Source organism: Microtus oregoni, unplaced genomic scaffold (genome assembly GCF_018167655.1).
Source record: "Microtus oregoni isolate MIOR12 unplaced genomic scaffold, Mior012 000008F_ref0000371, whole genome shotgun sequence".
Lineage (NCBI taxonomy): Eukaryota > Metazoa > Chordata > Mammalia > Rodentia > Cricetidae > Microtus > Microtus oregoni.
Genome location: NW_024543067.1, coordinates 14,483,151 through 14,627,329, shown reverse-complemented (window position 1 = coordinate 14,627,329; position 144,179 = coordinate 14,483,151). Strand labels below are relative to the sequence as shown.

Below are 144,179 nucleotides of genomic sequence, written 5' to 3'. Positions count from 1 at the left end.
GACCCTGAACTGAAATCTCTGAAAATGACCTGAAATAAGCCTTGTCTCCTTATTATTTGATTGATTCAGGTATCAGAACTTTGACTAGCATGTTCTTCTGACGGATTTGTACTTTTTGACCCATCGCTGCCCCGGCCACCCCTCCTAACTGCCATTCTGCTCTCTGATTCTGCAAAGGTAACTTTGTCTGTTTCCAGGCTCACGGTAGGTCATGCAGCATTTGCTTGTCTGACTCATTTTATTTAGTGCATTGTTCTCCAGATTCCAAGAAGACAGTAAGTACCAACCTTGTCATTGAGGCTGTAACTCTTTCTCTCCCAGATACTGTCTCTAAAGGCTTCAAAAGTCCCAGGGAAGATTAATGGATAGGTTATATAGTAGGGTCCAAACTTCTATGGAGGAGTGGTCTGTCTGCCCTAAACTGGTGCCGGGTTCAAGGAATTTCTAATGGGCACAGGGATTTCTGGAAAGCACTGTGCAGCCCGATGCAGTTTTATTTTTGTATTTCTGCTGGACACTGTGGAATAATGGAGGACTGGAGAGAACCGAAAATTATTAAATGTTAAGCCAAATAAATTGGAAATATGTCAAGTCTATACCTGTGGTTTTCTAATTTTCTAATTTGTAATAAACTTGTCAAAATTTGAGACCTGTGCTGGCAGAATGTTTTAGCACAGACATTGCGGCGTGAAAATGGAACTTGGGAGTGTTTCAAACGAATGGCGTGCGTGTGGCCAGGTCCCACCTTCCCCAGTACAGTGAAGCTCTGTTCCCAGGCTCAGAAACTGCTGATGTGAAGTGACAGGAAATCTTGGGCCCTCTCAGTGTAAACCACCACAGCTATGGCACAGATGCAGGGAAAGGTTTCTCCAAAATAGGTCTTTTCACTGACATAAACCAGCTATTTTTCCGAGTTAAAATTTGGTTCATTTCACTGTAAGGCTGCTGCTTGTTCCTGAGGTGTCTACCACCTTTGTAGCTGTATTATACCTTTGGAACCACTTAGAAAGATCCAGACTTCTGACCCGCACTGCAAGGACAGGAAATCCACACTGGGGATTTTCCACGCCTGTGCAAAGTTTTTCCCTTCCCCATTTCCATTCTTTTCTCCTGCCTCCCCTTTCTTCTCTCTTCCATTTTCGGTTCCTTTTTCTCCTTTGAGACAAGATCTCCCCTTGTAGTTCAGACTGCTCTCAAATTTGTGGCCTCCCATCAAAGCCTCCCAACAGCTGGGATTCAAGCCATGCATCACATCTAACTCAAACACACACTGAATTCTAGGAGAGCCCCACAGACTTCCCTTTGCCAGTCCTGCTTAACCCTCATTGCGTTTCCTTTCTCCTCGTTTTTAAGAAGCCCTCTCCTACTTCCTGCTACTATGCTGGTGCCTGTGTGTGTGCTTGAGAATATGCATGAGCGTGCCATGATACCTGCTTAGAGACCACAGGGCAGCTTTCAGGGGCACAGCTTTGTAAATAGCTTTGCATGGTGGCCTCTGGTCAGCTAGCGCTCAGTGTCAGCTATGGTTTATATGTGGGTCACCATTACCGCACAGCTTTCTAATTTTCCCAGTTCCGTTGGGAATGCCGTCCTCTACAGCCTCTCATTATAACCATAACTAGGTCACCCTAAGTTAACTTTGCCTCTGAGGCACTTCAGGTCTCAACCTCACAGAACGATCCTATTAATTCATCTCTTTTTAATTTATCAAGGGACTTCCACTAGTTACTAATTTAGCGGAGCACAGACTCTCCCTGTGTGTCCTTGAACTTAGATGTTGGAGATTAACCGTGAAGAGGGGGAAAAATGATTGCTTAAGCTTTACAGCTGTTAATTGTCTTTCTTTTCAAAACGACTCTCAGCAGCGAGTAGGAGACAGGAAAAAGGTGGCCCCCAAATGAAGTTGATTTAGTTTGTTCTAGACACAAACCTTTCCCGTAACAGCAAGCCCACAGTCCATGAAACACAGCCTGAGATGTGTTTAGTAAATGATCGAAGAGAATCCGGCGTCAGGGGCAAGCCTGATCTTAGTTAAAAGCTGCTTCTGTGGCTGGCTTCTCGCTACAATGCCTGACTGTCCCTTGGGTTCTGGGAAGGCAGAGTGTGATTAATGCTGGGCCGCGGGAGCAGGAGAGGACAGCCGTTCCCTTTGCATGTGGCTTGGAGCAGACTACGGTGGCTGGGCTGAAGTCACAGCCTCTACGGGGTTAACAGAGGTCATTTGGGCTTGTTGGGGAGGGAGTAAGGTTCTCGGCTGTAAAGAGGGTGTACGCCTGGGACACCACGTGGCCCTAGGATATTGTAGTGTCCAGACAATATTTACTGAGTGGGCAATGAAAAATGACTTTGTTTTAATCTGCACCCATTCACTTCTGTTTCTGTTAAGACTCACCAGCAGGGAAGCTCAAAGAAAAACCTTATTTATATTGAGGCCAAGTCTTGCTATATAGTCCAGGCTGGTCTAGAACTTGTGTCCTCTCCCTCAGCTTCCCGAGTGCTGGGAATGCAGGTGTGTACAATGTGTTTCAAGATAAAATTTTAAAAGATGTTGATCACAGAAATAATACTTAAGGATAAATTTCTTTTCTGTATACCTTGTCTTTATTGAGAAGACACCACATGTCACGTGAAAGTTGAAATAGGAATCTTTAACTACGGAACGCATAATTCCAACAAGAAACTGCTGTTTCCAACTTCTACTTAGGTGTTTGCTGTATCAGCATTAAGTTGACAATGGGCTACAGCTAGCAAGGCTGTAGAGAAGGGCTCCTGCCACCATGTGCCCTCTATGCCACATGTAGAGTTCTGCCAAGGCTTGCCTTGACGAGTTTGTGCTTGCATGGGTCCAGTTGCCACTTGCCATCTTCCAATTTCCCATTTTCTGGGAAAAGAGTGTTTATCCTGCACTGTGTATTCCTGATGTTTCACAAGGACTCACAGCTAGGAGTTTGGCTGGACTTTGGACTTTCCAGCAGTACAAGAACAGGTAGGACTGGGGCATCCTTGCAGGTGGAAACAATGCATCTTGCATTATGAAATGAGTATAAAACTTTGGATCCAGAATGGGATGTGTAACGGCGTAAATGAATGCAGACAGAGTGTAAAAATATATATATAGCTTTAATGTAGAAATAGACTTACAGAACCACCGTTCCCGCGGAGACCAGGAAAGCAGAAGCGAGAAGCTCGGAGCTTGCTCGCCAAATTTATAGGCAGACATTAGCCCGAGGCGAACACGCCCCTTAAGGGGCGGGACTTATCCCTACATCTCCCCTTTTTGTCTAAATAAGACAGAACTAAACCAAATACAACTACATACAATAACAACAAATAATAAATACAACAAACAATATTGAGAACAAAAGCTTTGCTAAACATTCTATCTCAAGAAGTCCAAATAATGTAAAGAGTAACTACAATTATATAATCTTCAACTCAGTCAAAGATCTGAGAAGGGAATAAACACTACTCAACAAACGAGATATATCCAAAATGTGCAACAATTGACAGAGACAACTGACTACCTGGGCAATCACCCAAAGTCTCGTTTGCAACGTTGAGTCAACCAATTTTGGCTAAGGCCTAACATAACTGACATACCATTATTAAAGGCAAGGAACTTTTCAAAACTATCTTACCCTGTCTTGGCAGGATATGACAGTCCTGTTTTATCCATTGATGCACGCTCTGTATCTGTGTCAGTGGTTGAGGTATGGGCATTTCTTTGCCCAAAGGCCAGTTCTGCCAAATAGAAAGGCTCCAGGTGGAGTGTTTTTGGTGCTCAACATTCTCTCGGGAATAGAGCGGTGTTGCCAGGAGCAATTGTGTCTCACTATCACGAAACTCTGAGTTAGATTAAAGGCCATTTTCTACAGCTCTTTGAAGAGGTTGAAGATTATCTATCTATACTGAGTATAATCTCTATATATCTAAAGAACCTGATTAGTCTAATTATAAATGACAAACTTAGATGACAATTAGTCTATATAATTCTCAATATCTATCTAACTTAAAGACTAAGACAATAAACAACTGTGAAACAAATGAGGACAATGACCTCCAAATATAAACAATGTACAAATATACATTGCAGTAGGTAAATATATATCAATACACAAATATTATATAAGTATCTTAATCAGAGGTAGAAATGTACACTGCAATATGGTAAATATATACAATATATATATATATCAATACAATATATGTCAATACATAAAAATGTTTTAAACAGAGGTAGAAACATGCATGTGTACAATAGTCAATATAATTTAACTTTGTTTCATTATACAAGAATTGATACCAATATATTTGTCTAAAAGCAGTAACTCACAATTATAAATCTATTATCCCATCATTCCTTCTTTTTTTTTTTTTTTCAAAATGATCCTTGAGCTTATAAAATTCCTCTCCCAACCCTCAATCATATACTAATTATAATCAACCCCTAAATGATGTCCCTAAACCCAAGGGCAAACTTTACTGGGAGAGGGGACGTCGTTCTCTAGAATTACTTCCAGCTGTCATAGGGGCGACGTTCTTTCTGGGGGATCCTGTGAAAGTAAAATGATGGTTAAATTTCAAGATAATGTCTTTTAAAATTGCAAATAGTCTCTGAGTATTTTCGTGCAGGTCTGGCCAAAATGTTGTATAAGATGTGCACCATTTCAGCTAACCAAGTTGGAACTGTCTTGTGCAGCTGGTACCAAAAGCAGGTCTTGTAGTAGCGCTATCAGTATCATGACGTCATATCAACCAGGTGGAGTTGTTGTTATGGGGCCCCATCTTCTTCCTGGAAACTTCAAATGTCACTTCAGGAAAAACTCATTGTTCATTATGAAAAACTTAAACATTAATCATATAGACATATATATATATATTCAATGAAAGACATGATAGATATATTCAATGAAAAGTATGATAGATATGAAGAGAAGCAAAGATGTTTTCTAAACTCATATTTCTTTCTGTCCCATATCATGGCTCTTGACATGAGACAGAAACTCCAGAAACTCTGGGTTTTTCTCTTACTAACAGGCTTGGAATTGGAGAGGGACTGAGCCAGAGTCCAACTTCAAAACCAGCTTTATAAATTTAGAAATATGGTTTAATATTACTTACACAACCCATTCAGTTGTCTTGATATTTCCTATTGGGCAGGTATTTTTCCATCTGTCAGTATCCAAACATCCAGGGTCCCTTGAATTTCTCAAAGATGAGTGTTTTCCTGTGGAGATAAGAACAGAACCCTGCCCCCATTCTATATGTTTTTCTTACCACCTGTATGAATATCATCGTTGTGGATGAGTTGTCATTTCTCCTTTCCAAGAGGTTTCTCCTCTTCAAATCGAAACTTTATTAATTTTGATGGTATCCACAATTTTTCTTCTCCTGTGGAAACAAGAGCAAAACCCCTTCCCCAACGTAGCACATCTCCTGGCTTCCACTGAGAGGTCAGCACATCTTTGAAATAAATCGGTTGATTTAGTTCAGCAGACTTTTCCATTATCCAATGTCTTTCTGCTGCTGTCGTTCCTTTCTCATTAGCGTTAAGAAAATTCAAGGTTAATAAAGCATTATGTAATCTATTTCTGGGGGTATTTTCGATCCCTTTCTGTTTGTTCAGCATATCCTTTATAGTACGATTTGATCTTTCTATAACTGCCTGACCTGTAGGATTATTTGGTATACCTGTAATGTGTTTTATATTATAATATTCAAAAAAGCATTTCATTTTCTTAGATACATATGCTGGACCATTATCTGTCTTTATTTGCGCAGGTATACCCATGATGGCCATAACTTCCAATAAATGTGTGATTACTGAATCAGCCTTTTCTGAGCTCAGGGCAGTAGCCCATTGAAAACCTGAATACGTGTCTATGGTGTGGTGTACATATTTTAATTTGCCAAATTCTGCAAAGTGGAACACATCCATCTGCCAGATTTCATTCCTTTGGGTGCCCTTTGGATTAGCCCCTGCAGGCAGTGGCGTTTGGTTATAGAAAGAGCAAGTAGGGCATTTCTTTACAATCTCCTTAGCTTGTTGCCATGTAATTGAAAACTCTTTCTTCAAACCTTTGCTATTAACATGATGTTTTTTATGAAATTCAGAGGCTTGTAGCACACTACCAATCAATAATTGATCAATTTCTGCATTACCTTGTGCTAGAGGACCTGGCAGACCCGTATGGGATCGGATGTGTGTTATGTACATAGGGCAAAGCCTGTTCCTGATCAAATCTTGAACCTGGAGGAACAATGAGGTTAGTTCAGTATCATCAGGTATAAATTCAGCAGTTTCAATATGTAAAATAACTCTTTCTGCATATTGTGAATCTGTAACTATATTAATAGGTTCTTTAAAATCCCTTAGCACCATAAGAATGGCATATAATTCCGCCTTCTGGACAGAATTATACGGACTTTGTTCCACCTTATCCAAGTCTTCTGATTTGTAACCTGCCTTCCCTGATTTATTGGCATCAGTATAGAATGTACGGGCTCCAGTTATTGGAGCATCACGGACGATTCGAGGAAGAATCCAAGAGGTTCTCTTTATGAAGTTAAGCCTCTTGCTTTTTGGATAGTTGTTATTAATGTCTCCCAAAAAATTAGCACAAGCCCTTTGCCATGGTTCATTATCTTCCCATAATTTCTTTAGTTCATCAGCAGTGAAAGGCACTATAATTTCTGCTGGGTCTATGCCTGCTAGTTGACGAAGTCTCAGCTTGCCTTTTATAATTAACTCAGAGACTTTTTCCACATAAGTTTTCAGTTTCTTACTTGGTTTATGTGGTAAAAAGATCCATTCCAAAATAATATCATCTCTCTGCATTAAAATTCCTGTAGGAGAAATTTTTGATGGTAGTATGACGAGAATACAATCGAGCTCTGGATTCACCCTGTCCACATGTGCCTGTTGTAATTTTTCCTCAATCATTGTCAGTTCCTTTTCTGCTTCAGCTGTTAATTCTCTGGGACTGTTTAAATCTTTATCACCATCCAAGGTTTTGTTCAAATGAATTATTAAATCAGGTGTTATTCCAATAGCTGGTCGTAGACTGGAAATGTCTCCTAACAGTCTTTGAAAGTCATTAAGAGTCCGTAGGCGATCTCTCCTAATTTGTGCTTTTTGTGTCTTAATTTTTTGCAAACCTATTTTATAACCTAAATAATTAACAGAATCTCCCTTCTGAATCTTTTCAGGAGCTATTTGCAATCCCCATTTAGGTAAAAGTATCTTTATTTCTTCAAACAGTCTGTTCAAGGTATCCATGTTTGAATCGGATAACAAGATGTCGTCCATGTAATGGTATACTATAGATTTGGGAAATTTCTTGCGTATTATTTGCAATGGTTGGTTCACAAAATATTGGCACAGGGAGGGGCTATTTAACATACCCTGGGGGAGAACGGTCCAGTGGTACCTCCTCGAAGGTTGAGAATTGTTATAAGTAGGCACTGTGAAGGCAAATTTTTCTCTATCTTCTTTTTGCAAAGGTATAGTGAAAAAACAATCCTTTAAATCAATAACTATGAGAGGCCATCCTTTTGGTAATAAAGAGGGCAAAGGAATTCCAGATTGCAGAGGGCCCATAGGTTGAATAACCTTGTTGATGGCCCTGAGATCTGTCACCATTCTCCATTTACCTGATTTTTTCTTAACCACAAATACAGGAGAATTCCAAGGGCTGGTAGATTCTTCTATATGTCCAGCATCTAATTGTTCTTGTACCAGCTGTTCTAAAGCCTGTAACTTTTCCTCAGCTAAAGGCCATTGCTTTGTCCATATTGGTTTCTCAGTCAACCATTTTAGAGGCAAGGCTGTTGGTATCTCTGAAGGGACATCAATTGCTTGTTCTTGTACAGCCCGAATGGCCGGTTTTCTCCGTTTGTAATATCTTTTAATATTATTCTCAGAAATATAGGCTCTAGATTTAGCAGGAATGTTAATTTCAGTATTCCATTGTTGTAATAGGTCACGACCCCATAAATTCATTGCGATATTGGCTACATATGGCTTTAATTTTCCTATTTGTCCCTCTGGCCCTATACATTCAACCCATCTCGTGCTCTGCCTTACTCGAGATAGGGTTCCAATTCCCAGGAGCTGAACATTTACATTCTGAAGAGGCCAATACGGATGCCAAGATTCTGGGGTAATGATACTTACATCAGCACCTGTGTCCAGCAGGCCAGTAATAAAAATGCCATTTACACACACTCTCAGTTTAGGTCTTTGATCATTTATAGAAGTTTGCCAAAACACACGTAACTTATCTTTCTGATCATTATTGCTTGTAACAGTAGGCATGGGGCTTCCTAATTGTCCTGATGAGGCACGTTCTCTGCAGAAACTGGATATGACTGAACCATGTTTGCCATGGGGGCCTGTGAGGCCCCCCCTCTCACGTTTCCCGGCTGTATCAGGTTGCCTTGTCTATCTCTTGTAGACCTGCATTCATTCGTCCAATGTCTGCCCTTTCCACATCTTCTACATAAACCTGAAGGCTGAGTCCTCCTATTTCTGTTATTTCTAGAAGATGCATTATTATTATTATTTCTGAAAGATGCATTATTATTATTATTATTATTTCTGAAAATCCGTTGTTTACAATTCCTTTTAATATGACCCATTTTTCCACAATTAAAACATTTGGTATTCTGGTGTCTCCTTTTACCATTGGAAATTGCTTCTTCTACCCATGCTTCAGTGCCATAATCAAATGTATCAACATTGAGTGTATGCAAGACCCATTCTTCCAACGGTGCTGATCTGAGCTTTAAAGGACCCAAAATCCTTTTGCATTCCACATTTGCATTTTCATAAGCCAAAGACTCAATCATTATACGTCTTGCTTCTGGGTCAGATATTCCTATTTGTACAGCCTTAGTTAATCTTTGTAAAAAGTCACTAAAGGGTTCTCTCTGACCCTGTTTAACTCTGACAAATGATTCCATTCTCTGTCCTGGGTCTTGTACCCTGTCCCAAGCCCTTAAGGCTGCTGTAGTACACATGGAGAGTGTGTTTTCATCCAAATTAGCTTGTTCCTGAGGATCAGAAAAGAGCCCTTCACCTAGAATTTGATCTAGGGAAATGTCAATTCCCTTCGCTTTTTCCTGCTGTTCTAAGAGTCTAGCCTCTTGCCTGAATAAGCATTTCCATTTCAATTGCGGTCCACTCTCCAGTACCGCAGAGCTCAGCTGGAGCCAGTCTGAGGGGGTTGCTCTGCTTGTCGTGGCCCAAGATCTTAGCATCTCCTTAACAAAAGAGGCTTGCATCCCAAAAGTCATGACAGCCTGTTTTATTTCCTTGAGATCATTCATACGCACAGGTTCCCATGTATCCTCCTTGATGACCCTAGGGTTTTTGGAACCAATCACCTTCTCTGTTGTTATTACTGGAAAGGCAGGTAGAGCTGTAGGTAGAGCTTTGTGGAAATTGTCCCGGAGAGACTTACCCACAGATGTAGTTAAAATTTTCCTTTCTACCCTTTGCTCTTCCTCATCAGAATTTAGAAATTCCTCAATCTTTTCAATTCTATTCACCATTGCTTTCTGCAATGTCTGAATCTCCTGTCCAGAATTATGTTCCAAAGCCTTCATTGAGGATTCTAAAATATGAAGTTTGTCCGTTAGAGATAACATCTCATCTTTGGACATAATTTTTATGGCATAAACCGTGCCTTCTTGTATTGACAATCTTTCCGTCAATCTGTCATAAGCTTTAGACAAAATCCGATTGTCACATTCAGCAGTTTTGATTCTCTCAGTTAATGTTTCATTTCCAACAGAAAGGGACTGAATCTTATGGTCCAGATCAGCTGTTCCCTCTTCCATAGTAATGAATTTCTCCTTAACATCAGCCTGAAGAACTTCAACCTGATTCTTGAGAAGATTGTTATCAGCCTGGAGAACTTCAAACCGATTCTCGAAAAGATTGTTATCAGTCTGGAGAACTTCAACCTGATTCTTGAGAAGATTGTTATCAGCCTGGAGAACTTCAAACCGATTCTCGAAAAGATTGTTATCAGTCTGGAGAACTTCAACCTGATTCTTGAGAAGATTGTTATCAGCCTGGAGAACTTCAAACTGATTCTTGAGAAGATTGTTATCATTCTCAATTGTTTTTAAGCGTTCAATCTCTACCTTAAGAATCCTGGATTCGTCTCGTAAAGACTTTATCATATTTCTATTATCAAACCATTTGGTGCCAATGAAAACTACGAATCCCAGAAGGATCCATATATGTGGGGTGATAGACACCTCTTGTAAAATCTCCCACATGGTACAATTAAAAAAATCATTAAATTCTTGAATAGTAATGTGTTCAGACATTTTATTTATAAAAGAAAATTTTTTTACCTGCAAAGATCGGTTCCTGCCAGTGGTGGTCTCTGTGTTTTTGGAGCCTGTCCTAGAACTAGCTCTTGTAGACCAGGCTGGCCTTGAACTCACAGAGATCCGCCTGTCTCTGCCTCCCAAGTGCTGGGATTGAAGGCGTGCACTACCAAGGCCTGGCAGGCCTCAAACTCACAGAGATCTGCCTGCCTCTGCTTCCCAAGTGCTGGGATTAAAGGCGTGCTCTACCACTGCCTGGCCGGCCTCAAACTTGTGATCCTCCTGCCTCTGCCTCCTTCAGCAAATCCTACCTGCGTGGGCCACCACAACCGGCCAAGTCACTTTGTAACAGACCAAATCTGACGCTGTGGCAGCTTTTGTTGCAAAACCGCAAGTACTTGAGCTTCTGCTAATTCAGGCAGTGGGGTTCCGCTGCAAAACTTAGCCAAGGCAGGCAGAATGGGCCTGTGTCGCGAGTGTGTCTCGGACTCGGCACTGGGGCCGGAGTCACGAACTGAAAAACAGCACCGGGGAGGGTGCTGTGTTAGCTAGCGGGCTACCCGCTTGAGTTGGGGGCAAAATAGCCCGACGTTGGACGCCAAAATGTAACGGCGTAAATGAATGCAGACAGAGTGTAAAAATATATATATAGCTTTAATGTAGAAATAGACTTACAGAACCACCGTTCCCGCGGAGACCAGGAAAGCAGAAGCGAGAAGCTCGGAGCTTGCTCGCCAAATTTATAGGCAGACATTAGCCCGAGGCGAACACGCCCCTTAAGGGGCGGGACTTATCCCTACAGGGATGTGATAATTTGGATCTGAAGTGTCCCCAGAGTCTCACAATGAATGTCTCAGATGGCAGTTAGCATTGGTGCCAAGAGGTGGTAGGGATTAGGGGAAAGAAGTGCTTCACCTGTTTTTGAAAATGGTGCTGGAAGAAAAAATAAAGGAAGAAAAATAAAACCAGGGTGAGGGATGAGGGGGTGACTCATGCCTTTTATCCTAGCACTTAGGAGGCAGAGGCAGGCAGATCTTTGTGAGTTCGAGGCCAGCTTGGTTTACGGAGCAAGTTCTAAGACAGCCAGGACTACACAGAGAAACCCTGCCTCAAAATTATCAAAACAACAACAATAAAATAAAGAAAGGAGAGAGGGAGGGAGGGAGGGAAGAAAGGAAGGGAGAAAGGAAGGAAGCAGGGAGGAAGGAGGGAAGGAAGAAAAGAGAGTGGGTAAGGAGGGAAGGAAGAGAAATGAAAATGGCACTGGAAGCCCAGATCCTTCCTTTCTCTCTTTGGCTGCCTGACCTCTGAGCATTCTGCTCCACAACTTCCTGTCCTCTGTGAGGTGAGCAGCTTTGCTATACTACACCATTACCTTATGTCTTACCAGAGGCCCAAAGTAAAGGAGCAAGTGACCACAGGATGGTATTCTGTAACTATGAGCCAAGGTAAGCCTCTCCTTCTGGTGAGTTACCTCAGACGCTGTGTTACATGGTGGAAGACTGACCCACAGGAGCTGTGGTTACCTCAGACACTCTGTTACAGAGGCAGAGTGGGGAGCTGACATACAGGAGCTGGTAAGTTACCTCAGACACTGTGTTACACGGTGAAAGACTGACACACAGGAGCTGGAGATTTTAGTCAGGATTTTACATTAATATTTATCATTGGGTATATAATTGGGCATCTGTCTCTATTGAAAACCTTTTCAAGTTATGCTATCAAAACACACATTTTTCCTCTATTGACTGTAAAAATCATCTGTTACTATCTAAACTGTTATGAGAAGGGAAATGCAAAAAATTCCAGAAGGATGAAGTCACCTTTAAGTCTACTGGAAAGGGAGACAGGATTGGACACTTCGGTGGCCAGGAAAACAAAAGTTTCTTTTCAGGAGATGCACAGAAAGACAGATCTTTATTTTCATGTAACCAAGAAACAAAGACTCTTCCTCATGGGACATGAAGGAACACAAGCAGGGACAGCTGGAGAATAAGCGGGGACACTGACTCACAGTTATCACCAGGGCAGACGGTTTCCATCAGCTCCGAATGCAGATGGCTTGGATGTGTGCAAGTCAGGAACACATGGCTCTCGTCAGGCTTCTGTTCCGGCAGGGAAGGCCCTCCATGCTGGGGAACTTCCCAGTGAGGACGAGAAATGATGGTCCAAAGCAGAGAACGTAGGAAGTTTCAAACATGTGTTGATATTTTCTGATGATTTTTCCATACAAAAGTGGGATCTAGATACATTGTGGCCCATGGATGCCATTGAAGGATGAGACTATGTGGGACTGATAAAATTCTCAGTGGGTAAAAGCATTTGCTGGGCAAATCAAACAACCTGAGTTGGGTTCTGGAACTCACACAAAAGAGAACCACAGAATTCATGTAGGTCTGACTCAATCTCCCCACATATATACCCACTAATAATTAATAAAAGCTTGTGGCTTTGTACTTTAGAATATATAGAATAGCCGTATATAGTGGTGACTCATCCCTTTAATTCCAGCACTTCGGAGGCAGAGGCAGGCAGATCTCCGTGACTTCAAGGCCAGCCTGGTCTACATGGTGAGTTCCAGGACAACCAGGGCTTACATAGTGAGACCCTGTCGCAAACATACCAGAAGAAAGAAGGGAAGAAAGAAACATCTAAAGAATATAAAAAATATACATAATATTAAACATTATGTCTCAGTTATTTTGTTTGAAATCTCTCAAAAAGAATCTCAGCAGACATAGAATCTTCATCTTGAATCAGTCCCCAAGATGCTACTATTATTTTTCTAAAAGATTGGTGTGTCTTCATATGACCTTGTCAGTAAGTATGTTTGAAGATACTACCATGAACATGACTTTTACCAACACTTGGGGATTTAATGATGAACATTGAGTTCATATTCAGTTGCTAATGCATGGAGAATGATGCAATCACGTTAAGAACGACAACAAATGCTTATATGGGAATCAAGGAAGGCCCTATGTCAGTGTTCTCAACCTGTGGGCCGTGACCCCTTTCACAGAGACTACCTCAGACCGTTGCAAAGCACAGACATTTGTGCTACAGCTCACAACAGTAGCAAAATTACAGTTATGAAATAGCAACAAAAATAATCTTATGGTTAGGGGGTCACCAAAAGATGAAGAACTAGAGTTAAGGGGCACAGCAGTGGGAAGACAGAACCATGGTCTACAGGGAGAGGTGATACTGTACAGACAATACAAGGCTAAGGTAACAGTGCAGGGAACAGGAAGAGCAATGGCAGGGGTTCTGCCTCTGGGCTGATGAACACCGTGTGCCATGCTTGTCCCTGTGTACAACAGTGTCTGTCTGGGGACCAGAGAGTATTCAGTTTTGGAGTTATAGAGAGATGCGTTCAGGCCAATTGATACAAGAGCCAGTGTGGAGAACATGGGAGTTCTGAGACTGTTGCACTTTCAAGATGGGGAGAAAAGGATGGAGGGGGATCCCTTAGGCCATTTTAGCATCCAGAGTTATAATCGGCTAGCCTCCTGTTACTCTACTGTGTGTATCTATATGGATCTAAGATGTGTTGAAATTCAGAGTCTCTTTTGAGAAACAGATTTTTATTTTTAACTTGTTCACTGTTAACAGCAGGTATTTACTTAACTTTAATTTCCTTTCTTCCTTCTGACAGAATCCCCAAGTTGTTCCCGTCAGGCAAGTGTAGTGCCACTGTTGAAGCCCTAGCTAAGCCTATGGCTTGATCATTTCAGCATGTTTCTGGAGCCACAGTGGTTACTATCTGTTTACTGCATGCCACACTGTCTTTGAAGTTAGCAGATCTCGTGGATTTTCTAGCATTGTTACTTGTCCTCTCTCTCATGCTGAATACGCTACATCAGCTCTCACCCGTCTCCATTTCCTCATGCTTAAAATGAAGACTCTCCTCCGGAGAGCTGGGCTGAGGATGTGCAAATAACTACATCAGTATCTGGTGCCTGAGACTCATGCTTCCGGGTCCTGCTTAACCCTCCCCTGACTGGGCATCCCCTTTATAAGCTTCATACCACTTTCTAAAGCTTTTGCACTTTGGGACATTGCTGAAGAAACTGGGGACACTTTCTGGAAGGTTTAACTGAGGTTTGCTGTGTTCAGTGACCTTATATCTATTATATGTTACATCATACGGAAGAGCTTTTAAAAACTGTAATCTTTGCTCTCACCCTTCCCCATGGCCTAAAATTAATGCTAGTTCATTTAAAGGAATTATTCTAAAGACCAAAGTGATTTGGAGATTCTGTTTTTAGTTTTTTGCAAGACTGGACTATTTGACCATCTGACCTTGGTTCACCAGGATGCTCTTCCATAATCAGGGATTGGTGATTGTGATGGCTCATCTTGCTTGCCAATCTGATTACATCTGGAATTAATTAAAACCCCCAAATGGAGAGGCACATGTGAGGGATATTTTTTCTTAATTCGAAGTGAAAGGATCCATTTCTAATCCGGATCTGTGAGGTGGAAAGATACATCCTTAATCCAGATCTTTTTAGGCAGGAAAACCCACCTCTAACCTGGGCCATGCCTCCTGCCAGAAGCCTATATAAGGATGTGGAAGAAAGAAGCTTTTGCCCTTTGCCTGCCTGCTCTCGCCTCACCAGCAAGTCCATTCCTTCACTGGCACTACAGCCTACTTCTTTGGGATTCTGGCGTACTCTGAAGACCAGCTGAGTCATCCAGCCTTGTGGACTGAGCAACTACTGGGTTCTTAAACCCTCTGTTTGTTGGCAGCCATTATTTGATTACCTGGACCACAGCCTGTAAGTCATTCTAATAAATACCCTTTCTATATACAGGAGCAGATTGATTCTATGAGTTTTGTTACTCTAGATAATCCTGACTAATACAATAATTATTTAGTATAGTATTTATAACACCTTAAGACTTCTTTTCCAATAACTTTTTTTGTCTAAATTCCATCCATTTCTTTTTTGGGTCACACAATGAACTAGATTTTTTTTTCCCCAGGCAGAAATAACATACCAGATTTTTTCAAGTTGTGATGACTTTAAGAATTAATCTAGCTTATAATTTCTTCATTGAACAGCATGAATCTGTGTGTATAGGTTACTTAAATATGTAATAAAGCACTAAGCTTATAGAAAAACAGATAGTAAATTAGTGGTAATTGCTGGTCATTACTGGTAATGCTTGGTGCTGTCATTGGGTTATGGAGGCCTGGGGCAACTACAGCTATAGTGACCTGTTGCTGAGTTTCCTCTGGGAACACAAAGAAGGTGCCTTGGAAGTTAAAACCACCAGCATCGACGAGAAGAGAAAAACTTTAACTTTGTCAAAATCCTAGGGTGGGCATTTCTACCATAAAAATTGTGTAAACTGGGAAATAATTCCAGTTTACACTTAAGCCTTGTTCGGCCATTGGATGATCATCAACCAAAACTGCACGTCTGCACACCTCGTGCTTACTCTGAGCACTGCCTTTAAAGTGGAAGGAGCTGGGCCTTGGGGGATAGATGATTTCCATTCAAGCTCAAGGACCTGTGTTCAGATCTCCAGCATCCACACAAAACATCACCAGCGGCTGTCCATGTTTGCAACACCAGTGCTGGCAGGGGGATATGGGCAGTGTCTTAGCGTTTCTATTGTTGTGCAGAGACACCATGACCATGGCAACTCTTAGAAAGGAGAACATTTAATTGGGGTGATCTGGCTTACAGTTCAGAGGTTTGGTCCATTATCATCAGGGCAGGTGGCATACAGGCAGACACGGTGCTGGAGAAGGCACTGAGAGTTCTACATTTTGACCCATAGACAACAGGACCTGAACTGTGCACCACACCGAGCATAGCTTGAGTGAAGGAGACCTCCACGTCCACGCCCACAGCAACACACTTCCTCCCTCAAGGTTACACTTGCTCCAACAAAGCCACATCTTCCGATAGTGCCGCTCCCTTTGGGGGCATTTTCTTTCAAACCATCACAGGCAGAGACAGGAGAATACCAAAGTGGACTAGCTAATTATTGTGCTTTCCATTCAGTGAGAACGGTTGTCTCAAAAAGCAAGATAGGACCATCAAGATGGCTCAGTTGGTAAAGACGCTTGTGACAAACCCAATAACTAGAAAAAGAAAACAATGCTGGAAGTTGTCCTCTGCCCTTTTCATGCATGTTGTTTTGAGAGTGCATATATAAATATAAATTTAATTAGGAGAGATTGAGGATGACACTTTATTTCAATCTCTGGGTTCTACATATATGCTCATACACATGCACAGGCACCCCCCCCACATATGTGAACCCCACATATGTGAACATGCACACGTGCATACACTGCACACATGAAAAATGTATCCTCAGTATATCTTCTATCAAGAAAAGTAACTGGAAATGGGGGGAAAGACCCAGGAATTCTCTCAGTGCAAAGCTGAACACTGTCCGTGGGATCCTTCCAGTGGTTTTACTTTCTGGGAACTAGGAGACTTTAACTGTGTTTGCAAGCCCTATTTTGGATCTCAGCAGAAACTGTATTAGTTACTTTTCTTGTTGCTATAATAAAATCATTGATCAATGCATCTTAAAGACAGACGGAGGTGTTTTGGCTCAGAGTTTGAGGGCAGCAGGAGCTTCAGGCAGCTGGTTAGCAAACAGGGAGAGAATGTTGCTGTCCAGCTCCTTTTCTTCTTTCCATGTGGTCTGAGATTCTAGAGCACATTTAGAGCAGGTCTTTCAATCCCAGTTAATCCACTCTAGAAAACTCGCCATAGGCATGTCCACAGATTTGTACCTACAATGATTCTAAATATCATTAAGCAGTCCTTATGGGAGTCTCTTTATGAAACCCTAAAGCCTGCCAGCTCTGGGATGCCTTCTACTGGTCCTAGCACTGCCTCCAAGGCTGGTTTCTTGTGGTCCTCCCTTGAGACATTCTAAGTGCTGGCATGCTATTTTCATGGTTGTGACTCTTCAAGGACAAAGACAGATCCTACTCCTCATGGAATCCCAAATGTTTGGATGATATTGTCTATGAGGGTCTGTGCTGGCTAGCTTTTGCCAACTTGACACAAACTAAGGTCGCTGTAAAAGAGATGGCTGCAACTGAGAAATTGCTTCTATCAGACTAGCCTGCCTAGACGACATTTTCTTGATTATTGACTTATGTAGGAGTGCCCTAGTATTCCTGGAACTCACTTTGTAGATTAGGCTGGCCTCAAACTTCGAAATTTGCCTGCCTCTGCCCTCCCAGGGCTGGGATTAAAGGTGTGCACCCCCACCCCGACAATAAAACATGTTTATTTCCTGATCAGGTTCCGCCTGATCTTTGAAGTATGATTTATTTTGAAGAAGTCCTCTTTAAATAATTTTTAGCACTTTACAATTATTTCGTATGAAGTCTTTCCTGTATTAGTTTTGGTGTTTTTCAGTTTTCTTCTCTGCATTGGTCAGGGAGTTGTGGGCTATCATGTCACATGTTTCCTAGCCCTGGTTGAAAGTAGTGATGCTGGTCTTACGGGTGCTGCAGACCAGCTCAGCACGCTTGATTCTCTCTTCCATCATTGATAATTTTGCTAATAACACCCAGGAAAGCCTAATCAAGGACTTCCGATCAGTGTATAAACATGCTGAGCGCCATTAGCATTCCAAATGCGTATTATACTGTCTTTTGGATTTTGTTAGTGTCCCTGGTTCCTCCTCATTACACAACCTCTTTAGCGAACAGAAATATTTAACATAAAACATTTTGAATGCTTTCCGTTTTGGAGGAGAGGCATTTTCCGTTGCTAACGAGGCACTTCATTGCTATCTCTTTGAGAGCTGCTAGCAAATGTGAATGAATGGATAACAAATGGCGCTATGAATCATCTTTCTGTATGACGGTGGTTAACACCTTCTCACTCTGAGCTGAGAAGCAAGGAGAGGGTGTGGAATGAGTTCTGGCTCTGAGTTGGTCAGAACTGCATTGATGCCTCAGTTCTTCCCTGTGTTAGATGTGTGACCATGGCCAAAGCCGTAGTCCTCCAGGTTTCATTTCCTCAGCTATTAAAGAGTTACTTCTGTGTCACATTGCTATGAAGTAATGGTGCAATACTATTACACCCAGAATCCATAATGAGTAACAGATAAGTTACCTGCCAATGAAAAAGGAAGTTGAAATCTAGCAAAAGATGGAACTCTGGGTTGCTGGTCTGAGCAAGACAAGCCTGAAGAGGGAGACCAGATATCCAAATGGCCTTCTCCATGCTAACTACTGCACAACGCTCCAGGTTTTGATGTTTTCAAGATATCAGGTCTAGAGAATTAGCTAAAACAAGCAGGCCCAGAAAGACCCTGGAGAAGACAGACATGGAGCAAGCAGAGATCCATAGACATGCTTACAGAGCAGAGCTGGGTTGGGAGCTTATCTCTTTAGGAGAGGATTCCAGCCACGGATTCCCCTTTCTGTACATCAGTAGAATTTTCAAATAACATGTAGGGTGCTGGTTAATCTTCATCGCCAGCTTGATGGATTTTATAACCACCTTGCATAGAAACCTGGTACTGAGAAGAGGGGGCTTCTGCTGTGGTAACCCTGGCCTTGTGGTCTGTAGGCAACTGGGATTAAGACTGTGGAAATCTTTGGAACCGTGGGTTGGAGAAGACCTAAAAGTTTACAGGTGAGTTTAATGGGCCATTCTGGTGAGAGTGTAGAGAGTCAGAACGCTGACTGAGTGTGGGCTTAGTCCTGCCGTGGAAAGCCTTGCGTGGCGCATCTGGCAAGTTCCCTACGGTGTTCTGTCAGCGTCCTGACAGTGGGAGTGAGGCTGAACTCAAAATGGTCTACCAGCTTGTACGGGAGAGAAAGTTTCAAGCCCACGAGAGAAGCATAGCACTCAGGTACAAGATGGCTTTCTGCGTTTATCCAGGTTTATAGAAAAGCATGAGGTGTTCAGTTTGATGAGAAAAGAATGAGCAAACAAAGTTGTGGGGAGGAGAGTGCACAGAGAGATGCTGCCGCTGCTAAAGGGCTCAGCACAGTTAAGGGGGGACTGCACATTCTATACTGAACCGCAGGAGAGGTGCTTTGAACATAAGACCCCATGTATGAATGCTCCAACCTCTAAAGATGCCAGCTCACTTGGAAGAAGATGGGATGACTGAGAGAATGCCACTGAAGTCATTTCTGGCTCCAAAGCAACTGCCCAGGAAAATGTTTCCCCAGGTTCAGATGCCAGGCACACAGAATACGATACAGCTGTGGCAGAGGGGCCAGACCTCATCTCAGGTTGGCAACAGAACTGGTTTTGCAGCCAAGAGTGAGAAAGAGGGTTGTGGAAGCTTTGTGCCAAGTCAGTGTCGGGGTCTGACAAAGGCTAGGCGATGGGCAGTTGGCTTTGATTCCTTGCAAGGAGCCCTGAGAGTGCACTACCTCAAGTTCTGAAGGTGAAGCCCATGTACCCATGGGATGCTGAAGATGCCAGGGTACAGGGCATTGACTTAGGAACAGGGTCGCCATGGAAAGGAGCCAGCCTGAAAGAGAAGCTGTGTCCTGAACGTAGGAGAACTGAGGGTGAGGGCTATCTAAAACTAGGGATCCCAGCTGGCATCATTAAGAGATCCAGATGCTGGGTATGGAGCTGTGGGATGTGTATTTGTCGAGGTAAGTTTCAGTCTTGTTTTGGCCTGCTGTTCCTCGTTATGCTCCTCTTCCACCTCAGATCATTCATGGTCTATGTTTCTGCTGGTGACCAAGGCTGAACCATGATTTTCTAGTAAGAATACAGAACCATATTTTTGGACCTTTCAAGAGTAAAAGCAAACGATCCGACGAAGGTGCTTGGCATGGTGGGTGGTACGTGAGGGACTGCTATTGTTTTGGTTGTTGCTGTTCTTTTTGTTGGTGCTGTTGTTGTGTGTGTATTTAACAAGCGCACATCTCTATAAACTACTCAACAGACATGTTCCCATCAGGACACAGATATGCTGAAGAACAGTGAAACCAGGACAGATCTTATCTTAGGCAATACCTAGCTTCCAGCCTTCAGAGAGTGTGGGAACTTGGCTTGGAGAACTTTCTTTTCTTTTCTTTCTTTTTTTTGTTTTTGTAAATTTTTCTTTCTTGTTCCAATACGGGCTTTTTTCTTAAGTCTCAGTCTGACAAAACAATCGCATAAGACATTGTAAAGAATTTTTTTCTGTTGTATCTTTTATTTAGGTACCAAAGTAGAGGAGACTGTTTGAATTTGTGACAGATGATTTGTCCAATGCCGGCCTTCTCTCAGCACCAGCTCTCGCTTTCTCTGGACCAGTCTGAAGAAGCTGCAAAGCGTCTTTCCTGCCCTGAACAACTTCTGCTAGAGTATCCATGGCTGTCACTTTAATCTATGCTGGATAATAAACCGAAGCGAAGTGGCTTAAAACACGCATTGCCTTGAGTGAGCAGGCTGGGAATGCAGGTGGGCAGGAAGAGACGGACGATTTTCTGCTCACATCCTTAGCGCAGTATCTTCCAGCTGGAGGTTTATGTGCTACTCTCCAGCTGCGCCTCTGCCTTCTCTTTCCCTGTGCCTGGCTGGAGCTTCCTCAGACCTGAGCAGACGCGGGATCGTAGGAAAAGGCCAGCATGAGGCTGGAAGGTCACCCTAACAGACTCTTGGATTAAACAATTCTGAAAGTAGGTCAGATTGTCATGCGCCTACAGCAGGCAGGAGTTAGGGCACGTCTCAATCTAAGTTGTGAAGTTGGTTACAGTACTTAAATGATTATTTCCTTCTGATCTGACCTGTTGCTTTCTAATAACAGGCATGGCTTCACCTTGAGGGCAGAGCAGTGTCCAAATCGCTTGAGGAACTGAAGGTGTGGAGCCATGAGGAGACATTCTCACTTAATGATGGCATATTTTCTTTAGAGTCAAGAGGTCCCAGTGAATTTTGAGCCCTATAGTTGGTCAGCCAAGTCATAAACTTGTTTTAAGGAGTTTACAAACGTTAAAACATAGACAGACTGGCTAAATAGGTAATTCTTTCCCCTGTCTTTAGAACAATAGGAAAAAAATAAATAAACTTGATGAGAAAAGTGAATTTACCCTGGATTTTGTGCTTGTTTTTGTTGTGTATTTTTCTTTTGAATTGGAATTGGAATGTTCTTCTGAGTTCCTGTGAATCCTTTTGTGGGTAATAGAGTTCTTATTTATCTTCCAAGCGAGGTCACATGTCACTTCCTTGATTAAACCCCAGTTGGCACACCTGCCATCAGGTAAACCTGATCACTCCTTGGGCTTTTTTTTTTTTTTTTTTTTGAGCCTTCTGATCTCCGACAGCTTTCACCTTGGTAACGGGAAGTTTATTGCCCTAAGACAAAGGTCAATCAGGACATTCTGCGGCTGGCGACACTAGGAGACTAACTTCTAAGCACATGCCATGTGCTCTCTGAGGGCTACACAGAGGAGCAAAGTGTGGGAAGCTCACTGTACGTTGGAGGAGAAGATCAAGAAATAAATATTTAATACAGAATGTTTCAGGGTTAGAGATCTGTGCAGGTTTTGTGAGCCGTTTTTCTTGTTGCTATGACCGAATATCTGATAGAAGCACTTTAAAAAATTTAATGTGCCTGGAAGGAGAGGTAGAATGTGTCACATCACCAGGGAAGGGAAACACTGCGGAGGGCAGGTCGGGGACAGAGAAGCACATAGTCCCTAAGAACATTGCCCCAATGATGGCTCTCTTCAAAGAGCCCCCACCTTTCAAAAATCTCTCGAAGATGCTATCATATTATGATCTCATCCAAAGATGAATCCATTCTTTAGGTCAAAGCCCTCATGGCCCAACAGTCTCTGTCTCAGGCACTGCCGCCGTTGTGCTATATTGATCTCCTAGGCATTTATTAACCCACCCAAGTTGTCAAAAAATATTGGCCACCATGTGTATTTACAGGAACATTGGGGAAAGGCACCCTGCTCCTGTACTGAGGCGTTTGTTTGACAGGCTTCCCAGAGTCTCTGGATGCTGTAATGGTACACTTCATCAGAGCGATGGTCTTAAATATCCCAGCTGCAACAGGAATCCTCACGGTGCTAGAGTGGGCGAGGGAGCCCCAACATAGCTGCTGTGTCCTCAGAAATGGGGGCTGATTCCTGGCTTGTCTTCCTTTCATGGTCCTGGAATGAAGCAATGCCTTTCTTGGTTTGGTGACTTTGATGAGTAGTTGAATGTAGAACATAAATGATGGTAGAACTACGTAACAACTCCCCCAACTTTCTTCTGAAGAAAGTAGCACACGAAGCTGGAGAGATGACTCAGCAGTTAAGAACACTGGGTGCTCCTTCAGAGGAAGCAGGTTCGGTTCTCAGCCCTCACAACTGTCTATATCACTCCAGTTTCAGGGGAAATGATGCTCTCTTCTGGCTTCTGTAGACACCAGGCAAAACCACGCAGATAAAACACCCATAACCATAGAATAAAAAATTAAAGAGGCGTCATCTTTTCTAGCCATATTAACTTGTTATAAAGTGGCTAGCCCCACGTAGAAGAATGGAACTGTCTTCCCATCTCCCACGAGACACAAAATTCAATTCCGAATGTGTCAAAGACCTTAAGGTAAACCTGAAACTCTGAAAATGCTAGAGGAGAACCCAGGGAAATTATTTCAAGAAATAGGAATGGGCAGGAACTTTGTGAAGAAGACCGGCAAGACTTTCTGAAGAAGCGTAGGAAATGATCCCATGGATTAGCAAACAGGAGTGCAAGTGAGAAGTCTCGGGGCAGCAAAGGAACTTTCCACAGAGTGAAGGGACTCCCTACAGAATGGGAGAGAACATTGCCAACTATACATTTAACAGAGGATTGCTCTCTAGATAGCTAAATTCATAAGCAACTCTGAAAATCAAACACTGCAATAAATGTGTTAACGAAGTGCTCGAAAGCTCTCGAAGGAGAAATACAAGTGGCTGAATAAAAGTCTGAGAAAGTAGCCGGGCGATGGTGGCACATGCCTTTAATACCAGCACTCGGGAGGCAGAGGCAGGCCTCTGTGAGTTCGAGACCAGCCTGGTCTACAGAGCTAGTTCCAGGACAGGCTCCAAAACCACAGAGAAACCCTGTCTCGAAAAACCAAAAAAAAAAAAAAAAGTCTGAGAAAGCATTCAACCTCCTTAGCTACCAGGGAAATGCAAATTAAACTTTTGGAAAGTCTGTCTCACTGTTGGACTGACTGTCCTCAATACAGCACATAACAAATGTAGGTGGGATGGGGAAAGATGACCCCCACCTCTCTCTCTCTCTCTCTCTCTCTCTCCCTAGCGAATGCAGGAAGCCAGAGATAACTTGGGGTGTCATTCCTCTGGAGCTGTCCATGTTGTTTCTGAGACAGGGTCTCTCACTGGCCTACAGTTTGTCAAGTGGGCTAGGGTGACTCTGCAGCAAGTCCTGGGGATCTGCCTGCCTCTGCCTCCCAGTGCTGCGATACAATTACACATACCCTCATATCTATGTCTGTTGTAGGGAGGAAAACTTACACATAGTTGATGCTAATAGTATACCCACTAGGAAAGTCAGTGTGGATAATTCTCAAGAAAAATCTATAAATGTCGCTATCATATGATCCAGCTGTACCAGTCCGTGGTACACACCGGAAAGAATCTAAGTTGACAGTTGCACCAGCTTGGTTATTACTGCTGATAGCAATAAATAGCACAACATCTAGAAGTAGACCAGACTTGATGTCCACCAACAAATAAATGGATGGAGAAAATGTACCTACATATAATGGAATTTCAGCCAGTTACAAGGAAGAATGAAATTATGACACCTGCAGGAAAAATAAAACATGGACAAAATTAGAGCTCGTTATTTTACACCGCATACGCCAGACTCAGAAAGATAAACATTTTCTCTTATATGTGAAATGCAGATCTAAATTTATATATGCACGTGCGCACACACACAGACATACATAAATACACAGAACCTGAAAGTATAAAGGGGCATATTAGAGACAGGAAGAGGCTCAAGGGCAAGGAGTAGGAGGCAGCAGGAAGTGTGGTGGAATATATGTGGCATGGGTGCAGAAGGAGAAACTATTTGGGAGGTGGAAGAGGACCATCAAGAGACGAGGGTAGACAAGGATGAGAAGGATCGGTTAGGGGGATGCGAAAACACAGAAGCTCTGAGAAGCGATCCTTCTTTCTCTGCTCTCTGACCTCCAGTGGAGATTGTCTCTTTCAGAGATCTCTGTTTATATCAAAGACAATTAGTTATACAGATCTTAGTTTTAAGAAATTGTTCTGATGATATGGTTTGACCTCAGTGCAAACACGGTGTGATCAAATAATGGCAATCTAAACTCTAATACGATATTAGCTTAAGAGGGACCCCAAGTCCTTAGGAGACACTTCCGTTCATAATACGAAGCTTAGATATTTTTAGGTTCTGACATTGGGTTTGGTAGTCCTTGTTCTATTTTGTCTGTTCAAGAATTGTCCTGTATCTTTGATCTGCATTTAGATCTTCTGGTGGCAGAACTTTATAATATCTAGAACCAGGAATGCCATCTTTGGTGGTAACACAGCAGGGGACCCGTGGAGAGGTCTTAAAGTGTTGATAATTAGCAGTGTGTAAAGTACACAGTCTCAAAGCAATTAAGAATGGTAATTGAATATTTGGTTGCAGAGCAGAAGGGCTCATAGGTAGCGGGAGGTGCTGCTTGTTTGTGTGTAGGAGCTACATTATACAAAAGAGGTTGAAAATCCAGAGGAACAAATATGGGTCAAGCAAATGCTTGTCTCACAAGCAGCCACATTTTTGAGTAGCATTGCCTTGTTGCTGTATGTGACTCTAGTAGCTGCAAACTTTAATATTAACAATGCAAACTTTCCGCCTATCTCTTGTAAACATGGCACACTCTTGACTCATGAAAACTCAGCTGTCAAGGAGAGCCAGCTCTCATTTGACTTGGTAAACACTTCCGTGTTCATGTACTTTAAATGCAGTTCGTGGTCACACAACGGGCCACAATGTCACATCTACGCTCATTTGGGAGGCAAAGGGGACTATTCATGATGAGCTCAGGATGACCCAGGGATTTTATTTGAGAGTCCTTGTATAGACTTTGCATGAACTTCATAAGCTTTGACATTTGATGAATGTGAAAATATATACAAGAGACTCAAAACAAATCCAGTCTTGTGAGGAAGAGTTTGGGTAAATTGAGAAAGAAATGCAAATTTCCTTCTAGAGGAACATCGGTAGAAACTGGTGGATGCTTTAGCCAGTGCTTATGGGAGAGTGGGCTGCTGTGGGCTTCCTTAAAAAGCCTGCCTGAGGCTTCTTGAGGTAGAAGATACAATACCACTAAATATGTGGGGAGGCCGAGAGCACAGGGAGAATTGGGGGTCTGATTATTTCTGTCCTCTGGCTGGGGAAACCAGTTGTACAGCCTTTGTGCTAAGGAAAAGAAATGACAAGCTTGAAATCCACAGGTTTTGTCAGTGCTGAAGCTGGTCATCACTTTTCACTTCCCGGAAAGTGGTCGATTAAGGCCAACTCTTGATTGCTTCTCCTTAGACTCCATCTGCTTTCTGAAGAAGTATGTAACAGATGGCAATGTATTTTTTTTTTTTTAAAGTTAAGGTTCCAGCCGGCTGTGAAGGATAGGAACCCAGCACCTTAAAGTTCCCCAATGAATCACCTCCATCCTGTTTGAGGAACTGGCAAACATATAGATGTTACGATCTAGGAACCACAGTCCATTAATCTGCTGGCAGATATTGGAGTGTGCACAGGCTATATAAAAGGTAAATTGTACTCCACATCTGAAGCCGAGCTTATTATGCAAATATATCTCCTAAGATGTGGAGGAAAGGAGCTTAGGGGTTACTGAACAGGGCGGGAACTCAAGACTGGAGCATTAGCCTACGGTTGGGAAACAGGTTTCAGAGGTGACGGCTTGACCTCTTTGGATCGGGGAAAGTTCCTGTTTGTTTCGTAATGTGTGCACTTCATTATTTGCACGATTTCACGAAACGCTTGGGAGCTGTGTATGCAGTAAGGTGAGTCAGAAGCAGTACCCTAGACTTAGAAAGTGGACCAAACTCCCTATTTCAATGTCTTAGAAATACATTTAGTAAAAACCTTCCAAACTATACCTACTTCTTGATGCTAAATTTTCTATTTATTTATTTTCTGAAAATGTTTGTAGTAGTTTCTTGGGGGGGAAACAATTCTATACTCATTTTCACTGTGCTCTAAGGAGGAGTTAAAAAGTAAAACTAGCTCCCAGGACAGCTCCCCAGGCAGCGAAATCCCAGTGTTTGCAAACCAGAGGCCTGTGCAGTTCAAGGTCATCCTTTCTCCACCGGGAGGAGTTTGAGGCCAGACTGTTTTCCTTGAGACCCTGTCTCACAAAACCAAGTCCCAACAAAACTTACGGGGTAAATGATGGAGAATAAACAGTCTGCCCAATCTTGTTGAGTTCGCGGTCTTCAAACCCCCTCCCAAAGCAAGGCCACCCATCCGCTCTTTTTAGGGAACTGCCTGGAGCAAGGAAAGCGCCCCGGGCCAGGCTGGTCCTGGGGTCCCGCGGCTTCTGGAAGGGCTCCTAGGGCTTGGGTGCAGCAGGTTTCCTGGGGAGCAGCAGCCCCAGCTCCTCTTTCGCTGGCTGCTCTCTCCCCGTGTGTTCGTGTGTTGGGGGTGTAAGTCGGGGCGGGTCCTCGGGCCAGACACGCCCCCACCGGCCTTAAAACGCGCGGGCCCGCGTCCGACTCGCCGCCGCTCGTGCTCGCGGGGACTGCCGCCCGCGTCGGTTGCACCCGGGTCTCACAGCTGCCCATGGCTGACCTGAGCTTCATCGAGGATGCAGTCGCCTTCCCCGAGAAGGAGGAAGACGAAGAGGAGGAAGAGGAGGGCGTGGAGTGGGGTTACGAGGAAGGTAGGCTCGCGACGGGGCTGCTGTTGCGACGCGGTCCCGCACCTTCCCCTCCAAAAATGCCCGACTGCGGTTCGCACTTGCTGTGCCCCAGGAGCCCAGACCCCAGCAGACCTGAAACCCAGTTGCTTTCTAGTCTTGGGGAGGTACAACCAAATGCGTCCCGAATTGCAAGCTGGGTCAGGGCTCTTGGTGACTTTAAAAGCAGTTTCCTAAATCTCTCCCTGAATCCCCAGGGCTCCTAATTGCCATTAATGCCCATGTTTACTGTATGCATGGAAAAGAAAAGCGCAGAGGAGTCCACAAATATATGTATGGGACGCTGTGTTTTTTAAACAAGTGTTCATCCTTAGCATTACGGGGTTTCTGCTCGCTGTCTCTGTGCATGTTGAGCGTTGCTGATATTTTCTAAGTATTGCACATAATTGAACTGATAAGCAGAGTAAATATCTGTGGTAATGTTTCTAATCACTTAAAGATGACTTAAGTTCCCCAAATCCCCAAATCAAGTCATCTGTGTGCACAGATATAAACACCGTGAGGGATTTTGTGTGTAGTATTCTATTTAACAACAGATCACTCACGTTATGAATGTAAAAACTCATAGACATTTCTCTTATTTCATTTATATACAGATGGTAGCCATAGCTATGATGTCATGGATTATGAGCTTTTATGTTATATTTTACTGTTATTAACTAAAAAAAAAGCCTATTATCAATTTTTGTCATTTTCTCATCAGGTGTTGAGTGGGGCTTGGTGTTTCCCGATGCTAATGGGGAGTACCAGTCTCCTATCAACTTAAACTCCAGAGAAGCCAGGTACGATCCCTCGCTGCTGGATGTCCGCCTGTCTCCAAATTACGTGGTCTGCCGAGACTGTGAAGTCACCAACGACGGGCACACCATTCAAGTTATCCTGAAGTCAAAATCAGGTATTTGGGGAAGCATGTTTCTGTGCTCTTGTGAGCAAGTGAACAATCTCTGATTTAGCTTATAGGTTTCAAAGGGGGCACCAATGCCCTTTCTAGTTTCATAGTTCTTTACATTTCCTGGGAATTAGGAAATAACTGTGGAGGGCTACGAGGGAGAAGTGATGACTATCTCAGCTGGCCGTTCTCCCAGCGCTGTGCCTGGAGCTGCCTCTGTTGCCTGAGCAAACATGGACTGGACTGTGAGGAGAACATGTTTACAGGCGTGCTTATTGGAGTTTTTCTGCTGTGCATTTTGTTCTAAATTATCGATTAGCCAAAACCATTTAGTCACAGTTCCTTGTTTTACTAGTTGGTGAAACCAAAGATCAGAATTTACTTTTTAATGTCACCCTTATTTAATGTAAACTTTCCAAAGTGAGTTGCCCTTCTCTATTTATGACAGTTAGTAGAGAATTTTAAGGACATCATTTGAAGGACAGTTAAGAGCATCCTCTGAACTCAACCAGATATTTAAATGGAAACCAGGCTCTTTGTTCTATTTTTAACTCCCATCCCCTTCTTCTTGAACCTAGTCGAAATGAATCTGAAGTGTTTTGTTGAAAAATTAAGTTTTCAGGGAAATTGGTTTTTCAGTTTTAATGTAGGAGAGACGAAAGCAGATTAGAAAAATAAGCTTTAACATTGTGTTTTCCAAGGGAAGTAATGGCTGTTTTCCTCCTCGAAAGAATCAGAGTGTGGTGAATGTTGAAGTGCTTCACAGACAGGCTGTGCTCGCATTAATTTCAAATTGATAGACTAGGTATTTTAAACCATAGAACCTTCAGGTCTGTCATTAGACAAGGAAGGTGCAGATTCCTTCCTCTAGCTCCTGTTTGAGAACTTTATTCGGAACCCGTGAGAGAGAGCATGTATCTTCGAAGCTCTTGTGAGTTTAATCAAGGCGGGAACAGCTCCTGAAGGACAGTTTGTCTATTGTATGGAGTTACTATGATTTTTACTAAGTTCACACACTGAACTTTGAGCCGAAATCAGAATGTTTCAGAGTTGTTTACCCTCTGGTCATTGTATATTTTACATTACTGTGTACTTTGTACGCTCCTCTGCCTGTTTCCTCCTCTGACCTCCACTCCAGAGTGATGGGCAGGAAGAGCTGTCTGTACTTCTGTCATGATCCTGGCTTTGTCCTCCACTTTTCTTCCTCACGTGTCCTGCCCTCTTTCTGTCACTGCGGTAATCTCTCCCTTACAATATTTGAACAAACCTACAAGTTAATCGGTGCTGTGTGTGGTGGTGCACACCTTTAATCCCAGTACTCCAGAGACTGAGGAAGATTCATCTCTGTGAGTCCAGGCTAGCCTAATCTATACAGTGAGCACTTACCAAAAAGAGACAAGTAACTGAAAAAAAAAAGGTCTTGATTAGTTTATTACTGTTTCCTGGGGTATTCCAGCTTCTTTAAACGCTGAGCACTATAATCCATTTAATGGAGTTTTTCTTCATCAAAATTGACTGCAGACATAATTTGAATAGTTGACTATTTCTGCACATTCTCTACTTCTAGCTACAGCCTATCTCATCCCACCTACAATTTCTGTTTTTCTCTAGTAACAACCACTTTGAACCTTTAAGAATTACTATTTTGTTTTTTGAAATTATAATATAATTACATCATTTTCCCTTCCTTTCCCTAAACCCTCACATATTCCTCTTCTGGCTTTCATTCAAACTCATAACCATTTTAAAATTAATTGTTGTCATATACATGTATGTAAATGTACATACATATATATTCCTAAATATATAAATACAACCTGCTGGTTTTGTGTTACTTAGATGTTTCTTTTCAGGGCTGAACCTTTTAAAATGGTTTCTCTTTTATTCTTAATACCACCTTTATGTTATTTGTTCTGCTATTTAAGCATTCTGCAGGCTCCCTGCTATGGAAGGGGAGGTGGGTCTTATAAGCCTCTTCTGTCCTGGTTTCGCCCCATGTGCCTAAATTATAGCTATTAAAATTAAACTCAGAACATTATTGATATGATGTTACACCTGCCGTTTCTATTTCCTTTATGGAATCTCCCCCCACCACCTTGAAGCTACTGTATTTTTGTTTACTTATTTTTAAAGTTACCTTACAGGAATCCACCTTTAATGCTGACAGATGACAGTGCTGTCTCAGGACATCAAAGCCACCAAGTCATCCTCTCTTCCTTCTTGTCCTTTCTGCTGCTCTGGGAGCGGTCCCTCCCTGTACGTCCGCGCTGACACTGAAAAGCCAACATACACACTTTCCATTTCTGCCCTCACACTTTCAGTTTCCAAAAAACTGCTACTGATTTTCGAATTCATTTCCTTTGAATTTCTCCATTCAGTGTTTCATGAAAACGAGATCTTCCTTCGTTCTTTGCTGGAGCCTTCTTCCTGGATTCCTGTTTATTCTGGGCTCCTGCTATCAATTCAGCTCCATCCTTTCCTCTTGGAGGTTCCTGTCAAAAACCTAGTGACCCCGCTCTCTGCTGCTCCTTAGGAATGGCCCTAAAATACAGTCTAGAAGCTCAGTTCACGGTGGGAGAGGCTGTGGTCTGGTCACATGGTCAGTAATGGAAGCAGACATTGACCTGGAGGTTGGCTCGGCGTCCTCAGAACGTACCTGCTTGTTGTGCCTGCTCTTTTGAGGCACAGTGGGTGGGGAGAGCTGGCCCCAGTGTGGACGTCTGCATTCTAACTCTTGTCAACAGCCAAGAGAGCACCACACTATGCTGTGTTCCTCTTCGCTGTCCATCTGCCAAGGACCATAAAGGCAGCTGTCTGATTATGGAGAGTGGGGTGCAGAGTGAACCACTCTTTTCAGAGACCTTCATTTCCTGTTTGCGCTCTCCTTCCCTGTGCCTCCGCCCACATCCAGGCACACCCAATGCCCACCCATTCCGAGTCTGCCCTGGTCTCTTTTTCCTTTTGGCTGCTATGCTAAAATGTGATTTATGATAATAGGAGTTTCTTAGTTAGCATTTCTGTTTCTGTGAAGAGACACCACGATCATAGCACCTCTTATAAAGGAAAACATTTAATTTGGGGTAGCTTACAGTTCAGAGGTTCAGGCCATTACCATCATGGTGGTCACATGGCAGCATGCGGCAGACATGTTGCTGGAGAGGTAGCTGAGAGTTCTTCATCTTGCACAGGCAAACAGGAAGCAGTTTATCTCACTGGGTGTAGATTGAACAGAGAAGACCTCAAAGCTCACCCCTACAGTGACACACTTCCTCCAGCAAGGCCACACCTCTCACTAATGTCACTCCATTTGGGGGCCACTTTCTTTCAAACCACTAAAGGGAGTTTCAGTCTTCCAGTTCTAGAATCTGGCAAGTCTCAGCTTGGGGTGTGCGCAGATGCGGCACCCAAGAAGAATGGGCTTCACTGCATAGACTGCACCTCGTTGTGGTGTCCTCAGACTGCAGAGGGTAAAGGGAGGACTCTTTCCATTCTCTGGGGCAGAATGCACTTGGACCTGGCTTCAGTAGGCCATGTCCTGCTGTGGGTGTGCCTCCAGGGGGCGTCTCTGCTGTCGCCTCTGTTTTACTAGATCAGAATGTCGGGCCAGCCAGCAGCTCCCTTGGTTGCTTTGGCTTCTCTCTGTGCTTTTACATTCTCCCCTCAGCCATCCTGCCCTGGCACAGTCCCCTTTTGTGTCACGAGGCTTGAGGAGGGAAGGAAGCCCCTGGGGAGGGACGTATTCCCTGATAACAGTGCCATGTCCTTTACATTTCATCCATTTCTTTATTCATTTTTCTGGTTTTGTTTTGCTTTTGGGATAGGATCTCAGTAAGTTATCCAAGGCTGGCCTGAAAATCACTATGTGTTGGAGTGGGTTTTGAAGTCCCAGGAATCCTCCTGCCTCTGTCTCCTACATGCTAGTATTGTAGTCATGAGTGTCATATCCCACTCACATGCTTTTAAAAAACTTGTTGTTTGAATGATTATTTTTGTTATTAGTGTGTGTGTGTGTGTGTGTGTGTGTGTATGGTGTGTGCATGTGTGTTTTGAGGGTTCAAGCATAGGGAGGTCAGAGGGCAATTTTATGGCCGTACATCTCCTTCCGCGTTTACAGGGGTTCTTGGGATCGAATTTAGGTTATCAGGCTTTGCAGAATGTGCTTTTACCTGATGAATCATTTTGCTGTCCCACAAGTTATCATTTTAAGGTAAAAAGCAATGTTCATAGGATAAGTGCTGTGGTCTTGTTTTAGGGACTAAGGCTGAGGTTTTATTACCGGCTGTTGCGATCTTAGTTCCTCTGAGGATACCTGTGGCCATGAGCACTTTTTTCTTTTCTTTTAACTTTTTTCATGTTTTTATTGTAAAAAAAAATAAATAAATAAAACTCAACTCACAAAGAATTGCCCCAAATGATGACACCACTTTTGTAGTATAATTTCATTGTTTAACATGGTTGTCTTGCTGACACAGTTCCTGTATATGGTCACTGCCTCACAGTGAACTTGAGGCATTTCTTGAACTCAGCTCCTAGCCTCCCTACCGTGCGGCTTTGCTGAGACTTTCTCAGGCTGAGGCCTCTGCTGACCTTCCCACATGCTCTCCCCAGTGGGAACTGTAAAAGCCTGTCAGATTCCAGCTCTACTGGGCTTGAAGTGTGGTGTGTGGAAATGCTCTGGCTGGTCTCCGACAGTTATCTGAGGGTTGTTTTAGTTTTGACTGCCTTCTCCCTGCCAGTTCTTTATTTGTTCCTTAGTGTACTGGGCTGTTTAGCTTCCTCCTCGAGGTTCCTGTCGCATAGACAGTATAGTGGAGAGACTGTGTGCTGCTTTGTTCCGGGCTGTTTCCATCAACAGACTGGCCCTATGTTGCGTATCCCATGGCGGGTTGGGACAGCCTCCTCTTGAACGATCCAGGGAGGGAAGTCAGTCCTCCTGAGGAAGACATGCTTTACGTGAGCCATTCCACAAGTCAGAAAGCTCTACAGCTTCCCCATTATGTTCAGCTCAGAGTTCGGGACCTACAGAGAACAAATGTACCAGGCTTTCACAGGTGTCCTTTGGAATGCCACTGTCATTCTGTGAGGCAGGTGGTATTTTTTCTTTCTGACGCTGTCATTGTTTTTTTTTCTTCCCACTTTGGGGAGTGGCACCACCTAGCTCCCAAATAATTACACACATGGAGACTTTTCACTACTTATGAATGCCCAGCCGTAGGTGGGCTTGTTTCTAGCCAGCTTTTCTTAACCTAAATTATCCCATCTACCTTTTGTCTCTGGGCTTTTATCTTTCTCTAGTCTATATGCATTTCTTCACCCCTTTCTCCGTGGCTTGCTGTGCAGCTGGGTGGCTGGACCCTGATGTCCTCCTCTCCTTTTCTCTCTCTTCCATTTCTTCTTCCCAGATTTTTCTTCCTGTTTATTCTCTCTGCCTGCCAGCCCTGCCTGTCCTTTCTCCTGCCTAGCTAGTGGCTGTTGAGCTCTTTGTTAGATCAATCAGGGTATTTTAGACAGGCAAAGTATCACAGCTTCACAGAGTTAAACAAATGCAGCGTGAAAGAATACAACGCATCTTTGTGTCATTAAGCAAGTGTTCCACAGCATAAACAAATGTCACCCATCTTCAGCTAATCTTCCACAGCATGACACATGTGCTCCTTCATCTCCCGACAAGTCCTGTCTGTCACCTCAACGCTTGCTGGTTGTTTACCACAGCAGTATAAACTCGAGACACTCTCAGCTAGGAGGACAAAAGGCTGGAAATAGGTACTGGCTATCTGACCTACCTGTGGTGTGGGAAGGGGAGGGCCTGGATGGAGCATGGCTGGTCTGCTGGAAGTCTGATGTGTCAGGAGAAGCGGGAGGCGCGGCTGTGCAGCAAACTCACTTGCTCATTGGTTTCCTCTGGCTGACAGAATGCAGTTGGCAATGTTATGTTTCTATCTCCTGTGCTTTGGGTGTAGTAAATTTCAGTCAGAGGCAGAGCTGTTTAAGGGAGATCGTTCAATATTGAAGGGAAATTATTGGAGAAGGGTTTGGGGAGAAAGTAGGATTTGAAGTCATCAAGGGTAAATATGCTTATAGGTTGGTGCTATAGGGAGCAGAGAGCTGAAAAAAAAACCAAGGATATAGAGGAAATGTGGAGATGCTAGGACAAGGCATGGTGACTCGTGTAGCATGCCTGCAAGATGTATTTGTGCTGTCGAGGTTAATGGGAATCACAAGACTGAGGGTGTGTAAGAACACAGCCCTGAGGGACCATGAACAGAGTTGAAAGACTCCTCCCGAGAGGAGTCTCAAGCATCATGTTGACCTGGGAAAATTAGCACAGTAAGTAGCACAGGATGAGTTGGGATGAAGGACAGAGAAGGACTCAGTGCTAACCCGAGACTGAGGCTATTTCGGTACCCAGCGGAAAAGTAGGGCTGCCACAGGGCTGCAGAACTCGAATGGTTAGTGGGTGTGTGGAGTAGGGAGAGGAAGGAATGGATAGACACGGGCAGGAGTGGAGACCCCAAGATTGGACCATGGCTCAGGTCCTGTCACCATCTGTCTCTACATCAGATCTGGTGGAAAGCGGCAGATTTCCACTGAGCCTGGAGTGTGGCCCATCCTACTGGTGGTGATGACTTGACCAGGCCCCTTGCCTCATCATCTCCTTGAGTTGAAGAAGTTATCTAAAGCGGTCACATATATTACTTGCTTTCCCATCAGGACTGATGAATGGCACGAATCTTCACATCTGATGTGTACACACTAAAGGAAACGGAACATATTTAGAATGATATGAAAAATAGCATAAATATTAAAATATAGTGACATTAGTTCTCATTTATTGTCAGTAGCTAGGTTCTCAGACCCCATGGCGCGTGCTAAACTCTTTCTACATTGTTCTTCTTGTTATATTTACTCATGATAAAGTTTATCTTATAAATTAGACACAGTACAAAATTAGCACTATATAATAATTATATAAAAGTTGTTAATGCATATTAGAATAAAAATTATGGGGAGGAAATCTATTTGCTTGAATTTTTAAACTCAGTATTTTCAGTTTGTGATTGAATGAAGGTAACAGAAGCCATAGACAGTGACTAGAGATCAGGATGAGTTTCTTTTGAGGACAGTCTGGTACCCAGGTGTGTGGCATTGCCCGACCTCCGTCTGACTACAAAGGGTAAATACTGGTTTTATGAAATATATTCTTGCTATCAGCCCAGGCTGGACTCCAGTTCTCCATCTTCCTGCTTCTGCCTGTGAGTACTGGAATTACAGGTGCATGCCCCCCTGTGCTCAGTGAGGACATTTTTACTTGGTCATCAGTATAAGAGAAACTGCTAATCTCTCTTGCTCATCTGTGCTACCCACTGTAATGTCTTACAGCAATTTTAATTAGAAATGTTTACTTCTGGGTCTTTTATAGTTTTCAATCTAATTTTAGGTTAGATGGCCATTCCTAATCCTACCTGCCCCGTGTAGAGCCTCTGTCTACTGGTGACTTACAGTTTTCTTAGAACATATGTAAACTACTTGGTTATCTTGAGCCTTTCCCAGGCTCTTCTTCCTGCATTGGCTGCAGTTTTCTATTTGAATATGGAAGAATATTAGCATATTCTTCAAGGTTCAGCTTGGCTGTCATTCCAGAAAGTCTTCAATGATTCTGTGTATGCTATCTGGTTCTCTCTTGCCCTAGTTAGGTGTCTTTCTACTGTCCAAATGCTGTCTTCACTGTCTCTGATACTTCTTATTGGGAACACTGTTTAGGTACCTGGGAAGCCTGGCTTCACTGGAGATGTCTGTCTGCACTGGGTATGTCTGCCTGCACTGGGTGCCTTGTAGGTGGAAATTTCCTGTCCCTACTGCCTGGTCCTAAATATCCACTCTGAGACTTAATACTAATTACAAATTTTTGGCCAACAGCTCAGGCTTATTACTAACCAGCTCTTACATTGTAAGTTAACCCATATTCCTTATTTGTGCTGGAACATGTGCTTGGCATGTTCATCTCCTACTCCCTCTGCATCGGGCTGGCAACTCCTGACTCATCCCATCATTCTCAGTTTGGCTTCCCTGACTAACTTTATTCTGTTCAGCTACTGGCTAGTCAACTTGTTTATTAAACCAATCATAGCAACATATATTCTCACAGTGTAAAGGAATAGTCCACAGCAGTGCCTGGCTGCACTGGGGGTGTCTGACTTCACTGGGGGTGTCTTGCAGCACTGGGGATGTCTGGCTGCACTGGGGATGCCTTGCTGCACTGGGGATGTCTGGCTGCCTGCACTGGGAGTGCCTGGCTACTGCTGAGATCAGATCCTTTTGCTCTATCTACCCTGTGGTCACTCCACTCAAAATGTGTATTCAGTTCAAATATACTATAAAGAAATTCTTCTCCAGTCACTGCTTTTGAATTACATGGTAAATTTGTTTTCATCAAAGGATTATGAAGCTTAGAAAGCTTTAGGTAAATGTTTGTTCATCAAATTGTCACATGACTCTCTGATTTTGTAGAGTATTCCTTTGGGAGCTCTTTCTACATCTCTTAAGCATCATGGCAAGGTTTGTTAAAGTGCAGATAAGAAATGGGGACCTGTAGTAACAGCATCAACTAGTTTCGGCTTCTCTTCCCAACTCTGTCACTATGGGGAAATGTGACATGTCATCAGAACCATCATGTTGTTGCTTCATTGTAATTTCATTCAAATAAATGTCATCCCAACAAGGAATTTGCCAAGTAGTGCCAAAGAATCAGGGCCCAGAATGTAGTGTGATGTGGAAACAAACTGCTGAGTTAACTGTTTTCCTCATCAGCAGCATTTGTAGACAGGGAGTGTAGTATCTGCAGAGGATTTCACTGGGTGGAGTCAGAGTGATGGTTTACTTTGGTGTATGAACAGTCAATCTTAAGGGATAGATCGAAAGTACATTTATGTGGCACCTCAAACTAAATTCAAAATTTTGTTCCCTCCCTCCCTCTTTCCCTCTCTCTCTCTCTTTCTTTATTTTATTGAGCTCTACATTTTTCTAAAGGAGTTATTGCAGGTTGTGAGCTGCCTCATAAGGGGTGCTGGAAACCAAACTGGGATCCTCTGCAAAAGCAGCGACTATTCTTAGCCAGAGCCCTTGTTGGCTGTATTAATATTAACTCTTCTTGGATAATTTTATCAGCTTAGACCTTTTCTCTGATTTAAGTCTCCTAACACTAGAGGATGACCCTAAGATGTGGCTTAGTTCATTGATCGATCTACGGCAGAGGGCAGATTTCCCCTAACCATATTCTTGTCTCTTGATCAGTGGCCAGCTTAAAAGTCACAGTAAGGAACCGGGCAGATGACTCACTGGTTACCGCAGTCCTATTCCTGCAGAGGACCCGAACTTGGTTCCCAGCACCAAGTGGCTAGTTACTAGGTGGCTAGTAACTGATTGTAACTCTAGCTCTAGGGGATCTGACACACCGGTGCATAATTTAAAATAAATCTTTTTTTTTTAAAAGTCTCAAGAAGGATTTGTTTTCTTATCTATTCCTGGACTGAAATAAAAACGGAAAACATCCACATTATGACCAAGGTCCTATCTGAATGGCAAGCGTAAGTGAGTGAAACCTGGACAGCTGAAATTTGCCTCAGTATGGTTCTCATTTTGACTTTGCAAATTCAGTCTTTAGAGCCCAGGGGAGCTTCTTGGGACAACAACAGCAGCATAATCAAAATGCCTCTCGTGTGTAAATCTCGTGACATCATTCAGCCGTGTCGTTTTCTCTCTTCAGTTCTGTCGGGAGGACCGTTGCCTCAGGGACATGAGTTTGAACTGTATGAAGTCAGATTTCACTGGGGAAGAGAAAACCAGCGTGGTTCTGAGCACACAGTTAATTTCAAAGCTTTTCCCATGGAGGTAAGACTAATAATCCTGTAAAAATCTCATTACTTAGTAGAGAATTCGGCAATTGACTGAAAATGCTTATTTTTGAAAGTAGTTGTGTAACTCTGGAATTTCATATTTGTGCTGTGATCAAGGAGTGCCTAAGAAAAGTCAGCTGGGGGCAGCTGATTAGGCCCACTGTGTACGTTCATCATCACCCGTGCCGCCTCAGGTCATAGAGGATGCGCCCGCATGCACGCATACACGCACTTCCACAGGCACGCATGCGCGCACAGCTGAAGTACTCCCTCTACATGAATTCATATACATTCTTTAATAACCAGCTAAAGTATCATATTTCCTATTGTACCTTTTCGGGGTTCCTGGCCTGGGTGGAATTTATCATCCTGTTCTAATCTCCCAGACGACTTGATGGTTTCCTGTCATGTGCTCATCCCTTGGATTCGCTCATGTCTAGTCCACTGACTTCTTTCGCTATGGTATTTTGAGGACAAGGTCTCCTACTCATTCCAATGCTGCCTCTTCTCATGTACCTCCTGCCAGGTTCATCACAAAAGTTCGTGAGATTATGGGATGTCGCTGTTGGTGCATTTTTTTATTTCTTTTTTTTTGTATTTCTTTTCGTAAGGAATCTTAGTTCTCCCCATAAACAGATGTTCACATGGATCTAAAAACCAACCTCTCTTTCTTCCTCCCTTTCTCCCCCTCCCTCTTTTCCTCCCTTCCTTCCTCTCTCCCTCCCTGTTGTTTTAATTAGTTTCTAAGTCTTCACACCTTAACTACATCAGGCCTCATCTTCACCTCCATTTAGAATCATATAGACAACTGTCTAGTGGCTTTTCTGATTCGGATACTTGGCAGACATTACAGAGTACAGATCATCTAATATCTTCTTGAAAAAGAACTGCTTTGAGGTTTGCTGTAATACGAGGCTTCTTCCTCCGTCATCCAGCCTTTGGATGGTCATCATAGTAAGGATGACCATTCCTGGCCAGATGCCATGTGTGGATCTGCCTCCACAAATCGAAATCACTACTGTCTAATTTTATATACATCATATGTGGACTGGACAGGATTACACTGGGATGGTTTTCAGCATTTTCTTAATAATTACTTAAAAATCCCCTCAGAAGCTCAAGATACCCGTTTCATTCAAAAGAAGCCAAGCTTTAAAAGCGAAATGCTTTAAGGATGGAGGGAAACCCTGAATGGCAGAACATTGAAGAGGGTATGAAGAGTGCGCCAGGATTCTAGGAAGAGTAGAAGGCATCACGATTCTGCTGAGGAAGGTTCCATGCACCTCCTTGCTCTTGGCTTTTTTTGTATTTTTTTCCCTCCAAGGCATAGAGACATTCTCTCATTTCGACTGCTTTAAAAAAGCATTTTACATCACCTCAGGCTTCTGTCCTGTCCTAAGCAAACGTAAGAAAGAAGAGTGTGCCCATACAACACCAAAGAGGAAGGGAGATGTTGTGCCTAGCGGTGGGAGACAGGGAGCAGGTCAGAGGGCAGGACGGAGCAAGCTCTGCCCTCCTGTTGGGGTTTGAAAGTCCATGTCATCCTGTGGTTCTAACCGGTCCTCAAAGGCAGGGTACAGGGGGAGGTGGGTGTAATGGAGCAGCTCGAACTGCAGGCAGGATTCTGCTTGTCACACAGTTCACAGCCTTGGGGAGGTTTCGTCATACTTTGGGGTCAGCTGTCTGTGCCCTTTCTGGGCAGTCAGATAGAGTTTCCTGACCTAGTGGTGAGGTAGGTGTAGTCACTTGGTGGTGTTTTAACTGCTCCGTCCCATTAAGCACAGGAAACAGCTTATTTTTAGTGAAGATTAAATTTTGGCAGCGAGGCTTTGCTTCTGTAGAGATATTTATATTTGGGATAATGGAATTACTGACTTTATTTTTTCCAGCATCATTAAGGAGTGGTTTTTGTATTCTTTGTTATCCTAGATTATCCTGATGTAATCCCAAGGGAAAACACTTACATCAGTGACCTGTCAGTGGCTTGGACTGTATTCTATTGGTGTGTGAAAGCTGCAGTCTCACAGGATTTAGAGGAAGCCTGCTGCACTGCAGCCCTAAGAGGCAAAGGATAGAGAGCCTAGAGAGATGGCTCTGTGTTTAAAAGCACCCACTAATCTCACAGAGGGCCCAAGTTCGGTTCCCGAGCACCCATGTCAGATGAATTTCAGCTACTTTTAACTCCAGATCCTCCCTCTTCTGACCTCCATTGCCAGTGCATGTACACATACGCATGTGCACACATGCACACAATTAAGAATAAAAATTAACAACCTTAAAATAAAATAAAGGCTATGGACAAGGAGCTGGCTCTTAAGGAGACGGCTCTCCTGGTGTGGTGGCGGAGAGGGAGAGAGGATGCCAAGTGGGAGAACATTCCAGGGTCTGTAATGAGATGACAAATGAGTGTTTGCTTGGATAACTCTATACTCATCTCCGGAACTGAACAGCCACTAAGAACACCTCCAACGTGAAAATGTAGCCAGCAGGATGGAGAAACGTGAAGGACCAGGTATTCTTTAAACACAAGAATGGTTTTCAGTTTTTCTCCCCTGGGGATGCTGTGCATCTTTTCTTGTCTTCTTCTTCCTTCCCTCTCCTTCCTCTTTCTTCTTCTCTCCTTCCCTTTTCCCCTCTTCCTCTTTCCCCCTCTTTTTTTCTTTTCTTTTCTTTTCTTTCTTTTTTTTTTTTTTTTTTTTTTTTGTGGTCCTAGGCAAGGAATACAGCATCTGCCTCATAGGCTAGTTAGCGCTCTCCCACTGAACTACTTCCCAGCCGTTGTGTAGAGGTCAAGCCTAATGTCAGAACCACGTATCTGTGAGTCTTTTTTCCTCCAATTAGGAATTCATTTTAAATCATCTTTACAGTTAGTTCTCTGAGAACTCAGTCTAGTGGTAATAGCAGCAGCAACCTGACTGCATGTACCTTTTTTAGTGATTACTTGCTGAAGGACAAGGGTTCTATTAGGAAATCCTCACCTGTGCCTGTCCCTTAAAGTGTTTTTTCCCTGACTTTTTCCTCTAATAGTTTCAGACTTTAAGTCATACATAAAGTTTTTGATCTGTTTCGACTTGGTTTGTGTACATGCTGAGAGATAAGGATTCAGTTTCCCCCTTTGCTTGAGGAAATCTATCCCCAGCACTTTTTCTCAAAGAGGCTGCCATTTCTTCAATGTATATTATTCAATGTTTGTCAATCATGTAGCCATAATTGTGTTGGTTGATTTGTCAGTTCTTTATTCTAGTTCATCAATCTGCATATCAATTTTTGTGCCAATAGGGGTTTTGATGATACAAGTCTTCAGTATAACTCGAAATCAGATGTGGGGAGACACTTTCAGTGTTCTTTTCTTGCCCAGGACCACCTTGGCTATTAATATAATATCCAGGATCTTTTGTGCTTCCTACTGTGATGGATAGCTTAGCAATTTGATGAGCATTGCATTGAGTCTGGGGATCTGTAGGATGCTCTTGGTAGCATACTCATTTTTACAATATCAATTCTTCCAGTCCATGAGCATAAGAGCTCTTGCTGGCTTCTGGTGTATACCTCGGTATCCCTCTCCATTGTGCTAACACTTCCCTTGCTGAAGTCTTTCACTTCCTTGGTTAGATAGGTTTATTCCTTTTTTCCCCTCCATAATTGCATTTGCGATTGTTGCCTTGATTTTGTTTCTCAACCTGTTAGCTACTGGTGTTTAGAAAGGCATATATGTATATGTATATATATATACATACATATACATATATATTTATATATATATTTACATTTTATCCTGATACTTTGCAGAAAGCATTCAACTCTACAAATTTGCTGGTGGCTCTTTAGGGTCTCATATATAGGACCATATTTATTTCTTCTTTATTTTCTCCTACTTCCTTGATCTAGCTGAGACTTGAAACACACGGTCTTGGGCTAATGTGGTGTTTTCACCTTCTCTTGACTTAATGGGCATGTTTTGAGTTCTTTTTCACTAGTCCACTTTGGTTGTAGTTTGTCATAAATAGCTTTATTATATTGAATGATGGCTATATCTTCTGTGAGTAATGAATTTTGTCACAGCCCTTCCATGTTTCTATTAGTTTACTACATGAGTTCATTTTTTGGGGTTGTCCATTTAATTTGTTATATTTACTGATTTGCGTATGGTGAACCATCTCTGCATTTCTGGAATGAAGCCAACTTGATCATGGTCAGTGAATGATCTTCTTACTGTGCTCTTAAGTTTACTTTGCAAATATTTTGTTCAGAATTGCTTCAGGGAGATTGAGTTATAATTTTCTTCTTTGATTGCGTCTTTATTCAATTTTGGTGTCAGAGTAATGCTGGCTCATAAAGAGTTTGGCTTCATCCCTTAAGTGTCTCTTTTGTACAATAGTTGAGAAGCCCTGAATTCTGCTCTCCTTGGAATATGTTAGAATTCAACAGTGAGTCTATCTGGACATTTTATAGTTGTTGTCATTATTACTGATTCAATCTCATTATTTATTTCAGGTCTGTATACAAATTATTTGATGCACTTTGGTTTAATTTTTCTAGGTCATATGTGTTTAAAATTTATTCATTACCTTTATATTTTCCAACTTAATGAAATATACATTAAAATATATTATTGATATATATATATATATATATTGATATATGATTATTCTCTGAATTTCACTGGTGCCTGTCATATGACTCTCTTTTCATTTCTAATTTTGTAGATTTGATTAGAGAATTTGGCAGTATTGTTTTCCTTTTCAAAGCTCTTGGTCCTTTTTCACTGATTTTTTTTCATGTCCATATCATATCAGTAATTATACTTACTTCTGTCTACTGATTTTGCATTTCACGCATTTTTGTTTCTTTAAAGCCCTAGGCACATCATGTCATTATTTATTTGAGACTACCTTGAATTTCTAACGGAGTCACTTGTAACTGTTAACTTCATTCTTAGGATTATTTTAATTGTAACCTATAGGTTTTGGTGCATTGTGTTCTCATTTTTAAAAATTCTTGGAATTCTAAAATTTATTTCTTGATTTCTTCAATGACGCATTTAGCCTAAATATATTTTTTTATGCTGTTAGGAATCAGTCCTGCCACTGCTTCAAAAGTTAGAAAGATTCTTCCTCCTCCTTCTTCTCCTCCTCCTTCTGCCCATCATTTGAGATTGGATCCTTAATTGATGACTTCAGAGAATATCTGGTTTCGGAATAAATCACAGACCTGAACTTATTGACATGCTAAGCATCTTGTGCTCTGAATTCATCCAGGTTTATTGCTACTAGCAAACAGCCTCTGTCTTATTATCCACTGAGTTTAACCAGGGCCATTTGTATCCTTCTGGTTTAGAACTCTCCATTGGCTGGTGGGCTCATTTGCGGGTGTACAACTGAGGACAATGCCTCCCTCTTCCCAGAATGTCAGTAGCTCATAGTTTTGCAGTAATTGCTGAAGCCCCTAAGAGCCTCCCTTATCCATGACTGACTGTTGGCAGGGCTAGTCTGGGGCAGAACCTGTGTGGACAACCTCAGATGGTGTGGTGAGTTCATGCTACAGTTGACTGCATGGCATTTCACAACCTTTCTCCCTACCGTTACTCTGCTCCTGCATTCTTTCTGGCTCCTCTTTCTGTTCCTTGAGCATTAGAGGGGCTGCTTTAAATGTCTTATTGAGGGTTGAACCCCATGTGTCACTTATTTTCGGCATTTATGGCAGTCATGAGTTTCTGCCTTCACCACTATTCTCTTCAGAGAGAGGCTTCTCTGGTTAGGACCGAGAACAGCCTTTGCGTTTGAACATAGGTGTTTAGGATACAGTGTGCGCATCTGGCAAGGCACCAGTTGTAAGTTATTCTCTAGGTCTCTATCTCTTTAGGTATGGGGCTTTGACCAGGTTTGTGGTACTAGGCATGGATTTCTTCCTGTGGGGACAGGCGTCAAATCCAGCCAGCCGCGTTAGTGTTGTCTGTAACAGCCATGGCTTTGCCACACCGGATGGCACACCCTGTCTGGCATGTTAGTATTATAGTTTGTAGGGTTCACAGCTGTGCACAACCATTGATGCCTTTCTCCTCCCCAGGTGTCTGTGTAACACCTTCAGGATCTTTGAAAGCTACTAGCTCACTTCCAGCCTGATTTTGTCATATCCTACAACCATTTTGTTTTGGCTCCAAATCCTACCTATGACCACTTTTTTTTTTCTTTTGAGGCAACATAAATAGCCCAGTCTGACCTTAAATTTGGGTTCAAGGTCATCCTGCCTCAGGTGCCTGAGCTCTGACATTACGGGTGTGGATCACCATGGTGGATTCAGGTTAAGCATTTAACAAGCTCCCTTCACTCTGTTTCACTCCTTGCTCTCCAGACGTAGGGGTATTCCTGGGGGTGGGCACTGATTCTGCACAGACTAGCACTCTGGGCCGGAAAGGCTCTGGTTTAAGAATGCCTCTGGTGCCAGGCCAGTGTTGGGATACAGGCCCTGCTCTTTATTTAGGCTGTATTTAAGGAGCAGCTATTGCTTGGGTTCTCTGATAAGGTTGATGAATGAGCATTCTAGCTGTATATGGGCTGCTGAGCGAGGTAAGAAAGGAAATTCTCCTGCAGAGTAGGGATCTTTACTTCTCAAGAGTACGGCCCTCCTGCCCCTCCACTCCCAGACATGTGCCAGCCCTGCAGATGTCCTGCATCCCCCTTTCTTTCTAGGGAAGTGGGGTATCTACCACAAAATGCAGCCTTGGTACAACTGACTGAGGTTGCTTTGGGGGAAAGAAGAGCTGCCATTCAGAGGAATTAAGGCTGCTGCAGGAACATGGGGAGCAGGGAGGAGGGTAGAATAGGAGCAGGGAGGAAGGAAGGGCAGTGGGGAAAATGTATAGCTCAATTTAAAACTATAAAGTATAAAAAATGACACTAATGGAACTTCTGCAATCTGCACATCCAGCTTCTCTCTTCAGTTTTATCATGTCAAAAAAGTTTTATTGTTTTCAATGAGAAATAAGATCTTGTCTCTGAATACTCTTATTATTAGGTGACAGTCTGGTATCCCCATGGGACTTGTACGTTGAGCCCCCTGGCTAAACTGACCACTGTCTCGCTAGTGGTCACAGCTGGGAAACCCAGCAACAAATGAAAATGTTATGTTTCCTGAATTCTACCAAACCCTTGCCTGTTCATTCCATGGAAACCATGGCCTCTTCTGTGTACCTTCTCATTTATTGTGTGTGTGTGTGTGTGTGTGTGTGTGTGTGTGTGTGTGTGTGTGGAGACCCACCAGATTACTGAACAGACGATAAAGTTACGACGTTGAGCAAATAGAAATGTTCTTGGTTGCACTGCAATGTGAGGTTCCCGCCCTTCCTCCCAGTCTGACCGCCAGCTTGGACGTTTCCTTTGATTTTCCATCTGTACGCCGTTCCCTCTCCATCACTGCTGGAAGGTACGCAGAAGGTTGTTTTGTCAAGTGACATCTGGAAGAAGCATTTGTGTTCTGACTGACTTTATGATACGAAGCAAGTCAGTGTAGACCAATAATATTCCTGGGATGTCATTAATGCATGGTAGCTGTACAGTTGAGCTCTCACGGACTAGTGCTCTGTGGTGAGTTATGTCTCATCTCAGTGTGCGTTCAGATGATAAACATTGATTGCAATATTTAGTCTGGAACTGAGCAGCTGTCTCTAAGCTTACATCTCTTTGTGCATTCCATCCATCCATCCATCCATCCATCCATCATCTGTCCCTCCATCTAGCTGAAAATACATTTCAAAACCTACTGTTTAGGCACTGGACTCAATGATGGGGAGATGGTGATGAATGTACCATGAAGCTTGTAGCTTTTCACATAATGCATGCAATGTATGTGATTTGTGTCCTCCCCACTTTTGTCCTAAAAGGGAGAGTATTTAGATATAAACTAATAGAGTATTTGGATATGTACACACACACACACACACACACACGACTTAGAAAGGACCTCGCCCTCTTAGCCATCCCTACAATATGCAAATCCTGACCTTTAGAAGTTAACAAGAAGACCCTTTGAGGGCATGAGAATGCAAACATCATCTGAGTTATTGATGTTTGCTGACCATGCAGCACATCAGCTAGTGTATGAAAGACTTTGTGCCTGGCATAACCCAGGTACACTGCTGTGGGCTGAATTAATTTCAGTAAACTAGTAAAGTCAGAACCGGTGAGATTTAGAAGAAAAAGCCCTAAAGGGAAGAGCTAAGAAAGAAGGTTCATCTAGGAACCGTGGGCAGTCTGACAGGCACGAGAGACCCTTGGTTCCATCTCAGTTCTTCAGTCTTAGATAAGCTGGTAAGCTGAGCTGATTCCAGGTTCCACATTCTCATGTCATGGGCAAGAATTTAGCTCAGAGGTTGAAAGAGTCAACCCTTCTCTAAGTGCTATCTATGACTGGAAAGAGATGGGAGAATATCAGGGGCGATGGACTTCAGTGGTTCTGAAGATAAAATCTTTGTAGTTACCACAAATAAGTCATCCAGAGTGGATGCGTGGAGAAAAAAGTAGAAAGTCTTTAATTGATCTTTGTACTTTCTCCTTTCTCTTCACTTGCATACACTGGCATTTATAATCCAACGACTAGGCTCTAATCAGTATCCATTTCTAAGGCCCTTTTTCCTGATGTCTTTTTGATTATGATTATTATGCATACATAAGAAATAGAATTTCCAATGTTAGCCATCACTAATCTAAAGGCGGTGGGGCCTGGGAAAGTGGAGCCAATAAATGAGTGGACTAAAATCTCATGTAATAGCCAACTATATTCAGAGCCTCAGACAGTTTATACTCTGAGAGTTAAGAAAGGTCAGATGAGTGAATTTCTCTTGTGTTCAAGCTGTATTCATAACAATCACAGGGACAAGTCACACATGGCAAAAACATGTTTTCCCACAGAAGCATATAGGATATTGTAAACATTTAATTGAATGCCAAGAGCAAAAAAAACGATGAGAAATCTGAAGTAAACTCACTCCTATCTACTACACCTGGGAGGAGCCTGAAAACACGTTCCAAGAACAATCCCATGTTTTGAGGAAACTGAGGTCTCAAGACTCTTGTTTTCTTGGGATTTTCTCACAAGCACTCTGAATTCTCCTTACACGACTCCATTCCTGAACGATGTCCCAACAGTGAGCTGTTTTATAGTAGAATAAACCTTGCTCTGAGGAAGATAATGACCTGGCAGTATTAAAAACTGCAGGGGAGTGAGAGGACGTTAGACACTTTCTAGCCTTGCAACATTCTTTGTCTGACCAACGTGCTAGTGCTGGTTTGGGTTTTGGTGCTTTAGTGTAGGTCCTAGGTGTGTGGCACAGTGGCAGAGAGCCTGGCATCACACAGATTCTGTGTTTAGAACTATGAAAAAGGAAAACAGAAGAAGCTGCAGTGATGGTTCTAGGACAATTGAATTTTCCCCTAATTCTTGGATGTGATTAAACATTTTTTCTTTTAGTTTTACAAGGCTCTGCACAGCAATAGGTCTCTCCAGAAGCCTAGAACAGCATCCAATTTCACAATATTACCACACAGAAAGGCAGATTTTGGTGGTGATGGTGGGGGCGTGTCTTCCCAGGATGCAGCTGGGCCTGTTGAGTGGTGTAAGGGAGAAAAAGCTACATACTGACTCTAGTTTATTGTGGTGGTTGTTCTGTTTCCACATAGTTGTTTAACTTTAATTCCTTTACTGATACACATAAAATACAATTGTCCAGGGAAGTAAAAACCTACTAGTGTAGGGGCCACAGAGATGGCTCAGTGTGTAGAATACATGTCTTGTAAGGGAGAGGACCGAATTTGGATTCTCAACACACAGTGGTAGCCTGTGTCCCTAACCTCACTGCAGGACCACAGAGATAAGTGGATTCCTGGAGCTCACCAATCCAGTGCTAAGGCTTGTCTTAAAAAATGTGGTGGAGAGTGACTGATGAAGGTACCCAGTGTTGACCTCTGGCCTCCATAGGTACACGCACAAGGTCATACATCCATGACTATAAACAGGATCATGTAAATAATAATAGTGTAATCATTGCGAATACCATCTATTCCGTTTCTCCTACGACGGGAAAAGATATTGCTATTAAGAATAGTCTGGTATTTATTCTATGTTTTCTGAAAACAATCCATGAGCATAGTTAGGTGTATTTGCTGGAAATGCTGTCGAGTTACTCTTTTTTTTTTTTTAGAAGCTCCAAATGATCAAGAAAGTAGAAACTAGAGTTTTAAGTTAAATGTAAATTTTAATGACAAACAGAAGATATTTAAGACCATCTAATTGGGAGGTCTTTCCTATTCATCCTGTTTTGGAGACTCCACAGCAAGTAAATTCTCTGGACCCCACCTAACAAGTCATATGGTTCATTCAACAGAACAGTTTTTTTTTTTTTGTTTTTTTTTTTTTTTTTTTTTTTTGGTCAGGTGGCCAGCCAGGGCCAGTTAGTTCTGGGTAGGGATACAGGTCCTAGCATTTTTTTTTTTTATTTTTTAAATTTATTTATTTATTAAGGATTTCTGCCTCGTCCCCACAACCGCTTCCCATTTCCCTCCCCCTCCCCCGATCAAGTCCCCCCCCCCCCCCCATCTGCTCGAAGAGCAATCAGGGTTCCCTGACCAGTGGGAAGCCCAAGGACTGCCCACCTCTATCCAGGTCTCGTAAGGTGAGCATTCAGCATTCAAACTGCCTAGGCTCCCACAAAGCCAGTACGTGCAGTAGGATCAAAAACCCACTGCAATTGTTCTTGAATTCTCAGTATTCCTCATTGTCCGCTATGTTCAGCTAGTCCGGATTTATCCCATGCTTTTTCAGACCTAGGCCAGCTGGCCTTGGTGAGATCCCAATAGAACATCCCCATTGTCTTAGTGTGTGGGTGCACCCTTCGTGGTCCTGAGTTCCTTGCTCGTGCTCCGTCTCCTTCTGCTCCTGATTTGGACCTTGAGATTTCTGTCCGGTGCTCCCGTGTGGGTCTCTGTCTCTGTCTCCTTTCATCGCCTGATGAAGGTTAATATTCCTGAGGATGCCTATGTGTTTGTCTTTGGATTCACCTTATTTAACAGAACAGTTTTATAGGCTCCAGCGTTAGTGTCTTTCCCTGGAATATTCCTTGAGGCCTCTACATTGGTGAGTTCAGTCAGGAGACCCAAGGGAGAGATGCTGTATCCCCAGGCTGTCCTCTGAACTGTTAGGAAACAGGGTGCTATGAGAATTATCAGATGGACTGTAAACCGTCACCTTTGTTGTGCATGGAAACACACTGGAGTCGGCACAGTGTGAGGCAGGAAAGGGAGGGGAGAGGGCTAGGCAGTTGTGCCTGTGCAGGAGGGAGGGGGTAGCCCAGATATGGCTAATTTGGTAACTTCCTAAGAGTAGCTCAAATTTCACATAAGCTTAAAAAAAAACAAGGAAGGAACAATTTGTATTGGAGGAGGAAAGGCTGGCTTTGTTTAAGGAAAAGAAATCTCTCACTATAGAAACCAGGAACAGGGAAGCAATTCCTCAGATTTCTCCACTCATCCTATAAGGTCCCAAGTTCACCAGCTCACCCTTTTGAAAGAGGTGTGGCTGGGTGTTGTTGTTGCACACTTTTAATCCCAGCACTTGGGAGGCAGAGGCAGGCGGATCTCTGGATTCTAGGCTAGCCTGGTCTACAGAGCGACTGCCAAGATGGCAGAGACAAACTGGAGCAGCAAGGAAAGAACAGTGTTTCTGATGCTTGGATCTCTTAGGAAGGGAGATGGAGGAGCAGCGGATGTATTCAGTGAAGAAATGTTTGTGTCTGTGTTCAAAACAGCACGCCATGAGAAATACAAAACGTAAGAAGACAGTTTTTGTTTGCGGTGACTCAGAAAGAAATGTATTCCACACCTGACTGATGTTAGACGACGTTGTGGAGCAATCCAGGACAGGTTGAGGAAGTGATGGCTGTGTGTGCATGGCTGTGCTTGGGGTTCTCCTGGATGACAAATGTCCAGGAGGCAAAGAAGTGCTCGTTCTCCACAGGGTGGCAGACCTAGCCAAAATCACTACTCGTCTGGTGAAGGCTTTTGGGATGTGGGCAGTAAAGAGGAATACAGATGGTGGGAAAATGGGTTTCTGCGAGGCTCAGAGAAAACTAGAAGAGGATGGATTCTGCAACTGGGTCTTTATAATGGAGTTGGAATTTGCTGGATAATCAAGGCTGTGAAGGTTGTTTCTGGGTGAAGCAGCAGCTTTATTTTGGGCAGAAATTCTGGGCTTTTTCCAGGGTAGGAAAGGGCACTAAATATCCTGGAGTTGGGTTCAGAAGACCCTGACTCCAGCCTAGGAATTAGACTCTGGTCTCTTTCGGAGACCAGGAGGTATAGGCATATTTAAGGAAGGAGATTGTCATGGTGAGACTAGGGTGGTGGACTGGGAATGGGGCAAGGAGGAGGGAAGAAGAGGGAGCTGTGAATGATATGGAAGAAGACATAGATAGACAAGGCAGATTAGAGCTAGCCATTGGGAAGCTGCTGAGCTATGGGACATGAATAATGAAATATTATAGAAACGTGTAAAGGAATAATGGAATCCTTCAGACTGAATAAACCTAATCCCAAATCCTGGGCACCAGAAGTACTTCTGATCTATAGTTTTGGAATAAACGCTTGTAACAGTGAGATATGATGGAGTTGATTCAAGTCTGAATAGGAGATCCATATGCATTCCATATAAACCCTGCACACATGGCTTAACGGTGAATTGTTAGTGTGTTTATAATATACATGAAACGGAGTTTCACAGTGTGGCGTTTTCTACTTATGATGTCATATTACTTTTGAAAAAGGTTTGGATTTTGTAGCATTTTGGAGTTCAGGTTTTGGGGTTGGGGATGTTTGTTGCATGGTTGAAAGCATTGAGTTACTACAGTAGGGAGATGATGTAAGAAACTAGAGAGTGAGTTCGTGGGTTTTAACATTTTAATCTTGGAACTGTCTACAGTGCTTTTAATTCTGCCCGCTTTCAAATTGCACAGAGAATAATAACAGGAGGTCCTAGCCCCTTGGTGTGTTGATAAAGATGCCCTTGGCTATGTATAAGGTGAAGATATAAACATGTGTGAAGCTTTGCTAAGCTGCTTATAATTGGAGTCTTAAGTACAATAGCAAACTCTCCATGTAAGTATTAATCCAACACTATTAATTTTATTTATTATTAATTGCATTCCTTATCTATTGTTAATCACATTTAATTCGCACTGCCAAGGGGGAAGTTTGGCTTTAGAATGCTCTCTCCCTGTTTTGGTCCAAGTGTCTTAATTTATTGATCTCCACAGGAGAATGTGTATTTCTCCTTTGGTTTCCTAGGCAACACCTACCACACATCTTATCTGATGATGTTATTTTGAAGGTATTTATCTTGCTTTGTTCCCTGAAATTGCCACCACTTGCTGCTGTTGATTGCTGCTTCTGGAGTCTCTATTTCTTTATCTACTTCCATTACCTATGGAACTTTCCAACATTGATATCCATATTTTGTCATGCATTGGTAGAAGGAGGTCTCATCAGTTCCATATTTTCATATATAAAAAGGTGAAGACCATAAAGACTATGGACTGAGAGAAGTGCTCTAGGAAGCATTAGCTTTTCTAAGTCTCCTACAGTTGCCTATATCAAAATTTTAATAGACATAGTTTTGACTTTGAAGTGAAAACCAGTTTTGTGTCAAGCAATATAGAATTTTACTTAAAATGATTATAATTTACAGTATTTATGGTCCTGGTCTAGAGAGAGCTAAAAACTTTTGGGGAACTAGAGTTTTGCTTCTTGATTCCAGCCTGAGTTCTCCATACAGGGTGGGGACTGACTTGAGCGTGCAGGTTTTGCTCAGTGACTGAGTTCTGAATCCCCTGGGATGCTGAGATTTATGGCAAACGATACTGCCCTTCTCCACAGACCTTCTGTTTTGGAGAAATCAGAAAAAGATAGTATAAAAACTGACCAAATAGCCTGAGTCAGTTTTGGCTTGATGCCCAGTAAGCATGTATGTGATACTTCTCATGAGTTGAGTTTCGAGCATGAGGCCTTGGGGGAAATGATTTTATTAATGATGCAACTTCTTTGTCATCTTATAAACACAACCACATGTTCTTTCCTTTGCGCTTGTTATTAAAATTAATGTATATTTCATGAGAATGATCTGCACAGCTAAGATAATAAAGATGGCAAGTACAATTTATGTACCACACAAACAGCTGTGATGACACATGATGATCCTATCTAGATCCATACAAGCCCTGTGGACACTTTAAACACTTTTGTCATTGATGATAATTGTCATCTTTCTCTTTGTTTTGTTGAGACTGTGTCCGGCTGTGTAGCCCAGTCTGTCCTCCCCTCTTGTGCTGGGCCTATAGGATTTCACACCCATGTAGGTACTACCACACCCATAAAATTTGTTTATTTATTTATTTTTCTATTATTTTTGCTTTTTGGGGTGCTGAATGCCTTTTACATGCTAGGTAAGCACTCTGTGGCTCAGCTGCATCTCCACCCTGATGATAAATCTCAGATTGTGAATAAGGTATAGTATCTAGAAATGTTTCCCCAGATCGACATAGCTGCATAAAATGTATGTTTCGTGCCGGAAAGTGTAAGTGAAGCTTCTCATCTGAATTCTGGCTCTTACGCATTGATCGCTTTCCTGTGTTCAGGTGACCATTTTGTTTGATTTTGAACTCTGACTGTTTCTGTTCAAATTCCACTTTAGCCAAGCAACCTGATACTGTAGATTCTCACAACACTGGACAGGATCTGGTCTCTGTTTGGATCAGTCATTTCTTAAGCTCCAGTTTTATAAAATACCCTTTACAATTGTTTGATAACATCGAGTCGTCTCTAGCACCATGGGAGTCTTAGCAGATCTCAGGAGTGCCCTCCCCTTTGATTCAAACCAGAGAGCCAGCAATGTGGTTCACAGGGAGTTGGCTGAAGAATGGCTCTTTGTGCCACTCTCTTGAGCAACTCTCTCGAGTTGGATTAGCATGTTTTGATTTTAAAGTGAGTTACAAAACGTACATAAATAAGGAAGTACTTTGTGAGAAAAGCATACACGTGTGTTTCTCCGGAGCCTGGAGCCAGCTTAGGGCCTGGAAAGGGGGAAAGACAACTACGCAGGGGATGATTTGGGTAGAATTCTATTACATGTGTTGCTGTATATGCATGTGTTTGTTGAGCCTGTCAAAGTTCACTCCTCACAATAGTCTGAAGACAGGGGGTTATATCGTTGGACAGTCTTATGCCCATGCATTGTCTTGTGAGCATGAGGTTAATGCAATAATGCATTCCACTGCAATTCCCAGGGGATGGCGAGAGTCCTGTCAACGTTTCTGAAGACTGTCTGTGAGCCAGACACGTGCCAGATCTTATTTGGTCCATTGTATGCATGTTTTTCTGTCTGATTTTTCAACTGAATAGTCAGGTCAAGGAGCAGTAAATAAGTTGCCCAAAGCTACTAAGTAATGACTGAGATGAGACCCTCGTTCTCTCTCCCCTGCAGCGTATGCTTTTCTCACTTCTAATAAAATGATGCTCAGTTTTGGTTTGGATAATTCCAATTGAAAAAGCCCCGAGAATACTGTATTAACAGGTGAGTCCCTTGGAGATAAAGTGAGAATTAAAGTGAAGTGCTGTCTCTTTTCAGCATTACCAGATAAATTCATTTCATTGTAAATAGTTTGTCTATTATAATTGGGTCTAAAATATTGTTCTGAGTAATGAAATTATTAGGCAAAGTATGAGTATAGAAACTTGGAGTTGGGTTAAAAACTGACTGTGGTGTTTCAAGAGAAATGAAGTTATGTTAGATTTTGAAATCCAATTAAAATTGCTGTATATGCGTTCCTGGTACTACAAAGAACACACATCTTAACTGTCCTTATTAACATACTTGAAATGGTTAATATAAATCAAGCCGTGCTTCTCACAGTTGATGACTTTGAAAAGATGTTCTGTTGAGACACTGTAGGCTTTGGATTCCAGCTGTACCCTGTGGGTAGTGACGGCCTCTGAGGAGCCACTGCCGGATAAAGAGGGAGGCGAGACGCCAGCTTTGGAGGTACTGACTCCACTTAGGTTCGGGTCATAAGTGTGACTTAGATACCTACACGAAGGGATGGACGAGTCTGGCTCAGAGGGTGGATTTGGGAACGTGGTGGAGGGAGACCATGAGGTGTGAGTGGGGAGCCGATTTCTGGTTTGGGTTCCATCATTAGAGCTGTGGAACAGGCTATGGGACAGTGAGGACTGTGACATGCCAACGTCAGAAGACCTCCCAGGAGGGCTTTTACCAGGCAGTTTAACACAGAGACCTAGCCCCAAGAGGCTGTTCGGGTTAAAGATGTTGATTTTGGAATCATGGGCATCAAGGTGATACTTACGCCCCGGGAGTGGACAAGGTCACTCACCAACAATGCGGGAAGGGAAGGAAAGAAAAGAGGCTGCAAGATGGAGCAGAATCTGGGGAGGGATCAGAAGAAAGGGGTTAGAGGAGCTGGAGGTGGAGGGGTGTAGGAGGGGGCAGTGAGTATTTGTCGTGCAGCCCACAGGCAGGGGCCATGTGAAAGGGAGGATGGTGGCCTCAGAGGCTGCAAAACGAGCCAGGATACCAAGGCCAGACTGTGGGACACAGAAGAAGGACAGTCCTGGGGTGAGCCAGTGGACAGAGTGGGGGAATATGAAGTAGATTGTAGCATATCCTGGAGGAAATGGTCAGGGCGGGGCAAGGATGGTGAATAGGGACCCACGGAAGAGAAAATGAATCTGCTGGGAGGATAAAGCAGCATGAAAACTCTTGGGGTTCCGGAAGTTTGCTGTTCTAGTTTAGGTGATAAAAAGATACTGTGGTTCAAATAACGGGGAGAGGAAGTTCCTTACAGAGAAGGGCACGGCCCAGGGGGTGGGCAGGTGTTTGGGGGAAAAGATAGGCAAGTGTTTCTCTGTCAGGAAAAGGACAGAGTAATTTTTTTCTCTCCCGGAAATGAGTGACCTTGTTACTAGAGTATTGACAAATGCTTGACCCTAGTAGATGGGCTTTTGGGGTTGGGTTGAAGGCTGGTTCCAGCAAGCAGTGTTTTAAGTTTGGCCTTGAGGTGCACAGGGGCAGGTCTCTATTCTTCCTTTACGCAGTTCTCAGTTATCGTTTGGGAGGCATTTGAAGTTATGAAGGATCATGGTGGTCTGGCTTTCTATAGTGAATGTGTCATTAATAATCTTTGAGTTTTAAGGAAATAAATAAATGGGTTTGAATAGTGTCATGGGGGAAATTATCTGGAGTGGCCTCGTCATAGTTCAGACTTCCTTGACCCCCCTTCTTCGGAATCAGCTAGAATAAAGCCACATTGTTTGTGTCCAAGCTCAGGCTCTGCATCATTTATTGATGGACAGGCAGCCACACGTTGGGAAGGGGAGCTGTAGAGAAACAATAAGGAGTCTCAAATTCCAGAGGATGCATACTCAGACTCTGACCAGCACCTGAAAGAAAAAGATGAAATAAAAGTTACCCAGAAAGGATGTAAGCAGTGATCCGGCTGAACCTCATGGTGGCTCCCAGGGACCACACCAGGGGGTGGGAGTTTGAGGAAGTAAAACCTATTATCCCATTAAAGAATAGTTAATCTTTTAGCCTTTTACCACACAGCTTAGGTAGACCCGCCTCCCTCAGAGCTGGTTCTTTCGTCAGGTGATTGACCTGCCAGGGTATTAACTTTTATTTTATTAATTAAAAAAGTAAAATCACATATCATTTTCCCTTTCTTTCTTTTTCTCTTTCCTTTCTTTCTTTCTTTCTTTCTTTCTTTCTTTCTATTTATTTATTAAAGATTTCTGTCTCTTCCCCGCCACCGCCTCCCATTTCCCTCCCCCTCCCCTAATCAAGTCCCCCTCCCTCGAAAGCCCAAAGAGCAATCAGGATTCCCTGCCCTGTGGGAAGTCCAAGGACCTCCCACCTCCATCCAGGTCTAGTAAGGTGAGCATCCAAACTGCCTAGGCTCTCACAAAGCCAGTACATGCAGTAGGATCAAAACCCCATTGCCATTGTTCTTGAGTTCTCAGTAGTCCTCATTGTCCGCTATATTCAGTGAGTCTGGTTTTATCCCAGGCTTTTCCAGACCCAGGCCAGCTGGTCTTGGTGAGTTCCCAATAGAACATCCCCATTGTCTCAGTGTGTGGGTGTACCCCTTGTGGTCCTGAGTTCCTTGCTCATGCTCTCTCTCCTTCTGCTCCTGATTTGGACCTTGAGATTTCTGTCCGGTGCTCCAATGTGGGTCTCTGTCTCTGTCTCCTTTCATCGCCTGATGAAGGTTAATATTCAGGAGGATGCCTATATGTTTTTCTTTGGGTTCTCCTTCTTATTTAGCTTCTCTAGGATCAGTAATTATCGGCTCAATGTCCTTTATTTATGGCTAGAAAACAAATATGAGTGAGCATTACCACTCTTGGGAATATACCCAAGAGATGCCCTATCATACAACAAAAATATATGCTCAACTATGTTCATAGCAGCATTGTTTGTAATAGCCAGAACCTGGAAACAACCTAGATGCCAATCAATGGAAGAATGGATGAAGAAAGTATGGAATATATACATATTAGAGTACTACTCAGCAGTAAAAAACAAGGAATTCTTGAATTTTGTATGCAAATGGATGGAAATAGAAAACACTATCCTGAGTGAGGTAAGCCAGACCCCAAAAGAGGATCATTTTCCCTTTCTAATTCCTCCTTCCACTCCTCCTACATGGTCCCTCTTATTCTCTCAAAACCATGGCCCCTTTTTCTTCATTTCTGCTGTGTGTGCATAAATGCACACACAATCTCATTCTGCTCATTGTTACTGATGTGTATATGATTGTGATTTCAGGGCTGACCACATGGTATTGGATATAAACTTATGGGCTTATCTCTAAGGCAGACAATTTAGACTGTTTTAGCATTACTTACTTACCTGTAGTTCTTTTTTCTTATCATTTCCCAAGGTCATTTATCTCCGGCCCACAGGCAGACTGATGCTGAGCATGAGGATTGGTTTTTGGTTTTTCAAGACAGGGTCTCTGTGTAGCCCTGGCTGTCCTGGAGCTCGCTCTGTAGACCAGGCTGGTCTCGAACTCACAGAGATCCGCCCGCCTCTGCCTCCCGAGTGCTGGGATTAAAGGTACGTTATGTCATTGCTGTGACCAGATATACCCAAGAAATGCAGCTTATATAAGACAAGATTTATTGTGACTTGTGGCTTCCAGAGGCCTGGGTCCTGGTTCTGAAAAGTTCATTCCATGGCCGTCTGATAGTATATGCTTGGACTGGACACCCCGGCAGCAGGAGCTTCTGAGAGAAGGCTCTTTACTCTGCGGTGGCCAGGAAGTAGTGTGTGTGTGTGGGAAGGAGAGGGGGATGAGGTGTAACCCTCAATGCCATGTCCTGGTGACCCACTTCCATCAGCTAGGTTCCCCCCTCTAGCTAACCACCTCCCTAAATAGCACTCCTATTGGCCCTCAGCATGCGAGCTTTTGGGATATCTCCAGACCGTAACCGGTGTGTCTCCCTACCTGTAGTCTCCGTTCTCCGGCTGCTCTAGTTTCGTGTCAGAGGTCTAGAACAAGGCACCACGTTATAAAACTGAGCCCATCCTTCTTTTGATGGCATATTGATGTGTGTGGGGATCTTAGCTCTCCGCTCTTTCTTCCTTGTCTGTTGTATCTGTTAGTTTTGATTCTCATCTCGTCTGTTCCCCTATGCTCCTGGCTCACAGCTTACCTCCTTCTCCAGTCCGTTTTTCTATCACATCCAGGGAGGCCAGAGGGTAGAGAGAGGATTCCCAGGGTTGAGAAAGGCAAGGTAGGAGGAAGGGAACTAGAGCGGAGAAGTCCTGGGGAATATGGGTCACTTTCGCATTGAGCATTAGATCCTTAAGTGGTGAAGAAAGGGATTAAGGATATCTGTGCCAGATCGGAGTAGGAAATACAGGAAATGAGAGACTCTGAGCAGAGGGGATGTGAAGGCTGGGCTCCAGAGAGGTCAGTGGGCCTCTGTAATGCCAGTGGGCGGGGGCAGGAAAGGCGTCGGTGAGTGGAGATAAGGGCTGCCGTCTGAGACCCCAGAGATGCCGCATTGTGCCGGAGTCAGCCAGAGCGGACCTCTGAAAAGAACTGGTGTCAGAGCTAGAACTGTTCTGCTCGTGCAAACACGGAAACCTCTGAAAGGAAATGCCATTAAGCATTTGCTGACAGGAGACTTCAGCAAACTCACGGGAGTGCCCGGGGTACTGGTGGGTCATAGAGCCTTTCAGAGTTTATGACTTTTTCCATTGTAGTGATTCACTCTTCTGTGGTTTAACGCTGTCGTGTTATTTCTGTTAATAATAAACCTGTTTATCTTGAAGATAGCTTTCTGTTAAGCTTCCATGGAATCTTGAAACCTTTTTCTCCGTGCCAAACAAATGACTATATGACTATGGAGTGTCAGAGTTTCAAGACTTTGGACACATTTATCAGCTGCTGAGACTTAAGTATATGAAGATTCACGTTTCCCAGGGACTAATGGTAAAGCCACATAGTCAATTATAGGAAATTAGCGTCTGTGAACCTTGTAGTGAAAACTCCGTCAAGGCTTGGCTCCGGCACTCGAGGAAGGTGAGTTACACAGTCTGTAAGCCAGTCTGATGTCTTAGGACAGCAACCTGCTCACCCGGCTCTTCTGCTAGGGTGGATCATTTTAGCGTTTGACTCTCACTGAGGTCTCTTGGGTGGGAAAAGAGTTGTAAAGAGTGAGGAAGGCTGGGTTTCTTTGTCAGAGAAAACTGTTCTCTGCTGATCTAACAACCCATGCTACAAGCAAGCAAAACCATTGACCCACTTGAGGGTGTTTGGTGGCCACAGTAAGAGTTTGGGTTTTGTCTGCACAAGATAACCTTTGACTACCCACTGTACCGTGTATTTTCAAAGCAAAGACTGTCCGGGTTCCTCGTAGACTAACAACAGCTGGGTCCTGGCCTGGGGTGGGGGTCAGCTTTATTCCAGTGTCCTTTGAAGGAGTTAGGTGGCTCCACACAGTGGGCCATCTGAAGCCCTGCCGCAGATACAGTGACAGTGACATCTAGTTCTTAGGAGTAGTAAGCAGCGCTGTAAGCAGGGAAAGCTGCCCTCCACCCTCAGAACTCCCTGCTTCAATGCCCTCACTGGCTACACATAAGCAGTGCTAACGCCAGTAAAATAGGATGGGCATAGAGGGGGTGTAAGCACAGGGGGGCAGAGGAGGGAATAAACCAGGCTTATGAAGTACAGTGCTCCTTAGCTTGCAGAGGACCTGATGCTCAAAGGCGAAGGTGACTTTTGAAGCTCACAGGGCTGCTGCGGTCGCGGGGCTGAAAGGAGAGTCAGCCTGTGATTCCTGGCTGAGGTCTGCCAGAGCCCCTTGCTTCTGAGAGCTCAGAGTTGCGGGCTTGCAGGTTGCAGTCTTTCCCTGCTGCCCTTGGAGTCCTCCGACACGCCCCCAGCAAGCCTGCACTTGTCTCCATGTCCGCCTTTGAAGTTTATCTACCAAGGCCCTTCCACTCACGATAGCTGTCTGCTTGGACCTCTCAGGAGACAATGGGGGAAACGTGGCTGCACCTCCCTCCCTTTCGAGTTGCTTCATCACGACAGTCTTGCTGTGTAGATTTTAATTCAAATCCATTTGCGTCCAGAGTCCTTTGTTGAACTGCCTCCATTAGAACAATATGTGCCCGTTCTACAAAGATTGTATTTACGCATGAGCACATTAACGAAGTCTCCTCTCCTTATCTGGGGGTATTGGTTCCAAGACCTCTAGTAGATATCTGAAACAGGATCTTTCTAACCCCGTGTGTATGAAGTGTTTTTCAATACACAGAAATACCAATGATAGAGGGATTTATGAATTAGACACAGTACAGAGTACCAATAACTAGCAATCAAAGAGTTAATTATAGCAAAAACTGTGGTAAAAGCAATTTAAAACATGATTTCTGCTTAGTTTTTTTTTTTTTTTTTTTTTTTTTTTGGCTACGGGTAACTGTAATACCATGATGAGAAAGAGTACTGTATGCATTGTGTATTCTGTGGTGTGTAGCAGAAACGGACTGAAGAGGCGTGTGATAAAAACCAGTAGGAGCAGAGCTGAGGATGCTGCCTATCGTGGGAGCTTTGCTTGCCCCTCCCCCGTCCTTCTGTTCAGTCCTAGACTTTCTGTGATGCTCATTTAGCCACCAGGCCTTCTCCTCATCCTTCTGCTGCTACTCTTCTTCAGATGTAATCCCCACTGGTCTCTGCTCTTCTTTGGCTTGTACAACCTGCATTACTCTCTTTTCTTCAGGCAAATGGAAAGAGTAAGAAAGGGTGGGGTGAAGGAGAAGGGAGGAGGAAGAGAGAAGAAAGGAGGGAGACAGCAGGCATTTTAAATTATGGAGTTGGTCTCTGTGACTGAGGGGTGGTGAGACCCAAATCCCCAGGGCAGGTTGGAGGTAAGAAATTGCTTGCAGAAATTGGCATTGTAGTTGGAGGTTTAGTGAGAAGCTGTTGTAGAATTTTGTCTTGTCCTGGAGGCAGGATTCTTTTCTTTTTAGGGACTTAAGTATTTGGTCTCACGGCATTCAACTCAGTGATTAAGGCTCACCAATGCTATGGAGGGTAACTAGGTTTTCTCAATGTCCGTTAATTTAAGTAGTAATCAGAGCTACAAAACACCTTCCCAACAGCATCTGGACTGGTGTTTGGCCAAATTGAGCTCTATAGCTTAGCTCTATAACAACCTAACTCATAAAAGTAACTATACCGAAAGCTGGGCATGGTAGTGCATGCCTGCTGTAATCTCAGCCTCCGGAGGCTGAGGAGGGAGAGCTGCAGTGAATTTGAGGCTAGCCTGGGCCCTGCAGTTAGTACTATGCTAGCCTGGCTTACATAGCAAAGCCTTGACTCCTCACCCTACTTCTCGTCCCACCCAAAGCTACCAGCAGATAGCCCTACTGCAGTTTTTCAGCTGTAGCTCCCGTGGCCCCACCTTGCTTGTATTCCAGCCTCTGGTGCGTTCTCTCTACTGCTAGAAAGGCCCTCGAAGGAAAGAGGCTGTTGGGAAAATTCGATTGCTTCTCAGTAGCATCATGTTACCAATGTAATCATATGCTGGCCTGGTGTTTCCACATTAGAACCATGACAAAATCTAAAGCACCTCGCGGTCTGACCCCCTTTCGTTCCAGCCCCTCTTCTCATTGCCAAACTTAGGCTTCCACAAAGGTATTCTAGTTCTTCATATGCTTTGATGATTTCCCTCTATCTGTGGCTTTGGTGTAAGGAACTGAACCAACATTCTTCTAAGGAAGAACTGCGAAAATGGTAGGAATAAAGGAAGGGCTGGGGAGAGCAGACATTATCGGAATAAATCAAGTCTTTGAGATGCGAACAGAGTGTGCTGTGGTTGCAAGACAGGAAAGGGGAGTGTTCTGGGAAAATCCCACGAGAAAACCTGGCTGCCAGAGGCGGAAGAAGCCTGGAGGCTGAAGAACCAGGCAGCTAGAGTATTATAAAGCACCACGAGGACTCAGAGATGGAAGCGTGGCCAAAATGGGCGACAGACTGGTGGATCCCCGTGGCTTGTGATTAATGTGGTGATATTTTGTTTGTGATCTAACAAATAAAGCTTGCCTGAAGATCAGAGTGCAGAACTAAGCGACTACTTAGTTGTAGAGGCCAGGTGGTGGTGTCATACACCTTTGATCCCAGCACTCGGGAGACAGAGGCAGACGGATCTCTGAGAGTTCAAGGCCACACTGGGCTACGTGAGATTGATCCAGTCTAAAAGAGAAACAGCCAGACGCTGAAAGCTCACACCTTTAACCCCAGTACTTGGTAGTTACATGTCTTTAATCCCAGCTCTAAGGAGGTGGAGACAGGAAGCAATATGGCTGGGTAGGGAGAGGAATATAAGGCAGGAGGAGACAGGAGCTTGGTGCATTCAGTCTGAGGATTTGTAGAGACAGGATCTTGCCTATTTGGTCTGAGCATTTGGAGAAGAAATCTAATGGCTGACTGCTCCTCCTTCTCTGATCATTCAGCTTTCATCACCCAAATATTTGACTCCATTATTTTTATTTAATAAGACTAATTAAAATTGCATTACACTCAGGTAAGAGGGAGTGACAGTGGTCATGGATGCTGGCTTCTTCCATGTTGTGGTTACTTGGTTTACTTCAAGTGGCAGTAGAGCTATCGGGCACCTTCCTGGTGGTGGCAGTGCCAGGGTCTGGTCATAGAACCATATGCCAATAAGCTGGAGATAATGATGCAGGAAAATGGTGGCTACTCGGGGCAGGCATGGTGGTTGCAACTCAGAAATGGTTGCAGCTCTGTCAAGCTTGCTTACATCAGGTGAATTAGACAGACAAGGTTATGAACAGAATCATGTACCCTACCAATTCCCGTGCATATGATTATGAGTATATTTGGCAATGGGTGGAGACCCAGGCGGACCAAGAGACTAGGTTGGAGAGATTCTCTTGCTACTCTTGTTTTGTTTTATTTGCTAGCCCTGTGGGGACCACAGACAGCTGCTGCTGCCCATTTTATGTCGGGAGGGCAGAAATGCTAGTGTCTCCCTTATTTTCCTTCAAGGGAAAGAAGAATCACCATTGTTACAACAGTTTGAGATTTGCAGAGAAACTGTGAAGGTAATATAAAATTTTTCTATGTGATCCATCGCGATTTTCACCTATCAGCATTCATTTGTTAGAATTATTAGGCTAACACTGATCCTTTATTAAGTCTGCATTTCATTCTGTTTTCCTTAATTCTTGTGGCAGTTCCGTATGTCTCAGACTCCCATTTGCGATACCTTATTACTCTGCTCTGATGGTCTCTGCCTCCTCTCGCCCGTGCCACGCTCTTACATTCTTCCTGATGGTCTCGACCGTTCTGAGATACCCTGGCCAGATGTTTTGCCTGACTTTTTTTTATCAGGATTACGTTGTAGTTAAGGGTTACCGGGAGGGAGAACACAAAGGCACGTGCCATCTTCATTACGTCTCAAGACATCTACCGTCATCGTGGCAGAGGGTGGTTTTGTTAGGGTCCTTTACTAGAAGGTCCCGCTCTGCCCCCTCTGTGTACAGGACTCCTTTTGGCCGGGCGGTGGTGGCGCATGCCTTTAATCCCAGCACTTGGGAGGCAGAGGCAGGTGGATCTCTGTGAGTTCGAGACCAGCCTGGTTTACAAGAACTAGTTCCAGGACAGGCTCCAAAACCACAGAGAAACCCTGTCTCGAAAAAGAAAAAAAAAAAAAAAAAAGGACTCCTTTTGCAACAGTCACCGTGGCCCCTAAGGCTATTACTGTGCTTAGAAGAATGTGCCCGGGCCTCTGGAGGGCAGGTACAAGCAATGACCGACTGAGCAGGGAAGAACAGCAAGCCAAAGCAGACGTCACACCCCCAAACAGGCAGAAAACAAAAAGTCATGCTTTTAAAAAGGGGATGAATGTTTTGTTTCTGGAAAAAAGTTCCCCATAGTATTTTATGAGAAGAACACATCCTTTAAATTCTGTGATATGATGGATAAAGATTTCCTTCTGCTGGAGGGAGGGCTCGGAGCTTCGTCGATCGAACAGGAGCCACGGCCTCTTATCTGTACCACGGGGCTGCTTTTGACAGCCATTGTTGCAGCCACAAGAGAAAGCTTAGAATGATTCGGCATCTTGTTAATTGAGAAAATAGGCTGAGAAAGGCGATGCTTTGATGGTTCACACTGGACCTTTACAGTCCTGGTGAGTCTGTCTTCGCAGCCTGGCCTCCAGCCGCTGATTCCAAAGCTGAGTCTGCTGCCTCCCTCTAGTGGTCAGCTTTATTTTTTTCATTTATTGAAAACCGATTCTTTTTTTTATACAATCTATCATTATTATAGTTTCCCCTCCCTCTATTCCTCCCAGTTCCTCCACGCCTCCCCTACCTCACAGATAAAATTGTATCTGTCGTCGAAGAAATGGCCTTTTTCTAAAATTACATTCTCCTCCCCTCAACAGTTTGCTGTTTCTGGATATTCTCAGGTAATTGAAATAATCTGTCAGATTTTGAGAATGGCGTTTTAGGTTTCTTATATGCAGGTCACAATCCAATCTCCCCTCTCTGTTGGTGCTAGGGTTTACACTTAGGGTCTCTACCTCTCTGCCTACCTCTCTACCACTAGGCACACACACCCTGCCTCCATCCTTCCAACCAGCAACCGTTTGTCTAGACCTGTGGTTTTGCTCCCGAGCCATCCACAGCCTGGATTTGGAGAATGACAGCTCATCAGGTGTGGAACTTTGAGTCTCCCTGAGCTGGACAGAAGGAGGGAGACTCTTACAGAGAACTTTGCTGGGAGCAGTAGTCTGTTTCGGACTGACTGGACACCATGGAGATTCCGAGTGCCTGGTTTTCCAGAAGGATGCTAAGTGATGCTGTGTTCTCTCCTCAGCTCCATCTGATCCACTGGAATTCCACGCTGTTCGGCAGCATCGACGAGGCGGTTGGGAAGCCCCACGGCATCGCCATCATCGCCCTGTTTGTTCAGGTAAATGATCCTGCTGTGAGGGCACATGGCTTAGAGAGGCTTTCTTGAAGCCATTTGGTCAAATTATTTAAGTTCACAATTTTATTACTTGGAGGTCAAATGAAACACATATAAACACTGATAATATAACCCTTCATAAGATTTTCTTGTATAAAACACTTCACTTATTCATTAGATATTTTCTTCAGAATGGTATTTGGGGCCTTTGGAGAAACAAGTTAGAAAATGTCTTCTGAAGTCAGACTTCATTTTATTCAGGAAAAAAGAATTCAGAATTTTTTTTTCTCTCTCTCTTAGATCCAGGCTTTCTAAAAAAATAATAATATAATCACCTTGTCTTTTTGTTATTAATAATTTTTGCTCAAAGATGATTTGAAATGCTTTGTAGAAAGCAATGATAAAATAAGACTGGCAAAGGTCATGGCAGACTTAGCCAGTCTAAGCTGGGCACTGAGCTCTGTGATGACAGAGAATGTTTCATAGTTTAGCAGACGCATACAATGGAACCCCTGAGCTATAAAGTAGAAACTTGGTCCTTGGGAATTTTAACAATTTCTTGGGTCTCAGAAGAAGAACATTTGAGGCCCATGGGCTGAATTAAAACAAATCCTTGCAATTTAAATTGAATTCTCTTCCCTCTCTCTACTTCATGTTTACGTACACTCATTTAGCTACACTCGTTTAGCTTTGCAACTGTTATATAGGCAGAAAGGAATCACAAATTATTGGCAGAACGCTTTTAATTTTAGTGTATTGAAGAATTAACTTTAAAAAGGCCTCATTTTTTTTTTGTAACCTGGAAATGTGAGTGGAGTATCAAGCAGGTAAAGTTGAGGCAGTAGAAGGCTTTGTGCCGTCATTTAGGAGTAAGAATAAGGATAATAAACATAGGAACACAAACAAGTCATCGTGTGTGGGGAGATGGGAACAGGGGAGCTTCACTTTCAGACTTGTTATACAGTGGGCTTGTGAATTGATTTAGGTGTGATCATTTAATGTTCCCACTGTTGGATCCTCCATGTGTAGTGGCCTGAGGACTATGGGGGCCTGAGTTGCAAACCTAGCCTCCTGGGACTAGCCCCTGGAACAAGCTTGCGGCCATGGAAAGCTCCAGAACACACACAGATGTTCTCACCTCCATCCATTGGTGTGAGGAAAGATGCAGGAAGCTGTGCAAAAATTGATTTTTCTCAGGAAAGAGTTACCTAACCTGTGAGAGTGAACTCTCACCGAGTAAGGAGTGGCTGAGGAGCGTTGGATGAAGCAGGGAATAAAGGAATTCTCAGTACCTCAGGCTGGAGCGCTGGCCTCAGCCATGGACACCAGAGGAGGAAGCGGGGTGCTGCTTGCTGACTTGATTCTAAAAGCTTGGCTTGGACAGGGAAGGGCTAAAGGAGCAAAAGCCGGTGGCAAGTTTTGAGATCTGAGGTCTAGTACTTTCCTTCTGCGCATGATGAGCTAGTGCAGTCTGAAAATACAGAAAGGAGATGGGATGATTAATGCAGAAGTATCTACGAGAAGGGCCGGTGCGGTGCAGAGGACATCTCCCTCGGTGACTTTGATATAAAGCCTTGTATAGAGCAGCTACAATCTCAGGTGAAGATAGGCGGGAAGTTGGGGATACTCACGTTTGGTGCCCATCATCCTTTCGAGACTTGTAAAGCACATTGTAAAGTAGGAGGGACCCGAGTGCAGGGTTTGTCTTTGAAACAGCCAGGTGAGAGATAATAGTCTGTGAGGCAAACCCACCGAAGGCTGGATGGCCTGGATTAGGAGGGACAGCACATGTGGGATTCTTCTCTGTCTACACAGGAGCAAAGGACAGTCTAGCAGATTGTGGCGATGATCAATTGAAGAGCGGGCGATTTAGGGGGATAAAGGGAGGGAAGACCTGAGAGTGGAATGAAAGACGTCATTCAATTTAATGAGAAAGGATGAATGAGGGGCCGAGGGTGTTGGCTGCTAACAGCCAGTGAAAGGAGGGAGCAGAGGACCGAAGGCTGGGTGGGTACAAAAGCTTGGTCAGAAAGTGTAGCCTCTTGGAGTTGAAAATTTCAAAATGACAGGAAGGAGGAAAAGAGGTTAAGGAAACCAGCCGTTTCAGGAGCTGAACGTGGCAGCGTCAGGGCGAGGAGCTGAGCTGGTCAGGGCAGTGGGAGAGCTCAAGGCTGGACCACTGTGCTGTGCTGCCTTCCATTGTTCTGGTGTGGACTCCTAAGTGCTTAGGTCTGACAGGAGGTTCAGGAAGAGAAAACTGATCAGACCACTCAGTCATGCCTGCAAGAGCTACCTCCAGGGGAAACCATTGAGAGTGGGGAGGGTCCACTTCTCCTCAAGGCCAAGGAAGGTTTCTAATTGAGATGTCAGCTTTTGCGTTCATGTATAGAATCACAAAGGATACCCTTTAAACCTTAGAAATTTTATTTTCTGTTTTTAGAGCCTGCATCAGAAATTGTTTTTTTTTTCTTTTTATGACATCGAGCTGATTGGCCATTCTTAGGTTCTTTGTTTCTTTCTCCTGCACATTTCACTGTCAACATTGGGATAAACAAAGGTGTGTGTGCTGACAGCTACACTAGCTCCTTACAGGTCATTCTGCAGATGTGTGCACACGAAACGCCTCGTGTGCCAGTGCCTGTCTAGCTGAGATAATGTCTGCTCTTCCTCGCCATTGTTACAGTGCACTGGAAGCAGCTCAAAATCAGGTGGCACCAAACATTTAGACAAGATACTAAGTGTCAGAAAACATATTTCAAGTATCAGTTTTTAAATATATATAGTACACATATATTATATATAATCATATACAACACACATAAAATATATAATTATACCATATATTTTAATATTTAGCTATACAATAATCAATAATTATAACGTATAAAATGCAATTATCTATTATATGGTATATAACTGTATAAATATATATACATAAATATATATTTAAAGTAGAAATCTTTGAAAAAGTCTTATTTTACTAAGAACGAAGAAGTTATTGAATAGTGATCACCAGTAATCAAGAGATGTTTTAATTTTGATAACTTTGACATATGAAGCATCATATCCACTTCTTAGTTAATGAAAATTTTCAACTTTGATAAAGTATTTATGACCTAACTCTCTAAATGTCAAAGGCAAGAATACAAGGCAAAATATGTAAATAAATAGAAATAGAAATCTGGGCATGCTGGTTCCTGTCTTTAATCCTAGCACCCAGGAAGCAGAGGCAGAAGCAGGCTAATGTCTGAGGCTAGCCTGGCCTGCATACCAGATTTCAAGCCAGGGCTAGTTAGAGAGCCTGTCTTCAAACAAACAAACACCAGGCAAGAGTTTAGATACCTGTTGCATCACTTTAATTTGGAGTTACTTATGGCATTTTCCTATAGCAACATTTTATGCTTTTATATTTGCATATGACACCAGTAATAAATATCTGTAGCAAGGTGAGGTTGCACAGGCTTTTTAAACTTCAGTTATCTTTAGTTATTGACCTGACCATTAACAGAAAGGTCACTCCTTCCCAAGAAGGCCATTCAGGTAGACTGGAGCCTTATGTCTGGTAGTTATTTTGGATAAAAGCTAAGCATTCAAAATGCGTTGTTTGTGGTTTATGTTTTATGTATTTCAGATAGGGAAGGAACACGTTGGCTTGAAGGCTGTGACTGAGATACTCCAGGACATACAGTATAAGGTAAACCATTAGTTAGAAGTTATATGTGAGTTCCCAGCAGCCGTCTCTAGGCTTGATAAATCTCTAGAAGGGATGTATGGGACTCTGAGTAGATGTTAGAGTTCACGATTGTGGTTTATTACAGTGTGGTACTGGGAGAGGGATGTGGGCTGAAGTCTAGGGGGACCTGGAGCAATCTTACTGATGTTCCTTCTGGGCCCCCAGTAATCCCAGCATATTGTGAACTAGAGGAACTCTCAAGGCCCTTGATGTCAGGGACTGGTCATTTAAGCGTGAATTGCCTCATTAATTTCGCCTGGCATCGTCAACCTTGCTGTCATTTCTCTCACTGAGCCAAACAAGGCATCTCTCCATTTCTGGGCTACACACACTGGCTCACACTAGTGGAGAAGCCTCCAAGGGCCAGGTTGAAACCACAGTTCTCCTCAAATATGGCATGGCCCAAGGCATCAGGTATATGAAAGCATCTTACCAAGGGCGGGGATATTCCAAAGGTTCAGAGGCCATCTCCAGAAGGCAGCCAATGGCTTGTCCTGAAGTTAGGGTATAGAGGCTTTGAGAAGCCCGGCCCTGCTGAGACTCGGAGGTGAGGAACACCTTTCTCTGCCAATTTTTCCTATGGCGTGCGTTTTAATAAAAATGTTTCTGTGGGTCTGGTAGGCACCAGTTGTACTATTCTACACTAGGCGTTATAAGAGAAATTTAAATTCAGAAGCAAACAGCCATCAACTCAGAGCAGGTGTGTTTTATTGGATCCAACCCATCTCACTCCAGTGGGAAAAGTGGCTACACACTAATTTTGGGACATGATGAGATCATCACGAAAGACTTTAGTGTAGCTCTTTAGTTTTAATAATTTTTACTCAAAAATTTATACATTTTGCATTAACATGTCCTGCATTGCTTTTTCTTTTTCAGGGAAAATCCAAAACAATACCTTGCTTCAATCCCAACACTTTATTACCAGGTAAGCCTGTCTCTGGTGGTCTGAAATGTCCGTTAACTGTCACTGCACACTGTTTATCTTAGAGTGTCCGTGGCCACACATTATTAGTTAATAAACCGCACATTATTAGTTAGTGAGGCAGCTTTGTAGTTTCTGTTCTCTATAGCAGGTGTAGTTTCAGATCGCCGTTGATAAGGCAGGAAACCTTTTGAATGTTAGGAAACCCTCGCCACAGCTTCCTTATTCTGGAAAGAACATTCTTAGTGACATCATCTGTAAAGTGTGAAGTTGCTACGTCAGTGTAAAGGACCCATGGCCATCAAGTAACAGACACACTTCTAAGACTATCAGGCTACCAGGATGAAATCAGCTTTCTATCTAATTTTATAAGGTCCTCTCCTTACAGCATCATGATTAAATGCGCTAATCGCATTTATGCACAGGTAATAATTACACACAAAACACTTTGGATATAACTTGGAGTTTAAGGTGTTTTTATATACAAATTTGGTCTCCACATTTCTCTGTTTATATTGTGTGCTGTTCCATAGTGTTTCAAAGAAAACCAAATTGATTGGTACATTGTATTGTCTTCCTACACTTACCTGCTCTCTCACAAGCTATTTCCCTCCTAGATTAAGCACCTACTTTGGTATAGTTAATCCCGAATTCTTCTTAAGCAATGCCAAGGAGTTCAGATCCGTGACTTGTTTTTTCTTATCACATTAGGATTTTAGTACCATGCTGTGGAAGGAGCAGTGTAGAGATAGCTTGAACAGGATGTTTAAAAACACAGCCTTTGAAAGCAGACTGCCTGGGTTCAAATCCTCTGCCGGTTTTGTATTATCTTGGACAAATTACTAACATTCTGTAACTCAGTTTCCCTATATAAAATAGGGCTAATGTGTCTCATTTCTTTGCTGTGAAAACTTAATAAATTGCTTTATACTCCTCTAAATAGTCATTGACACATGGTTCAATAGATATCAGCTATGAATCAACTAATGTAAAAAAATGGGTAATAGTTTCCTTACTATAGTAAGCTTGATAGATATGTCTATTGGGCCGCTGGTAGAAATTTCTGTAAATATAAAGAGAATAATAATGTTTTTCATTGATTACTGTCTTTACAAATGGTAGTTTAAGAATCTGCATGTGAGGCTCTCTCTTGAAAATGGCATCCACCTGAGAAGTGGACTTCATTGCTGGCGTCTTAAGTCCATCAACTTGCCTTTTCTAACCTGTCCCTGTGTTTGCACAGACCCTCTTCTGCGGGATTACTGGGTCTACGAAGGCTCTCTTACCATCCCGCCTTGCAGCGAAGGTGTTACCTGGATATTATTCCGATACCCTTTAACTATATCCCAGATGCAGGTGAGTATGTGCCTTGGTGTCCTTCAGAGTCGAGTCCTGAGGTCAAATTTTCTTCCTGTAAAGGGAAATTGTCTGTTTTATGTTTTAGTTCCTGTTAGGTCAGTCAGAGCTTTCAGGGAAAAGTTGAATGTTGTGAGCCAGGGAAAGCAATGGAGCGGTCAAGGATGAACGAAACTCGTGCTCATTTATGGTCTGTATCAATACACGTTACTTTCTATAGAGTAAATATAAATCACCCTGAAATAGCCAGACTTTTTATTAGTCTGTCCATTCTGTTATGTGGATTCTTACAGGTGTGGAAAAGAGACAGTTCTGGAAACAGACTTCATTTCATAGGCATGAATTCATTCTTTCTTGACATTTAGGATACTGTGATGTATGTGGGTATGTAAAAGACCCAGAAAGAAAGCCCTAGGAAATTCTGGATCATTCCCTAACTTTATTCTTATGGTCCTTGGGTTCCACATGGATTCTCTAAGTGGTAACGAAAGCCATCTGTGGAGACCCACATCCACAGGGAAGCAAAGGTGGCAATGTCATTTGGGTCTAAGAGTTTAGATTCAGCTAGGTATTGTAGCAAGATGCGTTCTACATAAGGAGAAAAACATATAAATGCCAATCCCCAAGGAGCAGAGCCACCCCTGTAAGTTTTGGCTAGATGTTAGCTGGGGAATCCTGAGTCAGCACCTCTAGATGTTAGCTGGGGAAGCATGAGTCAGCACCTCTAGATGTTGGGGGGAGCATGAGTCAGCACCTCTAGATGTTAGCTGGGGAAGCATGAGTCAGCACCTCTAGATGTTAGGGGGAAGCATGAGTCAGCACCTCTAGATGTTAGCTGGGGAAGCATGAGTCAGCACCTCTAGATGTTAGCTGGGGAAGCATGAGTCAGCACCTCTAGATGTTAGCTGGGGAAGCATGAGTCAGCAGCTCTAGATGTTGGGGGGAGCATGAGTCAGCACTTCTAGATGTTAGCTGGGGAAACATGAGTCAGCACCTCTAGAGTATGTGCTTAATGATTTTGAAGGGACTGGGATTATAGCTCTGGAGAAGGTTTGCACAGTGTGTGTGGTCCCAGCTCTGACCTACAGGGCTACTTCTATACAAAAAAAGAATAAAATAAAACAAAACAGTATCATTCATTGCAAAGATGTTTGAATGGTTTCTGTCTTTTAGAGATCTAAGGGTCATATTCTCAAAAACTGACTGTATTTACTCTTCATCACTAATCCCCAAATGCTTAAGAAACAGACCACATCAAGTTTTATGATTTTTTTTATATATCAGCATTTCTTCAAGGGGCTCAAGTTTGCTAAGTTCTAGATTGATTCCTATGCTTGTATTATTTTTATTTTAAAAATACTTTTAATTTTTGAGATTATAATTACATAATTCCTCCCTCCTAATCCTTCATGTAATCAACCTTCTCCCCATCTCTTTAGGAATTTTTAGCACAGAGCACTGAGAATCTCCTGAGAGGGGATCAGTGTGTCTTAAGTTAGGGTTTCTATTGCTGTAAAGAGACACCATGACCACGGCCACTCTGATAAATGAAAACATTTCTTTGGGGTATCTTCCTGACAGTTCTCAGGTTCAGTCCATTGTCATCATGGTGGCACATGGCACTGTGGAGGCAGACATGGTGCTGGAGAAGTGTTGTAGTGAGAAGGAGCTGCTCGTTTGTCCCCGGTGCCTGGCTAGCTTACACAGGCAAGATTCTAACCGGCATCTGTCTCAGGTGGAGGATCCATGGCTTCTCTGACTCTGCCCTTCTTCCTCCCAGCATTCAGTTCTGTTTTCCCTGCTTACCTACGTTCTGCCCTATCAAAAGGCCAAGGCAGTTTCTTTATTCATTAGCCAATGAAAGCAACACCTAAACAGAAGGACCTCCTACAGAAAAGTAGCTGAGTGTCCTATATCTTGCAGGCAACAGGAAGTGAACTTTTGGAAACTCATGGGGACTAGCTTGAGCATAGGAGACCTCAAAGCCCACCTCCACAGTGACACACTTCCTCCAACAAGGTCGCACCTGCTCCAGCAAAGCCACATCTCTTAGTAGTGCCACTCCCTTTGGGGACCATTTTCCTTCAAACTACCACACAGTATAGGTGCAGATTCACAACTATACAGCCTGTGTTTGTGTCTATGAAAATGCACGTTAGAGTGGCCCTACTAAAATAAGATCTTAGGAGAGGTCTGTTTTTGACTTAAAAATTTCACTCACTGCTCCTCATAGAATTTCAAAGAAAGTAAAGTTAAAAATTAAAAGAGGTCCCGAGAAGGCAATGAAAATTAGAAATCCAAAGAATGATGTTATAACCAAGAAAAATCAAGATGAGCACTATTAAAGGTGGTGGTTTGAATAAGGATGACCCCCATAGGTCATCCATTTAAAACCTTGGTCCCCAGCTGATGAAACTCTTTGGGAAGGAGCAGGAGGTGTGGCCTTGTTAGAGGAGGTATATCACTGGGGATGGGCTTTGAGGTTTCAAAAGTCAACACTATTCTCTGTTATCTCTACTGGCCGTCTACTTATAGTTCATAATATGAGCTCTCAGGGTATTCTGGAGATCCCATTCCTCACTGCTGCTGTGCTCACCCCTGTTGCTCAAATTCTAATTGGTTTTAATAAATAAAAACCCAGAGTCAGATATTATGGGTAAATGCTGGAAGACCAGAGAAGCAGAGCAGTTGGCCACTAGTCAACTACGAGGTCCTCAGACCAAAGGGAGAAAGATCCTGTCTCTATGAATCCTCAGACTGAATGCCTTAAGCTCCTGTCTCCTCCCGCCTTATATTCCTCTCTCTGCCCAGCCATATCCCTTCCTATCTCTAACTCCCTATTGTTGGGGTGAAAGGTTTGTGACTCCCAAGTACTAGGGTTAAAGGTGTGAGTCACTACTGCCTGGTTCTGTTTCTCTTTGGGACTGATCAATCTAGTATAGCCCAGGGTGGCCATGAACTCACAGAGAACCACCTGCCTCTGTCTCCTGAGTGCTAGGATTAAAGGTGTGTGCCATGACAGCTAGCCCTCTATGGCTAACTAGTGGCTTGCTCCATACCCAGACAGGCTTTTTCTGTTGCATAGCACAAACAAAATATCACCACACACCATCATGATGGTCATGGGCTCTAACCTTTGGGAATGCTGAGCCTCAAATCAAATGCTTTCCAAGTTGCTGTGGTCACGGTGTTTTAGCAGAGCAATAGAAAAGTAACTGACACAGAAGTTGGTACTAGAGAAGGGTCTACTGCTCAGATAGACCTGACTGCATTATTTTATTTTAATGTCTTATAGAAGACATTCAGACTTTGTACTAGGAAAGTGGTTGAAATCTGTAATGGGGCTTATTGGGTCATCCTTGTCTGAGCTTAGAGGAGAGTAGTGCTGAGAGCAGTGGGCTATGAAGGCCCAGCTCAAGAACTTTCAGTCTGGAACAATATTACCCACTGGGCTAGAGACCATTCCTGTCATATTTTAGCAAAGAATGTGGCTGCCCTTTGCCTGGGTCCTAAAAATCTGCCTGAGGCCAAATAGAAGGAAAAAGCAAAACAAAATAAAAAACAAACCAACATGGCTATGGTTTTAGTGGGTCACTTCCAAAATGTGGGTGTTGGCAATGGGTCCTGAAAGGTAGTGTCTGTCGTAAAGGTTTCTTCCTTGTTTCTAGGATGAGGATGTAAGAAGGTGTTGGACTGATTTTGTTGGCAAAGAAGATTTCAAGACAAGCTACTATTTACTATCACAATATTGATTTTGTTAGTGGTTATTACTAATAACTCCTATGCAGATCACCCAAAAAAGGGGAAGCCTGGGGAAAATGCTCTTTATCTTATTTAGTTCTATCTCAAGGAAACGTGACCAAATTCAGGAGCCTGTGCACAGTCACTCATAGTTGAGAAGTTAGAAGCCTCCTGAGTCAGGGTTTTGATTTGAGTCATGACGCTACTCTTAAACTTAAATTGAAATATGACTAATATTTAGCTGTATATATTTAGCAACAATCTCCATAGAATTATATACAGTTGATGAATTTGGGAATAAATACATACCTGTGTAGCTGGACCTAATGTCTTCGGGGAGGGGGCTGGAAGAAGGAGTGATGTTAGCGACATGGACATCAGGAGTCTGGTGAAGGGGATACAGCAGATTTGTTTATTTAGCGACAGGGTAAACCTTTTATACCCTCCTAGAACCCAGGCGTTCTTATCCGTTGACATCACATGGTCACCCCTCATTGGTTAGGCACAATTAGGACTTCTGACAGAGCCTGTTGCTAGGCCCTCAGGCATGGTATCCCCTCATTGACTAGGCACCATCAGGACCTCTGGCAGCACAAGGCAGACTCCAGGTTGGCTCATCTCTCTGCCTGGTAGGCCTTAACTTCCTACATACCCATGAAACCACTGGCACCATGAGGGCTGCGAACACGTTCATCACCTCTGTCTTAGTTACTCTCCTATTCCTGTGAAACACTATAACCAGATCATCTTATAGAAAAATAAATTTACTGGGGCCTTACAGTCTCAGAGCTGAGTCTGTGACTGTCATGGCAGGGAGCGGGGAGCAGGCAGGCATGGCAATAGAGCAGTAGCCGAGAACGTGGGTCCTTATCTGAAAGCAGGAGGAAACAGAGAGAAAGAAACAACTGGGAATTTCAAAAGCTCATCCCCAGTGATACACTTTCTCCAAGAAGGCCACTCCTTCTACTCCTTTCCAGACATTTCTACTAACTGGGAACAAGGTGGTCAAACATGTGAACCTGTTTGGGCCATTCTCATTTAAACCACCAAAGCCCCTGATACACTCTGCTGTAAGTAGCCTTGGTCCTGCATGAACATGAATGTGCACTGGTGTCTGTAGGAGGATCTAAAGTTCTTTGAGTTTGTGCCCAGGAGCAGTGTAGCTTGGTCTTTTGGTAGTTCTATGTCTAGTTTTTTTTTTTAAACCTCCAGATTTATTTCCAAAGTGGCTGCACTAGGTTACAGCTTCCCAACAGTGCACAAGAATTCCCTTCTTCTGTATCCACATTAGTATTTGTTATTGTTTCCATTATTGATGATGGCAGTATGGCCATTCTAAGTTGGGAGAGATGGAATCTTACAGTGGTTTTAATCTGCATTTCCCTGATGGCTAAGGATGTTGAGGCTTAAGGATGTTGCTTCTCAAGGTGTTTTTACACACACACACACACACACACTTGAGAATTCTCTGCTCAGTTTATAGCCCGACTTAAAAATGATTTTAGTTTATATTTAAATTGTGTGTGTGTGTGTGTGTGTGTGTGCATGTGTGTGTGTCTGTGTGTGGTATGTGCATTTGGGTGCAGGTGCCCTCAGAGGCCAGAAGAGGGTTTCAGGTCCTCTGGAGTTGGAATTACTGGTGGTTTTGAACCATGTGGGTGTTAGGGACTAAACTAGATCCTCTGTAGGAACAGTTTGCACTCTTGACTGATGAGCAGTGTCTCCAGTTCCTGTAGGCCACTTTCAAATTAGTCTTTCCTTTCTTTTCCTTCCTTCCTTCAGTTCTTTCTTTCTTTCTTTCTCTCTCTCTCTCTCTCTCTCCCTCCCTCCCTCCCTCCCTCCCTCCCTTGCTTTCTCTCCCTTTCTTCTATATATTTTTTTGAGATGTTTCTCTGTGTAGCCTTGTTTGTCATGGAACTCACTCTGTAGACAAGCCTGGCTTCCATCTCACAGAAATCTGCCTGCCTCTATCTCCTGAGTTTATTAATAAACAACTGCCAGTCAAATTTCTTAGTTTCCCAATGTTTAGATTTTTTAGAGAATTCTTTATATATTCTAGGAACTGTAACCCTCTGTCAGATGACTATCAAACAAAGATAGTCTAGGAGTCCATGAATTCTTGCAGGACCTCCACCAACTAGCCAGCGTGGACACAGTGGCATCCGAGCATGCTGGCTAAGAATGTACTTGAGAAAATTTTGACATTTCCTCCTTTGTCCACCCCTTTCTGTCTGCTTGCTTTAAGCTGACACAAAAATTTTGTGTGGTATGATTTTCACATTCACAAATCCAGTAGGTTTCTTCATATTTGGAGTTACCCGGATTCCCTGTTCCTGTTCTCTTAAGGGCCTTGTCTCATATCTTTAGGTGTGGAACAACTAAATCTGTTTTCCTGGTTTAAAATTGTTTGATTTATTGTTATTTTAAAGTTCATGCATGCATGTGTGTATGTACATGTGCATGTGTGCTTGTGCATGTGTATATGAGTGCGCTTGTGTATGAGTGTGTGCATGTGTGTGCCCACACGTGTGTGTGTGCGCGCGTGTGCGTGCACGCGCATGTGTGTGTGTGTGTGTGCGTGTGAGAGAGTGCATGTGTGTGTGTGTGTGTGTGAGCATGCGCGCTGTGAGTACAGTACCTCTGCAGGCCAGAAGTGGGTGACAGATCCCTGCAGCTGGACTTTCAGGCGGGTGTGAGCTGCCTGATGTGAGCGCTGGGCACTAAACTCAGGTCCTCAGCAAGGGCAGCATTCATTCTTGACCACTGAGCCGTCTGCAGCTCTGCATTCCTTGAAGTTCAGCATTCATTTTTCTCGTTTGTCCTGCCATCTGTGTATATTTTTTAAAGGTGTTTCTGAAGCTCCGAACCTGATAACGTGCGGTTCGTGCCTGATCTCCTGTCTCCTGCGTCTCATTCCAGATAGAGGAGTTCCGGAGGCTGAGGACACACGTGAAGGGGGCAGAACTTGTAGAAGGCTGCGATGGGATCCTGGGGGACAATTTCCGACCTACCCAGCCCCTGAGTGACAGAGTCATTCGAGCTGCATTTCAGTAGCCAGAGAGACTGCGGTCAAGCCTGTCTGCATCGGGGTATGTGAGATTAGACAAGAGTTACCTTAACCCAGCATCCCGAGGTCGCTCTGTAGACTGCTGGAATATGCTTCATTTTAATACATTCATGGTGCGTTCTCACATCCTGTTCATGACAAGTCAGGTGGTCCTTTTCATTTCATGCAATATTTTCTTTAAAAAATATTGAACATTCTTACTCCCACTTTCATGAGGAAAGGCGTGTGGGGTGCAGAGGCACAGTGGTCACTTTCATGTTCAGTTTCTCATCTCCTGAGGATGCACAAGTCACTTCCTGTGATCAGGAACAGGAATGGAAGCCTAGGAAATGAGCAGTCCTATGTATCACCTTGTAGGGTCATCTTGCTCATTAGTGATATAGGTGATTGTGCATATGGTGGGCTGATCTAGCAGGAGTGAACGTCCTGTGTCCTGTAGGAATGTTTTTATTAGCACATCTTGCTTGTACAGAATAATGGGTTTGTGTGTGACATTTTTATACACCTGCCATACTTTGGCCACATCACTCCTGTCCCATTACTCTCTTTTGTTTGTTTCTTAGAAGTGCTTTTTATTTGCAAAGTCAAGAGACACATGTCAGCTATTTTAATATTGTGCATTATGTTATCATTTATTTATTGTACTTCATATTGAATTCAGCATATTTATTACTTAACTTGAGGGAGCTCACAGGCATGGGAAAGAAAACAGTATGCTAAGATTACTACGCATTGGAATCTTGCTTTACCTTGTAAGCCACCTAAGTGTGCATAGATCAGAGACACTGGAACAGGGAGCTGCTTCCCATAAATGGGGGCGCGTCTGCTAGAGCAGTCTCTGGAGATGCAGGATGCAGCTGGTACTCATGATGAACTATGCTATGCTATGTGAGTTGTATTCAGGACTGGGAAGTCCCAGCCGAGTGGAGATCTCAGGCCTTGGGGAGCTCTCAGTTTTGTGACCTGGCCACTGTTGACGGAGCTCTCCAAAGGTGACGGTCCTGTCATGTGCTCTTCAGTCTTTTCTGTCTCTGCTGTTCTCCATCCAGGAGAGTCTGATTTTCTGCACGCTGCATTGCCCACTCTGTACCGTGCACCCTTACGTTTGCTTTTGCTGGGGCTCAGCTCACACACTGGTTTCAATAGGCATCCTCTGCTTTTCTCTTAAAGCAGACTTCATTCCGTGACCCCCTTTCCATTTGGTTATTTATGTTTCTTATTTTCTATAGTATTTCAGAGTTCTAAAGGTCAAAATTGTTTTGTTTCACTACGAACCCGCGATAACACATAACGTGTTATACCTGGCTTGGCTTCAGGGTACCTGGAAGTCTCTCAGAACTTCACACGTGGAACAGTCAGGCTTAGATCTTCTTTCTCAGCTGGCCAGTGCAGTTCGTCTTCCTCTTCCTCTGACTTGAGATGATGAAGGTCCAGCAGATCCACCATTGTTAGGAATGGGAAGAAATATAGAGTGATTTAGACGTTAAAAAGAGAAATTCCAGTGGTATTTTAGGCCAAACTTGAAAATAGATGAGCTGAAGATCTAAACATAACTGAGTCCAAAATCACTACTGAGAACTTTTTCTGAGTGTGGGTGTACCAGAGAAAGACATTCATGGTCTCTGCCCTCATAGATGCTAGAGTCTGAGGTGAGAAGTCTGACAGCAGAGAAATAGTACCCAAAACACACAGCTTCAAATGGCAATACATTATGTGAATGGAAAGGACTAAGAACATACTGAAGGTACTTCTAGGAAGAGAAATATCTTTCTGCAAGGGCCTCAAGGCACTTGCTGTGAAAGAGGGTGCATTGAGGTCCCTGTAGGAAAGTCTGGTACATATAGAGTATAGAAATAAAGGGTAAAGTAGCTAAGACCGAGCGGCAGATGTTATCAGTCAATCAGTCACACTAAGGTATCTTTACATTATTGTGAACATATCATGAACCTGCGTAGACTTTGACTAAGGGGACTGACTTTATCCTCCCTCCCTCCCTCCCTCCCTTACTCCCTCCCTCCCTTACTCCCTCCCTCCCTCCCTCCCTTACTCCCTCCCTCCTTTCCTTCCCCCTTCTCTTTTTCTTTCTCCCTCTCCCTTGAATTTTTTTTTTAAAGACAGGGTCTCTCTCTCTCTGTAGCATTGGAACCTGTCCTGGAACTCACTTTGTAGACCAGGCTGGCCTCAAACTCAAAGAGATCCATCTGCCTCTGCCTCCCGAGTGCTGGGATTAAAGGCATGCGCCACCACCTCCCGGCCCCATGTCTCTCTTTAATAGCTCACTCTAGGAAGAAATTGAATAGATTGAATTAAAGTGGACTAGAGCAGGATTAAAAGATAGAAATCTGTTGGGCTGCCATAATGAGAGACATGGAGTCCTGTACCTTAGATTAGAAGCATTAGTGATGGAGAGAAGGTAATGCATGAGAAATAGACATTGTAGGTGCTATCCAGTGATGAATGAGTAAGGGAGGTGGGAAATGGAATTGTCAGTTAAAGGTTGAGGTTTGGGCCTTAGGAAACCATGGGTAGGATGCCATTGTGTAACAACAAGAAAGCTGGAGAAAGTTGTTTGGGGATCAGGAAGACGGAGTTGGAGTTGGAGCACACTGGAAAAGAGATACCTGTCTGTCATTGTAGTGGGCTGGCCAGAAGGTTGCTAAATTTTCAGGGGTAGAGATGCGGAGATGCACTGGCTAGTGTTCTCATTCCTCAAAACAAGTATCTGACAGGAACAACTGGTTTAGAGTTTCAAAGAGTTCAGTCCATGGTTGTTCCTCTGTAACTCGAGGTTTTTCTCCCACCCGCCAGTTCCCAAATAACCACTCTGAGGCTTAATATTCATTATAAACTGTTTTGCCTATTTACTCAGGCTTATTATTAACTACTTCTTACAACTTAAACCAACCCATTTATATTGTTCTATATATTACCATGAGGCTCATGGCTTGATACCTCACATCTTGCTTCCCCAGCAGCTGCTGGCATCTTCCAGACCCTACCTTCTGTCTCCCTGTATCACTTCTTGGATTTCCCACCTGGCTCTGTTTCTCCTGGCTATTGGCCAAATCAGCTTCTTTATTAATCAATGGTAATAAAACATATTCAGAGCATACAGAGAGACATCCCACATCACCCTCTTTTTCTTTTCGGGCAGAACATGATGGTACTGGAGCCTTGGGATAGAGGACCTTCATGGGAGACAGGAAGTACACATAAGGAAGATTCAGAAAGAGGTCAGGACAGGATCTCTCCCTTTCTCCATCAAAGCTATCATATTATGAATTTGCTGAAGGGTTAATCCATTGGCTAGATCTGAGCCCCCAAGGCCTAGTTGTCTGCAAACACCTTCACATGCATACCCAGTGGTGAGCTCTCCTCATCTCCTGGGTGTTTTCTAACCCAGTCAAGTTGAAAGTCTTAATTAAGCTTTGGAAAATTAGTCTGTGTCAAATATGACATTATTTTACATCGAGGAAGGATATATAAGGCATTCAAATGTATCAGAGGGATTATTTCTCTGTGAAATCTTACCTGGGGCTTTACACTATAGTTAATCAAAAGACAGGAGCAGCAGGCCATTCGTTGCCTAAAGCAATCCATTTCCAAGACAGTGAAGCTGAAATGTTGATGCCCCCAGCTTGAATGGGAGACTCCTTTTCCTTAGCAGCACCTGGGCTGAATTCACAGCGGTCTCCACCCTGGTGGTGTGAGTGGCTTGGTAATGGAGGGAGCCTGTTGCCACGACTGAAGTTAATAGGGGGTCGTGCTGCAGGTCCCACGCCCTGGACACTTTTCAAACAGGTGTTTTTAAGTTTACAAATGGCTACCCAGTAGTTTCTCCTTTCAGTCCCCTCAGAAGGGAAAGCTATAGTCATTTCAGCCACTAGCACCGCCTTGCTTTGTAGATCTCCCTAAAAGAGCTATCTGCATGTCAAGTGCACAGTTTGCAGTAGTCACTGTGGCATTTTATACAGACACACCTTCTAGATGTATCACGATCGGCTGGGTTGGGTGAGGCAGGATGCTTGGATAGACTTTACTTTGAGCACAAGAAATACCAGAACTTGTCTGCATGTATGGCCAAGGAGCAGCGCGTGCAGCTGAGCAGTTTGTTCTTGCGGACAGATCTTGATACTGAAGACTTGGGAAGGGCGCAACCCTGAGCACTCGCAGAGACCAGTTTCGTTCAGAGTAGGTGTTTTGCGTGCTCCAAGAGGAAGGAAGAAGGAAGTCCAGATTTATAGACTGGATCCGTTTGTGCCTTGCTTTTGTTTTTAAATTAGGAGTAGGGTAGTAGTCAGGAGGGTATGAGTGGCTAAGACCCCAGTGGAGGAGAGGATGGGACCATATGGAGAGGCTCCCTAAGAGGGTCATAGAGAGGTGCAAAGGCAGGGAGGAGGGAGAGTGAGTAGCAACCTAAGAGGTTTTCCAGATCATAGTTAGCATTCTTTTGTGAATATAATTATCTGTAAATTACACCTTCAGTGACAGAATATTATTGCCTTAGATGTTTGATTCATACCTTTTCTAGACCAGAGTTACTTTTGAGTATCCAAACAATCGTCACTATTCTCTGTGTGTCCTTTGTCCCTCTGTCTACCTTTCTCATAAACAGATACAGAAATCTCATACTGTTTATGAGATTATGTGTATTACAGATCCTTAATTATTCAACAGAAAAGTGATATTTACCTTTTCTAGGTTTTTAAACTCATTACAATTGAGATATCTTTTTTCAAAGGGGAAAATCATTCAAAATTTCTAATTCTGATTTTTGTCCTTTTATGAATATATTTTATCCCTTTGTCTTGAAATGTATAATACAAATGTATTCATAATTCTACATAAAATTATATTGGGAAATCAGATTTATGGATATGTTCTTTTTATTTGATATTTAATAATGCCCTAAGGCATGTAATTCAAATTTTTATTAAAGTGAAGTTATTTGACAGTCAGCCTTTGAATTTAATGCATGAATGTTTCATTTAGGCTCTTGGAACTAAAGTGGGGGGTAAATTCCATGGTAGTTGTTCTCTTAAAAATGTTTAAAATAATTTAGATTTATTTCAGTGGTGCTTTTGGAAATAGCTTTAGTTTTGGAATTAAAATGACAGGTTTTAAAAATGTGACAGTTCTGGACATCTGGAGGGCCTTGATAAGAGGAATTATTATTCCCATGAGGAATCTGAGACCTTTTAATATTAGCATTTAATAAGTGTGAATTAGGATTTGGTAGTTGTTTATAGAATTAGCACGTAACTCACTGAGGCGCCAGGAATTCTCTGGTTCCGCAGCGCTGGCTCACATTTCAGGGGGACAATTGCAATGAAGAGGTCCATTGTTTATTGAAGTTTTAAAGAATATTTACTTTTTATTTATATGTATGTGTGAGCGCATGCCACATATGTGCATGGAACCCATGGAATCCAGAAGATGGCATCAGATTTCCAGGAACTGCCATTACAGGAGTGTGTGGGCATTCTGGTGTGGGTGCAGGAAACCAAACCTAGGTCCTCTGGAAAATCAGAAAGTTATTCACTGAACCATCTCTCCGATTTTAATTAATCTTTTTAAAAATTGGATTCAGGAAAACCAAGTCTTAATAACAGAAATAAATAGGTGTGGGGTCCAGTTCACACATAATGCCTTGTATTATAATATTAGTACATAATATTTGCCTGTTTTGTTAACTTTTAGCTCAGTGTAGAAGCTATTTGGACTGGCCACAGAGCAGCTCACCCAAGACTCATACAATATTAGTCCATGCACAGGATTTTGCTAACTGCAATAAATCAATGCTTTGCTTTCTGCAAGCATTAATTATACATGTTTCTTTAAATCACTTTCTTCTCCTTCCTTATAAGCAAAAGCAGCAATGACGAACAGAAAAATAAAGGACTAACAAACATCCCAGAATAATCCTTTGTCAGAATTGCTGCCATTTTTCTTTCCGAACCTTTGAAGTCATCCTTGACTGTGTCGAACTTTTCCCAACATGTACTTTTGCAGTTCATGATTTTGCCTTCTTATCTTTGATGAGGAAATTTCTTACCTGTTTTCTCTTGGAACCCCAAAGAATTCTAGGCTAGAGAAACACAGAACATTATGGGAAAAGAAGGCCTGTGTGAGGAAGGTGAGGAGTGTCACACTGTGGAAGCCTACCCATTTTCTCTCCAGGGTGAACGAAAAGCTGAAGGGCAGGTTTTCAGCCAGCAGCACTTGGACTTGAACCACAACACGGTGTCCAGCATTAGCAAGAGGATCAAGCACCTCACAGACAGGACTGTTTCCTAGTCCCTGGGTCCTATAGAATTCCCTACGAATGAAATAGAAAAAAAAAGTTTACAGGATGATTTCAGGAAAATGCCCAAATACCAGAAACGCCGAAACCATCTCTTAGGTTTTGATTATGTGATATAAAATTATTATTCGCCCGAGAGTAAAAAATATTAGGACTATATTGGCTCTCTTCAGGATTTCTGCACTATGCAAGCAATTCCTGCATTGAATGTGTCCCTTTGCCTTTTTATAGTTTAGAAATGTTAATAATTTGTTGTGGATGAAAATTCTGAAGTGATTTATTTTTTCTCACCTGAGAATTTAAAAAGAGGTGGTTTAAGAAGAAGTAAAGAAAGATTTTGCAGCCAAGAACCAATGTGTTGTTGGCTGTATGTTCTGATCCCTGAAATATAGTCAGTTTCATAATTTTTAACACCTCAGAATGTTTTCAGAAGAAAGCCATCATGGCTGTGGCCAGTGTATGTGGTCTAAATATGTTCTGTGTGCCTGTTGCTCTTTGCTCAAGGGATGTATGTTGACATAAACAGGGCTTTAAGTGGGCAGCTAAGAGGACATAAATCAGCTAGGGGAAGAATTTACCTCTAGGAGTGGTTAGGCAGCCTTTTCCTATAGATATGTAGATCAGAGCCTAGATAAGGCTTTTGGGGGTGTGGTGGGCTAGAACCCTCTCAGTTTCTGAGTGCTGTTGATGCTGGCTGCACAAGCTTATCCCAGCTGACCTCTTGGGGGCCTTTGACTTCTGTGCCTGTGTGGTGGACATGCCTGCTTCTGTCTCAACAGCTTTATCATGGCAAAGGCAAATGAGAGAATGGGCTTCAGGGAAGTGAGAAGGGGTCAAAGTTAATAAGGTTTCATAGTAAGTCTCCAGCTAGAAAGGTAAAAGCTAAAAATAAAATTGGGGGAAGTTGCCAAAAATGAGTACAGAAATAGCATGCTCTTTATTCATGAGTTTAAGAAGATGTTTTCTCTTATTTTCTGCTTCTTTTAGCAGAGTGCACTGTAGAATCACCACCACATAGAAAGCCATTTCCACGCTAGTGTTTCATTCTGAGTGAAAGCTTTAAAGGGAAAATATAATTTGTATTCAAACCCTTCTCTGTTCTGCCAGTCAGCTCCCATATAGTGACATGGAGATGTCTTATTAATTATGAAAGCTGGGCCTTGTTTCACTGGCTCTTATAACTTAATTTACCTGTTCCTAGTAATCTACATTTGCCTCAGGTTTTTCTTTAACCTCTCTTTCATTCTGTATGTCCTGCACTCCTGCTTCCTCAGTGGTTGGCTGGCTGGCCCCTGGCATCTCTCTGGTGTCTCTCTCTGTCTCCCCCAAGCTTAAATTCCTCCTCCTACTTATTGTCTCTGCCATCTAGCCCACCTAGCTATCGGCCATTCAGCTTTTTATTAGATCAACCAGGTGCCTTAGGCAGGCAAAGTGATAGTTAAATATTCCACAACATAATCAATATAGAATTAGTTAATTTGCTTAAAATTTTTCTCAATTAGAAAAAGAACACAGAGAATTTTCTAGTATGTCAGATTAGCTATTTACGACTTAGCCTGCTCCTGAGCAAGGTTAAATGGCTATAGAAATGACTAGGCTGTCTTCTACCCCACCTCCACGACCAGGAATTTTCCAGTGAGAAGTCCGGAGTATTCTATTGGCTTCTGACTATTTAAATACGGTTTGTACTTGAGGGACCACAGTTTTCCTCCATCAAGTCTTTCCCAAGTAAACTAGCCTTACTAGCCTTTCTGTACTTACTGGAGTTTAGATCCTTATTCATTTAACTTTTAGTTAATTTCTGTCTTCTAATAATATGGTTAGCAGTAATTGTTATTCTTTATCAATTCCACTGATGTATCAATTCCTGTGTACTGGAATTAAGTCCATTTGTAACTGCCTTAGGCTGGTTTTCTTTCTGCAAGACTTCCAAGAATCTTTACTATGTCAAGACAGTCAACTGTAGGAAACAGCCCTGCAAAGGTTTAGCTGGAGAACAGTGACAGTATGTGTATGGGAACCCAAAGCATTCTTTGTGGTTCTGGAAGACCTGAAGTGGTGACTGCTAGCAGAGCTAGCAGACGTGGGCACCAGAACCCCCCACCCCCGTTTCTTTCTCGGAAAGGAAGGGCAGGCCTAGGGTGTGCTCTTTTCACTTGGGTGAAAACGGACTCAGGAATTGCACTCACAATCCCTTTATCGCGGCCTGGCTCTCTGCTGGCTCCTCTTCAAAGGTGGGCCGTATAGACCTGGCTGCCTCACCTTGCCCGCTTACAAACTTGTCATCTGTTTCTGTACATTTCCCTTCTGGTAGCTTTCAGGGTCATTTAGTAGCTCCATATCTTTCCATATCTGTCGCCAGCACCTGCAAAGTCAGCATCCGCTTCCGTATAGCTGCTGTACACCGCCTTCATCAAGCTGCTGAGGACAGAGACACAGACAACACACAACACTCAGACTTGTGTCAACTCCAGCTGGTTGGCAGTAGCTTTCGGGAGAGTGGTAATGATTCTGAACTCACCTGGGAGTGCGGTAGGAAAAGTAATGGGACTGCCTGCTAATGCCTGCCCTTGGTGGGGCTGGGTTTTCTGTCTGTTGCAGCCCATAATGAAAGGTAACATCATTATCATGTGACATTAATGTTCTAGCTGTTAACTAAGGAGACTTTTGAAATGGGCTTTGGAAAATAAATCTGATTAGCGAGTACTATGTTGGCTGGTGTTAGCCGTTACTGAGGAAGTAGAGAAAGAAGTCTGAGTGGTTGAGTCCCTGATTTACTTTGACAGTATTTTCGTCATTTATGTAGAGGATAAGGTCCAAGTTAAATACTATATAGCATATTGCTTACAAGCACAGAGTGCTTGAGAAACCTGAAGTCTCAGGGCTGGAGGGACAGCTTAGCCATTAAAGGCCAAGGCTCATAACCTAAAGGTCGCGAGCCTGAAATCTCAGGGTAAACGAGAAATGACCTCAGTATCAGCGAGAAAAGAATAGTAGCCAGGCAGGGCAGAGGAATTCACTCAGCTCTCTCTGTTTAGGGGAGAAGTCCTCTCCTGAAGGCGGGAAAGGCTCAATAAGTGTCTTCTACTTGGGTCTCTGTGACAAAATCTTGGTAATGGGCTTAGCTTCTCAACAACAGAAATGGCTTCCTTAGAGTTGGACACTTATCTCAAGACAAGGAGACAAAAGACTACCTGGGAAGCCTCATTTCCTGCACAGAGAACAATCCCTTCTTACAGAAGGCGCTCCCTAGGTTTGAGGAGTCCCCGTCAAGAGTGAGCTCCTGCCAGCCACATGGGCTCTGTCTCTGTGATCTAATTGAGTCCCAGTCACGTGGGTTCTTTCTCCAGAATCTAACCTCCCCTCCAAGGCTCTACTTCCCTGATATAAAGCCTGTAAGAACTGGGTGACTGGTGGGGGAGAGGACCATTTAGACTGTTCAAGTGTGCATAGGAGAAATCTTGCTAGAGGAAACTAGATGCTGACATGATTCTCCCAAGGCAAAGCAGTCATCGATCTGAAAATATTTTTAATGGGAATAGAACCAGAGACAGATGATTGCTTTTAACTGTTAAGTTTTAGGAAAAAAAATTTAAATAGTATATTCACATAGGTCTGCTTAACTCTCTGGCTATTTTAATTTTACTTAAACATCCCAGTTAGTTATTCTCATAACAACTACAGCACTCTCTACCTAGTACTTTTGACAGACTCTGACATATTTATTATGATTATATAGAGATTTCTCCTGTCGAGAAATATGCCAAAAGATAACAGCTCCTCAAAATAAATTACTAGAATTGTGAAGCCGTGACAACGTGAGGTAAATTTATTTTCCGTCCCTGTGCTTATTAAGACAAACACTGCGAGTGGTCTGTGTTCTTGCTGTCCTCGTCTCTCTGAGTTCTCATCATTCATTCTGCGGTGGGTTTCATGAGGAACCTAAGATCTTCAGTGTGTGTCCACATAATAAAGGATGCTTTCAGCGACATCTGAAGATCTCGGTCCCAAACTGGATCTTAAGACACTCTCTAACCTAGTCTTTCGCGTGAGAGGTCCTTGACCAACTTAGTCCAAATGGTTACTCGCTGTGCGTAGGAAAGAATAAGGCTGTGCTCCCTGTGGATATCTCCTTCAGCCTTTACTCCAGCATAATATCCACGGGTACAGCCCATCACCTTCATGCAGTACCGTGCCTACTTCTCACTGCTGGGATGCCCTCTGGATGGTGGTGCTCTTCGTAAATACGGATTTCTGATGGACATAAATGGCTCTATTTTAAGTGTTCTTAGATTCACATCACCCCCCTGTTGACACGCAATGATTCCTACACCTGTGCGCTGTGGAAAAGCAGCAGTGATTTTTTTTTTTTTTTGCAGGCCTGCAAGTTCATCCTGATTTTTCAAGAGCCCACTATGTGTCTTTAATGTCATTTTTTTTCCCACTAAGGAATGATTAGAATTAGTGGATCACAGCAACAAAGTTACTGTAAAGCTAAAGAAAGGAAATATTGCTAATAATTAAAATTAGTGGCACATTCATGGCACATTTTGGTACCTGAAATATTTACATAAGAAATAAGGCAAAAACCCATTTTCACTTACAAGAGAACAGAGTGCAAACAACCCTTTCTTATAATAGCTGCCCAAATCCCAGTTCAACTTCATTTTGTTGACTTTGATTTCGGGACTAAAAGAATTAAGCCTGAACTAGTGAAAAATGAAGAATATGAGCTTTCAATTAAGAGGTAATTAGACCCTCAATCACCCTTACAACACACCAGGGAGTACGGAAGAAGGAAGAAAAATGTGCCTCGCTGTCGTGTATAAAATGGTTTGGTTAATTAGTTGAGTGCTAATTGAGATTGAGAAAGTGTCGCAATAGCACATAGGTTTACTCGTGAATAATTTTACAAGCTAAGTTGAGTGTTTCCTCACCCCAGTGTGGAATAATGGGATATTATCAAGCAGTAAGGTTCCTACAGAGTGGGTAAAAGTTTCGGTGGAGATGCTTGTGAGTGATGGAGAGGCCTATGCTCTTGCCTTTATTTTAGAGACAAAAAACAAAACAAAACATCAACAACAAACAAACAGAGAAGCGCTGAGAAGCTTCGCTTAAGAGGTCACAACCAGTAAAACAATTCAGCTGCCTGTAGGATTAGCTCCCTGCTGTGAGCTATTTAACTGCACCTCTTGGATCTCTGCCTCCTCACCCCTTTTAGATAATGTTCTGGGAATGAGATTATCTGAAGAGGTGGGGAGAATGTGTGTGCTTTCACTTTATGGGGCAGATTGCTATTTCCTCTGAAGGTCCATTAAATCATATATGCTCATCATGTGAATGTTGTATAGAACGAGGTTTTGCCATCCAGTCCACCTCAACCTTTGGTTCAGCCCTTTTCCTCCCCAGTCTGGTCTGTAACAGTTAACCTAACGTTTCGTTGCTTTCTGTTTCCATGTCTCCAAATATAATTGTTGAATATTCATGGTGAAAATATCAAGCAACACAGCAGTCAATGAAGCCAGGGCACACCTCTCTGGAACTCCACGGCCTGCGACAGCCATCACCAGTTCCAGGTGTCCTGGCGTGGGTGGAGGCTGTATAGCATTTACGTGAGGGTAGCATGAGTCCATTGGCGTGGCCATGACAGAGTTAAACTTCTTTTTCCCTCACGTAAGAAGGCGGGTGGGGAGGCTACAATGAGAAAATGGAATCTTCTTGTTTAACGTCATTTGTTCTGCAGGAGAAGTATGTCAGGATCATTAGTTGTGTGCATTCGATCTCTGTATGCATCTGTGTTTACATGTATGTGGTGATCCATATGGAGTTATTCCGTGCATGCCATCTGCTGACTTGATGCTATGTCTTCTTGTAGGTCATACTGTTAAGTGTTTGTCAAGTATAGGTCATTTTTTGAAATTTTAAAGATTTATTTATTTTATTTTATGTGTGTGTGTGTGTTTTACCTGCATGTCTGTGTGTAACATGTGCATGCCTGGTGTTCACTGTTGAATTTTCCTGGAACTGGAGTCAAGGCTGTTTGTGAGCTGCCCAGTGGGTACTTGGAACTGAACCCAGATCCTTTGGGAGTTGACTACCATGTAATCACTTCATCTCTGGCATGCTACTTTTAACCATTATGAAACTTATTTACACTTTGGTCATTTCTAGTGTTCTTTTGTAATCAACTATACTATGGGTTAGTTAGTGATGAATTTTCTTAAAATACTCTTAGTAATGCAGTTATCAGAGTTTTATTTTAATTCCGAAAAAACATTACTGTCCTCAAGAGTTGTCAATTCATGCCCCAACTAGCTACAGGTCTAGCTCTGGTTCCTCTTTACTTTTACAAGAGTCCTCAGGAAATTCTAATCATTGTCAATCTGCACAAGGATGACTTTTTTGATTACAGCAAGTTCTGTGGTCCTTGGCTCATTCCGGACTCCCTGTTGTGTTCCCTTGTTTTGTCTAGTGATGTCACTAAGCACAGTGCTTGTGACATTAGTGTGGACAAGACTCCTTACCAGTCAATTATGGCTGTTCTTACCTGTTTAAAATTTCCAGATAAACTAGAGAATCATTTTAGCAGAAGAATAGAAGTAACAAACTACAACGAGAAAAAGGAAGGGAAGAATATCCACTATAATGTGTGGTTTATGTTGCATATCACTTAAGGGAGTTTGTTTCTTTACAATATTGAGGGTCAAAGGGTAGATCTTTGTTTAGTACAGTTACTATAATTTTTATGTCATTCATGTATTTTGAGACTGTATATATTTTTGTCCTGTCCTTGAAGTTACTCTGAGTGGCATATTTGGGCAGAGCCAACTGGGATGTGGCTTGATAGTAAACACAGTGATAGCGAATGCCGACCCTCCCCGGGTCTTCAATTTGGGCAAATTGTCAGTAGTCATTCAGCCTTTGCTTCCTCATAACTGAAGTGGAGACAGTGGGTGTTTTAAGTTCCCAGAGCTGTTCAAGGACTCGTGAGGTGATGTCAAGCAGACAGTTAGCATTCATGAAGCACAAGTACTCCTTGTTGCTATGATGACTGTGGTGGTCCGTATTGACCATTCTCTTTTTCTACTTTATTTTCATATTGATTAATGAATGTTTTGTGGGAAACATGATGCATTAGTCTGGTCCCTGCTATTCTAATGGTCCTTTCATATAGCTGCAATGACTTTTAGTTGCTTATTTTGAGTTTTCTAGCTAACCATAGTAGCATTTGTCAATAGTAACTGATGTATTTCTAATTTGAATAATTCTTCCCTCATTGCACCAATGAGTACATCTATGAACTTTAAATAATTCACTGTGGTGACTGCTGTACTTATTTCGGATGCTTGGATCTCTAAGCCCAGAGGCATCTCTCTTATCTTTCCTTGGGGTATTCGAGAACAGCTGTTGCTCCTGGTCTCTCTCCCTTTCTCTTCTTTGGTGTTTCTTTGTTTTCCTTTCTGGAAATAGTGGCTATGTGGTAACAGTAAGTAACTTGTTACGTGCCCTTGGTTATAATTGAATCACATTAAATTTCTACCTCTTTCTTTTGTGTTTGACTGTTCTGAGCTGTCTTCAGTAGCTTTCAACCTAAGGCTAAGGCAGGGGTTCAAAGCTAAGTCTGACTTAAAGGAGCTTGTGCAACCTACCCCAGTGATGCACCATTAGTGCCCGGGAAAATGGTCAACCCACCCCAAGGATGTGTCACTAGTGCCTGGGAAAACAGCCAACCCACCCCAAGGGTGTGCCTCTAGTGCCTGTGAAAATGGCCAGCTCACCCCAAGTACCTGGGAAACGGCCAGCCCAGTTTAAAAAGAGTTGTCATTCTTAGCATATCAATATTTCTTTTTTTCCTTTTTTTAAGTTAAAGTTTTGTTTTTTTTTGCTTTCATTGTATGTGCTCGAGTGTTTAGCCTACATGTCTGTGTGTGTACTATGTTTGTCCCTGATACTTTGGATATCAGAAGAGGAATTTGGATTTTCTGAACTAAAGTTTGGAATGGTTGTGAGGCACCATGTTCTGGGTTCTGGAAGCAAACCCAGGTTCTCTGCAAGAGCCAGTGCCCTTGAGTGCTGAGCCATCTCTAGCCCATGTCACTGTTATTGTTTGTTTGTTCATTCTTCCCTCATATGTTACACCCCCACGCAGTTTCCCCCCTTCTTTCCTCTCAGACCCATCCCCTCTTCCCCAGATCCACTCCTCTTTTGTTTCCCAAGAGTATCAACCAAACATGACTTAACGAGTTACAATAATACCAAGGCTGGATGAGATGAGCAGGAGGAAAAGGGTCCCAAAAGCAGGCAGAAGAGTCAGAGATAGGCCACCACTCCCTGTTAGGAGTTCTGCTGGGGGAACTCCTTCAGCCAATGGCCTTTGAGATGATGGCCCACTTTGGGTGTGGTCTTGGGTACTACATATGCAGACATAGAGGTGTGGGTTCCTGTTCACCGCTCATGCAGAGGACTGCTGATCTGTGAGTCTACCTCTAAATAATGAGTCCTTTATTATACTCCATTCTGAGCTAGTGTGGGACTACTTTATTGTAATTGCCGACATTGTTCCACAAGGACATCAAGCTGCACGATCATAATATCTATGCAGAGGACCTAGTTCAGACGCCTATAGGCTTCCTGGTTGTTAGTTCAGGCTCCGTGAGCCCCTATGAGTTCTGCTTAGTTGATTCTGTGGGCCCTGCTCATGTGTTTCAAGGGGATGCTGTAGTAGATAGTCAAGTTAGCGGAATCAGATTTCTTGTCCCTGACATCAGCCTCTGACCTTTGCGGTCTCTGAGGGGGCAGGATGCGCGCGCACACGTGCGCTTGTATGGTTGGCAGCTTTTCAGGAAACTCTCTAAAGGGATCTGAATTGAATGCATTCCCTGGGGTCCCTCCATAGAAGACAAATTAAGGTTCAAAATAGGCATATGAAAGATAACATCTGTTATAATTATATTAAAAAGAATCGGTGATTTAACAGACTCTTTAGAATGTGGTCATGCTTCAAGGTTATTGTTGTGAATAATACTCATTGCAGAACAGAAAATTCCCTCTACATTTAAGCTTTCCTGTTTATATTTAGACAAATGGGCACTTGGAAGACATCCCAGAGAAGAGAATGGGAGCCTGATTACCTCTGTTAATTTGTCCTTTCTTTAGATTGTTTTATCAAACAGACTCATGTTCTGGTGACCCGATGGCATGGTTCTCAGAAAGAGTTTAGGAAAATACACAGAATGCATCAAAAGGAATGTTTGTCACCAGTCCCGATCACTGATTGAGCATTGACAATTTTGTCTTTACCACAAATCACATTAAAATAACAGAAAAGGGAACTTTGTTAAATGTACAATCTCACAAGGACGAGAAAGCAAGAGGACAGACAAAGCACCTCAGAAGCCGGGGAGCGCAGTGATTGAGGGGCAGATGTCCGTGATGGGCTCCCAGAGGCTGGGAAGTTTGCAACAGATGTTTCTGGACGGTGGGAGGCAAAGAAGCCAGCGCTTTCTGTGTTGGTTGAATGCCGTTTGACAAGCAGGTACACTTTTACTGAGAGATGCCTGGAAGTACTTACCTTGTGGAGAGGACTCAAAACAGTTGATAATAGGAATTAGTCGCCCTTGCTAGAATAGGGTGGAGGGGCCACTTTCTAAGAACTCACCGTCTCTGGTCTCTTCCTCCCCACCCAGTCTCTAGTGCAGTGTCAAAAAGACAGTCCACTTCCCAGCTGACCCACAAGGGAAACGCCTAGGACAGCAGTGGAGTGGGATCCCAGATACAGACGCTAGTCAGTGCAGATGTGGCTGAATTGGATATGAGCTTCTAAAGAGGTTTCTGCAGAGATGCAAATGCAAAGACAGGGGCTCACTGTATAGCCTGGCAGGATTTGAACTTGCTATGTAGGTCAGACCGGCCTTGAACTCAAGGAGAACTGCCTGCCTAAGTCTCATAAGTGCTGGGATTAAAGGTGTCTTCCACTCTTTATTTCTTGAACAAGTAGGATAATTGGTAGGTAGTATTGGATTGGTAGGTAGTAATTGAATTAATTATGAAAAAAATCTAAGATTCTCATTTAACTCAGATCAAACAACATGCAAGAAAGAAAAACAAATGAAATCTATAGTTTCATTCTTAATATTATTTATCATTACTGTAATATAAATAATTGATTCAACCAAAATTACAGGAAAAATATATTTGCAGGGTGGGATGGTAGTTAGGATTTGTCTTGGGTGGTGTGGGGGGCGTGGAGGGGCTGACTAGGGGAAAGAACTTCAGATCGTCCCATGCCAGTGGGACAGACAACACCTATTACCTAAGCAAATTGGAGGGCGTGCTTAGGACCGTGTGATGTTCATAAAATCATACGCGGAAAAAATTGATTAGGAAGTTGCTGACATGTGAGAGAGAAGAAAGACAGGCAGTCTTCATAGTAAACACATTTACTTATTTAATTGGTTAAATGGCCTCAGTGTAATTTTCACAGAAATACAAAAGTAAACTAGGAAGCCCTGTTGTTATCATTTTACCGTACCTAAGTGTGTACAGACACATGTGTGTGCAGTGTACACACAAGCGCATGTGCACTCTTCCTTGGGGCATTTGCTTTCGCTCAGGTAGCATGCTGGGCCGACATCACCATGGTAGGGAGCATGGCAGCAGCCAGGCAGGCAGGCACTGGAGCAGCAGCTAAGATCTTACATCTTGAGACACAGTCATGAGGTAGAGAGGTCCTGAGAATGGCCTGCCCCCAGTGGCACACCTCCACACACCTCCTAATGCTTCCCAAAGAGTTCCTCCAACTGGGAACCAGATATTCAAACATGTGAACCTTTGGGGGCCATGCTTATTCACCACATTGGGGGAATCTGTGGATTGTTATACCACAAAACAATGTGCCATATGTTAGTCTACATTTAACTGGGCCATCAGTAGGACCTTTAAGATGCTTTCGGACCAAAAGGAAGTGGTTATTATCCAGTTGTGATCATTGCATATAAAACTGATAGCAATTTAAAGTTTCATTTTTATTTGTTAGACCTGGCATGTAAGTATTTCATTTATAATATAGCCCAAATATTAATTTGGTGAACAGTGTCTATGGCTATGACATTGTACTCCTTTCTGACACAGAAGTAAAATTACGGTGGAAAATTACAAAGATATTTTAGAGGTTTGTGACGATACTTGAAAATTCCTACTTTCTGTCATGTTTAATGTTTGGACTCTAGAAAGGCTGTGTGCTGCGGAAGGGTGCCCGCGATCTGACTACTTCATTCTCTTGCCTGAAGGAGGAAGACAGTGGTCCCATGGAGCCTTTGGATGAGGAGTGGAGACTCCTGAGTGGCAGCTTCGTTTTAACCCTCCAGCCTGCATCGTCTTCAGCTGCTCCAGCTTTGAAGGACATCTGTGACCATTGTCTGCATACGCGCTGTTATGAACTAGTAGAAGTGGCTATTCAATGTAAAGAAACTCAGTGTGTGTGCGCACATGCCACAGCTTCTGGTATTCAGACTTTTGCACATACTGCTTCTTGCTTATGTGTAGAAAGAATGAACGTAGTTTGCAGACCTATTAATATGACTGTGCCGTATATCGATATGAAACAGAAGAAACCCTCCACATTTCCAGAGCCAAGTTGTTCATTTCCTGTCTGTATTAAAAAAACATGCCCATCCCCAACCTAGTGTCATTCGTGAAAATAAAATAAAAGTTTTGGTCTACAACAGCCTAGAACTTCAAAATATAACATGAAGGAGTCGTAAAAATTATCTTGTGTGTTTTTTTCTAACAGTCACACCAAATTTAATATCAAACTGGTTTATTACAGAAAACAATTTTGGAATTAATACAGAAATACTTTATACATTATTTTTAAAGAAATTATTTGAATCTAATATAGCTGGAACATATCTGAAACTATGGCTTCTACGAAGTTAAGGATAGCTTAAGAGATAAATAGGAAGAAAGATGGGCACAGCAATAGCTTCGTTTTCCATAATTGAAATAGAATTCAATGGTATACTATATTAATTTAGTATTGTACACTTTGTATGTCTTCAGAATACTTTCTTCTATAGGTTGCATTTCTGTGTTGAGGTAAGATAGGGTGCACCATAACCTGTTTTTAAGAGTGGCTGTCCGTTAAGCACACCTTAAATCATAGTTCAATGTGGCAGAATGGGGTGCAGTAGGAGAGATACTGACAGAAAGCAAAAACTTAAGAAATAAATGTTATTGGTGGTTATACTTCTTGAAAAAACAAAGGGCTTCACTAACAGTCTCGTTTGGAGGGATTTGTTGGTGGTAGGTAGAATAAGGTCCTCTTCAGGGGTTTTAGATCTGTTTGGTAGAGGCTGCATTAACGGAAACAATACAAATAAAACAGTACAAGAGGTCTCCCAGAAAACAGAAGCAATGAAGACTTTGCTTCAATGTAGAGACCCAGGCAAGAAGGAAGACTAGAGTCATGGTCCTGAGAAAAGGAGATGAGAAGGCTCAGTAGGCACAGCAGAGTAGCCCCAGGCAGGGCCTCCCATGGCACAGAGAGGCTCTGGATGCTTTCTTTTGACACCTTTTAGTATTTGCTAAAATTGAAATGACAAAGTATAGGTTAAATCAACAAACAGAACAACCTTGCAATCTAAACTTTTGCATTGTCCAGGCTGGCATTATGAGACGTGTTCAGCCATAGCTACAGCGATGTCATAATTAATGGACCAGTCTAAAGGCTTTCATGCTTCAGTGAGATAGCACCTCTGGTGCTTCTTTGGTAGATCAGTGCCTGGGACACAACCATGCGTAGGCATCAGTCTCCACTCTAACAGGACGGACTTGGACTTGAGTTTTTGGTTTTCATGTCTCATACTTGCTGCAGTCTCTACGCATCTGACCCCACGACGTATAAGGTGGAAAACTATGACAAAACTCATACAATTGACTTCTAGAGTGATATCTAGCTGTCTCATGCTTATCCTATGGTGCAAGGTAAAAATTTCATAAAGCAACCAAATTGATTTTCTGAGTGCTTTTTAAATGACCACTTAAGATTAGTATCCATGGCTTAATACTCTTTATATTCTTTCTTTCTCCTTTTTAATTTATTTATTTATTTTGAGAAAAGTTCTCACTGTCTAGTCTTGACTGTCCTGCGTCGATCAGACTGGCCTTAATCTCACAGAGAGCCACCTGACTCTGCTGGAATTAAAGGTGTGTGCTACTAAGCCCAACCAATTTTCATGTATAAAGAACACCTTCAAGCTCTAATTGCCATTGATTCAGAATAGAAACACTTGCGTGTTTGTATAAATGGATTTGAAAGTCTAATTTGTTCATCAATAAAACTGTCAGATCTATATGACTCTGGTGGTGAGTGGGAAAGAAAATCAAAAGTTACGCCGTGGGACCTGCAGCTGGAGGGGGCTTTCTGGGGCAGAAGTGTAGGCAGGCGTTAACCTGGAGTATACGGTGAATTTCACCAGTCTGGAGGTTTAGAGTAAGGGCAACAAACTGAAGTGCCTCCCATAGAGCCTTCACATCTGCGTGTGGTCATTCAGGAACCGAATGGTGTTCGAGGGATACTGATCTCAGAAGATTTGTCGGCCAAGATAATGTCAGTCTTGCACTTGGAAAAAAAATGTGTGTGTTTGCACGTGTGTGGGTATGTGCATGTCACAGCGTGCATGTGGAACAACTTCGGTGAACGGACTCTCTCCACCGTGTGGATCCTGGGGATGGGATCGAACGTAGGTCGCCAGGCTTGGCAGCAAGTGCCCCCACCACTGAACCCTTTTGTTGTTGCTCAGTCTATCCGACGGCTCACCAATGCTCTTCATTCTTCCAAAGAACCCAAGTTTGATTTTGATGTTTTTCTCTGTTGTGCTTTTGTCGCGATCTTTATTTTCTTTCGTTACCTGATGCTTATTGTGCATTTAAGCTCTGCTCTTTCCATTGTCTTAAGGGCTAAGATCAAGCTATTTATTTGAGATTTTTCTGTTTTAAATCAGGACATTTACGGTAGTGAGTTTCCCTTGAGCATTTTCAGCAGCGGCTACAGATCCTGACATGATACTTGTACGTGTTCACTCACTTCAATGTGTTCTCTCTAATTTGCACTTTATGGTGAACCTAATTGTCATTTAGAAGTGTGGAGAGAGAGATGAACAGGAAGTAGAAGGGAGAGATATTCAGGGGGAGTTTGGGTTTTTTATATATTTTTTAGAAGGCACAGGAGAAGGAGGGCAGGCTTCAGAGATGTCCGCTGAGGAGGGTGGTCAGTCGGGTGCTTTCTTTGCCTTTCTGAACTAGCAGGCTCTACCCTAGTATATGGCTCCTGAGTCTTTTTTTTTTTTTTTTTTTTTTTTTATTTTCAAGACAGGGCTTCTCTCTAGTTTTTGGTGCCTGTCCTGGAACTAGCTTCTGTAGACCAGGCTGGCCTCGAACTCACAGAGATCTGCCTGCCTCTGACTCCTGAGTGCTGGGATTAAAGGCGTGCTCCACCACTGCCCAGCCCACTCCTTAGTCTTTATTGGTAAAATAGAACGACGGAGATTTTGTTAAATACAACACTTTCTGGGGTTTTGTTTTAAGTCCAAAAGTCTCACATGGCTCTTGTGGATATAGTTTTCTATGACTTAATATAGTAAATTATTTTAAATATTATGTGAGCAGTTCCCCTTTGAATTTTTTTCAAGTGAGTAAGCACATTTTTAAAAAGTCTCCTTCAAATATCATTATGAAGGAATGCATGAGAAGAGATAGTATACATGCACACTGAAGTTTTATTCAGCCACAAAGAAGAATACAGTTTTTCCATTTGCCTGAAAATGACTGGAATTGAAGACCACCATGTTAAGCACAATAAGGCGGGCTTTCCAAAGAAAGGTGTCCCAGGATTGATTTCTTTCATCTGTGGCATCTGGGGCTAGGAGGAAGGACATGAGTCAAGGAAGTAGACTTGGGAATGTAGAAGGGGAAGAAGATAGTTGGAGGTGAAAGGGTAATAGAGGGGTGAACATGATCCAAATCCTTTATCCGCAGGTACAACAGTGTCAGAATTAACTCATTAATCTGTGTAATTAACATGCATAAAATAAAAGGGACTGTTTGTTAAAATGAAAAGAAATTTGGAGTAATCCCAGTTATTACCTTATTGCAGTCATTACTCTGAAATCTTATTTCTCCACTTTATTTCTCTATTTTAAGTAGTTAATTAGAAGTGGTTAATTGGTAAGGAATGATTAATGATTTTCAAGGCTTAACTACAGCAACATAACCCCAAGAAGGTACTTACAAAAATTGGCGCTCAGAAAATCTATTTTCTTGAGAATTTTGTGCACACACTTCTCTTGGAATATAGCAATAAGGCAAACATTTAAATGACAGAAGTAACCTATATTAATTGAATAGAATCTTGAACTTGAACTTGAACTTAATCTTGAACTATGGAATAGAGGAGGTGTTTCTCAGCAACAGTGAGATGGGGCTTTAAGGCTGTGTACCACATCTCTATTGTCAGCTTTTATGTTGTCCTTTCTGTCTAGCATCACGTCCTGCAGCGTTTTGGATTGCGCCCCACCTGCTATTCACTAATATAGCGAGGTGGAGTTGTGGCTGATCCTTCAAACATTTTTAAGAAAGACAAAAACAAAATAGAAGAAAGCATTTTAAGTGTGACATCTCATCCTGTGTCCCATGCAGATGCTTCAATATGGCATCCTCAGGGCTGTACCTCTCGGGCTATACAGGCAAGTCCATTTGGAAATGCTGTTTCAGGGTTGGAGGAAAATTCTGTTTCTGAAAGATGAGACATTTTTCACCACTGAAACTGCAGTCAGTGGTTTGGTGGAACTCAGGAAAGTTTTAGAGATGGTCCCAAGTCCTACATCTTCTTGATACTCTTGTTCTACTTCCTTTTGGCCTGGCTCATTTCTAAGTACTGAACAATTTCTTGGATAAAATTTAATTGCTTTCAAATTATATTGGAATTCAGCCAACCTCAATGGAAATTTTCCTATGATCTATTCAAATTTGGCTCCAAGAAATTTAAAAAAACTGGGTCAAACTGTTATAGAAAAAATTATTTAAGTCACAATAGTTGGTCTCTTTCTGGTGACCCAGAAAGCTACCCTCTTCTAGGAAGTATCTGGGTCAAAACCCTTGGAATCAGCAGGTCTGGGTTCAGTGAGTCAAATCCTGGCTATGCAAGTATAAGGACCACAGTTCTGTGCCTGAGTCTTCTACGAGTGAAGTGAATCATTTAAAAGCACAGTTTCCTCTCATGATTAAGTCTTTTAAAGACATAAATGGAGGTACCTGTGCTGTCTTTGGGTAGAGGGAGGTAGAACAAATGACTTGGGACCCTAATCAAAGCTCCCTTTCCTCTGGCAAGACATTGTGGGAAGGAGTTCAAACCCTTTGCATAATGAACTTCTGCAACGAGGGAGCTGAGAATATTGACCAAGTCTGCTGCCTCAGGGGAGACCCATGGAAGTCCGGTATTTGGGAGGAGCACCAACAAGGCAGTGCACCATGCAGGCGGGACCCGGCTGACTGGGGGCCCGAGGCTGTCATGGAGTCAGACTGGTGTGGCATATTAGGATGGAATCCCACCAGGGTCTGTGGTCCCCTCCCACCTTCACGTGACTGCTGACTGCTGTACACGTGAGTCACTCTATGACCTGGGAGCAAGGACACTGAAGTGATGGGCCGGACTCCTTATGGACTAAACTTTGAATGTTTGGAAAGCTTCAGGCAGAGGGACTCTCTGGAGGAAAGAGAGAGAGGGAGAGGGAGAAAGAGAGGAGAGGGAGAGGGAGAGGAAGAGGGAGAGAGAGAGAAAGAGAGAGAGAGACAGAGAGAGAGAGAAAGAGAGAGAGAGAGAGAGAGAGGAATTATGTGTTGTTTTTGATAGCCAAACTGGTAAATAAAGTCAGATTTATTATATACACATAAGAAACTTTTTATAATGAGAAGTACCTCAGTTTTCTGTCACAAAGGAAGTGCCACCAGCCACTATGGCACGGGAGCAGACACGATTCTCTCAGGATCTTTCTTTGTATGGCTATGGGGACTCTCTGCTCACCAAGTGCCAGCTCTTGTTGCTTGTGATTCCTCTGGAGAGGCACACTCAGGCCTTGTGTGCTGGCTCATCACCACCCATGTCTATGAGGCACCTCTTAGGACCAGGTGAGTGACACCAAGTTCCTCCCTCGCCCATTTCCATTGAGAAGTTAGATCTTCATACTGACTGAGCTACTAAAGCAAGTTCCCCTAGACTATCTCCTCCACCTTCCTGTGTGCGGACCACTGCGTCCGCCCCCAACCCCAGCCGAGGGAGATTTTCCAGTTGCTTTTCAGTCACCAAACGCACAACACTAAAAACCTTCTCGATGATTTCCCCTAAAAACACTCTAGCAGGAGAATGTGGACAGACGAAACAAACGGTATTTTAATGCGTATGAACAGAGGCTGGAGATCGTTTTCTAATGTTCAAGTCTGAAGTTTTGTTTTATCTAGACTTCAGACTGTTTTCCTTGCCTTTGAAACACCCAACAATTACTTAATGACTGAACTGCAGAGCGAGGAAATGGGAAGGGCTCTTTGCAGCAGCACACCGAGTTCAGGACTAAATGACAAGGGGGCTTAATGGTCACCTAGGGATTAAAAGTCTCATTTCCTTGCACAGGACAAGTTCCTCTTTGGACAGGATGCTGGTCTGTAAGAGGTGATCTAGAAAATAAGTGTTAGCTCACGCTCCCATTTGTCCCTTCAATTCTGTCCCCTGGGCATTGCTAATTAACCCCACCCTACTGGACAATGCCGCATTATTTTACATGGGATGCATGTATTGTCCTATTTTTAGAGATGCAGAGATTTCTGAAGAGCAGGCTCCTGGGTGGGGCTCTATGATTGACAGGAGGTCTTCCTGCTCACTGAGATGCTCTTTCAATTGTTCTGAAACAGAAAACGGGATACAATTTGGTTTGCATGATGTTTGGGGCCAGAAAATCTCTATGATGATCTTACCCAATACATGCTGTATATATTGCTATTGCCTTTAACATGTGCACAGCCTGACACGGGTTTATGTTTTAGTGTGCAGAATTGTGTCATCCAGTGGAGAGGCTGTTGGATAACAAAAAGGTTATGTAGTCAGTGAAGATGCATGACATGGGAAGGGCCCACTTCTCTTGCTGGATGCTAAATGGTACAGTTAGTGTTCTGACATCTCCTTGGAAGGGCAAGGCATGAATACAGGTCTATCATTAATTTATTCAGCAAACGATCATTGAGTTCTGACTATGTTTCAATTGCTGTATTGATGCTAAAGTCAATAAACACCTAACACACAAGCTTAAGGACCTGAGTCTGGATCCATAGAACTCACATAAAAACCAAGAGGATGTGCCTACAATCTTAGTGTTGGAGACACAGTAGGGTCCCCGGGGGCTTGTTGCAAAGTCAGTCTAGTTAAATCCATGAGCTTCGGTTTCAGTGAGAGAACCTGTCTCAAAATGTAAGGTGGCGAGCCATTGAGGAATCCAGCATCAACTCTGGGCTCCACAGACAGGACCACACGGGGGCATGCTCCTCACCCAGACAATCACGTGAAAACACACTCACAAGAATCCACTCCTTGTTCTCAGCATGCCCCATTATAATCCAGGTTGTTTTCTTAAAGCCACGAGAATAGAACAAACTTCATGTTCAAGCAAACGGCCATTTTGAGGCAGGGGAGGCTTTTTAGAGGCCGTGGCTGAGAACTTGCAAGTTAATGAAAGGAGACATAGTGAAAGATGAGGTGGAAGGATCCAGATATGAGAATACCAAGAGAAAAGATGTGGCAGGGGAAGGTGCCCACTTGACATTGAGGATGAGTGGACCCTGTTAGCTGAATCCAACCTTGCCTAGGAAGACCGTGGAGAGGCTAGGGAACAAGAAAGATGGGGCACTTTGAATCCTGAGCTATTAAACCCCAAATCTATCAGCACAGATAAGGGACACATTTGTTAACAATGGAGCACTTGAGTAGCTGCCCTGTGACAGGCAGTAGAGACCCTGGAGGCCGAAGAAGACACAGCTGTGGAGCCCAAACAGCAGCAGCAAGGCCTGCAACATTGACCTCAGTGGATATCATCTGGAGATGGGGTCTGCATTTTATTCGGGGTGGATCAGAATGGTGGAAACCAGTGTTGGGAAGTCCCGTCTCTCAGCCAGGTTGGTATGTGCAGGGAATGCCCAACTCACCGGGTTCTACAGGTGCCCATTCCACACCCACCTAGGAGCTGGCACCTGAGCCTGGTTAGCGACTTACATAAGGAGTAGATGAAAGAGCAGTTTTCTTTGTGTGGGAGAGTTATTTGTTAATTTTTAATCTGAATCCATTTGTTTGGCCTTCTCAGGTAGTGTTTAAGCTCCACCAAGGTAAGGATTACCTTTTCACCCCTGCAACAGACTCTTCCTCCACGCACTGATTTTATTAGGAGACACAAACTCCAGTTGTGTATGTTGGGAATGTAAAGCAATACTTGTCTGTTAATGTGGGTGCTGGTATCCCCATTCCTCATCTTTTCTCATAAATCATTGTTGAATCCATGCTTTTATGACAAGAATATTTGTAATATGAAAACTACCCAGCAATTTCGCAGCCTTCAAGACTGTCTTAAAACCTCATCTCCCTCCTTTCAGCCAGCAGGAACAGGGTCACTGCTGGTCAAGCACTCAGGATGGGAGTGTCGTCTTGACTGAAAGTTGGCGTCCTGTGGCTGACCTTGGTTCTGGGTCCTAAGAGTGTTTCCTAAGAGGATGCATGGGTCAGCTGCAGCACACCCAGTGCCTCCTTCGTGCTCCCTTAGCTTCCCACAGTCCCCCGGGCCTCCACCTTCACCTGACCCACATTTGGGGGCCAGGAAGATGGCTCAGAGGGTAAATAGTTTGCCTTGCAAACATAAGAGCTGAGTTTGGCTCCCAGCTCCCTCTCCAGAGGTTGTTCTCAGCCTTCCTAATGCTGCAACCCTTTAAAATAATCAATTCCTCCTGTTGGGTGACCCCCAGCTGAAGCGACTCTAGCCAGCCTGGGCCTGGCAAAGAGGGCTCTGGCAGGACTTTCCTGTCTCCCCAATGCCTCTGCCTTGTTAAAAACTGTTAAGACTATATTCCTAAAGCTAGCTCCCAAGGACTATTCCCTTCTTTGGCCACTTCCTTCTCCTGAGGTTGGCTACCAAGGTTCAGCTAACAAAAGCTCCCTTTGGCTCACCTAATTAGCATGCCCAATTAAAATTAAATACCTCATCCTAACACAGGGTTCCCCCTTTACCTTTATAAACTGCCATTTTCCTGTGAGCCAGGTCTGCTTCCTCTCTATTCATAGGCAGTCCCCCCAAATCCCCTGGGCAGAACTCTTTCCCTCTCTACCTTGTTCCTGTCCCTGACTTTATCTGTCTTCTATCTTTGTTCCTTATCTCTGTCCTCTGTCCCTTTGTGGCAAATAAATCTCATTTGTGCTGAGAACTTGGTCTTGGGGTGTATTGAGCTGACTTTGAGGTTTCCTATACCAACAGCAAAATTATTTCATTGCTACTTCATAACTATAGTTTTGCTACTGTTATGAATAATATCTTAAATATCTGATATGCAAGATATGTGACCCCTGCAAAAGGCTTGTTCAATCCCAATGGCTGAGAACCATAGGCTGAAAAGCTCTGTTCTGGAGCAAGCTGAGTGTGTGCACATACTCATAACCCTGTCACTGGGGTGCACACTCATAACCCCGTCGCTGGGGGTGCATACTCATAACCCCATCACTGGGGGTACACACTCATAATCCCATCACTGGAGGTGTACACTCATAACCCCATCACTGGGGGTGCACACTCATAACCCTGTCACTGGGGGTGCACACCCAGAACCCCATCACTGGAGGTGCACACTCATAACCTCAACACTGGGGGTGCACACTCATAACCCCGTCACTGGGAAGGTACAGACGGGCAGATCCCTGGGGCTCACTGCTTATCCATCTCAGCCTGATGGGTGAGACCCTGGCCCATGGGAGACCCTTTGGCAAAAGCCAAGGTGAATAGCACCTGCCAATGACATGTCCAGGTTTGGTCTCTTTATGTGTGCACACACATAAATATACTAGCTCTCTCTCTCTCTCTCTCTCTCTCTCTCTCTCTCTCTCTCTCTCTCACACACACACACACACACACACAGAGAGAGAGAGAGAGAGAGAGAGAGAGAGAGAGAGAGAGAGAAACAGAGACAGAGAGACAGAGACAGAGAGAAAGAGAGATTAATTCTTTTTTCTGTGTGTGGTTAAATATAGGAGAGACGTCTGCCCAGACCAGACCAACTTGTTGGGTCCACATTTTTCAGTGGGTTTTCTCTTTACAGATACAAGAGCAGGACTGTTATTTTGCTTTTGCTTTGAAGTTACCAGTCAAGAAGACAGAGCCTCAAGTCGCTTTTTCAATTAGCAGAGTCTCTCTTGTCACAAGAAAGGTTGGAACAAGAGGGCTGCCTGAAAGCTTTCCCCCTCCACACTGGAGCGACAGCCAGTGCTGGCTGAGGCATTTCCAGAACCGTCCTCTGCCCCAGCATTCTGAAGTGACTGGATGGATGGAGCCTCTTAAAGGGCAGCCTACTGTGCTGCATAATCCAAGTGCGGCCACCGGAGCAAAGCTGCAGAAATCAGAAAGGCTCTTCCGGCTTTGTGTAGATCATCATTCAAGCATTTAAAAACCTGGAGTGTGTTCTTTCTATGTGAAGTGCTCCCATTAATGCTAATGAAAGCCACGAATGTACCTCAAAGCCAGATATGACGCCTCAATCGTCCCCCAGGAATCCTAGATGATAAGAAAAGATCTGGCCTCCCTTCCCTTTTGTAGTGAGGCAGGATGGAATCCTGGAGCCTGGGCAGAATCTTGGGTGGCTTAAATATATACTCTCCATTGACAGACACTGGGGAAATCCTACTGTCAGAGAATACACACAAGTTCCAGTCCATGTTCATGCTTTTCTGGTTTGTCTTTTTACCCCCACTCTGAAAGCACAGTTAAAAAAAATCCTTTTTATTGTAAAAGTTATAATAGATTAAAGGTTTTCTTTCTTTTTTCTTTCTTCCTTTCTCTCTCCTTCCCTTCTTTCTTTTTCTTTCCTTCTTTCCTTCCAACCTTCCTTCCTTCCTTTCTTTCTTTCTCTTCAAATGGAGCCACTCAAGAAAATGCTGCTACCAAGAAGCCAGGCTTACCTCTTTTCTTTTGTGTCTAGAATTACTTCCCAAGCTTTCTCAGGTTTTATATGGATGCAGTTGTCCACGTTGGTGCTATTTGTTGACAGGGTTTTCTATCCCACTCAGTCCCACAGCTGTTCAGTCCCAAAGAAACACACAGAGGTCTTTTATCAGTGAGGCATTCTCATCTTGCTTCCTCTGTGCCTGGGTGATGACTGCAGACGGAGCCTTTCCTCTTCCCAGAATTCTCCTGTTCTGGTTCTCCTGCCTATACTTCCTGCCTGGCTACTGGCCAACCAGCATTTTATTATACCAGTACAAGTGACAAATCTTTACAGAGTACAAGACCATTGTCCCACAGCAACTACCCCCCATGAATACTCAGCTGCTAAATGTACTCATTGACACAGTAGCAAAACATGTGATTAACATGACGTTAATATGATTAACATGAAAGAAACCGCATTCCTTCAACTAAAAACAACACACAATATCCACTGTCATTATACCTATTAACATAGTTATTCCTTCCCAAACTTAGTCATGGGCACACTGGTTACATTGCTACTTAAGGGTTATGGTGGTTTCAATGAGAATGACCTCATCGGCTCATGTATTTGAAGGCTTGGTTACCAGGGAAAGCTTTAAGGTTTCAGAAGCTCAATCCAGGCTAAGTGTTGGCTCACTCTTTGTCATGATCATAAGGGATTTCCCTCTGAAGCTGTAAGAAAGCTCCCAATTAAATGCTTTCTTTTATAAGAGTTCCCTTGGGCATGGTATCTTTTCCCAGAAATAGGACAATGACTAAGACAAAGGTAAAACTTGTTAACCTCTAATAACGTTTTTTGGGAAGAGGGTGGCTAGGCTGACAGATAAACACAGGCACACACAAAGAGGAAGTTTGGAGACTGCTGCAGTCTCAGTGAATTCCCTGGCTGGTCATGTGGCTAAAGCTCACGTCTTTCTCCAACTGTGTACCTTTTCTTTCTCTTTTAGTCAGAACCTCGCCAGTTCTTTATTTGGGGAATAAACATTGATTTAGTCCCAGATGGTTGGAGGCCATTCTAGTTCCTGCTATAATTTTGAAAACACTAAAAGTCATTACGTTGGCACAGATGGCAAGTTCCAAAGGTCTATCGTAAAAGTGTGGTTCCCCAGTTGGCAGTATGGAGAAGTGCTGAGAACCTGTAAGGGAGGGGACCATTTGGAGAGATTTTAATTCTTTGTGGGTGTGCCCCTGAAGGGGACCGTGGAACCCTGCCTGCCTTCTCTCTCTGTTTCCTGACTTATGATGATGGGCCTTTACATCCTACCATGCGTCCCTGCCATTGTCATCTAGAGCCTAGGCAATCTTTGGCTTGATAGGCTACATGGTAAATTAAACAACGCTTTCTTTTTATGTTACTAGTCTCAGGTATTGTCTTGTGGCAATATGAATTTGGCATCCTGGCATATGCCTTTCATTCTGAATAGTCCGCTACCTTCATCTTACAGCAGCAATTTACCCTTCCTTGGTAATGGAAGTTAATCACTGCTGCCAATAGACTTATAATTTCAAAAGAGTGAATCTATTGGTTTAATAACGAAGAAAGAAGGTAGAATGGCCAAGTGGAAATTTTAGAGATACCGTTATTATGTGGTCTCATGGAAGCATTTCCATCTGAGAAATTGGTGCCAAGGTTCCATAATCAATAGATTGCTAAAAAATAAAGGAAAATAGAGACATTTTCAGATGAAGAGAGACTATCTTTCTTACTTTTGTTTATTCAGATGTCACTCAAATGTGTCATTTATAGTTAACATTTTATTCATGGGTTCTTTTACAAATATGTTTTAACTTTTTGCCCTTTTACAACTGTAAGTACAGGTATGCATGCATTTTTTACATTTTGTTGTTTGTATTAGTATTCACAAGCACATGCTGTTGTGTGAAGGTTTTGCTGATATTGTTATTATTGTTCGTCTTGAATGACAGTGTGTAGTCCAGGCTGGCCTCATACTTGGCACCACCTTCTCTCTGCCTCTTAATGATAGGCAACATGTGTACCCCTGCAGCTAGCTGTGGAGCAGACTGTCAGTGTCTCCCATGGGCCCATGTGTTGAGGTTTTTCAAGACAAATGCTGTCAGAAGTGGTGGGGACTCTAAGGGGCAGGGCTACCTGAGAGTAAAGTCATAGTGGGTGATAGGGAGGAGTGTGCGTGTGCACAGTCCCTCGAACCCTGCGCACGTGTGTGTGTGTGTGTGTGTGTGTGTGTGTGCGCGCGTGCACGCACACTCCTTTGAGATGATTGTAGGATGGCTGTTCCCTCTTCTTCTAGCTAGCTGTAAGGTTTGCAGTTCTGCTGTGTCATGTGCTCTTACCACAATGTGCCTGCCTTTGCTTTTTATTTAAAAAAAAAACATGTTAATTATCTTCTCTGTTCTCCACACTTCATTTAGCTAGTCTTACCTAATAAACCGTCTTGTGGTTTTCAATTAGTTGTAGTTTAAACTCTTCCACTTAGCTCTTAATTTTAGTTATTGTATTTGCTACTTTACACCTTATGTTTGGACAGTCTTCAACCCACTGGTTCTACTTTTCAGCACTTTTTATTTTACCAATGAGAATTTGAAGCTTTCCTTTTGTCTCCAAGGTTAATAATTTGCATTGTTCTATGGTCTACCATGCAACTGCTCTTTGTGTAGAATTTGTGAGAGTTTCTTCTGATTCTTTTACATAGACTCTTATTTTTCTGTGCCCTGGGTTACCTCTGCCCTCACTGGATAAGAAAGTAGAGCCAGTATAATCATCTCTTCAATATTTTCATGCTTCTTATAAGCTGAATGGTACTATAGTTTTATCTGAAATGATTAGTGAGCTATAAATTGATGAGATCCAAATGTTTTGTTGAGATACGTATATACAGAGTGACTTTTATTTATTTACATCATTAAATTTTTTAACTTGAGGAAACTACCTTGATCTAATAGCTACCTTTGGACTAGGCATTTATAGTTTTGGCTTTTGCATATTTGAGTAAAATGATATTAGCAAATATTCTGTTTATTCTTTATGCTCCACGCTAAACATTAAAGCCATCTAGAAAAGTCTATATTTAATGTTCAACATATTAACATTTTTACTGCAAACCTAAAATTTTTTCATCAATATGTCAGTATGCTTGAATTTAAAAACCACACTTGTTTGCTTTTCAAGTGGTTCTAAGTATGATGTCTCTTTTCCTACTACTTTACATAATATAAGTGCCACTATGGGACAACGACAACACTTTTTTTTCACAAGCACAACCGTACAGATTTTTTGTGTGCTTTGTCCTGATTGCATTGCTGACATCTCCCAGATTCAGTGGCTGACTACAGTGACATTGTCTCGAGCTCTGCCGTGACTTCCTTCTGATGCCACTGAAAGCCTCAGATAAGAGAAAATAGATATTTAAAATCACCTTTAAAATGTGCATATTAATCATTGTGCTTAGAAATATAATATTTATCTAAGAACTTATAACTGTGCCTCCTTGAATTCGATATTCATTCCACTAAAAAGAGAAATCTACCTCGCAGTAGGTCATAAGAAGCCCTCTTTCCTCCTTCCTCCCATTTCTACCCAGACTGCAATCCTAGTTTGCTGCCTTCAGCTTTATTGTATCTTAGCACGAACATTTTCCAGTTAGCCATCTGATTATAAAATTGTTCCGTTGGGGAAAATGAGACTTTGAATTACACTATTTCTCCCCAAATGCTTCCAGAATTGAATATACAACATTACTCAAATAATATCCATATCAGCTTACTTCAAATGTATTTCTTTTGAAACACAGGAGCAAAGACTGTCTCTCTGTAAATGAACCACCAGATATATTTCTTCTTCACCTCAGGGAACAAACATCACACCCAGGATTTAGATAGAAGAGCAGGTTATATTTACATAGGAGAATTAAAATTATTTTGAATCTATTACCTTCCTTCCTATTTCCCAGCTCTGTAGCCCATCGAATTACATTCTCCTTAAAGACATTCTGTTAGGAAAAACAAAACAAAACAAAACAAAAACAAAACAAAACAAAACAGAGATAGTACAAGTAGAAACGAAATTTTCTTTCATTAATATATCAAAATGTATCATATTTTGGGCTACTATAGAGAGAAACTAGAGCTTTCTTTTCTCTAGTTGTTTACGGTCAGAAGACTGCTTCCCTGTGGAGACTGCTCCTACTTCATTTACTAAGTCTGTCTCCTTGATCCTGCGGTATGCCATATCCTGCCTACTTGTTCAGCGTATGTAGTTACCGGGCCTCTCTCTTTAATCCTGATAAACACACAGAAATTACGGGCTACTGAGGTTTCTTCATCAAAGAGTGCAATCCACCCCACCCAGCTTTTCTGTGTGTCTGATTTTTTTTTATTCCCTTGCTACCTGTCATCTCTCCTTAGCCATGCTGTACATGGGGTTATTAGATACCACGGCCTTATAGAATTTTTGCCTACAGAAGACCTGGTACGGATTTTGATGGTATTTCACCTGCAACTACATTTCAGGAACCGAGGGACTAGGTGAGTTCTGAGCCTCAAAGATGTGCTTGTCTTGACTCCAGGAGTGTTTGATCTGGCCTGTTTGGCAGGTTAAAAATCAACCAACTTGGTATTCTTTGAGTACTTTAACCAAACATTATGATTCCAAATGAGTTTTGGAAGATTCTAATCAATTTGCTTAAGTTTTATTATGGTGTCTGAATCAGTTGACTCAATCAAAATATAAAATTAAGGGCTGAATTGATGTCTCAGTGGTTAAGAGCACTGACTGCTCTTCCAGAGGACCTGGGTTGGGTTCTCAGCACCCACATGGTGGCTCACAACTGTTACACCAATTCCAGGGGATCTGACACCCTCTTCTGGTCTCTGTGGGTATGAGGCACACACATGGTACACAGGCATACATGCAAAAAATACTAATACACATAAAATTACAATAGAAAATTAAAATCTATAGAATTTCTTTAAAAAAAGATTTTTTTTTTGTTGTTGTTCAATATGTGTGTTGAGTACCCTGGGACAGTAGTTACAGGCTGTTGCGAGCTGCTAACGGGGGTGGTAACTCCGGTTTCTGGAGGATCAACATGCCCTCTTAGATGCTGAATCCTGTCACTCTGTGGAAGGAATACTGTTTTTGTTTTCTCTTTTTTGATCAGCCTTTGGGAATCCTGCCTGTCATGCTTGAAGGCCGTGTTTCTTCCTCCCTTCCCCCTGGGACAGGAAAGCAGGTGGGCATCTCCAGTCACAGCCTTCTGTCCCTAGTCCATTCTGAGTACACTCAACAGTTCTCATGGTTGCCGTTGTCATAGCCTTGTCCTGCCTTTGGTCCTTACACCTGTAAACATCATTTCTTCTCTCTGCCGTGCGAGAAGGTTAACAAGTAGGCATTGAATGAGCTTTGCGCTTAGAAGCCCCTTTGGAAATGCTATCTCAAATATAGCTATGGAGGGGTACCCTACTGTGTTCATCGCTCTGGCGCTGAACAAGGGAAAAGGGCTACAGGGGAATACGAGAAGCTTCTAGAAGATGGAGAAGTAGTGAATTCTCCCCCAAAGACTCCCAGAAAGAAATGTAATTCTCCTGGTGTCATGATTTTACTCACGGGACCTTTGGCAGATATTGGGATTCAGTGGGTACACACGCACATGAATTTCTGAATTGTTTTGTTCCAGGCAAGGTTCTGGACAGAAATATGTGGGCTGCAGCAGACGCAGGGATGGATGGTTCAGAATGCGGGCACGTTCGAGGGAGAAGTGGGCTGAAGTAGGAAGAAGGCTAAAAGCATTATGGCGCCTGCTCTGTAAAGGTCTGGGACTTTTACGCATCATTTGCATAATGCAGGCTTTCCCACATGCTCTTAACTGTTACTTGTCTGCCTTTGGATGGGAGAGTCTAGTCTTTTTTGCCAACTGGTTTCTTTCATATGCTAATTACACAGCCTTTGTGTGAGGCCTTTGGACCTCACTCACTGCCTTATTCTCCAGCTTCACAGTGAGACCCATTTCAGACTTGTGAATTACAGAACTGAAAGATAATATATTCATGTGGTGTCAAGTTGCCAAGTGTGTGCTCATTTGTTGCACAAGGGTAGAAAATTAATTCAGTATCCTTAATAATCTCACCCTTCATTCGGGGAGCAGGAAACTTATGATGAAGTAGATAAGGCATTCATTTCAAGTTATTTTAAGATCATTTATACCTATTGTCAGGGAAGACACTATCCATCATCCAAATACCCTAGCCAGGCATTTGCTAACTTAGACATTTTAGGTGATTCTGGAGAACTATTTGCGATTTAAATGCTTTAATATGATGTTTTGATTTCTTGGGTCATTTAGATATTTTTACATTTAAATTTTAACTATACAACTTAAGAAAGAAGATAGACTAGACATAAGGAAGGGTAAGGCTTTGGAGAGAGTTTTACATTTTTGGGAATGTTTGGAGCCATGAAATCATCCATGGTGGGTATATTTACCCTTCATAAGTCAATTGACATATTAAAGGGCCAGCCAGTCACTCAATCTCCTGCATCAGAAAGCTTGACTCGCCTTCGAGTTTACTTACTGCTGTTAAGGTGGTACTTATAATCCATATTACTTTCTTTTTTTTTTATTAAAAATTTCTGCCTCTTCCCTGCCTCCACCTCCCATTTCCCTCTCCCTCCCCCGCTCCCCTCTTCCTCCCTCTCCAGCCCAAAGAGCAGTCAGGGTTCCCTGCCCTTTGGGAAGTCCAAGGTCCTCCCCCCTCCATCCAGGTCTAGGAAGGTGAGCATCCAAACAGCCTAGGCTCCCACAAAGCTAGTAAATGCAGTAGGATCAAAACCCAGTGTCATTGTTCTTGGCTTCTCAGCAGCCCTCATTGTCCGCCATGTTCAGAGAGTCCGGTTTTACTCTCTGCTTTTTTAGACCCAGTCCAACTGGCCTTGGTGAGTTCCCAATAGATCAGCCCCATTGTCTCAGTGGGTGGGTGCACCCCTGGTGGTGGTCCTGACTTTCTTGCTCATGTTCTCCCTCCTTTTGCTCCTCATTTGGACCTTGGAAGCTCATTCCGGTGCTCCAATGTAGGTCTCTGTCTCTATCACCTTCCATTGCCAGATGAAGGTTCTATGATGATATGCAAGATATTCATCAGTGTGACTATAGGATAGGGCCATTTCAGGCTCCCTCTCCTCAACAGCCCAAGGAACTAGCTAGGGACATCTGCCTGGCCAGCTGGGAACCCCTCTAGGGTCAAGTCTCTTGCCAATTCTAAGATTGGCTCCCTTAATTAAGATATATACTTCCCTGCTCCCATATCTACCATTCCTTTATCCCAACCATCCCATTCCCCCAAGTTCTTCCCATCTTCCCCTTCTCACTTTTCTCTCCCCATCTCCACTTTCCCCCATCCCACCCCACCCCCAGTTCCCAGTTTTTGCCCAGCAATCTTGTCTACTTACAATATCCAGGAGGATAGGTATATGTTTTTCTTTGGGTTCACCTTCTTCCTTAGCTTCTCTAGGATCACAAATTATAGACTCAATGTCCTTTATTTATGGCTAGAAACCAATTATGAGTGAGCACATCCCATGTTCATCTTTTTGGGTCTGGCTTACCTCACTCAGGATAGTGTTTTCTATTTCCATCCATTTGCATGCAAAATTCAAGATGTCATTATTTTTTACCGCTGAGTAGTACTCTAATATGTATATATGCCACACTTTCTTCATCCATTCTTCTGTTGAAGGGCATCTAGGTTGTTTCCAGGTTCTGGCTATTACAAACAATTCTGTTATGAACATAGTTGAGCATATACTTTTGTAGTATGATAGGGCATCTCTTGGGTATATTCCCAAGAGTGGTATTGATGGGTCCTGGGGTAGGTTGATCCTGAATTTCCTGAGAAACCGCCACACTGCTTTCCAAAGTGGTTGCACAAGTTTGCATTCCCACAAGCAATGGTTGAGTGTACCCCTTACTCTACATCCTCTCCAGTAAAGGCTATCATTAGTGTTTTTGATTTTAGCCATTCTGACAGGTGTAAGATGGTATCTCAAAGTTGTTTTGATTTGCATTTCCCTGATCGCTAAGGAAGTTGAGCATGACCTTAAGTGTCTTTTGGCCATTTGGAGTACATGTTGCATTATAAATATCCCACAATGTGGGATTAATTGTGCTTTGAACAGTATTACAAATTTCAATGAATAAGAACCGTCTTTATTTTTTATATTTATTTATTATGGATACAATATTCTGTTTGCATATATGCCTGCAGACTAGACGAGGATACCAGACCTCATTACAGATGGTTGTGAGTCACCATGTGGTTGCTGGGAACCAAACTCAGGTCCTTTGGAAGAACACACAATGCTCTTAACCGCTGAGCCATCTCTCCAGCCCAAGAACCATCTTTAAATGTGCTTAAACATCACTATCATTTCAGATGTTTTTTTTTTTTCACTTCCCAAAGGTCTGGATTTCCTCAAGTTGTGGTTTCTCTTCTCTGATTTCTTTCAGTTGATTTTAATGTTCAGCGCTAGAGCTGAAAATTTTGTTTTCTTTCCCCCTTCTATGTTGTGTCTTGAAAGAAACTCATTTCTAATGGTGTTTTCATCCACTATACATTCTGGGTTGATGGGGTTTGAAGAAATCTTTCTTTTGCTCAGTGTTTTGCAGACTTTCAAGGTCTTCCACATAAGAATTAGATGGCCCTTCCAGTCACTGCTCCTCTGTCACAGGTTGTGTTTCTGTCTTTTTTCATGATTATCGTTTTTGTAACCCTTCTACTAATTTGATTCTGAAATGTTGGGTTGGATATTGATTTCCTGAATTTACCTTGGTAGTTGAGGTTGTTGAGTCTACACCTGAACATACACGTATGTACATACCTATGTGATTTCTATAAAATCTGAGAGGGATTTTTTTGGTCAGTATTTCCTGCTTTTTCATTTCTCCCCTCTGCTATTATCTTACTGTTCTCTCTGTGTAGACTACAGATGCCGATGTGTTGGATCTTTTGAAATTGTGTTTCATTCTTAGAAGTTCTCTTCATAAAAAAATTTGTTTTCTCTTGTTCTGATTGAGAAAGCAATAACTTTTGTTGCTTTTATTCTTATTTTTAGTATATTCAATAAAATATCCAGTTCTAGCACTCCATTTTTCAGCTGTAAAATTTGTCTTTGGTTCTTATTCAGGGTTTGTGCTTCTTTTCTAACATTCAATTTCTTTTGATTTACAAAGATATTTCTTTGAGCACAATCATAATAGATACTTTAAAAGTGTTCCCTTATGACTCCAACATTGACTCATTCTGACTTTCATGATAGTTCCAGTGCCTGGAAGCCACTAGAACATCTGGAAACCCCAAGCTGTAGCTTAGCCTTGGCAAGCAGGGGGTACATAGCATCCTTCAGACAGGGCTGCCTGAGCCAGACTTTTATTTCTTTTCTTTGATGTTGCTTTGGTACTGTCATTTTCCTCATTAGTACTCTGAGTGCTATAAATCTGAAATAAAATCTTATATGCCTTCTGAATCTGTCTATTCTGAATAAGCTCCTGAAGACTTTAGGCATTAAAAGAGATAAAAAATATATGTACAAATACTGTGCTGTGGGTCCTATCATGAATATTTCCTCTTGGTTAAATAATATTTTCAGAGCACCCATATTTGTATTTTATGACATTACTTTTAAGAGATTGAAATACCCATAGTAACTTCTCACGTAGTAGGTAGTTAGTGTATATTTACAAAATGGCACAAAACACTATGTATGTATCTAAATTTTCAATGCTAGCAGAACAGAAAAGACCCGTGCTTCAGACACATACTGTGGTGTATTGTACAGTGAACCTGGATCATGTAGTACTGCAGATTTACATGAACAGTGATCCCTTCCAGCCAAACCATTTCTTAAATGTGGTGTTAACTTGGCTTTCTCTTCTGGAAAAACTTTAAGTCCAGAGCTAAAGAACAAGCCTTCCCTTGTTTTGAATGAAGTGGATAGCTCAAGCAACAGTCAGAAATATTTGAATGCCTTCAATGTAGGATTGTCTGATTTTTTTCCCCCACAGCTTTAGTGGGGTTGTAATTTGGGGAAAATCATAACATTAAAATACTATTATATTAGTAACATTTAAGAGGTCCATATCATTGTTTCTTTACTGCAACAAAACACTTGTGACAACTTAGAAAGAGGAGAGGTTTGTTTTGCTCATAGTTTTATAGCTAACAGCCTATGGTCGGTCAGTTCTGTGCCTTGTAGGCTTGTAGTATGTCTTCCATTATGGCAGAGCTTGTGGTAGAGGAAGCCTATTCAGATCATGGCTGACATGAGGAGAGTGAGAAAGGATGGGATCCTCTTCAAGGATGCCCCACTGCTCTGAGGTTTTTCAGTAGGGTTCTTCCCATAGGTTTCAGCACCCCCTGATGGCACCAAGTTGAGGACTAAGTCTTTAGCTTGTCAGCTTTGGGGGACATCCTGGACTCAAACAGTAACAGTTACATATTTTTAGCATGACACTCGATAATGTTTCATCATTGAAGAAGAGAATTTTTGAAACAGAAAGTGTTACATGACTCATGGACTTGGACTCAAAGGTCTGCTCTTCACTTCTTTTTTGGACACGTTAAATGATATTTAAGCAAGACCTGATTGCCATCAAAAGAGACACACACATATCTATCTATCTATCTATCTATCTATCTATCTATCTATCTATCTAATGGGATTTATTTAATAAGCATAAATAAATAAAATTTAAATATTTAAAATCTATAATTTTTATGAGTTTATTTAGAAAATGAAGGTTTTACCCAGGGAGCTTGAACTTGTTCAATATTCTCTGAGGTTCTTTGGTAAGGAAGGAATGGTTTTTCTGATAGTTTTGTTTGTTAATGTAATATAATATTAGATAAACATATTAAAGAATAATAGAGCACATGATGTATTTATATTAATATGAATTTTCAATTTCATCTAATGACTAGAATTAAATACAGTCTATTAAATTATTCAAATTGTTCTTCAGTATAAATTATGCCATTGATTAGCTTTATGGCGAACTACTGGAGGTAAGCTAAATATTGTGACATTATTTAATTGAAATAAATGTCTATACTTCAATTCATGGTAATTTTTACATCATTAACTCTAGGAATTCATTTTTATAGTCTATAATGAATTTTCAGTAAAAGGAACTGAGCTATAGGCAGCATGATTTATTGAAAGAAAACCAATGCCATCAAATGAGATAACTTCTCTGATTTAGTGGTGATAAGGTACCATGAAAAGAAGTGAAAAAAATCTATATTTGTCTCCTTTGAGTCTTTTATGTCAACTCTTCTGCTTCTCAAGGAGTGGCTTGTGAGGCCACAGTTGGGCAGTGGTGTCATTGTACAGGTGCTTGACTGCTTTGGGGAGGAAAGGCATCATTGCTGTAAAGTGTTCAGAACCCTTCTGAGGGCTTATCTCATCCCTTCAGCAATATTTAAAGGGTAAACATCTTTGGAGGACACTGAACAATATCCATGTCTAAATAATAGTTCCCAAATATTGGCTAAGGACTAACATCAAAATCACCTCGAGCACACATTCAAATGTAGCCCCTGAACAAGGTGCTAGGACCTGGGGAACCATAGCATATTTGTTAGCTCTTTAAGCATCTGTGTGCAAACCAAAGCCTGGAATCTACTGGAATAAAGAATCCCATCTTATTTGTAATGTTTAAGCGTGATTGACAGTGAACACACAGAGGACATAATTAGGAAAGTCTTCATACCAAATACAAGATCTGTGGGATTTCTTCAGTGTTTCTGCAGTTATAATCTTGCACACAGATTTGCCTTCCCTCAGTCCCTCTTCTGTTTTTGCTTATTGACTGTGTCATATTTGGCTTTGCAGTTATACCCTTGTAGTATCAGACTGTGTGCTCCTACAGGTAAGAAATTTTGCAGCTTCACCTTCATATCCTTACAGTACATTCAAGATTTTTGGACATATAAATATTTTATTATTTAATTAGAAAAACAGTTAGCTAGTAAAATTGAAGTAAACCATAACCACTGGTTTCAATTTGTGTTATTATCAGGGTCACTGATATATCTGGCAAGTGGTACTGAGAGTAGCAAGTGTTGACCGAGGTTTCTGTCCCACCTGGTCCTGCGGCCGTCAGTCCCAAAGAAGTACACAGAGGTCTATATTAATTAGAAACTGGTTGTCCTATTAGATCAGGCTTTTTATCAACTAATTCTTTTATCAACTAATTCATACATCTTAAATTGATCCATTATTCTTGTCTATGTTAGCCGTGTGGCTTGGTACCTTTTTTCTCATTCTCATCTTGCTTCCTCTGCATCTGGGTGACGCCTACAGACTGACTCTATTCTTTTCCCAGAATTCTCCTGTTCTCATCACCCCACCTCTACTTCCTGCCTGGTTGCCTTGCCTATACTTCTTGCCTGGCTATAGGCCAATCAGTGTTTTATTAAAATATAAGTGACAAATCTTTACAAAAACCATTGTCCCACAGCAAACAAGTATGATTTCAGACTTGTAGAAATTAATAATTGTTTTTCTCAGGTTATTTCAGTCTTACCGTTTCTGGCAGCCATCTGAAAAATAAAACAAGCCCAAGTTATAAATTGTGTCTAGCTCCTCAGAAGACATGTGCCGTTTAAGCATCAAAAACAAGACGGAAGATTTAGAAACACAAAAATCAAAAGAATCAAAAACATTTGAAGTCTACACAAAAAGGATTTTAAATTAAGTTACCTGGTCCACAGTTCCTATTGCTTCTAATTGATGATCAGGTGAGTGGATGGCCAGGCGGCCAAGGGCTAGGTGATGGTTAGCTGTCATTCCTTCTGGCTGTCCAGCATCCGCTGTCCTATCCTTCATCCAATCTGTCTTTACAAACATGCTTTTCCTCCGCTGTGCCAAGGTGTACTTCCCCAAGACGGGACAGTGGTTTGGGTACCTGCTCTGCCCAGAGGGAAGCCAGAGAGATCACTGCATCCTCCCCTTGCATCAAGGTGGGGAGGACTGGGAGCTATTAATACATCTCCTTGACTTTTCCTAGCAGGGTTCTTTAGCCTTCCTCTAGCATTGGGGGCTTCCCTGTGCTTTTTAGCATATATTGCTCCATGCTTCATGGGGGCACTTTGGCTTTGGTTTTCTTGCAATTTAAACCTCTACCAACTCGTTAAAAAGGTAAGTGGCAGAGAGGGTTTGTTGTCTCAGGCAAAATGCTGTTCATCTACTTAGTTCCAAATAAGGTTCAGGATACTCCTGTCTCTATTATAGCATAGCTGTATTCAAACAGTTGTGGTCTTAACGTTACGGTTGTCATCCAGAAAGCGTGTACGTATTTACCTTCCTTATACCCTAAAGGAAGCATTTGCCAAGTCATAATTCCTGTAGCCGATGTCTCTGGAAGCCAGGTGACCTTAAAATGTTATAATTAGCATAACATTCAACAGATAGTCATATGTCGCCTCCTTTAAACTTCACATTAATCACGATCATTAAAGAAATTAGCGACAGAAGCCAGCCTCATTAGATTTAATTCATTCAGAGGTATGTAATAAAACACAAAGAACATGTGGCCTGTGGGGGAGGCCCGCTTCCAACAGTGCTTGTCACTGGCATGAATGAATACTGATTCACATTTAATTCACAGGTTTGTCACAGAGGCTTAATTAATTTGTAACCGACATGTTAGCCTTCCCATCTCAGAGAGCTGATTGTTGTTTACTGAGTCTTAGAATTGACCGTCTGTCCTCCATCCTCGGAATAAGACGTCCCAAAGTGTTTCTGTGTGGTTTGCGGGTTTGGAGCAAGGCCCTGAAAACTGCACTCCCAGGAAAGCAGCCCGCCTTGTAGTTTCTAAACCTGCCATTGTCTCCATCAGCCTTCTTTAGACAAACTGTCAACACGAAGTGATCCGAGCCTCTTTAAAGATTGGGAAGAGGCATCTCCCGTGAGCCTTTGCCTCTCTCTAAAGCAGACCTGCCGTGTCCAGTGCTCAGATTACCTCTGAGCAAGAAAACAGAGGCGAGAAGCCCCCTGGGGGAGACGGAGAGCAGAGAGAAACCCGTGGCTGTCTTGAGAGCAGCATTTGCTGCTGGCAAAGCTTTTCTTGGCTGTAAGCTGCCCTGGTCCAGACACTGGCAATCCCCGCTGTGGCCACCAGAGGATGTTCATCGCCCGGCTTTGCGGAGCAAGTCTGGTTGACTGAAACAGCAGGTCCTTCCCACAGAGCAGGCAGGGCAGCTCAGAAGACGAAAAATCTCGAGCCTGACCTTAGCTCCCCAAAGGAAAGAACACCACTACCGGTTCAGAAGAGCCGAGGCCTTCAGCATAACTGTCCTCCATGCGTTAAGACCTCCCGTCTTGACAGGCGAAGACATCTCGGAAATCCGACAGGTTCAGTCCTTGACTGCACAGTGGGAAACTACAGGACCATTCTTGTCCAGTTTCAGCAAAGCAGCCATTTTGACTGAAAGATTTTAAAAATAGGTCTATTATTACGACAGTAAGTCTTGTGGTAATACCAAAAAAAAAAAACAAAAACAAAAACAAAAAAAAACCCAAAAAACAAAAACAAAACAAAACAACAACAACAACAACAACAAAAAACAGCTTTAAAGGGCATTTCAGTTTAGCGTTTCTCAAGGAAGGGGCAGCTGGATATGTGCTTTGTACAAATCCCCCAAATAAACTCCAAACACTAGCCAGAAGATAGCAAGGACACCTGTTGTTCACAGAGATTTAAAACTGCTACAGTACAGCAAGGTCCCCGATGCCAAGTGGCAAACTAGGAGAGATGCCTGTAAGCATCACATAAAGTTGAGTGGATCAGGAGGTGGGCAGGATCTGGGATGGGTGGAGGGAGGGGAAAATATAAAACCTCAAATAAATATAAAAAGTAAGAACATAACTTTAAGGGGAAAAACAGATCACTATTAGTTTACCTATTTATATTAATTTTTTGGTGGGGCTAAGACACATGAGAACATGCAATGTATTTTAAGACCAGTAGCTGTAATACATTAAAGGCAAACCTCGCGCGCGCGCGCGCGTGTGTGTATCTATATGTTTGTGTGCACGTGAACTGAATATCTTGGAACATATTTTCACATTTAAGGGTTCATCTTTCATGTGGATACATATTTTTTAAGAGTATGGATATAGTTTATTCAGTGGGCTATGGAAGGAAAGAGAAGGGGAGATAGAGAGAGGGAGGAGGAGAGGGAGAGAGGGGAGAGTGTGGATACATATTTTAAATGGCATTTTCTGCCTTCAATTAAAGAAGGATAAAGGCTACCCCCAGTCCTTTGCAACCAGCTCTTTGTTAAAACCTGTCTCTCTGAGTTTGATGATCTTACATGCTTCATATAGAGTGGTATCTGCCTTCGTGTGACTGGCTTATTTCGCTTAGTGTAATGTCCTCAAGATTGAATCCTTTCACCTTTTGCAAACTCCGCTGCCTATTTTTGAGGATGGCATAAGGGGTGAGGAGACGGTTCAGTGGGTAAATTGCTTGGTGAGCAAGCTTGAAGATCTACACCTGTATATCCGTGATCCAGTGCTGGAGGAACATCCTGCCCAACCAAGTCAAGACAGAGCTAAAATAAGGTGCAGAGGGGTCGAGGAAGACACCAAACACTGGACTCTGGCTGCCACATGTTCATTTATGGATGAGTGCAACTGCACATAATGTGTGTGTGTGCACAAGGACACACACACACACACACACAAACAAAAAAGCAAAGAAAAAGATACTACCCATTGTCTATTTCTTCTGCACATTCCTCTATCCATCCGTTCATCATTTAATGGGTGTTTAGGTTGCTTCCACATCTTGGCTATTGGTTACAGGTAATGCAATATATTTATTTTTATTATGCTCTCATTTATTTATTTATCCATTTACACTTCAAGAGTTACTTCTTGGCCCCAATTCCTTCTCTCACAGCTTTGCATGCTGGTAGGCACACACAGATGTTCCTAGCTCTCCATGATCCAGCTCTGTGCGACCCTGCTCTGTTTCTTGGGGACACTAGTCTCTTCTTGAAGTGACTTCCGTTGCTTGCTTGTTGTCTAGGGAGCAGACACATTGTCTAGCCTCTGTGCTGTGTACTCCATGCATAGAACAGAGCCCAACAGTAAGCAGTTGTGTAAAGAATGTTAAATACAAGCATGAAAAAGATGAAAGCTTCCTGGGGTGGAATCATGCTGAATTGAAACAACAACCACTAATAAATAAGCATTTACTATGTGGCAAACTTAAGAATGACTGAGTAATAGGAATATCAGATAAAAATATCCTCGTGTTCCATATTTTGGAGGTTAAAGGTATTAAGTCTTATGTTTTAATTAACTTTGAAAAAATAAACAGACAACAATGCATGAGGTTATATTTGAACACATGCTATTGGATCCCATAATCATACCTTAACTGAAGTCTCTCTCTCTCTCTCTCTCTCTCTCTCTCTCTCTCTCTCTCTCTCCGTCTGGGTGCCTGTCTCTGACTCTCTGTTTCTCTCTCCACTTTAAATTAATTTCCTTCTTAGGACTCTATGAATCCTTAAAGCCCGAGTCTTATTTTGATGAATAATAATGATAGCAATCTATAATATTAATTGAATTCTTTACAGCTTATATAGCTGATTCACACATGTTAAATCTTTGTGAATTTTCCTCGCTGTCCTGTGAACTAGGCAGAAGAGCATTATTGTTTGCCAGGTCACTCAATAGAGGAGATATTCCATATCAAGGAAGAGATTATTTTTGCATGTGAGAAAAACAGTGTCACCCTGATTTTCAATGTCACCCCAATTTCTAAAATAGCCTCTGGCTTCTCCATGAAATCATTGGAATGAATGGGGGAGACAAGAATTGCTACTCCACATGAATAAACCATGAAATATATTTGACAATAAAATTTTCAATTAATGTGGAAATATTTGTTCTGAAATCTTGGCTCTTGAGGATTTAAGTCCTGGCCAAATATTAAAAACACGTTTTATTTCATTGCACAAAGTACATTGCAGACTCTCATATGCCTGAGAAATTACCATTTTTGAAAATCCTGAATACGGATTAGGGAGATGTGCTGATTCTGTGGGGGAGCGAGGCTTGCCAGGGCACCTACAGACAACCTTTAACCTGGTACAGTGGGGCTGTCTTAAAGAAAGAGACATTACTCTGATCACCTTGCAGATGGACATTTTCCTGGGTATCTTGCTACTTGGGAGCATTTTTGTAGAATCCTTTTGATTTAGTAAGTGTGCTTTTTAAAAAAAAGACAAAAAGATGGCAAGAAAGAAAAGAAAGAGAAATCGCTTTAAGAATTTTCTTTGAAATTGTTTACTTTAGGAGGGTCCTTGCCATGTCTCAGGTAATTACAAAATAATACATTCTCAATTCTTCTTTTACAGATTTAAGTACTGGCATTTTACACATCGCCTTAGCATATCTTAACTATGAAAGTGTTGCTTTTCTAAGGGTTAGAATAGACTAGGGAGCTTTCTCCAGGTTAGTTTATCTGTAACTCAGCCTACACATGCAGAGGAATGTGTGTAGAATGTGCCTTGCACTCAACTTTATACACAGCATGGGAGAAGAGAATGGCATAAAAAGGAGAAAAGAGGGTAAGGGAAAGTGGGCAGCAGAGGTGAGTGCCAACTTTGTCCACTGTGTGAGGCCACCTCTGCCATCCCAGTATTTCCTCAGGTATATGCCTAAATGTTGCAAAAGGCCGTAGGTTTCCCAAGCTGAACCATGAATGCCCTTCCTGAGGACCGAGAACAGGAAGCAGCCTATTGTTCTATGTGACCATACAAATCCTTGCTTTGTGTTTATTTCAGTCAGGTGCAGTTTGGAAAACCACACAGGAAATATGAATCTCGGGGCAAGAAACTATTTGAAGGGCGTGTCACTAAAACATTTTATCAAAATGAGTATTGTCAGGTTTTTCTTTTCTGAAGTAAAATTGATTCTAAACCATACATCAGGTTGACAGCATCACTTCAAAGTAAGAATATCTTCTAAAGACCACAAACCTGGGTTGCTGAGGACGGGACTAACGGGATGATCAGTTGTTTCAACTACTTTGACCTCCACTGTTTGAATCATGCCACAATCATGCATTTGTTTTTTTATATTAGGCAAATATTTTCTATGTGTGAACATGCTGGAGATACATTAGTGAATGAAAAAAAAAACCCCTCAGACCCCAGGTTTAGAAGAAGATGCACACACAGCATTGGAACACAGCATCCTCTGTGCTCCATCATGGTTGTACAAATACCGGTCAGTGGATGTGGACACTTGTGGTACCTGAAGAACTTGATGACCTCTGGAATAGAATGTTAACATTAGTAGCATATAATTAAAAACAAGTAATGTTTATTTAAAATCAAGTATACTGGATAGATGGTCCTCAAAACCTTTCAGTGATCTGCTGAGTATGACTTTTAAAATGTTTAGTGAAAAGAAGATTCCAATGACACAAATGTCCACTCTTAGTGGCAGCCCCGTTGCCCTAACCACTCCCAGCTTTCGGCTAACATTCCAACCTTCCTGTGACCTACCAACCACATCCTAATTCAGCAGAGAAGCAGTTACAGAAGAGAATACATTGATCCTTATCCTCAACAGAAAGCTGGAATATTAGATCAAAAGGAAAATCTGTGGCAAAGGGAAAAAACTGGCTACCTATAGTATTTATTAGCATACTAAGATTATAGGGCCTGTGGTGCTTTGAACAGGAATGGCCCCAATAGACTCATGTATTTGAAAGCTTGGTCTAGAGAAAGTGGCACTGTTAGGAGGTGTGGCCTTTTTGGAGGAAGTATATCAGTGTGGGGACAGGCTCTGAGGTCTTGCCCAGTGTGTAGTACTTAGTCTCCTCCCACTGCATGCAGAATATGGACCTCTCAGCTCCTTCTCTAGCACCATGGCTGTCTGTATGCTGCCATTTTTCTCACCATGACGATAATGGACTGAATCTCTAACATGGGACATGACTCTTTTGATCCACTGAAATTTAGTTTTCCCCTAGATAAAGAATGCTAAGATCCTATCAAGGATTTGACAGGGAACATAAGACAAGGAAGAAATGCTAAACCAGCATGCCTACATCTTAGGTTTGAAAGCCTAATAAGATAAATTAAACTAGATTCATCCCTGTTTATGATTAAATCATAATTTCATGGATTGGGTCATACTCCACCCACAACCTGAACTACAAATTGCTCTGTACTGCCTGTTCTAGAAAATGCCAATCATGTCTTTGTTTTTAAAAAAGTTATTGTGTCTATCTTTTTATGACCACCTTGTTATAACTACCTTGCAAACATGTCTTTGTTTTAGGAGGTTGTTATGACTAATTTGCTATGCTTATGTTCTACTTCTATAACTCTACCTGTTTGTCTGCCAAATCTCCCATTTGGACAGCCCTGCTTCTGAACTATAAAAACCCTTATCTTAACCATATCCAATGCTGAATTTTTTTAACCCCACCTTTAGGGAAAGATGGCCTGTGTACATGAATAAAAAGCTCGCTTTAATTAATTGCTTGCTTTAATTAGTTGCTTTTTTTAGTTAAGTTGTCATAAATTGGGTCAGTGGTCATTCTCCTTAAATCTGTGGGATCAACATTATATGTACTAAGTGGTTGCTTGTTTGGTCCCAGCTGCTCATCCCTGAAACAACCCCACAGAAACTGTATTAATTACATCACTGCTTGGCCTATTAGCTCTAACTTCTTATTGGTTAGCTCTTAAATCTTAATTTAATCCATTTCTATTAATCTGTGTATTGCCACATGGCATGGCTTGCTGGCAAGGTTCTGGCACTTCTGTCCCTGGAGGCATCTACATGGCATCCCTCTGACTCTGCCCTCTTTCTCTTAACATTCAGTTTAGTTTTCCCCACCTAACTCTGTTCTGCCCTGCTATAGGCTTAAAGCAGGTTCTTTCTTTATTAATCAATAAAAGCAACACATATACAGATGGACTTCCCACACTAATTATGAATGCTTTATATAGTCAATATATTTTCCCTGAGTCTGAAATTTGCTGGAAACCTTTTTGTTCAATTAAACATACAGAAGAAAAACATTCTTTGGAAGTTGTTACTAAGGCATTTGAAAGCATTAGTTTTGATTTAAATCTTAATTATTCATTTATTCAGCCCATTCATTTTTAGTTCATTTTAATAATTTTTATGGTAATGTGAATTCTAGAATCAAAGCACTATCTGTTTGAGACTCAAATCTACTGTTTGCCAGATGGCTGACCTTGGGAAATTTATTCAGCTTCATTAAGCCTAAATTTTTTGGTTTGTAAATTAGACTATGATATAACTCATAATTTGTCATGATAACTAAATCTCAAATATTATTTGTGATGTCTAATTTATAATTTTTAAACACTTCAATTTGAAATGAAAATCATGAACTTAATGAGCATTTATTGATTATATGCTTTGTAAGCTGTTCCCACAAATCAGCCACAGTCTGAGGCCACATGTCCACAGCAATGTGTAGCTTCAGGTTATGAAAATATGAGGTTTTAAAAGCATACTAACTTCTTGTAGTCATAGCCCAGAAATTCTGTAACTTACAGAAGAGTTAGATAAATCTGTAAGGCTAAGTAAATGGTAATATAAATCAAGAGACTCTGGCAACCTTGGTAACCAAGTCGTTGGGGTTTAGGGCCATTCTTACATGGAAGAGGAGACATCAGAAAGAGTTAGGAATCCTTGGAAGTCTTCTCAATTAAAATGGAAGCTAAGATTTATTTGACTATTACACCAGGAATATGCAAGGTTATGTTTGTCTGAATGTAAAGATGAGACGTGAAGAGATGAATTAGCTCACATCACTATAATCTGGACAGAACTTACAGGATCAGCTTGATCTTGAAGATGGACAAACCAGAATCAAAACATAAGAAAAGAACAAAGTCACACAGAAAGAAAAAAACCTTCCTCCAAACATTTTATTTTTATAAATTTTAAGCACAGAAAAAAGTTGAAAGAATTTTACATAGACTAGTTAAAACTTTACTGCTGCAAAAGTTTTATTTTTGCTTTAAAGTGTGTTCTAATTTATCAATTTATCTTATTTTCACATATTTTAGGTTGAGTTGCAAGTACTAATACTCTTTAAATCCAAATGATTCAGAGTACATTCTTTTTTACATACATAGCATAAAGAACATACACTGTGTTTAATTTTGTGCATGTTGTGTATATGCATTGCAAATTAAAATATTTATGGTTTCTTTTTAAAATTAAAATTTACATTCAGTAAAATTAACAAATTCTATCTGCATCATTTGATAAATTTTGACAAATACATCCATCTGTATGATAATCGAGGTTTTCCTTCACAACTTTCTCAGTCAGTTACACACATTCAAGCCCACTCCTATGGGCCTTTTTGCATTTAAAATTTTGCATTTTTTTCAGTAAATCTGTAGAAGGTGAAAGGTCTGGGTCACAGGGTAAGCACTCATCTAATTTTGTACAGACACTTTTAGGCTTTCCCTAGAGTACTTCCATCCACACATTCACACAAACAGGATAACAAAGATACCACAGGATAAAACACACCTAGCTGAAGATGCAGAGGCAGCTGAGAGAACGGGAAGAAGCAGCATGAAAGGCAGGAATTTGTAAATAAATTTCCGAGTAATTAAGATCAGGAAAGAGAAAAAGGTTGTGCAGTGTAAATGGCTTGATAGCTATAAACTCAGCCTCCAGGAGGCAGAGGCAGGGGGACTGATGTGAGCTTGAACTTCACCTGGGCTCCACAGTGAGTTCCAGCCAGCCTCAACCATATAAGGAGACCAGACTCAGAGCAGCAACCAGAAAGAAATGGTGACATTTTAAACATGGCTGACCGAAAGCTTGGGGACTTTCCTAGAGCCAGAAATTATGAAAGCAGTCACATGTGAGTTCTGTTACATGTGCATTGAACACAGAATCCATGTACCTTCCTATAGAGCTCTTTGATTTTGTTTTTCAGAGTTAAATTTCTCATATTAAAAATAATTCTTTAGACATAGTTGTAGAGCATCCTAGCAGTGCCAATATTTTATAAGTAAACAGTTCCTGTATTTAAAATTTTTTTTGAGGCAGGGTGCCATTATATATATCCAATACTGGCCTTGAGCTAAAATGATCCTCCTGCCTCTACTTCACAAGTTCTGGGATTGCAGGCACGCCTCTGTCACCATTTCTGGATGTGTTGGGCCAGTGAGATGTTCGGCGGGTAAAGGTACTCGCCACCAACACTGCAGATCCCTAGGACTTACATGGTGAAAATGTTCAATGAAATAAAAGAACTTAAAATTACACATAAACTTGTTAAGATGCAATGATGGTCTACTTACACACATTCGATTACGAAATTCGTGGGCTTGAGGAAGCAGGACACTAGCAGAATAGCCTCATTCGCTGAGAAACAATTGTGTGCAAGTCAGGCAGACCTATCTAAAATAATGAAGTTAACTTTTTGTTATCAACCCCCATTAAAAACAGTTACCATCATCACTGTTCATAAAAGCAACAAGAAGACTTCATATGTTGCGGGAGAATTAGATTTTTAAAAATAGCAAACTGTGGTTTGATGTGGGATTCCCCTCTGTATTCTGTGAGTATTTTTTAACCATTGGTTAATAAAGAAGTTGCTTTGGCCTATGGCAGGACACAATAGAGCTAGGCGGGAAAACTAAAGTGAATGCAGGAAGAAAGAAGGTGAAGTCAGAGATGCCATGTAGCTGCTGAAGGAGAAGAACACCAGAACCTTACTGGTAAGCCATAGATTAATGGAAATAGTTTAATTTAAAATATTAGAGTTAGCTATGAGGGGAGTCTGAGACCCATGAGAAAGCAGGCAAGAGCCAGAGACCTTTGCGGGACTGGGCCCAAGCTAGGGCCTAGGCCAGGGACATGTATGGAAACAGGTCTGAGCTAGTGACCTAGGCCGGAGCAGTCCTGAGGTAGTGAACCCCAAAGGAGTAGGTACAAGGGAGCAACCACTGAGGGAGTAGGATGGATCCAGAGACCTCTGCAGGTCCAGGTGTGAGTCTGGAACCTCTGAGGGAGTAGGCCTAAGTCAGAACATCTGTGGGTTACAAAAACAAAACATCCTTCCGCTGCATACAAGAAACACACTTCAGTCTCAAAGACACACATCACCTCAGAGTAAAGGGTTGGGAAAAAATGTTCCCATGAAATGCACCTAAGAAACAAGCTGGTATAGGTATCCTAATATCTAACAAAATAAACTTCAAACTAAAATCCATCAAAGGAGACAAAGAAGGACATTTAATATTAGTCACAGGAAAAATCCATCAAGAGGAAATCTCAATACCGAACATCTATGCCCCAAATACAAGGGCACCCTCCTATGTAAAAGAAATACTTCTAAAGCTTAAATCACATATTAAACCCCACACACTAATAGTGGGAGACTTCAACACTCCACTCTCACCACTGGACAGGTCTGCAAGACAAAAAATTAACAGAGAAATAAGGGAACTAGCAGATGTTATGACTCAAATGGACTTAACAGACAAGTATAGAACATTTCATCCAAACTTAAAAGGATATACCTTCTTCTCAGCACCTCATGGAATATTCTAAAAATTTGATCACATACTAGGTAACAAAGCAAATATCACAGATACAAAAAATTGGAGTAACCCCATGTATCTCATCAGATCACCATGACTTAAATTAGAATTCAACAGCAACACTAATTCCAGAAACCCCACAAACACATGGAAATTAAACAATGCTTGCTATGGGAGCTCCTTCCTTCTGCTCCTTTAGCCAATAGCCTTTAAGATACCAGCCCACTTGGGCGTGGCCTCCCATACTTGAAAAAGTGGTGGTAGCCAAGTGCTCTGCTTCCCCTCTTGCTTTGGACTCCACTTTTGGCTACCAGACGCTTTTCCTGGTCGTGCAGGATGGTGATCTGTAAGTTTTTTCCTTTAAATAAATAACCCTTTTATTAATCATAATTCCAAACTGGTGTGGGGTTGTTTTGTGACTTACTCCTTTATCTGGCATCTAACGTTTGGGTGGGAAGGTGCTACACTTGCTCTCAGAGGGGGAAAAGTAACCATCAGCTTTCCCAGTTGTGAACTCTAAGAGCTGTTAGGAGGCCAGGCCCAGCAAGACTTACCCACCCGGAAACAGAAGCACAAATGTCAGGGAAGTGATCAACCACTTTCTGATTGGATTCAAGACCTGCTCTACAAGATGAAACCCGTGCTTGATGCTATTTTCAGGGCCATGAACTTGTTGCTGAGAGAAGCTACCACTCTGCTAAGTGGCCACAATGTTAAACTGACTCCTGGTTACGTATTGTATCTGTAGATTAATGCAGCTCTCAGACGTCATCTGAGAAGCTTCTTTCTGTCCTAGAACTCTGTAAAGTCAGAGGCCCACAGCTTGTTGGTGGGCAGAGAATAAGAGACCGTAGAATGCTCAGACCTCTAGGATCATTGTGGAAGAAGGGGTAGAAACATTGGAACAGGCTGAGGCAGTAGGTGACCAGGAAACTGTGTGCTGGACACACTAGACCAGTCGCACGTGTGAACGCATGGCAGTTGTGTCAGCGTGTATACGACCTAGAGAAAGAGAAGAGGTCTAAGTTCCCTGCTCCACATGGAGGAGAGAGATAGGCACAAAATCCCACCCCTTCCTGGCCACCTGAGCTATATGCTCTTCTTGGGCAGTTTCATTTCCTGTTATTTTAAATCCTCTTATGCCAAAGCCTTTAGCTGCAGCCACCCAGGAGACTCTCGAGTGAAGCTTCCTCTAACATCGTGCAAGAGAATCACTATTTCATTTTTGTTAAAAATGCGTTTGGACTTTATTTTTTATTTTTGTAAGGATTTCTTGTAGATAGCCCAGCCCACAATTTTTAGAAAATTCTATGTACTTTTAATGAGAAAAAAAAGAAAAAAAATCCCTTGATATCAATTCAGTCATATAACAGCTTGTGTGGCATGGCTAAAGATGATGTAATCTTTGGAAGCACAGAGGGAATCACTTATTTCTTTATTGAACTAATATTTCAACCTCTGATAGTTACTGATGGATGATTTTGGCACCCGAATGAGCTAGTGAACTTATTTGCATGTGATTGGTTATTTAGGTTAATCTAAGGCCTTGTGTGCAATTTCTTCACAAGTAAAAGAAAATTCTATTAGAAAACAATGATTTAAGTTTTATGCTATGTTTCGGGATGGATTTATATTTTAGCATTGACAGACCATGAGAAAGAACACACTTACCTTGGTTTTAAGAGTCATTTATATGCTATTGAGAGGTCTTGAAGCACTCCTGTGGGAGTTACATTACTAGACCTTAAGTATCTAAAATTATGCTTTGGAAGAAACTCAAGAGAATGATATTTGATAAGTGAGACAACAAAGTTATGGAAAGAATAGCGAGATGAGGAAAGGGAGGGGACGGTGAAGGGTTTCCAGGGAGACTGGATATGCACTGGTGATTGAGGCAGAGCTGGAGTATGAGACTAAGCATGGGCAGGGGCAAAACATTCATAAGTGAGACCCGAAAGAAGACCCAAGAAGACATACCTCATAGGAGCAGTGCTATTGCAATTGAGATGATGTGACTCTCACAAGAATATTGTTTAACATGACCAAGTTTCCACTGAGTCTCTTGAATATGGTTATAGAATGTATAACATACCTACATTCATACACACACACACACACACACACAGAGAGAGAGAGAGAGAGAGAGAGAGAGAGAGAGAGAGAGAGAGACTCTTACACTCAGTTTGTGATTGTGGAACTCTATCTCTACTTTCAATTACTTAAGGGACTTAGTATTAAATCTCTAATTATACAATGCTTTGACCTAGAAGCAGGAATTCTGCATTTCCAGGTAAAAGAGGTGGAACACTGGAGGACATAGCAGGGCTTAAAGATTTTAGGGATCATAGAGAAACCAGTATGACTGAGATGGAATAGAAGGAATGGACTCCAAAGGAACCAGGGGTAGTGGTAGACAACAAAACTGGAGCACATGGCCTACAAAGGCCTGGGCTTGGTTATATGATGGAAGGCTCATCCAAGGCACAAGGATATATCTTTCAGTGGTTAAAAGGGTTCCATCAGAAGGTTCCAGGGGAGAGTCTGAGAGCCAGGTTGAATCTTTGTGTGGTGATGAGATTGTCATGACTAGAGATGAACCCAGATGTTTTGCAATTTCTTAGTAGAGTTACTATTCACACGTGTGTGTGTGTGTGTGTGTGTGTGAGAGAGAGAGAGAGAGAGAGAGAGAGAGAGAGAGAGAGAGAGAAAGAGTGTGCACGCACACACACACACACACATACATATAGATACCAGCTCACTGAATCTGAAGCTTGTCATTTGGGGTAGGCTAGTTGGCCAGTGATTTCCTAGGATCTGCCAGTCTACATGTCCCAGGGCTGGCATTTCAGACAAGCATGAACATGCATGGTTTTTACATGGATGATGGTGATTTAGACCCAGGTCCTCAAGTTTTTACAGCCAGTGCTCTTATCCTGTGATGCATCTCCATAGCCCCCTGCTGTCCACCCTCTTTAGCTAGATTTGCTCATGACCAGAGACATGGACCTGCAGACTGACAAGAAGGCATCTCTGGTGATGACAAAGCAAGGCTAAGTGCCCTATAGGAAATATTTCTTTCATATTGCTCCTATTAACACAGTTATCCATTCATCAGAGGGAATTAGAAATGGACATATATAATATTAGCTCAGAGGAATGTCTGTTTGTATTGTCTGCAAACATTCATTCATGTAGATGGATAAAGAGGTCAGATTAAAATCTGAAAACTGCTTCAGGATTCTTAATAGAAGAATGAACATCAAAGGAAATGTTTTATTTTTTGAATGTAATATATTTTAAGATTACCTATACTGTACAAACTTTCCCTCCTCTAATCACTACTAATTTAATGACTTTTGCGGTTAAGAGAACCCTGCCAGTTCTTTTATTCATTCAAACAAACATTCACTGAAGGCACATTACGGGCAAGAAAAAAGCCATTATCCTAGCCAAAGTGCAGTTATTCACAAAACACAATTATTACTTATCTAATTTTAAGATTAAATAGTTCTTTCATTCTTACACTTTTTTCTATGCTTGCTTTTAGAGCACGTAATAGTTCATTGTTCTTTATTATCTCTGCCAGATGACAGGCAGGATGAAAAATGAAATCAAAATCAGATCAAACAATTCTGCTACTTGTCTGCAAATTTGGTACAAAAAGACATTATAATATTTTGTTCTCTTCCTTGTGGCTTTTCATCATGCTTGGTCTCCGAGTGACTAAATATTTTAGCAACATCATTACCATGTCATCCTTGCCTCTTTCATCTAATGATTTGGTTAATGGAGACTTGAGTGCATTTAGATTCTCCTTTTGGAGTTTAGTGGGATTGGACTATTGTATCTATACTGGCTTGGGGGAGCTGTGGTTGGACCAGATGCAGACCAAGGGAGCAACGAGAGTGTGGCCTGTAAAATTACTGTAGTCTGCTCATGATTCTCAAGAGAGAACAGCCCGGCACAACATTTGGGGTCATAGCAAAGAACCAGGGATTTTAGGCAGCAGAAATGAGGGTACACTGTGGGCTTCTGTTGTGCCAGCTGTGAACTGCAGAGACAGGGGACACAGCTTATAACTGGATGATTGGAATATTTTATTATTAAGAGTGGTTTCGATCATTTGGTACCTCTCCTTGAGATGGTTAGGGAAGCTGTAGGGTGGCCTAGTGTTTGAGTCCTGAGTAGGGGAAGTAGTTGCAGGTGTTCTTCAAGAGAGTTCTAGAAGAACTCTTAGCTCTTACTTCTTCAAAAGAGGGCTGGCCTGGTTACTAGCCAGGCCTTCAAAATATGAGAAGACAAAATTTTTAAATCTATATTGTGTACTTATTAAAATATTTAAAAATAGCCCCATATAATGTCCACTCTGCCTGTCACCTTCTAAGTAAAAAATTCTCAACCTATGACCCTTTGGAGGTCCTGCAAATCAGATATTTATATTAAAATTCATAATAGTAGTAAAATTACAGTTATGAGGTAGCAATGGAATAGTTTTATGGTTGTGGGTCACCACAACACGAGGAACTGTATTAAATATGGGTGACACTGGGAAGGCTGAGAACCATATATAAATCCTATCTAACACTTGATGAGCCTCTTCTAACTTCTGCTCCATGAGAGGCCATTTGCTCAGGGTTCATCTGGGGCCATTTCTCTACCACACAGTCCAAGAGAACTTTAAAATAAATTCCTTTACTTCTACCTTACCTCCATCTATGCTGGAAAACTTCTGTGCTATCCCAATACTTGGAGGACAAAACACCCACTTGGATGAGGCCCTGCACAGCTAGATACACATTTTGCCTGTGAGTTTACTCTGAAATAAAACTGCCCAATGTGGAGAGAAGCTCATTAACATATAAGATGTTTACAGGGGAGGAAACCAACAGGCTGTTCTAAGGGGAGGTGAAAGGGTCCATCCTACAGAAGCAAAGAACTTAATATAGATTCAGAAGTACTGGAAATTGTCCAGATTCTCTCTGTCGCTCCATGTCCGAGGCTGTATTAAGTATGCAAGCAGTAAAGGCTGCTGAGATTCCCTCTCAGACAAGCTGAGCTACCTGGAAACAGCAGAGACCAGCCAGACTGCCTAACCTCTATAAGTAAACCCAGTAAAACTTATCAGTTCACCAAATTGGACTTCGGTGGCATCCATACTTTGGTCAGTTTGATTCCTTACCTGGCATGAATAGATGTTTGATGTCTACCTAGGGCACACACAGCATGTCCCTAATTTTGTTGGTTCATCCTGTACAGCTGTTCTCTCTCTCTCTCTCTCTCTCTCTCTCTCTCTCTCCATTCTCTTTCTGTCCATAGGTTACATTTTTCATTCAGCATTCCTTTGCTCTTCACTCCTCCTCATTGGTCATGTTTTTTAGGTTGGCAGCCTAATGATTGTAAGGGGAAAAGGCTGTGTTTTAAACAGTGTCCAAATCTCTAATTTGTAATCCCAGGTAGTGCGAAGTTAGTCCTCCCAGCCTATCTTTGCACTAACCTTCTTATATTTGAAGGCTGGACGCATATACTGCCTCACTCAGCTCTGGTGGGTGCTGTATGATGAGACAGACTTTTTTCACATTGCTCAACAACAAGACACTCTAGCTTCAGACATGCGTAAGCATCACTCATTCTTATGTGGTGTGTTCTGTCATGGTTTCCAAGGAAAATACTGATATGCATCAATTCCTCCTCAATGTTTCTTCCGTTAGCACCAGGACCTGTACTTCTCGATCATTTCCACATCTTTCTGAAGTCATAATAAGCTTTATTTCAGTGGCAGGTTTTAAGCACTTCCAAACATTTTGACACCCGTCAAAACAACCACCCGCATAAGTCAACTAAGAGTAGACGGCGTCAACAGTAACTGTGAGTTCATATGCAGACATGTGATGATAATAATGTACCTTTCTCTGTATTTCCACTGGAACCCACCCTCCACAACCTTTGTTCTATGGGTTTCCCCTCGTACCCCCCTTTTATCTTTGATAATTACACTTATCTTTTCAATTTTGATGCTATGGCTTCATAAGCCCTGATGGATGGCAGCCAGCTTGCTATTTAGGAGTCTGGGGAGCATCTGTAAACCAGAACACGTCACCTGGACATCTCTTTTGAGTGATGTGTGAAAGTGGTCAAGTAGATGGTTCTAGTTAAGGCTTCTCCACACCAAGGTATACTTTTTTTGTTACCTCTTTCTCATTCAAACAAAACATCCTCTCTGAATCCTATATAACTGGCTTGAGATGGAAAAGAAGACCTTGTGCAGAATCTCTTACCAGCTAGTTGAAAATCTCAAAAAAATTATGATAACAAATGATGCTTTTCTATACTTTCACAGTCGAAATGATTTTCCTTTATTTAAAGAGCTTTTCCCCAATAGCCCATGATTGCATTACCATCACCATCAACTTTGGCATTTCTATGGCATTTGGCACTTTTCAAAGGATTTTAACATATATTATCTCATTATGTGCTCAGTGCTCCTTCTGTCCATTTTGCACTAGCCAGTCATGAGTATGCAAGAAATGTATCCTGTTGAATAAATGATGAACGAGCTGATGAACGCTCACCTTTGTGATGTTGCAGAATCCAGGGACTTCTTTGGTGGGCACCATGCATCCTCAGCAGCTTCTGCAGCCTGTTATCCCCTTTTGCTAGAACTTCATCATAATCGGTAGTGGGCTTTGAATTAGATGTACTTTACGTTGTGAGGCTGTGAGGGAAACACGTCTTTCTTCTAGGATCTGGTTTGAAAGTTTGATGTAGGTAAATATAATAATGATCAGAAATGAATACAGGTTGAATAAACTATCCTTACAGTATGCCAACTTTCAATTAGCCGTTCATGATTCTTTGGAAATAATTCATATTTACTAGTCATTCCCTAGTTTCCAGGTGACCACATTCAGTGCTTTAACACAGCCTCTGCTTTGATCACATGACATTTTCCTCTTTCCATAGCAGTTACTGCCTTCCAAAAGTTACTTATTTACTGTTTCTCACAAAACTACAGATACCATGCTAGAGTGGTCGTTCAATGAGAAAGTGCTTGTTATACAAACTTGAGGAACTGGATTTGGTTCCTATAGCTCGCGTTTGAAATGCTGGTCATGGTGGTGTATTCTTGGAACCCAACAGTGAGCAGGTGAACACATGTCCATCCCCAGAGTTGATTGAATAGCTGAACTAGCCTAATCATTGAACTCCAGGCCAATGAGGGACCCTGTATCCCCAAACAAGGTGGTAGAACCTGAGGAACAATACCTGAAGTTGACCTCTGTGCTTCTCAGACAAATACACATATATGCACATGCCCTTGAACACATATACGTGCTCCTGCACATACATGAACACACACACACACATACTCTTCACCAAACTCTATCTCACAAAGAGATACAAATTCTCTTCTGTGTGCTGTCCGTCCGTTATAATGTACCTTGCTTCCTCATTTTTCATTGTTTGGCAGACTGCTTCCCATCTGAATGGCTCTCGCTCTCATTCCTGTACTGAAAGACTGAGACTCAGTTTTCAGTATCTCTGCTGCTACTCATGCGTTGTCAGGGTTGAAGAATCATTTGCTAAGAGCTGTGCAATTCATTGGCTGCTCCACAGATCTTTCCTGTTGTGGAAGATTATTTTTAAGATGCATTACATTCGTTTATGCTGTGTAATATTAGTTTAATTATGCAAAGATGTGTTGCATTCTTTTATGTTGCATTTGTTTAACTCTCTGTAGCTGTGCAGCTGCCTAAGACACCTAGTTGGTCTAATAAAGAGCTGAGTGTACAATAGCTGCACAGGAGAGAGAAATAGGCAGGGCTGGTAGGCAGAGAGAATAAATAGGAGGAGAAATCTGGGAAGGAAGCATCAAGGAATGAGGAAAGGAGGACATCAGGGGCCAACCACCCAGTTACACAGCAAGCCATGGGATAAGAAGTAAACAAAGGTATATAGAATAGAGAAAGATAAAAGCCCAGAGGCAAAATGTAGATGGAATAACTTAAGTTAAAATCTGGCAAGAAATGAGCCATCCTAAGACCTGGCATTCATAAGAAAGAAAAAATAAGTTTCTGTGTATTTACTTAGGAGCTGGGTGATGCCCCGCCAAAAGAATCAGAGAGCAAAAGAGAAACAACAACAACAACAACAACAACAACAACACCCCCACAAAACCCCAACAACTCCATTTTTCTTCTCCTTTGTCTTCTGGGAAGCAGTTTTGAGAGGCAGAGGAAAACCAATGGCTTATTTACCAAAGGTGTCTTCACCTCAGGGGGTGTGAATAAAAATAGCAGTTGAGATTTTTTTTCCTACTTATTTCATCTGATAGGTGACTTCCAGCCAATAGCATGCTTCCAGCTTTCTTTGCAATTGCCTTGATTCCATCAAATATCACAGTGAGAGGCTGCTACATTCATAGTGACAACATCATTGTTTTTTGGTTTGAAAATGTTCTCTGCTTTGTTGACTTGCAACCCAATGAAATGAGCACCAAAAAGTACATAAAAACCACACTTGCATTTCAAATAATGAAGTTCCCAGAATCTGGGAGTAAATGAAGCACTTGTTGCATGCTTGTTTTTGCCTTAAGAAGGAAAAGATCTATAACCTACTAAGTCCAATGAATGCTGCCCATATGTATAAGCATGGTTGTGGGGTTAGCTGCTGGTGCAGGGGGAAATGTCCAATTGCAGTTCTTCTAGGAAAAGTGTCTTTCCCTCCTGTGTTCTCCTGTGGCATCTGGTAGCTAGCTTCTTAGCTGCTAGCTGCGGTGGGGCCTTGAAGGGGAAAGGGAGAAATATTGGGGAAAAGAGGACTGGGGCAGGTGAAGGGAGGAAGTGGGGGAATGATTAAGATATATTGTTTACATCACTGGGTGGTGGTGGCTCACACCTTTAACCCCAGCACTTGGGAGGCAGAGGAAGGCAGATCTGTGAGTGAGAGGACAGCCTGGTCTACAGAGAATGTTCTTGGCAATTAGGGCAGCACAGAGAAAACTTGTCTTCAAACACACACACACACACACGCACACGCACACGCACACGCACACGCACACGCGCGCACACACACACACACACACACACACACAGAGAGAGAGAGAGAGAGAGAGAGAGAGAGAGAGAGAGAGAGAGATTGTATACATTTATGAACGTTTCAACAGAAAAGAGGCCATAACAGTCCAATATTTTAAGAAAGGAAAGAAACTTAGGTTGTGTGTTGTAAAGTGTTCAGTATGTTCAAAATTTGTCTCTGTTTTCATGGTCTGGGCATGGAAATATTCATATTGCATTACACTACTAGTTTATCTAGACTTTTAAAAAATCAGAAATATTGTTTGAAGTATTGCTGCCTAATATATAATGATTTAAAATAAACTACTCAAGATAAAATATTTGGGATGCTGACCTTGATGTTGAATTCAAAACTTAAAGTTAGAAATAAAGGTGAAAACAAATGAAACTGCTTCCTTACTCTCCAACCCAAGATTTTTAGGATTTCTCTGCGGCTAAGATTCCTAAGGGTTCAGAGTCCACATATTAGAAAGTTATCCCTTTTCTGTCTCCAAGGACTTAAAATTGGGACAAGTCAATCACTATTAAACATTTGAATTGTTCATCAGATCTGCATTCTCAAGGACCTGGCTTCAGGAGCTGTTGCTTAGACTTTTTCTTCCACAGCTTCTTACATTTTTCACCTCAAAATTCGGAGAGAAGTGGCTCTCAGTGGAAGAGTCCGGTCTCCACCCAAGTGATTTACTTGTGCCCAGTTGTTTCTGTACAGCATCATTGCATGCCCCGACTCACCAGGCTGTTGGGCACATCTTCATTTGTTCCTGGTGTTTGCACATTTAGCTTACTAGGAAATAATCTTACGTTTTTCTCCTCATACTTCTGTGTTTGCAATTTATGGGGCAATCCACAGGATTTCACTGCTACCTTCTACATCACCTGCAATTTCACTTTCCACAGGTGCAATTTTCAAGATGAATTCTTTATGTCCAATTGCCAAGAAAATTGTTTCTCTTGACATATCTACAATTTCATAACTCTCTCTCTCTCTCTCTCTCTCTCTCTCTCTCTCTCTCTCTCTGTGTGTGTGTGTGTGTGTGTGTGAGAGAGAGAGAGAGAGAGAGAGAGAGAGAGAGAATATGTGTGTTTGTTTATACACTTATATGCACCTGTGTTTAATTTAAAAACTTTGTTGGAGAGATGGTAATTTAAAATAATCCTTGCTTTGCCTTACTTAAAGATTTGAAGGTTTATTTCACATAGGAGTTTCTGCAATTTGATGTTGAAGTTTTGATTTGCCACAACCGATTCTCAGCTGATTCTTATGTGGAAGCAAATGCAGGATAATGACATCCTAAGAGATTCCCAAAGCTCTCGAGTGTGCTGATAGAGATGCCTAGGTTCTCTGTTTGGCCATCATTGTCTTCCCTGCTGTTAGCTCCTGATGAGCTGGACGTTTAAACGTTTCCATGTAGATCCTGTAAAGTGGTACATTTATAAAAATCACTGTGAAGACTGCACCTTCTAAGTAACAGTGATAGAACTCTTACAGTCACCTCTCCAGGGGCCCTGCAAAACATTGGCATTGTGTAATGATATAAAAGGTAGCCTGTTCTGTGTTAGAGACTTGAAGAAAGGGAGAGTACGGCACAGTTACCTGGGACAGAGTAGATGAGGAGTTACGGAAGGATGGAGAGGAGACGTCTCAGAGCACAAAATACTATGCTTGTTACCCACCAGACAAGCAAGGAACGGAACATTGTGATAGTTGGTCTTACTTTGAATATTCCCTGGTATGTAAATTCTGCCTTGTTGCTGGAGTTATCATGATTGTAACTCTATGTCCAGGAAATCAGTGCTCCTTTCTGGCCTTTACAGACACCTGCCTGTGCATGTATATATATATATATATATATATATATATATATATATATATACATATCCACACACACACATACACAGACACACACACACTCACTCACATATATGGAACCCTATAAACCTTTATCAAAGAAAATCTAAAACCAGAATTTCCCTTGGTAGTGGGTGTGAATCTTTTTCTAAGGATAAGAGAAGGGGAGGGAAATAGAGGTAATAGTAGAGAAAAGGAGTTAGAAGTCAATCTTTCTTCAGGCAGGAAGTATAGGCAGGGTGACCAGAACAGTAGAATTCTGTGAAGAGGAAAGGCTCAGTCTGCAGTCGTAACCCAGATGCAGAGGAAGCAAGATGAGAATGCCTCACTGATAAAAGGTACCAAGCCATGTGGCTAACACAGACAAGAATTATGGGTTAATGTAGGATGTAAGAGTTAATAGGAAGCCTGAGCTAATAGGCCAACCAGTTTATAATTAATGTAGATGTCTGTGTGTTTCTTTGGGGCTGAATGGTTGTGGGATCAGGCAGGACAGAAACTTCTGTCGACAGCCTGGTGCACACCCTCACTGTAGGCAGACATCTTCTGTTCCCAGACCAATTCAGATGCCAAATCTCTGAAAATACTCTCATAAACACATCCAGAAGTGATGTTCATTCAAATATCTGGGTAACCCATGGCTCTGCTAAGCTGATTTATGAAATTAGCTATCACCCTATTTTTGCTTTTTAAAGCACGCTTATTTTCCTCATACTATTTTCTTTACTTGCAAAAAACTGAGAATTTTGCCTACCTCATACTAACTTTGTAAATTGTTTTTAGAGCAAAAAGTGCATTTAAAATAAATAATCAATAATTTATCCAAAAGGTAAATTTTCCAGCTATAAGCCCCTTTCATAGTATGGCTCATGGTCCTGGTGACATCACGTTCATCGAATGAATCTTGTAAGAATGAGGAAAATGCCCTTGAAGCCATAGACAGTGTACTTTTCACAAAATGAGCACATTTATTAGTGATACCCAAGAAATGCCATATGAGGGTTCTAATGCATTTCTGATTTTTGTATTTTCAAGGTAACTGTAGGAAGAAAATTGTTGAAATAGATTGATAAAGAATGAAATTGGAAATAAATAAGGTTATAGAGCAGGGAAGATGTGAGATTTATATTTCTCTAGACCAGATAATTATGATCTGACTCAGTTTAAATTGAACTGCAAAAAGGTGTCTAGGTGAGACCAATTTGTGTTCAATGAATTTTAGCTATTTTTTCAATTTCTTTACTTTTTATAAAACCTGGTTAATTGGGATAAAATGTAGTCCAGCATATTGTATGTACACTTGCTTGTGAGCTACAATTGAGCAGAATGCATTTGTCTCTTTCAACATAGCAGTAATTTTGCCAGTTAGTCTCCCAGACTCTTGGGAGAATCTTGTCTCTCTTATTAGGAAAATGTCTTTCGCTACAGGTCCTATAATGCACCATCTTGCTGCTGGCCACTTTCCTTCTCACAATGTCAGTGGTGCCCAATCTTACTGCCTTTGGCCTTGTTATAGGGAAAGGTGTATATGAGTCATGTTATCCCAGATCAATGTTTTTAAAATTTTCATTTGAGTTAATAAAACTGTTGTCCTTGTCTTGGAGGCCAGAAGTTTATGGAGCCATGTGTCTTGGGTGGAGATGTACAAGGCTGTCCAGGACACAGTGGTGAGAATTAGCAGGATGGAGAAGAGGGAATTAAAGCCCTCAACTTGAAGCAACCCTCATTGCAGCTGCCCTTGAGACTCCAATGTGTCTGTGGTCTTTCCGGTAGACAGTCTTCGTTCTGCTGCAATTAGGAATGAGAAAGGCCTGAGATCACCATCTTTCCTGAATGGTCTCTGATTCACAGATGCTGAACAATGTTTTGATAGCCAGAAATTGTGGAAAACACAAAGATAATTTATTCTTCTCAGCTGTTGTTCAGTATATAAATTGCTTATGTTTCCTTATGAATGATACTGTGGATATCTTACTGTGTTTGCTCAGATTCATAAGTGCTTCATATGTAGTAGCTTGCATAGGCAGAAGCTAAAATTATATACATGCATGGACAACTGCTAGATATATGGCCACTAAAATTGTGTGTGTGTGTGTGTGTGTATTGTATGGCTAGTGCCCATTCTGTATAGCTTTACCCTGAGAAAAAGAATTTTCTGCTCTGATAACTGAAAGAGATTTAGACCTGTGTCTGTATTATATTATATAAATCTGTTGCCATGTAGAAACATAAAATATATTAAATCAAAATGTCCATAATTCTTTTTTTTTTAATTTTCGAGACAAGGTTTCTCCGTAGCTTTTGTGGTTCCGGTCCTGGAACTATCTCTTGTATACCAGGCCGGCCTTGAACTCACAGAGATCTGCCTGCCTCTGCCTCCCTAGTGCTGGGATTAAAGGCGTGCACCACCACCGCCCGGTTATGTCTATAATTCTTTAATCTTGTACTGACATCTATGCTGGCCATTTATGAAGACAGTCCCTATCTTTGGTGTTCAGGGGCTCCCCTAGGCACCCCACAGTCACTGGGAGCATCCCATAGTCACTGGGAACATCCCATAGTCACTGGGAGCATCCCATAGTCACTGGGAGCACCCTGTAGTCACTGATGTTCGTATGCACACACACTGCTGTCTTTGACATCAAAAGATGTAGCATTTTCATACCATCCAGAGAGTAATGATGCCTGACGTTTCTAGGCTAAAAGCCCTTCTTTGTTTCTTGCAAATAATGGAAAGAGACTCCGAGGCCTTTTTGTTCAAGATTGTATGAAAACGCTTCTGTGAAAATAGGGAGACTCTTTTTTATGATTTTATGAAAGTTTGGAAAAAGTGGAGAAGCGGCAAAATTATAGGACAAACAAAATTTACCTCAAAGATGGCTTAAAGTATACAGACCAAGAATAGGATTCTGATCTGAGTAGGAGGAGTCTTTTGGTAACTGGAGAGTTTGTACAGCATTTACAGAAATGGTTAAAAGACATCATGGCTTCAAAAGGAAGTGGCCAAACTATGGGTGTATGCCACAAAGCCGATTCCCTGGGAGTGTTCATCTTTAGATACGTGCTGCTGCCAGAAGAGAATGAGAACCAGCCAGGAGGTGGTGGCGCACGCCTTTAATCCCAGCACTCGGGAGGCAGAGGCAGGCGGTTCTTTGAGTTCGAGGCCAGCCTGGTCTACAAGAGCTAGGTTTAGGACAAGCTCCAAAGCTACAGAGAAACCCGCGCCTTGAAAAAAAACAAACAAAAAAGAGGATGAGAACCAACTTCCCTGACTGACAAAGAGCTGCCTACTGTCCAACAGCAGCACTCAGACCCTAAACTTTCAGAACACCCCTTGAATGCCCTGCACCTGGATCAGTCACCATTTCCTAGCTCGCTGCTTACATGTAAGCAAGATATTGGCAAGGTCTCATAAAGAGGACTATGCAGCTGAACAGAGGTCAGCAATGGGCCAAGATAATTCTCTTTTGTTTTCTGAGTGACCAAGCTGCATTTTGATTCTTTAGACACAATATGAATGAGCGTCTCAGATGCTATAAAGCCTGGAAGCTGGCAATTTAGCTCTTCATGGTGTAGAGCACTCCTTGGTGGTCACATCAGGTGGCAAAGGAAGGTACTGAGTGCAATTAAG

General features: G+C 42.3%; 1 protein-coding gene across 1 annotated transcript; it reads left to right on the top strand.

Moving 5' to 3' along the window:
• Nucleotides 1–27,054: 27,054 nt before the first annotated feature.
• Ca8 (carbonic anhydrase 8) lies at nt 27,055–97,084 on the top strand. Its single transcript, XM_041657876.1, has 9 exons — nt 27,055–27,225; nt 27,965–28,156; nt 37,914–38,038; nt 64,514–64,609; nt 68,238–68,300; nt 69,219–69,267; nt 70,508–70,620; nt 77,281–77,450; nt 95,021–97,084. The coding sequence occupies exons 1-8, from the start codon at nt 27,126–27,128 to the stop codon at nt 77,413–77,415; spliced, it is 873 nt and encodes a 290-aa protein (XP_041513810.1). The 5' UTR covers nt 27,055–27,125; the 3' UTR covers nt 77,416–77,450; nt 95,021–97,084.
• The last annotated feature ends 47,095 nt before the right edge of the window (nt 97,085–144,179 follow it).

Coding starts and splice junctions, on each gene's coding strand:
- Ca8 (XM_041657876.1), top strand. CDS start 27,126: ATGGCTGACCTGAGCTTCATCGAGGATGCAGTCGCCTTCCCCGAGAAG. Junction 64,610..68,237: donor TCATCGCCCTGTTTGTTCAG/GTAAATGATCCT, acceptor TATGTATTTCAG/ATAGGGAAGGAACACGTTGG. Junction 68,301..69,218: donor TCCAGGACATACAGTATAAG/GTAAACCATTAG, acceptor TTTCTTTTTCAG/GGAAAATCCAAAACAATACC.